Raw genomic sequence first — 144,179 nt, 5'->3', positions numbered from 1 at the left:
GTTAAGTAAACTACGGTGTGACCATTTGTTGGAATACTGACCAGTCATTACAAATTCTGTTTGTGAGGCCTGTGTAGTAACAGAAACTGTTTATGTTACGATGTTAAGTTACAAGCTTAAGAGCCGGATAGACCACTGAAACTACAGGGTAATTTGACTCTGTTTTACAAAGCACCTCTATGGAGCAGAGGAAGATGAATACAATACAGAAAAAATGTCAATAGTGTTTGTATCTGAGATATAGGACTAAAGGAGGCACTTGTTTTTAATTCTTTCAGTTTCTCAGTATTTTCCAAATTTTCTTTAGTGAGAAAGTTAACATTTAAAAAAAAATTAAGTAAACATTTTTAAAAAGGAGGTTTGATGGGAAGGGGAAGGGGAGGGATAGAAAGTGGCTTGAGAGGGATGCAGGATCAAGGGAAGAGTGAATTTTTAGGATGGGGATTAGTGTTTACAGTCAGTGGAGAGAGTGAGGCTGATTTAGGGTAGAACGGCTACTGGGGGAGGGCAATGTAATTAGGGAAAGTGAGGGAGTGAGATGAGGTGGGAGGATAGTTGAGAGAAGAGAAGGACACCTACTCTGAGCAAGAGAGAAGGAGGTAAGAATGGGTGACTTTGGAAATGAACTGGAGGGAAGTGGAGGGAATATTGACCTGGGATCATTTCTTTTATTTGGAAACTGGGAGTTTCAATCTGTTGAGGGTTGAGATATGGGAGTGTGATCAGGGACTTGAGGAGGCAGATATGTGGAGTCACCATTGGGCGGAGTGGGAAATAAAGGAAAAATGAGGAGTGTGAGCCTGGGGAGCCTTGTGGTCCCACCCGGGGATGGAGAGGAACACTTGTCAGGGCACCAAGGGCCAAGCGATGGGAGGCCCTTCAGCTGGACTCAGCAAGCTGTGAACAGGAACGGGCAAGTCCAGCTGGAGTTGGGTCCTGGTAAGACATGTGGTCCAGAGGAAGAAGGTCAAGACTTGCAGAGGGTGCTGTGTGGGTATCACTGAAATGACTGACTGCGGGATTGGGGCTCACAGACAAGGAAGTGAAACCAGGAGGAGTCCGGTAGATTGGACTCATAGAGACAGAGGGACTGAAGCTCTCAGTGAAGCTGAAAAGCCAGTTCAGCCTAACCAAGGGTGTGTGAGAGGTGGAAGAAACGGCAGCTAAGGGCAGAGCAAGGGCAGAGCAAGGTTTGCTGGGTGGCATGAAGACAACTGCTCCACGAGGGTGTGACTGTAGGAACAAGAGGGTGGCAGAAACAGAGGAGCGCTAGAGGAGGCAAGATGGGGAGAGATTCGGATGTCGGGTGGGTGGCCCTTCAGCAGGGGTGTTGAAGTCAGATAGGGCAGGAAAGGAGAGACACTAAAGCCACTCGTGAATGTGGGGGAGTCCCGGAGGGTGGCAGAGTCATAGTGACAAGGATGGGAACGGGCAGCCCAATGGTAGAGGAGAATGAACGTTTCAGGGAGAGTGGTAAAATACCCTACAAGCCAACGCAGAGACAGGAATATGTCAACACCGACTGCTGGCCCTTAGAGACAGGGAGCCCTCGACTGCATTCCACACTTCCACTGGAGAGGGCACAGAAGGACGTAGTGTCATTGTACCATGTCTCATCTCAACAGAGACTTTATCTGAGGCTTTCTAAGCACAAGGCGATGTCCTGCGTAGGCTGAAAACCAAAGGGATAGATTAAAATGGATCAGACAATCTGACGTATAGATAGAGAAGGGGTGTAGCAGGTTTTGTAAGGACTTAAAGGCCGAGATGAGGAATATAGGCTTTATTCCCTGCATTAGGGGTTTCTAAATTTTTTGATCATGTACCCTACTAGTAACAAAATATTTGAATATGCAGCCCCAATATATGTATGACTAGTTATTATATACGTTTATATCAATAATTGATAGGCTAAATATTAGCAAAGCTTAACTTCTTTCTTTGCAGGTAAAAATAAAGATAGAGCCCTTTCAGAGAATGAGGAGGCAAGTCACAGACTGGGAAAAATTATTTGCAAAAGACATATCTGATGAAGGACTTTAATCCAAAATAGTTAATGAACTCTTAAAACTCAACAAGAAGGAAATGAACAACCCAATTAAAAAATGGGCAAAAGACCTGAATCTCACCAAAGAAGATATACAGATAGCAAATAAGCATATAAAAAGATGTTTCACATAATATGTCATTAGGGAAATGCAAATTAAAACAACAGTGGGATACCACTACACGCCTTTTGGAATGGCCAAAATCCAAAATACTGATGCATTTCTTACAAAACTAAACAAAGTCTTACCACATGATCCAGCAGTCATGTTCCTTGGTATTTACCCAAATGAACTGAAAATTTATGTCCACACAAAAACCTGCACATGAAAAATTCCTGCACTTGGATGTTTATAGCAGCTTTATTCACAACTGTCCAAACTTGGAAGCAACCAAGATGTCCTTTGGTAAGTAAATGGATAAATAAACCATGGTACATCCAGGCTATGCAATGTTATGCAGCTCTAAAAACAAATGAGCCATCAAGCCATAAAAAGACATGGAGTAAACTTAAATACACATTACTAAGTGAAAGAAGTCAATCTGAAAATGCAGGACATTGTATGATTCCAACTATATGACATTCCGGAAAAAGCAAAACTGTGGAGACAGTAAAAAGATTAATGGTTGCCAAGGAATGGGGTGGGGAGAAAGGGATGAATAGATGGAGAACAGAGGATTTTTAAGGCCGTGAAACTATTCGGTATGATACTATAATGGTAGATACATGTTATTATACATCGGTCCAAGCCCTAGAATGTAAAACATCACGAATGAACTCTAATATGAACTATGGACTTTGGGTGATAATAGTGCGTCAATGTAGGTTCACCGATAAACGTACCGCTCTGGTGGGGATGCTGATAATGGGGGAGGCTGTGCGTGTGTGGGCACAGGGGTATATGAGAAATCTCTGTCTTTTCTGTTTAATTTTGTTGCAACTTCAAGAAATAGTCGTTTAAAAGGAAAAATCATTATCATGCGATCAAAATGTATGCAGCTAATAAGTTTAGTAAAATATTAAAAACTAGAAAAATAGATTTCCAATACTTTTCCCCCATAAGCCAGTGATTTATCTTGTGCATTTCCTGGGGTTTGCACCCCCTACTTTGGAGATCTGTGATCATATGAATCCTTCTTGATTAGGAGAATGCCACAATCTGGACTTTGTGTACGTACATCTGGCAGCCCAGTATGGGACAGTTGGAAGAAGGAAGGGCTGGAGCTGGCAAGATTTAGTTAGGAGGTCATTCTTTCCTTCCTTCCTTGTTGAGTTTTTCCTTCAGGCAATGCACCAAGAGGTGCAGTGAATAAAAAGGAATGCGGTGGAGAATGCAATAAAGATGATAAAAATATTATTGCCCAATCAAGTCATATCCATGGCTTGTCTCAATGGGGACCTAAGGAAACTTAGCCAAGTATGGGCCTTGGGTGAGATGGGATGGGGGAAAGAGGGGGTAGCAGCTACCTGGTTAGGAAAAGACGTCCCATCCTCCAGAGATTGCTATTTTTTACCGTACTGAGGGCCTGGGAATTAAGTAATCCCATTACCTACTCTTGACTCACCAAACTATAATTAACGTAAGTTACTGCCTGCTCATTCCGGACACTGATCCCTGTAAACCCAACAGGCCCCAAACATGTCTGTCCTCTCCTGGCAGTATCGTCCTCTTCGCACTCTCTGCCTCTTCTCCCTCAAACCATCGAGGATCCCTCCTGTGTCCAAATCTTTCTTTCCATTGTGTCTTCTGAAATTCCCATTCCTTAGTAAATAAGCTTACCCACTTATCTTATTTAACTAGGCATTTCCTTGACTCAACTCAAGCCTGGCTTTTCTCCAAGACACAACTTCTCCATAAGAACTTTGAAGTGGATACTTAACGTTTAGTAACATTGGCATCCTCCCCATTTCCCAGTGCTATTTCCAGAACCTTAGTCCTCTGTGCTTGCATTAAAAACTTGCTTCTTTGAGGGTCATGTCACATAGGTGCATCAGCCTCCCTCTCCTGTCCCTGCCATCTTCTGACCTGTCACTCCCTCTGAGCTGGAAAGTCTTAGCTCCTGGTTTACATTCCTGCCCTCCACCCTCACCCTGCGATTATCCAGACAAATTCATCATCCCCAGGGACAACACTCTAGCTTCCTTCTTGTTTGACCACTCTGACTCCAGAGACCAGCACCTAGCTCCATGCAGAACTGCCCCACTCTTTGACCACCATGTTTTCTCCCAATTCTATTTCTCCTTACTTCTACTGTTCTAGGATACTTTGGCAAACTACATCCTGAGGACCAGATGCAGCTCACTGTTAATTCTGTAAATAAAATTTAATTGGGACGCAGCCATGCCCATGCATTTATGTATTGTCTATGGCTGATTCTTGTTACAACAGCAGAGTTGAGTAGTTGAGACAGAGACCATAAGGTTCACAAAGCCAAAAGTATTTGTTCTCTGGCTCTTTATAGAAGTTTGCTGACGTCTGTTCTAAGGAAACAAAATAAAATAAAAAGTCTTTTCCTACAAAAGTAATACACGAGCATTATAAGAACATGCAGGAAATATAGAAAAGTACTGATACAATAAAGAAAAACAACTCCCAGGGACTTCCCTGGCAGTCCAGTGGTTAAGACTCTGCACTCCCAATGCAGGGGACACAGGCTCGATCGCTGGTCAAAAAAAGAAAGAAAAAGAGAAACAGTTCCCAATATTCTGTAACTCAGATAAAACCACTATTATCAATAATCTTTTGGTGTTTTCCTTCCTATTATTTTGCAGCTTTCATGTCTGTGTGAATGTACATATGAATGAATATACCTATATATATAAATTATTTATACAAAATTAGGACCATATCATTTTAAAATCTGCCTTTTGATTTCAAAATATATTTTAAATATTTTCCTATATGAATTGCTACTTTCTTGTAATATTTTATTTTATTCTTCACAAATAAACCAACTTTAATAGATATTATTTTGTATTTATATAGCACCTTCTTCAAGAACCTTAGATGCTTTACAGACATTATATCTAATTAATCCCCACAACAACCCTGTGAGGTAGGAATTACTCCCATTTTACAAGATAGGGAGACTGAAGCACAGAGAAGTTAAGTGACTTGCCCAAGGTCACACAGTTAAATTCACTGAAGAGTCAGGACCTGAGCGCCTTAGCCTCCCGACTCCCAGATAAATACCTCATGAGAGAATCTTTAATGAAAAGTAGCTTTAAAGAAAGTATCAAGAGTAGTATGTTATGGAAGTGAGGTCTTTCTACTGCCATCAAGGAAAGAAAAAACCCTACATGGATGGTTAGAGGTGACGAGACCCATATATTACATTCCCCCCATCTTCCTTTTGCCTAAAGTCTCAGGGCTCCTGTCTCGAGCCAGCTTCTAAAGGTAAAGCCGCCAAGACAGAAGCCATGTGACTTAGAAGTGAGACTTAATTTAGAATATTTACTTTCTGTATAGTAGCCCATGGAATGAATATAACATAATTTAGTTAGCCAGGCATCATTATAGAAAATTTACATTGTTTATAACTTTTGCTCTTTCAAATAATGAATTATGAACATTTTTAACTCTTTACTGGCTATAATGAGAAGAGGGTTGGAGTCACCACCTACTGAATGGATAGTACATATACGTATATTGTTATATACATCTGTATATATACACACACATATATAAATGCTAGTAAGTCAGCATTGTACTTCATATATTCCTAATGGTCCTTGGTTGTTTTGGGGTTTGGGTGGAGAGGTGGGGAAGGGCTAGAGGTGGAATGAGTAATATATGGGAGCACCAGTAATATTTTATGAAAATGATTGTTTGGGAAACTAATGTTAAGAGTACTTATCGTGTAGGTTACATATTCTTGCTTTAAATCTTAAAGACTTGAAAAAATAGGATTTACCTCGTGATGAATGAAATTCTAATTGCTGGGTGACTGGCTGGGTGTTATGAACCAAAATTGGAAAGATGCAGGGATGAGAGTCAATTTGGAAGAGAAATGCACCAGTTGAACATACAAGATAGTTACATTTTATTTATTTATTTTTTGACATTTATTTATTTATTTGGCTGTGCCAGGTCTTAGTTGTGCCCCACAGGATCTTTGTTGCAGCATGTGGGATCTAGTTCCCCAACCAGGGATCGAACCTGGGCGCCCTGCATTGGGAGTGCAGAGTCTTAACCATTGGACCACCGGGGAAGTCCCAAGATAGTTATATTTTATGATAGTTACATTGCATGATTGTAAGCAGCTCTTTGCAGGAAACCGTCCTATAGTTTATGACAGTTACATCGCATGATTGTAAGCAGCTCTTTGCAGGAAACCGCCCTCAGCAGGAAGCCCCTTTCCTTGTCACTTTAGCAAAGCTATACTGTAACTAACTTTTAAACCAGGCACCCCCATGCTATACTCATGTCCAGCCCAAGCACACCTTTCAAGTCTTTTAATCAGGCAATACCTTGCCTAACTTGCCGGTTCCTTCCGTAGATGAAATAAACACAAATGAAGAATAAGTAATTAACAGATGACCAGATCTCTTCCCTAGCTTCCCCTTCAGTAATCTCTCAAACTGTGTGACCAAACTGTGTGAACAAGATAACGTTTAGAGGAAGATCACAAGAAGTCAACAAGTCTGCATGCACTGGGGTGATGGCGATGACTCCGACCCCCTATCTCAATGATTAACTGAGATTACTTCCCTCCTTACCTTTAAAGCTTTCATGGCCAAGCAGAATCTTTGGAGGTAGTTCTTTTGGGGGACACTGAGTCTATCATCTCCCCAGATTGCTGGCACTGTGATTAAAGACAATTTTCCTTTCTATCAACATTTGTGAATTTGATTTTGTAAGCGGCAAGCAGCGGGGCCCAATTCAACAATATGATTTTGAATCATGCAAATGTTAAATAGTGAGATATTAAAATTGCAATAAAGTCTCACTTTATACACAAAATTTGAAACAATTTATAAAAATTTTTGAAAACAAAATTTGAAACAATTTCCCAAACTTTTAAAAATTAGCCAAAGACCGAGTATTTTTTAAGCAAGTACATTTTTAAAAATTCAGGTGTTAAATATTTATTGAACAACTATTATATATCGTGAACGTATAAGAAGTGCTGGGGATACATGAACTGATAAATTAGACATGACTGACTACTTATTTTTAAAATGTTACATCCCGAATTGACCAAATGCATCAGATGATTTCACACCAGTGCCAAGTTCAATGGGACATTGATCTGACTGTACACTTTGAGATAAAGGAAGCAATAGATTTTGGGGGGCTATTTATTCCATTCCTTTATTTCCATTGAGAAAATTCTTTTTGCAATGACATTTTTAGAGAGGAGATCTGTTGCAGTTTTCACAGTTACTGTGAATCAGTACAAAGATATTAAAAAAGCACTTCAAGCCTCTTGAAGGAAGCATATTTTCCAAATGCTAAAGAAGATTACTATTAACAAAAGGTACTTTAATGATCTTATTTATAGAATCACCCTTATCCAAATATATTGCCATGGTGTCTTATTTAAGAAAAGACTTAATTTTTAGTTACTTCATGAGATCAAATACCTTCCTCCATCTTTAAAAATACGTTAGGCAATGATTGGTGAGAGAAATGAATATTAAATGACATTTTTATAAGCATCTTTTTAATCTTAATTTCAATAGGCATCAGACTCATAGTTGATTATGGTTTCATGATTTCAAGTAGTATAGTAAATTAAAATACAGTCTTATATCACTTATAAGTGGAATCTAATATATGACACAAATGAACTTATCTACGAAACAGAAGCAGACTCACAAACATAGAAAACAGACTTGTGGTGGCCAAGGGGGAGTGGATTGGGAGTTTGGGATTAGAAGATGCAAACTATTATATATAGAATTGATAAACAATGAGGTCCTACTGTATAGCACAGGGAACTCTATTCAATATCCTGTCACAAACCATAATGGAAAAGAATACGAAAAATAATATATATATATATATATATATATATATATATATATATAACTGAATCACTTTGCTGTACAGCAGAAATTAACACAACATTGTAAATCAACTATACTTCAGTAAAATGCATTTTAAAAATAAAATACAAACTTATATTTGACCCTAGCTTTTTTTTTTTAACATACAAGCTCCATCCTTTTAAAAATTTAATTTAATTTAATTTTGGCTGCATTGGGTCTTCGTTGCTGCACGTGGGCTTTCTCTAGCTGCGGTGAGCGGAGGCTACTCTTCTTTATAGTGCACAGGCTCTAGGCGCGCGGGCTTCAGTAGTTGTGGCACTTGGGCTCAGTTGCTCCGCGGCATGTGGGATCTTCCCAGACCAGGGCTCAAACTGGCGTCTCCTGCATTGGCAGGCAGATTCTTAACTACTGCGCCACCAGGGAAGCCCACCCTAGCTTTAATATTCACATTTAGAATTCCCAAGACAGATGTCAGTTTGCAGTGTTGTCTAATCTAGTCACTTTATTATTGTTTATACAACCAATCCCAATAGGCCTCCAAAAGAGACAACTGTTATACTGAAATTCTAATTTCCAGTTGCCTGCTGCCATAACTAGTGACTCTAGGATTCAAAACCCTTGAGTCAGGTTGCAATCAGAGACAGAAAAAACTCACTACAAATAAAGAATAGATACACACCTTTTCAAAAAGTCCAGTGAAATCTGACAATGATTTGATTTAAAAAAGAACACTGGCAAATGCTTGCTTTTCATATCACACATACACACACCCATCTGTCTTTAGCTTGAAGCAGAAAAGTAAAATGTCAATTAGAAGCTACTATTGGTACTATAGTGGATCCATTGGAGTGGATCTAAACCAGAAAGCAGTTGACCTTTATAGAAACATCTACTGTAATTGTCATTTGGAGATTAACGCACAGTAAAAACTGTCTTATAAGCAGCTTTCATAACACCGAGTACTTGAACTTCTGAACAACTCAATGTACACTAAAATTATTAACCTTTAAAATAATTCTATGATCTCTGAAGACAAATATAAAAAAACATCCAAACAAACATGAACTTAGGACGTAAATATCATTCATGTAAAGGCCTATGTTTTTTCTGGCCTTTTTATACATTTATCCTGTGACCAAAATTTTGTCTCATCCACTCTGAAATACATATTATAGGAGGATGAATAGGCAGTTAAAAAGTACCAGAAGAGCAAAGGACTTCTTCTAAGGTTAGTTCTTCAAAATCTAGGAGCCTTAAGAAAAACACGATGCTGCTGGGGAAATGGCGCTGATTGACTTGCTCTAGGCAGGGTTTCCACAAACCTTCAACTTGTAAAAGACACAATTATCTGTGAAGAGCAATAAAGCAAACCACAACAAAACAAGGTATGCCTGTACGCCTGGACACTTCTGCCACATCAGTTCCTCAGGGACAAGCCAGAGAGCTTCTTCCATCAACTGTCTCAAAACTGGGGTAGGAATGGGCTGTGCAAGGCTCTGGGTTCAGCTTGGCTACTCTATCCCAAAAGGAACAGTCCCTGTTTTTAGGAACACTAAGGGACTCTCTTCTCTTTCATAGTTATGCCACTGGCACCTCTGCAAGGGACTTCATTTGTCTCTCAAAGGTATCTGCATGCCACATTTAGAAATCCTATTTGCATACTGCAGTGAAGATTAACTAGCCTGTCACAGATCTTTTATTTCTTAGATGGTTGTCGGGCTGCACCCCAGAGGCCTGCAAGCCCTGTGCTTGCCCAGCTTCAAGACTGAAGAAAGAGCCCAGAGTCAGCAACAGAGACATCAATGGTCTGATGGATGGGGGAGCTTACACGCGGGAAGCAAGGTCCTGGAGCGACACCCTACTGTATGGGGTGGATGAACAGCAGGGCAGGAAGTAGCTGCAGGCTTCACTCTGGGGAGGACTAGGAGGCTCTCAGTTACGGGGAAATTGATGTCAGCTTGGCTCAGGGAAAGCAGCAGAGGAGCTGGCTCTCTAAACTCCTGTTAGGCCCCCGGGCTAAGTACTTTCCTGGGGCAGAGGTTTTCCCTTTGCTAAACTATCAAGGGGTAGCCATTCCGAGCTAAATATTAGAATAATCACTGTCTCTGGTGGGGGAGGGTGGGAAGTATGTGGGTATTTTCTGATTAGGGTCTACAGTTATGGGGGAAGATTTAGGGGGAAGGTCAGTCGAGTGAGTAGGGTGTAGGTGAAGTGGGGACTGGTCAAGCAGGGGATGTACAGAGAAGATTTAAGCAAGTACATTGTAAACCTTGTTTACAACATTGCCGTATGACTGTCCCACGTAAGAGAAATACCCATCACCCTTTATCAATATCGTTGGAACCACTTTTTTTTCATGTGCACCAAATTTTCATGAGTGGTTTTGACGACCACTATTCTATTACTCTAATGTGCACTGTTATTTTAGTTGTAAATATTTCTATTATCTTAACACCCACCAAATGTTATTAATTGGTGGTGGTGGTACAGTACTGAAAACTACACCTGAAATTCAGTAACTTTGGAAGATGAGGCAGATGTAATTAAAAAGCCCCTAAGAAGGCAAGTAAATGAGACACATGCAATGCTATTAATTTAGGAGCAAGCATTCTGCCAAATATTAAAGATGATGCTGAGAAAAATATAGGGCAGCATTAATGCAAAAATGAGCATAAGCGCTGTAGATTTAACAGCTCCATAACTCATCCTTTCTAATTTATGTTTACTCTTAGGAAGAAATGTTTCTAGAATATGCACATTTTGAAGACTGCTAAGTCTTCAGGTATGCATCTCTTAGATCAAATAAATCATGTAGGAAACTGTTCTAGGTAAATTCAAGTGAGGAAATCCTGGAGACCTTTGGAAATGCAATGTTGAAATACGAAAAAGGCCCAAGCTGGAGCTGTAAAGTTGGAAGTTATCCGTGTAAGATCAAGAGTTTCAATCATGAGAAAGGATGGACTTGCCAAGCAGAGAGTACACATTTAAGAGAAGGTCAAGGACATAATCTTCTGAAGCCACCAAATTCAGAGGACAGAAAGAGGAAGCAGATAGGGAGGACCCTTACCGAGAGCCTAGAACGTGTCAAGAAGGTTCCAAGCATATGCTTCTAGCATCACATTTAATCCTCCCTACACCCCTGCCAGACTGTTGTATACACCTGGTTGTATAATGAGGGCCATAAGAAATGAAAGGTGAATCAGCTTAGCCCAGACAGTACAGGTCTGTCAGATTAAGGCATGGGTTAGCCTGACATAGAAAAATCAACTGCACGATTTCAAAACAGAGAGGAGAGAAACTGAGGTAACTCAGATGAAATGAACCGGTGCCCTCTGTCTCAGTAAATGACACCAGCATCTCCCCGGTTTGCAAAGCCACAAATCCAGGAGTTACCTTTCACCTGTCCTGTCCTTTTCTTACCCCCTCATCAAATCCATCAGCAGGTCCTAGGACTTCTACCTGAAGTTATATCCTTATCTTTAAACCGCATCTGCTGTCGACAACCTTAGACTAAGGTACACTTATCTCTCCCCTAGAAAGCTCCAGTCACTTCCTAACCTGTGGCTACTCTTTCCGAGATGCAACCCATTTTCCCTACAGCAACTAACAACGTAACATGAATGCTATCGGCATTTGGGGTATTAATTAATCATTGTTCATTGTTGGGACTTCATTGTTGGGGATGTCCTGTCCATTTCAGAATATTTAGCATCCCTGGCCTCTGTCCAGTAGCATCCCAAGTAAATGCCTCCCCTTACTTCCAAATGTCCCTGGGTGCGGGGTCGGGAAGGGGATAATACTGTTCCACCCCACCTCCCGCCATCCCCAGGTCGAGAACCACTGAGCCTGAGTGATTTCTTAAGGTAAATCGGATTATGCCACTGCTCTGCTTAAACCTTTAGTGGCTTCCCACTGCATTGAGAAAAACGCCCTAACCCCTGCGGATCCCAAGGCTGTTCATGACCTGCCCCCATTTGCTTCTTCAACCTCATTTTCTATAGCCATCCTCTTTCTCCTCTTAGCTGCTTCAATCCAGCTTCCTTTCTCATCCTTAGCCACATCAACCTGTTTCCTGCCTCTAGGCCTTCGTGCCTGCTATTCCCCTGGAATAGCTTCTCCCTTGGCTCTTCTTGACTAGCCCTTCTCTTTTTCTTCAGGACTAGGCACCAATGATAATGTAGGTGTGAGGCTGCCAGTGGCCATCCTGGCTAAGACTGAAGGCAAGCACTGATGACAGACAGAAAAAGGGAAGGAAGGAAGAAGGGAGGGAGGGAGAGAGAGAGGGAGACAGAGACACACAGAGAGAGAGAATGGAAATGATATCTTTTGACCCCCTGGATTCCCCTGTGCCCTAGGTAAGACTCATCCATTTGAATTCCCAGTACACAAGCAGTGACATTGCCCTTTCTACTTAAGCTGCTTTGGGTTGGGTATGTACCACCTGCCATGGAAAACACTGACTACACCTGTGTGTAGCAAGGGTGGAAAGCGGACGAGTCTCTTCTAGTACTGGGTGAAAGGTGTGTTTTCAGGATTGCGTTGCAAGCTCCCTTAAAGAAGGTCTAGACTCTGGCAGAGTTGCCCAAACCATTTCCAGCTCTCCACTAAATATCTCCCATGCCCCCCACCCCATCGTATCCTTTTTCTCTTTCTTCTTCTTCCATCTCTTCCCATCTTTTGCCCTAAGGACGCTCAAAACTCCTTTCCTGGAAAAGAAATCTTCCCTCTACCCAGTTATCCTGAGGCAGGAGAATAGATGGGCTCCAGGATAGACATTTACAGCTACCCTCCTGTTCATATTTATTGAGGTAGGAGATAGATGGGCTACAGGCTAGATATTTTTGCAACCGGCCTGTTTATACCACAAGATAGAAATGACAAGAGGAACTGGGTAAACAGCTGGACTTTGTCTCCTGTGGACACTTTAAGATAACAGTAATGGCAGGGGCAGAGAGGGGCTAAGCCCTGCTCAGGTGAAAAATCAAGAGATCACATATTTCTCATCCTTGGAGTCAGGGAGACCTCTACTGCACATGCACAGAAAGGCTCCTCAAGGGTCAAAAAGAGTGGCGGGGGACGCCAGACTATAAGTTTTGCTAACTTCCCAGGGACCCTCGCACTGAAATCCACCTTGGCTAAAGGATGCACACGCACATAGGGAAGGACCCTGAGACTAATCAGCTATGGGGGCAAAACAAGATGACTGGCCAGAGGGAAACAAAGCCCAGGAAGGCTGCCCCTCACAAATGCTTTAAACTTCCCGAAGGCGTCACTCTCTCTGAGCTTGCCTGTGAGTCTCTCTGCATGTATTCTGCTTTTCTAATAAACGCCTTACTCTCCTTTCTACCTTCTGTCTCCTTGTCAAATTTTTTTTTTCAAGGCAGACAAGAACTGGGGCCCAGACTATAGCCACAGCTTCTCGCGGTCTAGTGGTTAGGACTCGATGCTCTCGCCGCCGCAACCAGGTTTCCATCCCTGGTCAGGGAACGAAAGCCTCACTGCAAGCTGCCCCTCTCTGCTGTGTCTGTCCAAAATCAAGCCTTTTAGATTACATCCTCTCTCTCCCACCCTTCACCATCAAACTGCTTAAAAGAGATTACACACTCCCCTCCATTTTCTCATCATCTCCACCAGTTAACTCTGCCACCAGGCTTTTATACTCACCCTTCTAGTGAAACTGCATCTGCCAATGGTCACCATCACCTCCTAGTTGGTCAACTAACCCATGGCCTTTTCTTGGTCCTCACTCTTATTGCTCTTTCTGCAGCATTTAGTCTAGCTGACCACGCCTTCCTCATGTCCCCTGGCTTCTGAGATACCTAAAAGTTTTCCTAACTTCCTGGCCATTCTTTCTGGTTACTGGGGCAAAACCTCTAGGCAAGAGTGATAAGGTGAGTGCCAATGCTTGATTCAATCTCCTTGGTTCAAGTGAAGCCACTCAACTGGTTATGAGTCCTACTCCTTTAAAATTTCACCCGAAAGGGCCCATCACTTAGGCTGCTCAGAACAACCTAATGCTAGTAGATAAAAATTGAAATGGTCTAGGCACCATTCTATAATGGGAACTGTTTATTTCTTTATGCTCTCTGAACACTTGGATAGTATCTACAAATGTCCACTGGATTGACCTGTCCAGGTATCCCTCCTCTATTCATACTATACACCAGAACTTTAACTTGAGGTCTTAAAATGGATTGGGTAGAAAGACCAATCCTGCATCATAAAATGAAGTATATATAGTACAACTAACAGTTATTTTAAGCATAAATAATGAACAGATATAATTAAAGTGAGGCTCCTGTGTTAACTGCTGATCTTCCTTACCTGGGTATTGGGGGAAACCAATGGTTGGTCTGTCTGTACAAAGTTCAGGCACTTGACCCCAATTTAGCAATATTTTCTGACCGTTATGAAATGAAAAGAATTATGTTCTTATAAGGAAATGATCAGATCTTATGAGTTATGAGCAGATCCTAGTCTCACTTTTTCCTGTGTGTAGTAATATAGCAGATTTTTGTTCTATTTTGTTCCTATTTTCACTTTGATTTTGATTAGGAACACTTGTGGTGTGGTTGCTGGAAAGACAGACCACACACACGTGAGCTTGGATGAAGCTGGAAATAATCATGACCACATTTCAGCTTAGAACCTTCTTTTTTAAGGAAGGTCCTTCAGGCATTTTTATTAACAAGCAGATATAAACTTGGTAAGAGCACCTTTCAAAAATCACAGTTCCAATTATTTTTGTGAGGTCAAGAGAAAGTAGAGAAAACAATGGTGGTGGCTTAGCATCAAAACAATAACAATCAAGTTGCTGACCTTATTCCTTCCATCAAACATAACTATCACCCGCTCTGTTCCCCGACCTCCAAAGGATGACGAGAAGCTGGCATTCAAGACTTGACATTAATCTAGACCACATGTAGCACTTGCTTTGATAGCAGACACAGCTCCCACCCAAACCCATACTTGGACAAAATGGTGGCCACGTTCTCTGTGCCAAACCTTCTCATCTCTGACCGTCTTCTAGATCTTGAAGTGTCTGATTCTCCCCGGGCAAGGGCGGACCACTGGAACTGGACCTTCAGGAGCAGGAATGCTAGGCTGCGCCACCTTGGGTGTCTTCCCCACGTGAAACGCTTCTCCTGAGGCTGACTCCACTGAGGCCACACCCGAGAAGGCGTGGCGCAGGTCGTAGTGCGCCGGGTACACCGGTGGGGGCATCGGGGGAGCTGCCACGGCCCTGGGTCCCACCACCAGGGAGGCCGCGGGCTGGCCAGCTGGAGAAAGTGCTAGCCCAGCCGAGCCCGGTGCAGTGATGAGGGGCCCTGCTTCGGCGCCGTCTGGTTGGGGCTGTGGGAGCACAGGCTGGAGAGAGGATTGTTTCCTTAGGTTAGCTGCCTTTCTCTTCCTTCCAGGTGGAACCCCACCCAATTCTCTCACAGTACTAATTTTTATTTGCAAGGAATCTGGCAAAAAAGAACTACCTAGGTACAAGGGATGGCCATCAGGGCTCCAGGGGAGGGGTAACTGGCCTGCGGTAGCCCCTTTCTCACCAGTTGTGTTGGCGATGGTAGACTTACACTGTTCCACGAGCAAAAGAACCCCACCTTATGGCTAACCTTCACCAGTAGCGTCACCCTCTTTTTCATCTACACCAGCAGCCACAGGGAGCTGTGAGACAGATCTGGCCACCTGGACTCTGCAACTCAAGAAACCACGCCCACTCCACCCCCCACCCCGCCTCTCCCCGCCCCCGCTCCCAAGCTAGCAAATAAAACACGTGGCCTCGCCAATTGCACACTAGGGAGGTTCTGCCCTGTAACCACCAGTTCGTGGGAGGGGAGGGCATGGCTGAAACAACCTTTTGTTTTTTGATGATTTCACATTCCCTGGCGCTATCTATATGGCGGGGCTCAAAAGGACAGGCATTACTGAAATTACTAATGCACCGCAGAAAGGTGAAGGGGTCATTGTATTCTGAAGATAAGGGCAAGTGCATCCATGACGCCCTTACCTGTGTTTGGAACACCGTGCAGGTCACTGCAACATCTTCCCCACCAGCAACCTTCTCAGTGACTGTCCCCTTACAGAAGCCATATTGCTGCCCACAGAAAGAGAGGAGTTATTTGAACCAGTTCAGAAAGTGGACTTCTCTCCCAGTTTCACTTATACTCCAACACATCAAGCGAAAAACCCTTAAATTCCTAATTCCTTTTTTTAAAAAAATCTTTTTCCTAAAGTGTATGATTTCTGCTTATATTTTATATAGAATGTAGAAAATACAGAAAAGCTTTGGGAATGAGAGAGATCACCCATAATCTCAGAAATGGTGGTGACCCAGGAGAACTTCTGTTCACATCTATGTATTTCTTTATTATTTTTAACTACTATTAAATATCATTTAAAAATTGGCATCACTAACTACACCATTTTGTATACTGTGTTTTTCACGTGCTATAATGATAGCATTCTCTTATATCATTCCTTATTCTTTGAAAGTGTTAATTTTCGTGTCTGTATAATTTTCTATTTACTAATGTGCCATATTTTATTCAATGATTCCCTCCTTTAGGACATTCAGATCTTCTGGGGTCATTTTGTACCTGTCATAAATCATCTTTATAGATATATTCTGTCAAACACGATGATCTCTTTAGGCTAAATTCCTAGAAGTGGACATTACTGGCTTAAGGACTTGAAAGATTTCATATCAGAGGTCTATCTAGAAAATCTACACTTTATACTCTCAATGGCCTGACATGACTCATCTTAGTTAGGAAACAGCCTCTCTAACTCCAGGGGCCTCCATTGGGTGAGAAGATCTGGTGATAGCTCTTAAGCAGGGGAGATGACACCCCAGAGGATGACCTGGCACGACCCAGCCTCACAGGCAGTGGGTATTTTGCATTTCTCCTTTCTGCAGCCACAAGATACGAATTTGCTCTAAGGATGCTCTGTTCCATGACTTGGCTTTACCAACCCAATGCCTAGCCCGCTCACCTTTTCTGCCAGCAGGTTGCACTTGGCTGGGTCTACGACCTCTTTAGCAACACAGTCAGTGGCAGCCACTGCAAACTCCACAGAGGCAGAAGCTGAAAGAGGCTGATGAGGATAAAAGGAAAATTTTCATGAAGCAACATGACTTAGCATGAAAAAGACTGGTAAGGAGAGGCCAGAGGGAAGTAGCGAGGGCCATGGAATTGCACAGTCCAGGGAGCACGTTTCACGGAGACCACACTGTGTGGCCAGGAAACATGCCCCCGGTGGCTTACATACGGCATACAGTGAGACACTGGGTTTTTGAAGGGTTTGCATACAGAAGCTGGGGTTGGGTCTTCCCTGAAGGAGGTGCAGGTATCCACTGCCCATCATTCAGAGCAGAGGTGAGTTTTCAGGTAGAAAGCAGGAACCCAGAGGGCTGAGCTTACACTGACCTGAGTGGGAACCCTGCCTCCTGCCAACTTCCCTATTGGGGTTGCACTTTGAGACCCAAGGCTCAGGTTACTCCAAGATGGGGTGGGAAAGTAAAGAAATTAATTCCTCTCCCACGTATTTTAGACAGCAGGATCAAATGAAAAATATAAATGAAAGTACAGAAGATACTTATGCTTTTCTATCTTATAGTCCTTGGAGAAAATGGACACTTACAATAATAAAATATCTGTTATTTGTTATAGTCTGGGGCGGGGGTGTTCTGTGAATCGCATATTCTGGTTAATAGAATTACTATCTATAGTGTATTTCCAAGTATGCCATGGCTGGTATCCAGAATACTAGTTTTTAAAAATATTAGAATTCCACTGCATTCACATGTGCTAACCCAACCACGGTACAATTAGTTTTTTTTTTTCTCAGTGATTCAGAGGCATTTTAGGATCCTTGCCCTTATATGTAAGTATGCCCATGCCTTTGTAAGTATCAATTACAAGAGTGCTGTAGATGTTCCGTGGTGATTGGTGATGGGTGATGGCGATGTGGAGACCCATGAATTTACAGTGGGTGCTTCTGGATAAAGTGGGAACTTCCACCCTGGTGTTAACTGGAACCGAGGAACTGGGGACACACAGCATCTGGCTGTTTTGTGTTGAAGTGGCTTAGGTGGGGGATGCGCTGAGGGTCCTCGGGGTCCTTAGGACACTCAGGACCCTTTCTTTCCCTCTTCTCCCACCACCCTCGTTGACTTCCCGTGGCTGCCCCTGCACCTGCTCCGTCCCTCACCCCTGCTTCACCACGTCCACTCCCAAAGTGCCACCAAACTGCCCAAACCGTCATCAGGGTCTCAGTCTTACCACCAATTGAGCCCGAGAAATTTCCACAAGCTGAAAGTAGGAGCCGTTTTTCTGGGCGTTGAAGGCAGCCAGCGCGGCCTCTACTGCGTGCACCACCCGGCTGTCGTTGAGAGGGGCCAGCAGGGGGCAGTCTGGACACACCTTGCGCACGTCCTCGGCCGAGTCTGCGCACAGAGCGAAGAAATCAACTTGGCTCGGGGCTGTAATTCTCTGCGGCATTTGCCCCCGCTCTGCTTATTTGAAAGGGCTAAAACATGCTCCAAATGGCTGCAGGAGGATCATCTGCTTCTTACTAAACCTTCGGGTGGCTCCTGCCATGCTGGCATTGTTGCAGAAGCCCCTCTGACCAAGGGGCGATTTTCACCTCCAATGAGAACAGCTCCTTAAAACACAGTTTTAAAGTCCCCAAACCCCGGAAACTTGGCTTCTTTTCATCACCAACAAAGTGGCTAGAACTACTTCTGTTGAAAACAATTCAGGTTCCCTCCTCACTCTCTCTACCAGGTAACTATAATAAGAATAATAATCATCTCTACCTGGACTGGAATCACATTTTGCAGACAACACGGAAAACTCTCCGTCTTGTTTCAGCACATGGAAATCGCAGTCTCCTTCCACCGCCTGGAGAAATAAACCCACAGTGAGGGCCCAGGAGGAGGGCTGACCTCTCACTTCTCACGGTGGGGGGATGGTGGCAGGGGAGACGTGGATGTCAAAGGTGAGCCTCACAAAATCTCCTTCACTGGGTGATGTTGAAACATGACACTGGTTTCGCAGGGGGTGGGAGTACGATAAAAAGGTGAATTGTAAAAATCAGCCCCAGGGAAGGCGCCATCAATTGGCAATTTTAGCTGCCCCCGCAGCAGTCGCCCTAAGAGGGGCACTCACGTGCTCTTTCAGCTGCCTCACGCTGCAGTTTGCCAGGGGGGTGGGGTCCAGTACATGGCAGGTGGTTTCCAGTGTGTCTATTTCAAGGTCAAACACCTCTCCCGTGGGCCGCTGTGGAGACAGAGAATGAAGAGGTGAGCAGCCTAATTCTGCTGAGCGGGTCCAAGGGTGAGCTCCTACTGGGTTTGAACCCACTCCCTGTTGGAGAGGTAAGAAAGAAGGGGGCGTGGCCTTGGACTGGTTGATGGAAGCACAGCCATCACGCTGAGCTGTATCTGGAAGCTAAAATGAATGTTGATACTTATTTAATTTAAAAATTTTCACCCTTCAAGCAGTACTTTTAAAAAAGTCAGCTTTGGATTTTTCTCAGTCAAGCAGCGAAGTAAGTTGGTATAGGATAATAACTTACTATCTCCCTTTTATCTTCTTCATCCCTCCCTCTACTTCTTCCTTCCTTCCTTCTCAACATCTACTTTCCTTCCTTCCCCATTTTCTTTTCCTTCCTAAAGGAAAAGTTATTGTCTGTGGCTTTTTATCTTTTGGCTTGTAGATGCCTGGATGAAAAGTTGCTATTCCCTACTGCCCCCTGCTGGTAATGAGAGGGAAGCGTGAGCCTCCCTCTGATGGAGGAAGCAGTGCGTCAGTCAGTCACTAGCACAGAGGGAAGGAGCAGCGGGTAAGGAGGTGATAGGGGAGCTTGTATGACTCCTTGGAGTTGTTCCTGCCAGTTCACCTGTTTCTGTATCCTTTCTTCAAAGCCCAGAAAAATCCAGAAGGTACGAGTATGGCTATTTTTTCTTTCAGCCCAGCTCTGCTTGTCTCTCATGTCTGTTCTGCGTGATTCACTAGTACCTGAAGCCTCAAAATCTCCTTTCCTGGAGGAAGCTGTGTTTTATGATGTGCAGATATGCCCAGATTAACTTCCTGAAAACACTCAGAGCTAGCGAATAGGAACCTGGGGCTCCTGGGTTTCTACAACCCTGCTGTTAGTGAAAACTGCAGTGTTGTTCCTTCTTTCCCTCAAATATGCACATTGTGTGTCATTTCCCCTGAATTGATCAGTGCTTCCTCTGAATCACCACTGTACTTCACTATGGTTGCAGAACTCCTAAAATCCATCTGGGACAATCCCGATTTCAAATATTTTGTCCCATTGTGAGATCAGATGTCCATGAGTCAGTCCAGACATCCTGAGGTTTGCCTTATTTTCCTTCCTAGACTGTGAATCTCTTGTGGACACTATGTCTTTCTCACCTTTGTATTAGGTTGTATCATTAAAATGCCAATATTTGACCGCTTTTATTATACAAAACTGGTTATTTCATATGAGTCAACTTAGTATCTCCCATAGCGCCTGACACTGGTTCTTGCCCATGGAAGGCTTGTAATCAGTGTTGACTGAAAGAATTATCCTTCATCAGCTATAAAATCTAATTTCAAAATAGGCAATAGATGGATGTCTTTTCCCCACCTCTCCAGATCACTCGGCTGACCCCCAAGGCACACGTTTCCCAGCTTGATCATCATTGTCACCAGCTTCAGGCTGCATTGGTTTCTTGTCTAGCATGTGAGCGGGTGAATCCTTTCATGCCAAGATTTCTCATTGGGATGTGGGTACCTTTCTTGGGGAGGCAGCTTGTGTAGAGGAAGGAACACAGTTCTGGAATTGAATCCTAGCCTGTTGCTTACTATTTTATGACCTTGGGTAAAAAAATGCCCTAATATGTCAGAGCCTTGGTTTCCTCATGTAAGACAAGGACAATACCCCACAGGACTGGGGGTGGGGTGAGAGAGGGGTTAAGGAGATGATATATGTGAAAGGGCCTGGCACACAGTAGGCACTTATCAAATGCACATTTCATTCACTCTCAGTCTTTACCTAGAGAAACAGAACCAAAGGAAAAGAAGTGATTTCCAGTCAGTGGTAGTTGGGAAACTAGAATCCAGTCTCTGGTCCTAGTTTTTCTAGAAAACCACACTTTCTACCTGTGATCCTCAAAATATCATTCAAAGCCTTTCCCTCTCCTCCTGCCCCCAACCAGCACCCTCCTGGAGACCACTGACCACAGTACAGAATGTCTCCTCTCTTCCCTCCGTCTCTCCCTCCCTCCTGGGAGGAATCAGGGTGTTTCCATTCTGCGATTTCATTTGTGCTGGGAGGGTGGGCTCTTAGAGACACCCAGCTGAGCCCCACCCCCTCCTACACAGCAGGTTCACTTACCCGCGGCCACACCTTCACACTGTCAATCTGGTTTAAGATGTGCTTGAAGCCATGAGGAAGGTGCTTATTGATGTAGTCCACGGCTGCCAGGGCTGCTTGCTCTGTTTCTGGGTCATCACAGGCTGGTTCCCTATTACCCGGAATCGGGCCAGAATACGGGACAGAGCGGCAGCCACAGAGCTGAGCAAGGCAAAGGAGCAGGATGAGGCACTTCATGGTTGCTCCGGAGAGGTCCTGGCAGGTCGGCAGGCAGGTAGCTGGAGGCTTCAGGCCCAACCCAGGTGCTCTGCTGGAAAAGGCAGACTGGTGGAGGGTCCAAAGGCCCTTTATTTGCTGGAGCCTGTGGAAGAATTGCGTAAGGATGTGGGATGATTTCTGTTCTGGTTCCAAAAAAAATCCCCCTGCAAACAACAGTCCTGGAAAAGCAAACAGGTTAGGACATCACTGGTCCCCCTTTAGCAGAAATCTGCCAGAGTCGATGCTTGCTTGGGGGTGGGTGGGGGCAGATTGGGGGGTGGGCTGGGGAGATGCTCCAGAGTCAGCTTGGAACATGGCAACAGCAGCAAAGAAAGGAGGCAGCTGAGAGGATGAGGTGAGCACCAAGGAGAGGAGGGGCTGGCACAGCTGGCCCTGGAGTGCTGTGGATTTGGCAGCAGAGGGAGTGCCCTCTATTGTAAGCTGAGCAGGCCGTGGGGTCCACGTGGGGAGAAGTAAGGATGTTCAGCAATTATTATTTTTTTAATTGGAGCATAGTTGCTTTACAATATTGTGTCAGTTTCTACTGTACAGCAAAGTGAATCAGCTATACATATACATATACCTCCTCTTTTTAGGATTTCCTTCCCATTTAGGTCACCACAGAGCACTGAGTAGAGTTCCCTATGCTATACAGTAGGTTCTCATTAGTTATCTATTTTATACATAGTCTCAATAGTGTATATATGTCAATCCCAATCTCCCAATTCATCCCACCACCACCCCCTTTCCCCCTTGGTATCCATATGTTTGTTCTCTACGTCTGTGTCTCTATTTCTGCTTTGTAAATAAAATCATCTATACCAATTTTTTCAGATTCCACATATATGCGTTAATATATGATATTTGTTTTTCTCTTCCTGACTTACTTCACTCTGTATGACAGTCTCTAGGTCCATCCACATCTCTACAAAGGACCCAATTTTGTTCCTTTTTATGGCTGAGTAATATTCCATTGTATATGTGTGCCACATCTTCTTTATCCATTCATCTGTTGATGGGCATTTAGGTTGCTTCCATGTCCTGGCTACTGTAAATAGAGCTGCAATGAACATTGGGGTGCATGTGTCTTTTTGAATTATGGTTTTCTCAGGGTATATGCCCAGTAGTGGGATCGCTGGGTCATATGGTAGTTCTATTTTTAGTTTTTTAAGGAATCTCCATACTGTTCTCCATAGTGGCTGTATCAACTTACATTCCCACCAACAGTGCAGAGGGTTCCCTTTTCTCCACACCCTCTCCAACATTTGTTGTTTGTAGATTTTTTTTAATTTTTGAATTTTATTTTATATATTTTTTATACAACAGGTTCTTATTAGTCATCAATTTTATACACATCAGTGTATACATGTCGATCCCAATAGCCCAATTCGTCACACCACCACCACCACCCCTGCCGCTTTCCCACCGTGGTGTCCATACGTTTGTTCTCTACATCTGTGTCTCAAATTCTGCCCTGCAAACCGTTTCATCTGTACCATTTTTCTAGGTTCCACATATATGTGTTAATATATGATATTTGTTTTTCTCTTTCTGACTTACTTCACTCTGTATGACAGTCTCTAGATCCATCCATGTCTCAACAAATGACCCAATTTCGTTCCTTTTTATGGCTGAGTAATATTCCACTGTGTATATGTACCATGTCTTCTTTATCCATTCGTCTGTCGATGGGCATTTAGGTTGCTTCCATGACCTGGGTATTGTAAATGGTGCTGCAATGAACATTGGGGTGCATGTGTCTTTTTGAATTATGGTTTTCTCTGGGTATATGCCCAGTAGTGGGATTGCTGGGTCATATGGTAATTCTATTTTTAGTTTTTTAAGGAACCTTCATAGTGTTCTCCATAGTGGCTGTATCAGTTTACATTCCCACCAACAGTGCAAGAGGGTTCCCTTTTCTCCACACCCTCTCCAGCATTTGTTGTTTGTAGATTTTTTGATGATGGCCATTCTGACCCATGTGAGGTGATACCTCATTGTAGTTTTGATTTGTATTTTTCTAATAATTAGTGATGTGGAGCATCCTTTCATGTGTTTGTTGGCCATCTGTATGTCTTCTTTGAGAAATGTCTGTTTAGGTCTTCTGCCCATTTTTGGATTGGGTTGTTTGTTTTTTTGATATTGACCTCCATGAGCTGTTTGTATATTTTGGAGATTAATCCTTTGTCAGTTGCTGCATTTGCAAATATTTTCTCCCATTCTGAAGGTTGTCTTTTCTTCTTGTTTATGGTTTCCTTTGCTGTGCAAAAGCTTTTACGTTTAATAAAATCTTTGAATGCCAGGGACAATTATCTCCTCCTGGAGGGAGAACAAGGCCCACAGACGTAGCAAAGGTACCAATGATTTGCCAGTGAGGAGGGAGAGCTACGGGAGATGCCAAGTCTTGGGTAAGGTCCTTGGAGAAAAGAAGAAAGGAAGGGAGAGACTTTTGCCTGGAGTGGGTAATGGGGAGAGAGACCTTCCTGCCTTCATGTGGCAGGGCCGGGAGAGCTATATGGCTAGCAGAGCTTCTCTCCTCCCTGTCCCCTTCTCTCCAGACCTCACTGCCAACACCTTGCACAGATGCACCCTGACCTGGGTCTCCTGGGTGGCTGAGTGTGGCTGGCACCAGTGGCCGTGTGTCCCCAGTGACCCCGTGTGCCTGTGGCCTGTGCCCCCAGCCAGTAGACGGGTACAGCAGAGGAGAGCCCGGGTCTGACAGACAGTCACCTGCAAAGCTCTGGGTCTGAGTCCTGCGCTGCAGGCTGAGACTCTGGCGGGGGACTCTCAGAACATAAATGCCTCCTTAAGGCCCTTCAGAGCCTTAGCAGAATCAGAGTGAGTCTTGGTAGCCAGAACACAAGGTCACAGTATTGGCTCAGGCACTGCCTTTCAGTTGTGGCCTTGACAATCCCAGGTGTGACCTCCAAGGAGGGGTGGCCAGGATGGCAAGAGGCTTGGAATATATCATCCGAGGACCTAGCTTGGTTCAGCCTGGAGCAGAGAAGCCCTTAACATGGAGACCAACATGCTCTCCAAATATTTAGAGGTCATCATTGTGCGGGGGTGGATTTGTTCTGTAGTTTGCTATTGCTTCAGAGAACAAAACTTGGTTTAAAAGTGGCAGGGGGGAGATTTCTACAGGGGAGCTTAATAATATTGACTTCCTGTGGGGAGGGAGGTAAGCGCGGGGGCCTGTGTTGGGCAGAGGAGATAGTATAAGCACTGTTTTCCCGTTTGCTCCCAGCTGCTCACACACAGACCCTTAATGCCAGAGGCTCAGAAGGTGTGATCAGGACTCCCAGCTCTCTGGTTATCCAGCAGGACGAGCCTCAGAACTGGGGGCCTTTCCATCAGCCTTGTGCCCCAGTTCCTTCAGGACCTTGACTTATGAGCTCATGAGCAAATTTTTGTGGATGCTCTGCTTTTCTTTTAAATAATCTTTTAAAATACAAAATATGGTCATTACCGAAAATTTGAAAATCACAAGAAATATATGCAGTGAGTACATATTTCATATGGCATAAGCTCAGGTGTCTACACTATAACTTTATTTTCCATAACACAACTGGATTTCTGACTCTGAGCTCTCTTTCGTGAAAATGTAATCTAGTCACTTCCCGGTAACCTGACTTCCCCCACGTGCTTGGGTTGAAACCAGGTCCAATTTAGGTTTGCCCTTGCGCTTCTTCTCCCCGCTGGGGTTAGGAGAAAGTGTGGAGCGGGAGACTTCTGCAAGTACTGCTTTGGTCAAGGTCAGAGAGGGGTGTCCACCTTTGCCTTGGCATCTTCTGCCAGGTAACCTGTCTCATATGGTCCTCAGGCAAATCTACTCTCTAGCTAATGTCCTGCTTTTCTCCATCTGATCCATAGCAAGACAGTCCCCCTGCATCCTGTGATCAGGGGTCACCTTATCAAAGCTGTGGGACACTTTCTAGACCACAGGCCCTTTCTCAGCTAAGAGCTACCCCCATCTTTTTTTTTTTTTTTTTTTTGCGGTACACGGGCCTCTCACTGTTGTGGCCTCTCCCGTTGCGGAGCACAGGCTCCAGGCATGCAGGCTCAGCGGCCATGGCCCACGGGCCCAGCCGCTCCGCGGCACGTGGGATCTTCCCGGACCGGGGCACGAACCCGCGTCCCCTGCATCGGCAGGCAGACTCTCAACCACTGTGCCACCAGGGAAGCCCCTACCCCCATCTTTAAGCTTGGGAAAATTTGGCTGCTGTGCCCTCCCAGGCTGTGGAGGCTTTCTGAGGCTGCCTTCAAGCTCATCTGTTTAGATACTGCTCTCATAGCCCCTCCACTGCTCTAGGGCCACCCTGCTACTCAGGGGGCTTCTCCCTGCCACGTGACCTCTCCCTGTGCTACCCATGTACCCCCTCCTCTCCTTCTACCCTTGCAGTGAGGTTCCGGTCTCCTCTGCTGTAGGAGTCCCACATGTTATGGGGCTGGTTGTATTGCCATCCCAACATGAGGGTGGGGGGAGGATAAAAAAGTTCTGTCTGATCATCCTTTCTGATCATTTCTGTCTTATACTCAGAGCATTTCTTTTGGTATCATTGTTCTTGGATCTTTCGTGGTCCACAATTTTTAAAGCACTAGGTATTGTCCTGTTTTGCTGATGCTAGAAAAACAAAGCATGTAGTAAAGAGCAATTAAGATCTCACCTGTCATCCTACCACGTATAAACAGGGAAACAAAACTCATCCACAATCTCATCACCCAGAGTTAAACAGTGTTCATGTTTTGGTGCAGTTCCATCATTTCTTCTACACAAAGACTTACTTTAATATAATTCAGTATAATATAATCATACTCATGTACAACTTTGTATTCTTTTTTCACTTAACATTATAACTTGAACATTTTCCCATGTTATTAAATAGACTTAAAACAAGCTTATAATGACTACCTAGGATTCCGTTGTGCATATTACCATTTATTTTACTATTCTCTTATTGTTGGGCATTTAGTTTGTTCTCAGTTGAGCACTCTCATATACAAAGTTGTAATAAACTTTTAAATTCAGGAATCTTTGGCTTTCTCGTTATTTTTTTTCAGGATAGAGTCTCAGTGAAATCATTGATTCATATGATGTGGACACTTTAAAAACTCTTAATTTCTCTGGCCAAGTTGCCTTTCAGAAAGGCCATGCCAATTTCTACCCCTACCATTTAACTGGTGTGTCATGCCAGGTCAATTGTTTTTTCCTCTGCCACTGCTTCCATGTTGACTTTTGTGGGAACTTAGATACGGAAAAATTATCAGAACTCTTTTTTAATGTATTTTATGAATATCTTTGGTTTTAGCTCAACTATTCCACGTGTCTAATTCTTATAAACTAAAATAGCTTTGGTGTCAAGCTGAATAAAATGGTCTCTTATTTAAAGTTTTTTCAGTTGGAAAAAGAAAGGTTGCCATTTACTTACTGACAATGAAGAAGAAACTAGGTGATCTTTCGGTATGTTTTCCAAGAAAACTGTGGCAAAGGATGCCCAGGGGAGGTAACAGGTATTTCATCGTGCCTGACGACACCACTTTCAAACTTTGAAAGATTTTCATACACCGCATGTATATTCCCATGAGTGATCTTGGGTCACTTTCATCCACCTGGCTCCAGCATACCAATAGGAGATAAGCATTTACTCCGTTTTCTGGTCATTTGTCTCATTACTTTAATGACTTATCTGTGTGTTTTTCTTTGAGGCCCAGGTCACTGCATTAAAACAATGTCTGAGAGCGTATTGAGGATATCAGGGGTTTGTTAGAGCTGTTGGGAAGAGCAGTCCCAAAGATCTAAGGAGCAGAAGAGGACCAACAACCTCCAGAAGATGGCAGCAGGGCGCTGGGCAGTGCTTGCTGTGTGGAGCCCCAAGCGGCTGATGGCGGAGTTCCAAGATGGCACCCGAGGATGGCACCAGCTCCCCTGCAGTTGTGAGTAGGACTCTCCACTAGGACGGTGATGCATTCAAATTACTCGAAAGCAGAACTCGGCATTGAGAGCTGCCAGTCAGGAGCCAGGACAAGAAGGATCGTGGCAAGTGCAGGGTCAGAGTTGCTGGGGGTTGGTTCTGTCGGGGCCCTGTCAGCGGACAGGAGGGGAGGATAGAGCTAGAAGAGGGAGAAATAACAAGTCGGGCAGCGAGAGCTCAGGTGGGAGCTAGAAACCCAGCCTCTCAAAAAACAGTACACGAACCAGTGCACATCAGCAAAAGCCAGAGGAACCATTGGTTTTTACAGGGAGGAAGTGGCAGTGGTTGGTGTTTAAATCGTTGCGCCAGACTCCTGGCTCTGCCCTTTCTGGTACTTAAAGGGCTTAGACCCTAAGAAGCTGAGTAATGACTTCTGATAAGCCTGGTGTTTCTTCATTCCTATGGGTATTTATTGAACACCTACCATCTGTGATGTTAGGTGCCTGGATGCAGAGTGATGAGAAAACACAATCTGTACTAATGGAGTAACTTGACGCACCTGGTCCAGCGACATCTGATCAGCCAAGAGCTATATGTTATATGAGATGATCATGGCGTGTGTCCTGTGGGGACAGGCTGGGATTTGTACCTCCAATGTGAGAACCTCGGTCAATGGAATGCAAATTACCCTTCTCAGGTGAAGGACCCATCAGGTGAAGGTTACGGAGCCCCAGTTGCGTGAAGGTCATTTGGAAGAGCCTGTTTTAATCAGTGCAGAGGCACCAAAGTTGGGAGACATTAGCCTGAGCGTAGCATGGCAAAAATTATTAAACCACAGTGAGCACAAGGGATTACTTCCTTCTTTGGGTGGAGAAAGGGCTCGGCAAGCTTTCCCCCAATCCTGCCCTAATAACCACGACCTGGCTCGGAAGATCCAAACCCTGAAAAGAAATGCTTGTTTTCAGGGTCGCACCTCATTAAATTATGTGCCTAGTCCCATCCCTTGCTGGATCCTAGTCCTGGCCCTGGAAAGAGGCATAATCGAAACCCAGAATAGAAAAAAAAGTTTGTATTTCATCAAATCTTTCCAGTCTTCAAAGGAGAAAATAATTTTTTTTTATCATTTGGCTGTTGATCCTCTGTGTCAAATCAGCCTCAAGAACACAGTGACACTTGCTCTAGGCTTTCATTATCATGTAAGAAACTATGGGGAACCTTCCATTTTCTTGTTTGGAAGAAGACTTCCTATTATATACTGCTTAGTGTGGCCTTGACACCCACTCAAACATTCTGTCTCACAAAAGAGAGAATCTTAGGGTTAAAGAAAAGATGGGGAAATTTGGACTCTCTGAAAAACATCATCATCAGAGCAAATGATATTGATTCCTTGTTCTGTAGAAGGCATTGTGCGTAGAAGGCATCTCATAACTCTGTGAGAGCTGTACTATTCCCATCTTCCCTCCTTTATAGAGGAACAGAGGCTCAGAGAGGTTCTGGAACTTGCCCTTATCACACAGCAGTGGAGCCTGGCTTTAGCCCCATCACTTTATCTCTATTAACCTCAAACCAAAAGAATATAGGGCCCTCGATAAAGCTGAGGAGTTTGGCTCCCAGGCACTGCCTAAAAGTGAGCAAATCATATTCTTAACAGTAGGAAACATGGCTGTATGCTGTATTTGAAGAAAAGCAAAAGAAATAGAAAAATGTATTGTTTGGTTACCAATTAAAAGAATCAAAAAATTCATTTACCCACCTAATTTCAGTCAGTGGAAAATACCTAAAAATCAATTCTGCAGAAGAGACTTTCACCTGTTGACTTCAGTTGGTGTTGAAACTATCTCTACCTCAGGTTTTGGAGGTAAATAAAAGGTAAATGATTACGTTATTTCTGGTTAAATATTTTCCAGGGGAATGCTAGTCAATGCAGAGAATCAGATTCGTCTCTCCTGCTGGTTTGTCATCAACTTTTTTTTTTAATTAATTAATTTATTTTTGGCTGAGTTGGGTCTTTGTTGCTGTGTGCGGGCTTTCTCTAGTTGCTGCGAGCAGGCTTCTCATTGCAGTGGCTTCTCTTGTGGAGCACAGGCTCTAGGCGAGCGGGCTTCAGTAGTTGTGGCACGTGGGCTCAGTAGCTGTGGCTCGAGGGCTCTAGAGTTCAGGCTCAGTAGTTGTGGCGCACAGGCTTAGTTGCTCTGCAGCATGTGGGATCTTCCCGGGCCAGGGCTGGAACTCATGTCCCCTGCATTGGCAGGCGGATTCTTAATCACTGCGCCACCAGGGAATCCCTGTCATCAACTTTTGCTATCTTCAAAATGAGTGAACGGCTCTCTTCAGACCAGAAGGAAGATGAGAGGTGAAACCATCATCTTCTAATGAGCCCCTTGGTGTGCCATCTGAGGCCCTTGGACATGGAGATGTTCAGAAGAGCCGTGACCTTGCATCCACGGGTCATATGGTTATACTGAGGCCACTGGAATCAAGCAATTCATTGCACCTTAATAAATTTGGGCACTTCTTTATCCATTATGTAAATTACTGGGGTTGGAACGGGTCCTTTTGACAGTGAGTCAATATTGGAGGTTCAGGAGGGAAGACACATGGGAGCACGTGTATGTGTGTAGCTGATTCACTTTGTTATAGATCAGAAACTAACACACCATTGTAAAGCAATTATACCCCAATAAAGATGTTAAAAAAAAATATTGGAGGTTCTATGGATCTATTTATTGACTTGTGTTCAGTATTCTCTGGACACACATTCATTAACTCAAAACTGTTTCTTGGACACTTACACTGTGCTAGGCGCTAACGATGTACAGATTGAAGGTGGCATTCCTGTCTGCAGATGCTCACTGTTGAGTCTGGCTCCACAGCACGCTACTAGCTATCGTGGACCTACTAGAGAAGTGTAGGCTGTGGTTCCTGCCCTCAGCCTGCATCAAGTCCAGGGAAACACAGTCCTGAGTTGGGAGGGTTCTTGAAGGATAGAAGTATCTATGTCATTTCCAATCTTATATGCCCAGCACCTGCCTCCCGCCCAGCTCAGAGTAAGCCCTGTACATGATTGCTGAGGGGCTCTTGGCCAGCCTCCTACTCAACTCAGAGCCTCCTTCCGGTGTCTAGAGTCTGCCTGAGGACATTCAGATACAGGCATCTCTCCACCACTACGGCACTCCATTTATTATTGAATCATTCTAGTAACTAGGAAGTTACTAGTTTCCTTCCTATTGAGTCAACACCTGCCTACCTTGTAACCTCACCAATGGATGCAGATTTCTCCCTTCAGGAACTACATAGACTAAATCAATTCCTTGATCTATATGTTGGGCTTTAGGCATTTAGAGACATCCATGTTCTATCCTGCTACCCTTCTCTGGCCTCCATCATTTCTTCTCAGGTGACTTAGTTTTGAGGTCACGTCATCATTAACAGACTAGACAAAACTGGCACCAATGGTTAAAAAATAAGATGAATCATCTTGTGATTGGGAGTCAAACAGTATAGCCGAGGGGTGAGGACTTGTGCCTGCACACGTGGGCATGAGTGAAGGACGGGTCAGCAATTACTAGGAGAGGAGGCAGCAGACCGCTTGCCACTTGCCAGACAGGAGAGTTTCTCCTAGTTTCCAGAGACTTACCTGGATTCTCAGAAGGATTAGCAATAAAGCTAACAAACAGGGAGGCCATTCTTCTCCATGCATTGCCTTGATTAGACTTCTTGACTGTTGAGAGGGAAAATGCATGAGGCTAGTGGAAGACCTGTACGACAGGACCAAGCCTCCAGTTGTCTTGAATCCGGCAAGGTTCTCAGTTGGTAGCGTCTCTTCTACTGCTTGTTGTCTGGTCTCTAGAAAACACTCAGCAATGTGAAAAGTCTTTGCTTATGGAGTTCTTTTTTTTTTTTTTTAATAAATTTATTTATTTTTGGCTGTGTTGGGTCTTCGTTGCTGTGTGTGGGCTTTCTCTAGTTGCAGCGAGCGGGGACTACTCTTCGTTGCAGTGCGTGGGCTTCTCACTGTGGTGGCTTCTCTTGCTGCGGAGCATGGGCTCTAGGCGCTCGGGCTTCAGTAGTTGTGGTTCGCGGACCCTAGAGCGCAGGCTCAGTAGTTGTGACAGGCGGGCTTAGTTGCTCCGTAGCATGTGGGATCTTCCCAGACCAGGGCTCGAACCCGTGTCCCCTGCATTGGCAGGAGAATTCTTTTTTTTTTTTTTTTTTTTTTGCGGTATGCGGGCCTCTAACTGTTGTGGCCTCTCCTGATGCGGAGCACAGGCTCCGGACGCGCAGGCTCAGCCGTCATGGCTCACGGGCCCAACCGCTCCGCGGCACGTGGGATCCTCCCGGACCGGGGCACGAACCCGTGTCCCCTGCATTGGCAGGCGGACTCTCAACCACTGCGCCACCAGGGAAGCCCGGCAGGAGGATTCTTAACCACTGCGCCACCAGGGAAGTCCTCTGGAGTTCTTGTTAGAACTTTAGAAGGTGACAACTTGAAATTGAAGGAGCTGATTACCGCCCAGGGCAGGGAACGTGGCCAATTTTCCCTTTCTGTGATGGGATTGTGCAATAGGCGGCCAAATCATTCGGTGGGTTAAATAACAGTTGAGCCTCCGGGACTCAGATTCTAATGGAGACTGAGTCAGTGGGAGGATGAATACTAGCAGGAAGGCAGGGTGAGTAAGATGGAGAGGGACAAGATGTCCCAAGAGGGACAGGGGGGTGGGGCAAGGGCGTGGGAGTAGATTAGCTTGATTAGGAGCCCTGCATTTAGAGTCAGGACAGACCCTGGTGCCGCTCTTTTGCTAGCTGTGTGACCTAACTAGAGATTTAATCATGCTAAGCCTTAGTTTCGTCGTCTGTTAAATAGGGCAATAAACTTTACTAGCCTTTACCTGGCTAGTAAAGAGGCGCCAAGGATTTAATGAGATAACATTTGCAAATGCTCAGCGTAGCACATGGTGAGCTATCGATAGATGGACCCTCTTAATAACCCCAATAGCACACAAGTATCGAAAGCAAAAATAAGGTATCATGGGGAATACAATGTGACTAAGATATGGTCTTTGCCTTCAGTTAGCCTACACAGACGCAATATAGTCCAGTGGCTAAGAGTAAGGGATCCTTAAAGTTTTTTTTTTTTTTTTTAAGTGTTTTCAGCCATTCTCTAATGTGGTTTAATTAATTAATTAATTTTTGCTGTGTTGGGTCTTCGTTTCTGTACGAGGGCTTTCTCCAGCTGTGGCAAGCGGGGGCCACTCTTCATCGCGGTGCACGGGCCTCTCACTATCCTGGCCTCTCTTGTCGCGGAGCACAGGCTCCAGACGCGCAGGCTCAGCAGTTGTGGCACACGGGCCCAGCCGCTCCACGGCACGTGGGATCCTCCCAGACCAGGGCTCGAACCCGTGTCCCCTGCATTAGCAGGCAGATTCTCAACCACTGCGCCACCAGGGAAGCCCCAGGGATCCTTAGCTTTATCACCTTTGGCAAGTTCCCTAGCCCCTCGGAGCTGGTTTACTCATCTGTGAAAGGCCTAACAATAGCAGTGCATACATCAAAGGATTGTGGAGAGCATTACATGAGATAGTACACGTAATATTCCGAGCATCAAGTAAGTATCTCTCTTACCACTTAGAGAGAAGAACGTGTGCAAGAGTGTGACTGCATTTTTTGCACCAACATGCTGGCAAAGAGAGGGTCATGTGTTGGCAACTTCTAGCAACCGGAAGGAACAGAAGGAGAAAGGGAGATAGTGATATTGTGGAAGAACACCTACAGATTCTTCCCAGATCCTTGTGCTAGGGGCCAACCTGAGGAAATCAACAAGGCAGGACTCAGGGTTAAGGGGCAGTAGGCATAGGTCAGAGTGGCTGGCAGGGCTGGGGGAAGAGCCCTCAGCTAAGTGCTGGCGAGGTGGGGAGTCAGGCAGGGAATTGCTGGAGTGCTAAAATGGCTCAGGAAGGTGGGCAACTCAGAAGTTTCCCTGGGAGGGGATTTGAATGGGCATTTAAACAATTGTGTCTGCCCAGTGGGCCTCTCAGTGTCCCCTGGAGTGTCCCAGTGTAATCACCTGGCTGCTGACTGGGCGTGTGTTCAGGGCAGTGGTACAGGCCCTGCACTTAGAAGTGCCCTGCACTTGGTGTAACACTCTGCTGTTGCCATCTTGAAATTTTAATTTTGAACAAGGGGCCCTGTGTTTTCATTTTGTCTTGAGCCACGAAATCATGTAGCTGGTCTTGTTAATCGAGAGGAACCAAGCCTACGGGCATTCATGGGAGAATCATTCCCCGCTGAGGGTGGGCAGGAGAGAGGAAAGAAGGTGTCATGGATGAGGATGCTTTTTTTTTTTTTTTTTTTTTTTTTTTTGCGGTACACTGGCCTCTCCCTGTTGTGGCCTCTCCCGTCGCGGAGCACAGGCTCCGGACACGCAGACCCAGCGGCCATGGCTCACGGGCCCAGCCGCTCCGCGGCATGTGGGATCTTCCCGGACCGGGGCACAAACCCGTGTCCCTGGCATCGGCAGGCGGACTCTCAACCACTGCGCCACCAGGGAAGCCCGAGGATGCATTTTGAATTTGACCCTGAAGGATGGGCAGGATTTGGACAGGTAGAAATCAGAGTATGGCTGTCTGGTTGGAAGAAATATGTTTGAGAAGTCAAGAGGTGGAGAAGGGTGGGCTGTGTTTAGGGAATGGTAGAAACCCTTGTGAATGTGGAGTCCCTGCTCCTGAGCTGCTCACACAGGCTCTCTCAGGACAGCGCTGTGCTCAGCTGGCTTTTGGGGCAGCCTTTTTCCCAAGGCCTTTCTTAGACCTTTCCTCCAGGTACCATTCTGCTAGATGCCTGTTCAACTAATACATTAGATTTAGCCATGTTATTCATAGAAAACACAAAGCAAGGCAGGGGGCAGGAGAGGCAGATGTAACAAAGAATCAAATAGGAAGTTTTCATTAAGTATGGTTATTGAAATAAAAATGAAAAATACTTCAATAGGTCAAATAATAGATCAAATGCAGACCAAGAAAAGGTTCAATCCGGAATCCCCATCGTCTAATTCGCTCTCTCTCGGTCTTTAGAACACAAGTTCTGTGTGGGGATTTGCACAGCACGCACATGGTAAAGGTGGAATTCTGACCAGGGCCCACATCCTGTCCTCTGCCCACTACCCCACACTGCAATGGCCCTCATTTCACCCCATCATGGTGGGTTTCCCCAAACAGAAGCCTGGAGTGGTCCAGAAAACAGTGCCAGTGTTGGCACTTATAAAAGTGCCAACCTTCAGCTATAGTCATACCCTGGCCATACAGAGGAGAGACAACATAAAAGGAAAAAGGCGTTTTTCTTTTAAACATCTCACAATCTCTGTCCCCAACCTCACTGCCTTAAAATTTGCAGTTAAAGTTTTATTTCTGTGAACAGCATGCATCATGAATGGCACGCCAATACACATTTTGTGGTCTTTCCATTTGATTTGCATAAATGTTAAACTTTGCCACTCAATCAACATGGCTTGAGTTTTCTTTTCCAAGGTAAATGTGCCATGGCTCCTAAAAGTTGGAGCTCCCATTCCTAAAGTAAGTGAGACAGAGTTACGTAGATAGCTAGTAGGTTTTATGTAGTCCCAGAGCCTCAGCCTCCTCCTAGGCTGTGTTGCTGTGTGTCTGGGGACTGATAGGACACATCACCAGGACACCATTTGCAGGAGGGCTGGGGAACCTTCTGGGGCAGGGCCCACCTCCATGGAACAGAGCCAGCACTGACAGGCCTGCCTGGTACTGAGGCCTCCTCCATGGTCAAAGCAAATAACAAAATAGTGTCTGTCACTCAGATTTGTCTCCTGGCCTGGCCCTGCTTTGAACTCATTATCTGAATTCTATTATGAGAAAGAACTGGAGAGGGGCTGTCCCCAGAGGACCTCAGGAAGTTCCAGCATTTATGTTCTGATGCCTGTTGACAGCCTATAACACAGAAGAACAAAGGGACCTTCTCCCACAGTCTGCACAGACATTAGCATGGCCCTGGGCGCTCCATAGCCTCAGCTGGGGCAGGAGAGGGCAGTGTCTAGCACTTGGAGTGGTGCCGGGGGCAGGCAGTGTGCCCTGCAACAGAGAATGGTGCTCTCACAGCATTTGATTGCTGTTAGAAAACAGTGTCCACTCACTGTACGTAGCTAATATACAGTATATCTTGAGAAGTGAACATTTAAATTAAATTCTTCCAAAAGAAACTTGGGAGCATTGTGTTTAAGAAGGAATAGGAAATGGTTACCCAGGAAAGTTTAAACCAACAGAGACCATATTATAGAGGGAGAGGGGGTGGCAGCATTATCTCTGTGAAAAATCCAAAACTAACAGTTCAAGGCTGATTTACTTTCTGATGTAATATAAGTCCAAATTCAGTTTGTTATTCATATGTCCTCTGTCCATGAACGCAAAGATAAGTCCAAGGAAAAGCTATTGACCAGAGAACCTGAGGCAGGGGGACAGGAGGGCATACAGTGGAGTGGATGGAGGTGGGGCTTATGCCCTAATTTCCATCAACACTGCCTTTCCTTTTTTATGAATGATTGATGTTTCCTCAGGTTAACATAAGATGCTATGGGAGTGCCAATTTATGACATGTCAGCTGCTCTGACCCAACCCCAGACAGGATACCCTGAGCCCCGCCGCTGAGTAGAAATCTAACCCACCAATGCCTACAAGCCTCAGTTCTGCCTCCGCTCTGCCACTCTGATGGTGTCACGAACACGCTGAGCCCAGTTTTCCCACCACGGTCGGGAGAACAACCATAACCCTCAGGGAGATCATTGTGCTCTCTCTCTCTCTCTCTCTCTCTCTCTCTCACCTTCTCGTACAACCTTGATTTTTTGCAGCTATCTCAATTGCTTAATGGTTTCCTCAGTAAAGGAATTTAGAAATTTGATACCTATTTAAATAAGTCTGATTTAAATTTCAAACTGTTCTAACACTTTCCATTGAGATAAATTTGCACACCAGGGAAAAGTCATCTTTTTAGAGCACGTGTGGCGACTTTGCAGCAGCTGCAACTTCACCTGGTGTCCGTGACAACACGGGGGCTGCTTTGCTGCAGCTCTTCTGCTCCCCCTGCTTTTTGTGCACGAAAGGCAGTGGCAGGGTCTAGCGCTGTTGTTCTGTGGCGTACACAGGAGAGGCACGTGATAAGATTTTCAAAGAGGAAGGTGTGTGAACGAGGAGGGAGAAGATGATGGGGGCCATGCTCCACGAGGGGAGGAGAGGACTCAACAACTGGACCCAGCATGTCATTAGGAATGGTCTTTCCATGAACCAGAACCATCTTCAGCAAACGCTGGACCAGGGATGGCCCAAGCTGTCTCCTGGTGTGCACCTCCCTGCCCATCCCAGTAGATCAGAAAGCACCCCCAGAGTTCTGCGCTGATAAGGAGTCTGAGCGCAGGGCCAGTTGCGGGGGTGGGGGTAGGGTGGGGAGGAACAAGCCTGCACCCCGACCTGCGCTGGCTGGCTCCCCCGTGCAGGAGCTGGCCTCTGGGCATCATTGGTTCCCCAGGGCCTCCAAAGTTCACGTACATTGAGGCTGCTTAATAAATGTGTAATAAGTCAATAGGGTGTATTGTTTTCCTCTTACATTTCCCTTTGAAAAAGTTTGCAATTATTCCTAATTGTTTTTATACCAGATTAAGCCTGTAAAGTCTTCCACAGTTGAGCTCTCTCTCGCTGCTTGATGTAACTCTGCCCACTCCCTCTCTGCACCAGAGACCCTGGGTTTTTCCCTGGCTTAAGAGAGGACACGGAGTCCCCGCCTGAGTTAGAGGGGAAGGGGCCGGCATTCATGGCCAATCAGTAGGGGGAACTAAAATGACTCTAGAACAAACTGGAAACCTGGCAACTGTCAGTTAAAGTTTCCACACCTGACTCCTTAGTCTGCAGGATGTACATCAGCCCATCCCCTCCACGGTAGACAGCGCCCTCTCGTGGAAATAAAGAAACTTTCTAAAAATGTTCCTTGTGGGTCTCGGCTTTCCTCTCGGCTTTCCCTCCGGAGAGTTTTTGCCGTCGATCCGTGCCTACAAGCTCAGGCTGTGACAGCGACTCTGAGATGAGCCAGCTGGCCATCGCCTGCTATCAGTAGCCAGGGCAGGCTGGAATTCTGAAATGGAATAATACCACCAGTCACAGAAACAACTAATGCATTTTATTGTATAAAATGAAAACCCTTAATATGTGTCTTACGAAAATGCTTGGCTCAAGACTCACAAAACAAATAACCACACAAAACACAAAAAAAGGCAAACGGAAATAAAAAGACAATAAAACAAACAAAGTGAAAGAATTTTGCCAATATACAGTCAGAAAAATAATTTAAAAGATATTTTTAGGGGACTTTAAGCCCAGAACAATATAAGTAGAATATACTCTTAGGAAGCATGAGTGGATAAAGTTATTCATTAAAATAAATGGAAAACTGTGAAAGGAAAGACACTTTTAATTGTTTACATTTTAACCATATTGTCAGTACATGTAATAATTTCTACAGCTTCAATATACAGGACGAGGTGCATATACAACTTTCACCAAAGAAAATCATTTCCTCCCTGTCCCCCTATATAAATGTCCAAAGTGGAACGCTGTTTTCAATGTATGCCAATCCGTGAACCAGTCCAGGAAGGACCCACCAGGATCTGGTCTGTCACTGTACACACTTGGCCAATAACTTGGCCCTGCTCCTCTAGGTTTCCGTGCACATTTCTCATAGATTCCTCCTTCATGGAACATTTCAGGACTCAGCCTGGCTCTGCCCCTCCAGTCCCTTCAACCATAGCTCTGCATTTGCCCCTGGCAGTTACGAACGACATCTAACTTCCATGCAAACTGCCCCTTCAATGCTGGACCTTAGGGTGACCAATCATCCTGGCCTGACTGAGACTAAGTGGTTTCTGGAATATGAAACTTCCAGTGCTAAAACCAGAAACTAACAGGGATGAGTTGGTCACCCTAGTGCTGGTGCGGGTCACACCAAGTACCATGAGTCTTGACTTTCAGAGCTCCAGCGGCACAGGCCCAAGAAATCTGAGGCTTTCTGCTGTATTTACACCCTGCCAGATGGCACATCACAGGCCAGCTCTGGAGACACCTGTGTTTATTTCATAGAAGGCTCTGAGTTTGGTTTGCCTTTCCCCCTTTTAATGTTTAGTACTGTTCACCTGAAACAAATGACTGCCAGATATTTCTCCAGCAAAGAGGGGTTTATTGGGGGTCAGCAGAGAATTGCAATTTGAAGTCTGCAATTAAGGTGAGCCACATACAAGTCCCCGCCTAGCAAGGGAAGGAGGATACTTTTATAGAGAGTAAAAGGAAGCTGAGAGGGCTGGAGTAAACAAACAGTCCATGGCTTTTCATTGGCTGAGTCCTTGCCAGGAAAGAAGAGGAGTCTTTCCTCTTTCTGTTGGGCTCTGCTATCATCTCAGGATGTGCGAGCTCCCCATTCTCATCTCCCAACTCTATTTAATTGAGGTTTCTGTTTATTATTTTTTTACATTTTCCCCTTTTGATCAAGATCTTTCTCTGAAAGCATTGCTGAGCAAGAATCAGATTTTCTAGTTTCAATGGCTTTTTTATCCCTCAATGTCAGGAAGAACATTTCCTGGGTGTAGTGCCTTGTGGAAGGAAAGTGCACAGACTAGAAACCTATTAAGGTCACATCTGAGTAACAAGGAGAGGGAGGAGGGAGGCTCTCAGGCCCTTTTTATCTAAAGTCCATATTTTATCAAGATCCTAGACATTGGAGATCATCTGAAGTGTTATGTTATCATCAAAGATTTGGTGACAAACTTCCAGCAGGCCTTGTCTGGATATCTTGGAAGAGCTGTCTCATCCGCTGTCATCTGCTTCAGTTCTGGGAAATATTTACTTTCAGGTCACCAGATGATGGGCAGGTTCAGTCAGGGTTTGGCACTTTCTTTAGTTGTGTCACATGAATCCAAGAGTTTATTCCTTGGAGATGGTGGCACAAGAGCTGGTTAGCAGTACTTGATAGGGGCCTTTCCATGAGATTGAAGAGAGTTCTCCTGGAGACGTCTTTTCCAATAGACAAAATCTCCATGTTGCAAGGTGTGATGCTTAAGGTCTTTGCCCCCTAGGGGCACACTGCGAAAAGATTGCTTTACCAACACATGGTTATTTTTAATAGAAGCAATTAGGCTTTTGCAATATTGGAATATCTCTTCTTTTCTTTCATTTTGGTTTTTTTTTTTGCGGTACATGGGCCTCTCACTGTTGTGGCCTCTCCCGTTGCGGAGCACAGGCTCCGGACGCGCAGGCTCAGCAGCCATGGCTCACGGGCCCAGCCGCTCCGCGGCACGTGGGATCTTCCCGGACCGGGGCACGAACCCACGTCCCCTGCATCGGCAGGCGGACTCTCAACCACTGCGCCACCAGGGAAGCCCTGGAATATCTCTTCTTTATCAGTTATGGGTCAAAAGGAGCAGGAGCCAAGGGCACTGGGTGTCCTGTGACCATCCCAAAGGGCACAAGTTTATGAGTTCCCAAAGGGGTGGACTGAGATTTAGGAGGACCAACGGCAATGCTTTTGGCCAAGGTATTTGGAGAGCCTCTACAGATTTTACCAACTGAGTCATAATGATGTCATCAGTCAAACCAGAGGATTGAGGGTGGTAAGTGCAGTGACAGTATTGTAAAAGCAGCCAAATAGCACTGACTTAGCGAAACACCTGGTCAGTAAAATGGATTCCTCAATCACTATGAAATTTAAGAGGAGTTCCCCAGGTAGGGAGAATCTTTTCCAAAAGGACTTTAGCCATAGAAGAGGCAGTAACCTGTCTGCAAGGAAAGGCTTCAATGCAGCATAAAAACATGTAGACCATGACTAAAACATAGTTATATCGAGTAGATCCATACAGTAGATGAAGGAAGTTGCCAGGCCTTGAATGGTCCATTTGGCAGTTTAAATTGTCTGGGAACGATACACACAGGCTTCCCTAGGTTGCACTTTGGACAAGTGGGACAAGTGAGGCAGGCAGTTTTGTGGACTTGTTAATGTTTTCCCACCAATATTGGCTCACAAAGGCTCTCATTTTGTCAGCAGAACAGTGGTTTAATGCCCGTAAAGTGGTGAAGAGAGGGAATTTTATTTTATTTTATTTTATTTTTGTGGTACGCGGGCCTCTCACTGTTGTGGCCTCTCCCGTTGCGGAGCACAGGCTCCAGACGCGCAGGCTCAGCGGCCATGGCTCACGGGCCCAGCCGCTCCGCGGCATGTGGGATCTTCCCGGACCAGGGCACGAACCCGTGTCCCCTGCATCGGCAGGCGGACTCTCAACCACTGCGCCACCAGGGAAGCCCAGGAGAGGGAATTTTAGAATCTCTGGTAGGACTGGGTAATGATTTGGTCCAAACCAGAGCCTTCTCTTTTTATCAAACCAACACTTATTGAATTGCCAACCTGGTTTCCTTTTCTGAGACCAATTTTTGGGCCTCTCTAGCCAGTTTTTCTAAACTATCATTTGGGGAAATATCCCTTTGGACCACGTCAGAGGTTTGGCTGCTGTTGGTCCCTTTAAGGACAGAAATCTCAGCAAAGTGATTTCCCTTAGCTTCCAGAAAGTCAAGTTTAGAATGACCTGGAATCTTAATTATAGCTAAAGTGTAGATAAAATTATTGTACTTGATAATTCCTAAACATAGGGGTCATTTTAAATTTTATTTCCCCTGGAAGTAAGGAAACCATGTTGCTTCTACAACATTCCAAAATCATGAGCTAATCCAAAAGCATACATATCTACTTATCAGTATAAATACTGGCAGTTTTGCCCTTGGCTAAAAGTACAAGCCTGTGTAAGAGCGTATAATTCAGCCTATCGGGTTGAAATAGCTGTAGTAAAGATTCTACCTCAGCATTATCCAAAGGACCTGTAATAGCATACCCAGCACACTATTTGCCATTCTCACCTTTTAAATAAGAACCATCAGTGAACCATGAGAAATCAATGTTACCCAGTGGAATTTCCTATAGATCATCAGGGGGAGTCAGGATGTGGTTCAACAGCATTAAGCAGTTGTGAGGAACTTTCTCAGTGATGGAGGGGGGAAGAGTAGCCAGGTTAAGCATATTATAATGTAAACTAGAGGTTGTCTTTTAACTAAAGACAAAACTGCTAATATATATATATATATACTGATGGTAGATACGCTTTGGGCGTTGCCCATGATTTTGGCATGCTTTAGAAATAGGATTATCTTCCTCAAGGCAAAAGGTTAACAAGAGCTCCTATGTTCTAGGACTTTGGGATGCTATGCAGCTGCCCAAATCCTTGGTGGTAATCAAGATGCCTGGCCATTCAACTACAGACACAGGGGAAAGCAAGGGACACAGCTGATACCACTGCAAAACTGGCTGCCCTCAAAAGACACAAATTGGTGTTAGCAGAACCTTGCCTGACTGCAGAATCAGAGTATGAATGGATTACTAAAATATTAGAAGCCCAACAACTCTCCATCCAGAAGAACTGAGAGAATTGGATTAGGCAAAGCTGTACACATAATTCAAAAATAAACCTCTGGGTAGAGCAAATGACAGCACTGTCCTCCCCGACCATCTACAGAAATTTATCCTGGTATATATACATAACCTGACACAGTGAAACATGGACAAAACTATTCAGTGGGGAAAACAATACTACTGGAAACCATCTCCTAAGGTGGCTCACCAAGTGTATTGAAGCTGTCAGGACTGCCCTAAACATAACCCAGGGAAGCCTGCTCACAATTCCATGGGCCATTTTCCTTTACCCTCAGGACATTTTGAGGTATAGCAAATGGACTTTATACAGCTGCCACGACCTTAAGCCTATACATATATGTTAGTAATGATTTGTATATTCTCTCATTGGGTGGAAACCTTCCCTTGTCTCAGAGCCACAGCCATGGCAGAAAGTAAAGTTTTATTGGAAAAAAATTATTCCTACTTGGGGCATACCCTTTGAGCTTCATAGCAACAGAGGTTCCCATTTTACTGGTTAAATAATCCAATCTGTAAAATTTGGCCCATTTTATAATACTTCGATTGCACTTATCACCCCCAATCATCACGGCTGGTGGAACACATTGATGGGATAAAAATATCCAACTAGCCAGATTTGTTGAGTTGCTCCAGCTGCCCTGGCCCAAGGCATTGCCTATAGTCTTACTCAACCTAACGTCCACTCATGGAAAGAGCAGGTTATCTCCCTTCAGTATCATCACTGGTAGACCCATGAGGCTTGATGAAAGCATGTGCGATGCTGCCCTTATTAAAGGAGACCTCTTGACTCACTGTAAACAACTCACCAAGGCCTTAAAAGCTAACTTGTGGAACAATCTTTTCACAGTACATTCTCAGGAGACGAAGATCTACATCAACATAACCTTCAGCCTAATGACTGTGTATGCTCCTTAAGGATGCCCTTTGACCTCATTGGAAGGGACACTATCAGGTATTGTTAACTAATCCTTATGCAGCTAAACTCAAAGGCATTGATCCATGGATTCATGTTTCTCCTTTAAAGAAGACCCCTGCACTTGTCTGGACCTCCCAGCCTACCAGAGTCCTCAAATTGAAGTTATCCAAAAAAAACCTCATGACTGATGGCCAACATGGATGACGAGCAGACAGCATATGTAGTGGATGGCTATCCCAAGATCTGGGACCAGGCTAGTTTTTATTAGACAATGGGCTTTCTTGGTAAAGTTGAAATTCTAGGCATTGCTTTCTTGCTTATAGGTATTTGCGTAATAATAGCTCTTCTGTATACTGTTGGAATGATAACACTTTAAGAAGACCATACCCTTGATGGTTCCCACCTCGCTATGCTCCTCCTTGTCTGGGTTGTTTCTGAGATGCTTTTATGCCATCCTCATGTTTCTGAATGGATCTATCAAAACAAAGTCTGGATGGAAGACTGAACTGAAATCATCTGGGCATGGCCTTGGGATCTTGCCCTGATTTTCACTCTCCCTAGCTATGTTCTCTCTATAACCAGTCCACCTCCCTGGCAGAATAATGCTATCGTAAGACTCTCTTGGTCCCTTGCATCCACAGGAAATTTAACCAATTGCTGGATATGCCATTCCCCTCCTGGGGTGGTCTTTTCCAGGAATATTGCTCCAATCATCATCCCTATGACTAATTTTTTCAACGCACCAAATTATACCATATACTGTGATAGACATGCTTTTGGAATAGCTTACTGAGTCCAAATCTTCTCCCATGCGGGTATCACCCCATCCCTTGCTTTTTCTTGACTCCTTCTATAATGGTCCATATTTGTAACTATTGACCGACTAATTCTACAGACAATGCCACAACTGTATTCACCTTCCCAGCCCCCACTACTTACTTAGATGTTGTCTGTAAAAATGTTACTTTCAAATCAACCCCTTTATGTCAAAAGAGAGGCACTACATGAAATATGTATAAACAAGGCAAGCCAACAGCCCTGCCAATTTGCCAAATAAACTCTACTGCTGATCCATAGACCCTTCCTAACACCAACCCTTGGTTCTCATCTATTCTTGCTTTCTTACCTATTAACCACTCTTTGAACCTTTGTAACCTGTCTGGGATTCTATGTGCCCCGAATGGATATACCCTTACATGTGGGAAGATTAAGATTCTGGCTGTCTTCCTTAGAGGTGACTCATCTAGAGTATGAGAGAGCTGATTTGCAACATTCACTACATCTGGAGTGGACATAGTTTCCCTTCTATCCTGGTCCTTTTTACTAGAAGGGAAAGGTCCTTGTTCAGCCCATTAATAAACATAGAGTTAAAGCCTACCCGGGTAGAATCTACATCTGAAGGAAGACCAGAATCTGAAGCCTACTGTAATATTCATGAACAGGTTCGTCAGAGTTTTGTGTGCAAGCCTGAATTTTGTTCCCATCAACAGGCTTTGGAAAAGCCATAGCATGCTTGATGAAATTGGTTAGCAATTGCCTGAGTCTGATCATATAAGTTAATGAGCTGATCTCCCAGCTGTAATTCTAGAGACCTTTCAGGACTTTCCCAATTAGTAGTTTTCATCCAGTGCTGGGCCTGGCCTTCACCACCAAGCATATGAACTAGCTGATACAGTCAGAGAAACTAGTTTCATAAGTTTGAATTAAATCCCTCAGCAAATCTGTGAGGATCCTCAGTTATTTGGGGAAAATCTTTGACTATGGCTCACAGTTCAACTTTAGCCCAGGGAGTATAAGAAATTAAGAGTTTAGCCACTAGATCCTCAGAAGGCTTAACTTTAAAGAGACAGGTTCTGATAAGTGCAGAGGAAAAGGGAGCGGGGAGAGTTTCAGAGAAAAGGGAAAGTTTGGTGGGAGAATTAGTGTGAGTGAGTTGAGGGTATAGGCATAGGCATTGTAGAAGTGAAGGAAGAAGACAGTGCCAGAGGCAGAGCCTGAGACAAAGAAGCCAAAGAAGAGTCTGAGGATTTGTGAGCCATTTGCTTTCTTTAATTGTTTGCTTGCCTCAGTTAATCTTAAAATCTTATTTTGCAGAGAGGCAATTTGAGAGGCCTAATAATGTTGGGAAGCCTCCAAACGCCAATTGAAATAAGCATTCCGCTCAGTTCTGGAAAGTGAGCTATTGCAGTCCAATTTGGTTGCAAGGAAATTAAGTTTGTAGATTTCAAAATTTGCCCATAATGACCACTGATATTCTAAATTGCCTTTGGTCAGGTGGGTCCATTTAGTTAGAAATGCACTTGAGGAAGAACCTTGGTTTTCGAACATAAAACTGACCAGAGTTCCTATAGGGGGCACCCTCAAAATACTTAGATAACTGGGGTCTCATTTCTCAGAGGCTTTTCCCTCTACAGTAAGGAACAATTTTCAAACACCCTACAGCACTAACGGCACAATTTAAACAGCTTGCAAGACAATCCCAGCCAGTCTTAAGGAGACAGCTTGGTCTTGGAGGAAACAGACCAAAGGCAGCCCCTTCGCAAAGGAAATAGGCCGAAGGCATTTTCAGCCAGCTTCAGTTGAAACAGTCTGATTTTAAGATCAGACCAAAGTGCCAAACAAGTACTCACATAGAGAATAAGACTTTAACCAGAAAGGTGAAACCTTTAAACAGATCCTGAATAAAGGGGAGTTTCAAACACAAGTGGGTGTGAGCTTGGATCCAGGAGAAATATGTACCTTCAAACTCTAGGGTCCATGAGAAAAGCAGTAAGCCACTCTGGGCTCAATCGTGGACACCACACCTATTTGCTCAGCAGTCCCGGAACCATCGGGAGTCTTCTCTGGTCCCTGTTCGGGCCACCAAAATGTTGACATGAAACAAATAGACTGCTAAATATTTCTCCAGCAAAGATGGGTTTATTCGCGACCAACAAAGAATTGCATTTCAGTGTCCGCAACCACGGTGAGCTACAGGCTAGTCCCCAAACAGCAAGGGAAGGAGAACTCTTTTATAGAGAGGAAAAAGAAGTTGGGAGGGGTGTAGTAAACAAAAAGCCCGTGGTTTTCCATTGGCTGAGTCCTTGCTAGGAAAGAGGAATCTTTTTTCTGTTGTGCTCTGTTATCCTCCCAAAGCCTGAGAGCTCCCCCCTTCTGGCCTCCCAACTCTATTTGAGGTTTCTTTTGTTAATTTTTTATAGTACGCATCCCTCCTCCTAGCAGTTCCTGTATTTCTGGACCTGGAGCCGACTGAGAATGTAGCGTCATTTTCCATCAGCTCTCTGCAGAAATTCTTCAGCAGGAACATTTCTGGTTTTTTTCAGAGTGGGAAGTACCACAGGGTCAGAAATCCACACATGAGCAGGTCAATGAATGTTCTACGCTGTTTGACACTGGGGAAAGATAACCTAAGATTTCAAAAATGTGATGTTTTACCAGAAATGCAAATTTCTTCAAAAACAGTTTAATCACATTTATTGCATAGTAGTAATAATAACTGTCTTAGTTCAGACTGCTATAACAAATTACTATAAATTGTCTGTCTTAAACAACAGACATTTATTTTCACAGTTCTAGAGGTTGAGAAGTCCACAATTAAGCTGCTGGCAGATTCAGTGCCTGGTGAGGGCAAGCTTCCTGGTGTGCAGGTGGCTGTCTTCTTGTTGTATCTTCACGTGGTGGAGAGATCATCTCTCTCACATCTATCTTTATAAGGCACTAATCCCATTTATAAGGGTTCCACCCTCGTTACCTCCTAAAGACTCTACTTCTGAATACCATCACACTAGGGCTTCAACCTATGAATTTGGTGGGAGGTAGGTGGGTGGGGAATTAAGGGCCGCAAACCTTCAGTCCATAGCAATAACTAATATTTAAAGAGTGTTTGCTACACACCAGTACTTTGCTAAGTACTTTTAAATACATCATGTTGTATAATCTTCAGAATATGAGGTAGATAAGGGGACTGAGGCTCAGCGAGGTTAAGATATTTCTCCGAGGTCACATTGCTGATAATCAGCAGATCTGCACTTGGATTCAGAACTGTAGACCTGGGGCTAATCATGATCACAGTTGAGCAAACTCATAACACTGCAGTTTCACAGACTGCTTTCTGTGAAATTGTGGAGGATATCAGTCAGGATATCCTTCTTTAACCTACATCTATATCACTGATGGGGCTCTCAGTTTCTACAGCAAGAGTTAAGTAAAAGATAAAATATCTGTGCACTAAGTGGACCCAAGAATTGCCCAGAGTTTGACCAGATAATCTGAAATGCCAGGTTCATTCTGGGATTCATACACTATCACCAAAATTCCAGGGGCAACATGCCCATAGCTAGTAGCCATGGATACTTCTCAGCTCAACCAGTTCCCCTTGAAAGTGAGCCACACTGATAAAGTCTGGGCCAGAAACTTCAGATACACCCTAAGGTTTGTGCTTCAAAGTCCATCAAAGAAATTAAAAAACAAAACAAAACAACTAATCGTGTGGTATTTTGTGACAGTTTTTAGTTTGCATCTCCTTCCTTGTTCAAATTCTCTTCATGCACATACATTCTTGGATGAGCTGTGTTTTGAGTTCTTCCCTAGATTTTCAGGTTCAGTATATTCGAATGTCACATCTTTGTGTGTGTGGTTTCCCAAGTTTTCTGCATTGAGCATGAATTATTTGGAGAGGGGTAAGTGCTGGAGCCCCCTGCACTAGAATGTGAGGCCCCCAATGCTAAGAATCATAACTGAGCACCTTACATATCCTCAGCACCTTGCACAGTGCCTGGCAGCTGGTGGAAATGAATTCAGTGATCATATTATGTCGAGTCCTGAGGAATGCTAGAAGATGCAACTGACTTTAAGAGACTTTTCTTGTGCTATCTGGTTTAAAAAACAATTAGTAGTCCTCTTTTCCCAGAACTGGGTTCTGAGAGGTTTCGGCAACTGTAGTCAGGAACCAGATCTTGACAACCCTCTCGGTTTTGAGTGTCCATGGCTTTGATCGGCATCCCTCATGTTCTCATGGAAGGTCACTGATGTGTAATCCACATTTTTCAGGCTCCCCCAGCAGGGAGGAGAATAAACCCCTTGACCAGAATGGTGTGACCTTTGGCCCAGGTCCCATCTCCAAAACTTCTGCTCCCAGAATCCTTCCCTTCCTGGATGGCAGGGGGACAGGGTGGTGCTCACGGATTTGCAGATAGTCCCTTCATTCTTCTTGAGTTTCCCTGACCTCTTTCATGCTGTCCTGACATTGTCTCTTGGTCACGGCTGCTGCTCTTATGTTCACCTCATGTGATCACCTGGGGCAAATTGTATTTTCCAAAAAGGGCCACAGCAATATTTGCAGGTCTGCATACTCTTTCAAAACCTTGAAGATTCTTTCAGCAAAAGGTTGAGTCTACTTCTTCTCCCCTGGAATATGGGTGAGTGTTTATGGCTGCCTCCATGAATAGAATGTGATGGAAAGGATGCTGCACGACTTATGAGGCTAGGTCATAAAAAGAAATGAAGCTTTTCCTTTCTTCCGTCTTTTGGAACACATATTTTGGGAGCCCTGAGCCAACATGTAGGGAGTCCAGCTATGCTAAAGCTGCCATGCTACAGTGACCACATGGGGATAGAGATTCTCAAGGAGCCTCATGGTTCCAGTCTCCAGCTGCTTGAGTCCTCCCAGGATCAACTGCCAGACATGAAGTAGAAAGCCTTCAAAAGATTCCAGTCCCGGGCTTCCCTGGTGGCGCAGTTGAGAGTCCGCCTGACGATGCAGTGGACGCAGGTTCGTGCCCCAGTCTGGGAAGATCCCACATGCCGCGGAGCGGCTGGGCCCATGAGCCATGGCCACTGAGCTTGCGCGTCCGGAACCTGTGCTCCGCAACAGGAGAGGCCACAACAGTGAGAGGCCCGCGTACCACAAAAAAAAAAAAAAAGATTCCAGTCCCCAGGTTTTGAGCTGTCCCGGTGGACACCACATGGCACAAAGGAGCTGTCTTCATCAAGCCCAGACCATACTGCAGATTTGCAAAATAAATAAATGTTGCTGTTTTAAGCCACTAAGTTTTGGGATAATTTGATACATGGCAGTAGTAACTGGGACATCACTCTTAGGGCATCATAAGGCTGCTCACATGGTTTCCCTTTTGTAGCAGTTGTAGCAGTTGCTGAGCAGAATTAGGGGAAGTTCCCTGCTCCCACCAGTGTCAAAATTCCTTTACCAAACCTCAAAACACAAAAAACTCTTACAATTTATAAGAAGCTAAAGACTTATAGCTTCGTATAACAGCCCTGATAGTATAAAACTTTTATTCAACTGACTCTTTAGTTTGTTACGGTTACTTCCCCTCAAAATTCAGTGCAAGTCCTCTTGTAATTGTGTTGGGAGACATCAATTCAAGTGACACCTTGACAGTGTTGCTGCCAAGTCATGCTTTGCCATCAGCGCTGTGGATGAAGCTGGTACATCCAACCCTCTCCTTCCAGGTTAATTTGCTTCCCCCACCATAAGCATTGTGCAGGAGTCAAAGCTTGTCTGGTCAGCTTTAAGGTGTCCTGCTTCTCTCCTTGGACTTTTTGGACCCACAAGCATATAATAGCTGTGAAAACTGTTACTTACACATACAGTAGGTGCTTGGCATTTTAAACTCTCTTCCTGAATGCTCACCACTAATAAAAGTATTGAATAGATCAGGACTGAGAACATATCTCTGTTTTGTGCCAGCAGAGACCACCTCCCTTCCAGGTTGACATTGATTCATTAATCAACAGCATGTTCAAACATAATTATTGAGTTATGAATCCAACTATATGCCTCTATTTTGCCCCCAAAGATCTGAATCATCAAATGCCTTGCTGAAAACCTTGTCTATCAATTTTCTGCTGTCCTAGGTTAGTGACCTGTTAGAAGAGGCAGAGGACTTAATCACCTGACTTGTTCTTAATCATCTAGTCTGGCTCCTCACAATGGTTTCCACAACTGATATTAGATCTCAGGAGCCATCTTTATTTTTATTTTTTGGAAGAATTATCTCTAAATCAAAATCCAGCCCATGTGGAAGCTACCTTCTCTACATTAGGATTAAGTGAGGCTAAGTGAAGAGGGCAGACACAGTCGAGGTGCATTACTTATTTGAGTTTGCATTGAAAATTATCATTCTTGTTGTTTTAATGAATAACTTGAGTTTTAGTGGTAATAACCAGAAAGTGACTTAAAAAAAAACAGGGCTTCCCTGGTGGTGCAGTGGTTGAGAGTCCGCCTGCCAATGCAGGGGACACGGGTTCGTGCCCTGGTCCGGGAAGATCCCGCATGCCGCGGAGTGGCTGGGCCCGTGAGCCATGGCCACTGAGCCTGCGTGTCCGGAGCCTGTGCTCCACAACGGAAGAGGCCACAGCAGTGAGAGGTCCGTGTACCGAAAAAAAAAAAACCTTAGTTAAGCAAAGTAGAGATACTAACTTGCTCCTTTTTGCCTATATGTCCCCAAGCCAGCAATTCCAGTTGTGACTGTCCAATTATTCAATGACCCTGTGAAAGGGGTACTATTATTATTACCATTTTGCAGATGGAGAAATTGAGGCACAACTTGTAAGTGGTAGAACTGGAATTTGATTCTAAGGGGTTTGATTCTAGAGTATATACATTTAAATAACTATGGTATACAGAGTGAAGTAAGTCAGAAAGAAAAAAACAAATACCATATGCTAACACATATATATGGAATCTAAAAAAAAAAATTGTTCTGAAGAACCTAGGGGCAGGACAGGAATAAAGACGCAGACATAGAGAATGGACTTGAGGACATGGGGAGGGGGAAGGGTAAGCTGGGACGAAGTGAAAGAGTAGCATTGACATATATACACTACCAAATGTAAAATAGCTAGTGGGAAGTAGCCGCATAGCACAGGGAGATCAGCTCCGTGCTTTGTGACCACCTAGAAGGGTGGGATAGGGAGGGTGGGAGGGAGACGCAAGAGGGAGGGGATATGGGGATATATGTATACGTATAGTTGATTCACTTTGTTATAGAGCAGAAACTAACACAACATTGTAAAGCAATTATACTCCAATAAAGACGTTAAAAAAAAGAGAATTATCTGTTACAAAAGCTAAGTTTAATACATTGGAAAGACTCAATAAATACTAAAGCCTTTAAAAAAATAATTATGGTATATAAAACCTCCAATTTTGCATCTATATTCTGTCAGAAAGAATGACGTTTGAAACATAAAGGGTAGAATGAACATCAGTAAGAGCAAATGGAAGACCAAGAGGGAAGAGCTGATTACAAAAAACACTTATTAACACCTCAAAGGAAATTATGTCTTCTGGACTAGACAGAATCCCAGAGTACTGAGAGGAATATAGAGGAGGTTGTTAAACACGGCTGTGACTTTGAGACACTGTGGAGGGGTAAGAGGCTGAAAGACTGGAGATGGGTGATTCTTCCAAAAGCTAAGAAGGTGACAGTCAACTTAGGCATCATTTGTAAGCACGTAGATGAGAACGTGCTGATCTCTAGGACCCAATATGGGCTTGCTAAGAAGAAGTCATGTCAGATATACCTCATTTCCTAATAGGTTGTTGTATAAATGCATTTCAACAAGGCCTCTCAGCATATCCTTGTGGACATGATAAGAAATATGGCTACATGCAAAATTAGTTATTTTCATGGAGGTTGATATGACTATATGCCAATGTTTTGATGAATGGCAACCTGGAGAGAGGCTTTCAGTGGCAAAACCCAAGAGTTGTCCTTCAGTTCTTTGGTCAGCACTTTTCTTCACTGTTTGGATAAAAATCTTGATGTCTCAGCCAATACGGCGGACAGATAACATCAAGCAGAGAGGCACAGACAGAATATTGGATGATTGAGTGGGGATCCCAAAACACCTTGACAGTCTGGACCACTGGACTGAATTGAATGAGAGGTAATTGAATAGGGAGGAAAAGGAGGTCCTTCATCCCAAAGTGCTAGTCAACTTCTCTCGTGTTGAGAAGTAACCTGGCAGCAGCGCTATCAATAAAATGATAATATGAGCTACACATGTGATTTAAAATTTTCTAGTATCCACATTTGAAAAAGTAAAAAACCAAAACCACCTCAGGTGAATTTTATAATGTATTTTATTTATCATTCTAATAATATATTTCACTAAATATACCCAGAATACTATCATTTCAACATGTAATCAATATATAAAATTGAGTTACTTTACATTCTTTATTTTGTACTGTATTCAAAATCTAGTGTGTACTTTATACTTATAGCACCTCTCAATTTGTACCAGCCGCATTTCAAGTGCTAGCTAAGCCACATATGGCTCCCGTATTGGTCAGAGCAGCTTTAGAGGGTTCTCATTGACACTCAGCTCTGTGACTGCACTGCCCTCTACTCATGTCATTCTCAGGCTCGCTGCATCAATAGAGGTACCATACCTAAAGTTGTACCACTCATAAGTACTGGTTTCATTTAGTGGAAAGAGAAAGGGTCTGGGCTCTTTGACATATAAATCACTGTGGAAGCTGTACCGGTACCCACTGCCTGTGACCTGTAGTCAACCCTTGATCATGAGTACTGGTACCATGTCAGTGACTAAAAATCTAGAATTTTAAAAAAGTGAATACTCATCAAACCATTTTTTCCTCTCTGCTTATCTCCTGGAGTCCTTGGATATGTATCTTTGTTCAAGGTAGACGTTTTTACTGGAGCTAATTGCAGCTTATCTTTTGTCAAGGAATAGAGTAAAATCTTCCTTCCATTTCTAAGAACAACCAATGCAACTTTTCCAGTGGTTTTGTTTCCATATCCTGTTCCCTTTTCCAAAAACAGTGATTTCTGAGCACTAACACCCATCTAGGATTCAGGAATCTGGCAACATAAGCAATAGTGAATGCAGCTGAGGACCAGGAATTAAACATAAATAAATGTGTAGCTAAAATATGTTAGAAATCACAAAAGCTCAAATTAAAATATATCACCCTTCATTATTCCCATTTTGCAGGTGAGAAAACTGAGGTTCAGGGAGGTTAACTGGCTTGCCCAGTATCACAGAATTGAATCCCATCCCAGGCCAACCACCCTTTCTGCTTCATTACATATCTCATTGGAGTGACATTTTTCCTTGCAGGGGTGAAGACATTATTATTTGTTCTCTCACCATAACTACCTAGAATACTTCTTCCACACCATTTATTTTCTCTAAGTAGAAATCATGAATTCATGGTAGTTAAGAGCACATTCTCTGAAGCAGACTGCTTGGCTTCAAATGCCAGACCCACACTAGTAAGCTGTGAGATGTAACTCATTTCCTCATCTGCAGATTGAGGATAATACTCCCTCTTCCATACAAACAACCTCATCTATATAAGGCACTTGAACAGAAACTGGCACATAGTAAGGACTCAATAAATACTTGTTACTAAATGAGTAAGAGAGCAAGTTTTCAGTTCTTCACTTGAAAACTCTGTAACACATAGAAAACTTCGGCTTGAAGGGAACATATACTGACCGTTACAACCTCCCAAGCCCATTTCTGGTAGGGAGCTTGCTGCCTCAGGGACCACCGCTCCATTTTTGGGCAGCATTAACTTCTGGGAAGGCAGTTGTACCTTAGTGCAAAAAGCTTGGGCTTTAAAGCCTGGTTTTACGATCTTCCTGTCATCTCCACCACACCACCCTGTTACTATGCTTTATTACAAGAAAATCTTTGATACAAGTCTTTCCACATTATAATGTGCTTCAGAGAAAGCACTTACAAGTAAACTGAAGCTCACAAAGAGTCAATGGTAAAAGAATATTCTTTTTTAACTCATTCATTCATGGCCATCTGGACCATGGATAAACAGTAGTGACAAAGCCCCGTGAACATTCTTATTTACAGAAAAGCGTTATATCTGGGGTCTTTCTAGCTAAGAAAAATAACTCTAGTTTGGTACGTGACCGACTCTTGCAAAAATCTTGGAAAAAATCAGCAAGTGCAAAAAATGATCAAGAGCTCTCCTGGGCTAAGATATAGAAGAGAAATGTTGATAATTATTCCTAAGAAATTTTTAACTACAGCAACTCAGTACATAATGAATATTAAATATACAAAAGTTCATGAAACACACATATGTATTAATATGGTGCACTTGATTTCTAAGATAGATTTTCAGCATTTCAAATAAGCCTCTGAATTTTGTTCTTTTTCTTCACAAGTGAACACACAGTTGGATCACTCAAGTCCATATAGTGTCTGGGAGCTTCCCTGGTGGTGCAGTGGTTAAGAATCCGCCTGCCAATGCAGGGGACACGGGTTCAGGCCCTGGTCCAGGAAGATCCCACATGCCGCAGAGCAACTAAGCCCATGTGCCACAACTACTGAGGCTGCTCTCTAGAGCCCACGAGCCACAACTACTGAGCTACGTGCCACAACTACTGAAGCCCGCGTGCCTAGAGCCCGCGCTCCACAAGAGAAGCCACCACAATGAGAAGCCCGCACACCGCAGCAAAGAGTAGCCCCCGCTCGCCACAACTAGAGAAAGAGCCCGCGCACAGCAACGAAGACCCAACACAGCCAAAAATAAAAACAAATAAATTAAAAAAAAATAGTGTCTGATTGAGGTTAAAAGGTGTGCTTGTTCTTTTTTTTTTTTAATTTATTTTTGGCTGCATTGGGTCTTCATTGCTGTGCACGGGCTTTTCTCTAGTTGCGGCGAGCGGGGGCTACTCTTCGTTGCGATGTGCGGGCTTCTCGTTGCGGTGGCTTCTCTTGCTGCAAAGCGTGGGCTCTAGGCGCGTGGGCTTCAGTAGTTGTGGCTCGCGGGCTCAACAGTTGTGGCTCGTGTGCTCTAGAGCACAGGCTCAGTAGTTGTGGCCCAAGGGCTTAGTTGCTCCATGGCATTTGGGATCTTCCCAGACCAGGGCTCGAACCCATGTACTCTGCATTGGCAGAAGGATTCTTAACCACTGTGTCACCAGGAAAGTCCCGGTGTGCTTGTTCTTAACTGTTCTAAATGGATGAAATTTCCTCCCCACCGCCTTTCTCATAATTTTTATAAAACAGGGCAAAATAAATGAAAAGGCAATAGCAGCATTGGCTGCTGTACAGCCAAAGGTGGGAATGTTGCTGGAACCAAACTGATGGCTAGAAGGCAGCTCCACACACACTCTGCAACAGCAGTTGTTCAACAACATTGAAACATTCACTAGCTAAAGTAACATAAAGAGTGTAATTTGACTGTATAATGTAGAAAAGGGAAGGAGGTTACAAAGTCAAATATATTGACGTCACATACCACCTGAATTAGGTTCCACTGGGAGAAGCAAATACAACATGCAACTCTACTGCTTCAAATTCATTTTCTAGGGCCGACAATAATCCTAGTTCCTAACACAAGCCGAACACTTTTCAAACATGAGGTCAACTGAGATTGGATACATGAAAAGCGCTTTCTAAACAGTAGAGTTTCCGTGTCAGATTTGATTATTCCCAAATTAAATGAGAGGGAATATACTTTCTCAAGGACGATTAGGTGGTTGTGTGACCTTGTTTCACCTACTCCAATCTCTAATTTTCTTCAGGCTCCTTTCTAGAAAGTGCCATGTGTGTTTAATTGGGTACAGCGACTGGATCTTCATCACTCTTCCACAGGTTTGTGCATTCATCTTGCTTGATGGGAGGAAAACCCAACTAGCTCACAGGCCCCAAGGAGGGAAATGAGGCTGATCAAGGAAAAATGACCAAAATGGAGGTGGAAGAGACAACAGGGTAACTACACCAACAAGAAAACAGGAGTCAAGAAAAAATTAACAACAAAATTGTATTTAAAAACAGACTTCTCCAGCTGGCATTTCGAATGAAATAGCTAACAATTAACTCCAACCCTTTATACTGTGTCTTTTGCTCCTGGAGTCCTCTTGCAGCTTTAATTCTTGAAACTCAGGCGGCAGCACCAGACATAAATCCCCAAAGGGAGAGGTATTATTAAACCTTTTGCTGGTCATTCTTTTCTCAACACGAATGGACAAATTCTTAAGCCCTCTTATTCATTTCATGACGATCATTAGAAGAAAAAAAAATTAAACCAAACTTGCATATTGAAAATGAAAACAAAAACAAAAAACCCTGCAGATAATAAATATCGCTGATTCACTTATTTTAAAACAAAGTCCAATTTTATTCACTCTTAATATCCTTGCAGTCCATTGTATACCTTCTGCACTGATCCTTGATTCAGCAGCTGTTTGATACCTGAGGGAAGAATGAACAAATGACTCCGTTAACAAAAAAATGACTTCCCCAGAGTTTGAAGAGCATGTTTCATGGGGAGGCTCACAAAAGGCCTTATGACAACCAGGGATCTGAATTAAACAAGTAACTACCAATGTCTAACTTTATCGCATGTGGATACCCATACATGCACGTCCAAGGTGACCCCCTGTCTTTGTGTCTCAGGCACACATACCACACATACCTCCCACAAAATCCGATAAGAGGCAACTGAAATGGACAGAAAGCTCTTTAGCTGTCTTCCATTCCTTCTTCTTTGTCCTCTTTTCCAGTTTTGACCTCTCTCACCTTTTCCTTTTTACTTAGGACCCACTGACTGGGCCCTCTTCTCAATCAGTCATTACAGACTTCACCCCTAAGCCTCTAATCCTTCTAATGTAGACCTCATCTTTCCTTGAACAGTAAATATTATACCCTCACCTTCTCTTGCTTCCTCTGATAACTGTTCTTTTGGAAAATCCACATCGAAAGTGATTATCAAAGAGCCCTTGATGTTGTTGTTGTCAAAGTTGGGGAGCCCTTCCCCTTTCTTCCATAGCTTGGCTCCTGGTCTGGTGATCTTATCCCGGGAAATATGTACCTGGAAAGCAAAGGGGATGGACTGGAGCAGGACTGGTACTCTCGAAGCACAACACACAGCTTCCAGTGGGTACTGGCGCCCAGAGCCCATGTCATGGCTCAGAGCAGCAGGATGAAGGGGCAGGGGAAACATCATTAGGACAGTGCGAGCCAAAGAAAGAGAAGGTTTTCAAAAAGAGAAAGAAAAACGAAACACGTAAAAAAGTAAGGCTTTTACCAACGGAGACTGTAAAGATGAGACTGCCAAAGGCTGTGCAATCACCTCTGAGTAGCTGAGGGGTCTGCGGCGTTGTTACTGCTACATGTTCAGAAGCAGAGTGAGGAGAGGTGACAGGACAAAGCCTGAGCACTTAGTCCCCGTGCCTCCAAATGACCGGAGTGGCTGAAGTAACCTCAACAGCAGCCATGTGACGGCTTGAAAAGGACCGCAAGCGGGAGAACGGGTTTGCTTACCTTGTGCCCATCCAAGTGAGCAATATCCATATCGAAGCCCACCAGAGATTCCACGAGGGAGATTGTCACGTTTGTGTATAAGTCATCTCCTCGCCTTTCAAATATTGGGTGCCTAGAACAGAACAAGGTAAAGATCATTAACTTCCAAAGTCTTTCTTTGGGAAGAGTTCAAAAAGTTTTTAGAAAGATCATGGAAAAGGATGAATGCCACTCTTTCAAGAAATAGGCATTTATTAGACACTCCTTCGTGTATAGTATTCATCAAGACTGTAAAGTAGCCTAAGATTTATTAAACCCTAATCTTAAGGAGCTTATAATCAGCAGAAGTCAAAGCACGTAATTAAAATACAAGTAACTAGATTATGGAAAAGAGAGAAGGACAACTTCTGGCTGTGGGACTGGGGGAGAAGGGCATCAGGGACGGGTCCTGGGGGGCTTCTAGAGCTGGGCTTGTAAGGCCTGATCAGCTCTGAAGCTGCAAATAAGGTGGGCGCAGGGGAGGGTGGGGATAGGGCAAGAGGGAATTCTGGCAAAGATAAGGACTTGAGAAGGTACCAGGTTTATTCAGGGAACAGTACATGTGCCAGTTTCTCTGGGAAGTGATGGGAAAGACAAGGTAGGTGAGGAAGGTTGGGGAAAGATCACCGAGATTAAAGAGTGCTATGAGGGAAAAAAGTCCTTGGCACTGGGGGCCCATTTCTCCATATTTGGGTGGGAACCTTGTTTCAGTGAATCCTTAGAAACAGAGGTATCACTGGTTTCCAAAGTGGTAACAAGAGACAAGTGATAAACAAGAAAGCCTGAGTCCCAGGTAAAATTCTTATGTAAGGAGAACTGCACGTTGAAGAGAAGCCAACCAGAGAAGCTGCCCAGCAGCTGCAGGTGATGTCACAGAAGCTCCTTTCTATGGAAAAGTCTCCCATTCTTGTATGGGGCCGTATTTCCTCAGTTAAAATCTCTGGTCTCCTTGTCTGCCTCTCTTTCACAGCTCCTTACTCATAATACCGATGCTTTCCTCCCAACATCTTTTGGACTTGGACTTGGAAGTAAATAAATAAATGGACTCAATCCTAGGCTCCAACCCCAAATTTTCAGTATGGCTATAGAGTTACATATTTAGGGTATTAAGGGCATGAAACAGAGGAAAAAGTCTGGAAGTGCCCTGGTGGCTACCCATATTTCTTTAACCTGACTCCTCTGAAAAGCAAGGGCTAAAGAGAAGGCCTCTAAACTGAGATTACTTACTTGACAACTTTGATTCGGAACCGTAAGTCTCCTGGCTCTCCATCCACATGAGGCTCACCTTGTCAGAAGAGAAGAGATTACAGCACACTGTAAGCCACGCAAGTTGAACGCTGCAAATCTATTTAGCAGTTGAGAGAATTTTCTAAAGCCACTACCTTAGGCTTTGACTGTCAAGCCTATCTGTGAGAGCAGCGTGTCTACCTGGTTATGTCAAGTCTCAGATTATTAGCGAGGATCACCTGGGACTCAGACACAGCAATAAACAACTTGACCTACTTCCTAAACAAGGAATGATTCACTGGTCACCTGAATCTGATGTTTTAAAGCTATTTTTCTTCTAGAGATTTAAATTTAACCCCTAAGTGAGGTCTGAGAGCATCTTATTAATGCCAACTAGAGTTACATAACTTCTTTCATTGCTGAGTTAAAATTAATCCAGTAAGTTCTGAACATTTAAACTTTGACCTAACTTAGGCTACGTGGCAGTAACTTTTGGCCATGATAGTCAAAGGATAAACAGTAATGCTACTGCTTAAGTGGACCAGCCAGGATGCTTAAGGATGGTCATAAAAAGGCTTTCTGTGTCCTAAAACTGACTGAAGTGTGTTGGAAATGATATATGCATTTACTAGGTGGCCATGAGGTATGGGGTGAGGTGGGGGTGGGAGGTGTACATAAGCAGGCGAGAGCATAAAGTTACAATAATAAAACGTTAATATCAATATTTCACCTTCTCCAATAAAGGGGTACTCCATGCCATCTCTCACCCCAGGTTCAATTTCCACCTCCAGTGTTCTTTCTTCATTCACTAGTCTGAGACAAAGAGCATTTAAAAGAAAAAAAAAAAAAAGAAAATATAAACCAAACCCCAGATACAGATAATAAAGTTTTATCTACTCAATCAGACCTTTTCTCTTGGAAGACTATCCTGTATCCCTAAATGACAAAACCACCTGATATCCATTTACACCTTCCTCCTGCCAAAAGCCAGGGCAAAGCTACTATATATCACATAACCATGCGACTGCTGACTCCAAAAAAGCCTGCAGTAGATTGATTGCCTTGAAGTGAGTGATCAGTAACAGAGAAAACTACCCGCATTTACATAAATGTGCACCCGAAAGGACAGCATCACGTTTATCAGAAAATCTAACAGAAGAGTTTATCCTATTTGATTTTTTTCACTGATCCCACAAATAACTGAGCTAGTTTTAATATATACAATTGAAGGTTCAATTAAACAGTTGTATTTATAACATAAATCAGCAAATACTACTTCTCTAATCTGAAATGTTAGCTGTACACATAAGATTGCTCTAAATATTCCAAGTAGGAAAAAGGAAACATTCCAAGTAGGAAAACGGAAAAATATCAACATTTTTGTTAAGTATATTCAGAAATAAAGGGCACTGCTTATTAGTTCATAAACATAAAAGGAGATATTCTTAATAGATACTTTCGGAAAAAATTAAACTGTACATTTCTTTGCTCTATCCTCTGGCAGAACATGAGGGAGAGAGAGAAGGATGGGGGAGAGGGAGGGAAAAAAAATCTAGGTATGGACCATTGGCATTTTATTAGACAAATGAGATGATTAAAGTGTCCCTTGGCAGAGCAAAGAAGGTGCTTGCACTCACTTGACATTCGGGCACTCGTCGCAGACCACCTCCTGGGTCATCTGGAAGCGGCCGGGGCCCAGCTGGGTGGTCCGCATCTCCTGCCTGCAGTTGCACTTCCGTTTGCCAGGGGCCTGCCTTGCCACGGGTTTGTTTCTAACCACCTAGCAAGTACACACACAGGATCAGCTTCTCTCTTGTGTCCCACAGCCTTTGGTTTCCTCACCAGATCGGGACTCTGTGCACCTGCTGGGGTTCGCACTTCCCCTTCTCTCCCAAGCCATCCCTCAGGGAGACCCACAGCTGAGAGAAGTCTTGGAGGAGTTACAAGTCAGCTCCCACATAGGAGTTGAGCAAATGGATCTTTCACTGACTCAAATTCTAAAGTTGGAGAAGAGAGAGGAGGGTAAGAAAGAAGAGAACTGAAAGATAGTATGTATGGAATCACCTTTTCTAAGCCATGACAAAATACTACTGAGTTAAAGTAGTGCACAGAATTACTATCTCTTGAGAAATCTGAGCTGTGTAAAGCATAAGCCCTGAAGAACAACCACAGCCTTCAAAAGCTGGTTTGTGGCTTCCACCCCAGGATTAGTCATGATTAACCTCATGAAAACACTTCCTTGTTTCAGGCAACTCAATCTGGCAGTGTTTTCCAGTGCTGTCTCGATTCAGATACTCTAACCCATAAGAAAAGACACAACGATCATCTCCTTGTAGCTGATTGCAATTAAACATTCTGATCCCTCTAAATCACTAGAAACTAAAATATATGAAGAAATGTACTCTTGATTTTGCCTGTTCAGTCAAACACCTAATCACAGGGCACATGCTCAGGCAGTAAGATGACATGAATGCTTGGAGAAAAATCCCTCAAAGCCTACGAACATATGAAAGCCCAGGTCAACGGAGTAAATAACAATAACAATAATTACAGCCAACACTTTATAGCACTTAGTATGTGCCAAGCAAGGCCCTAATCACATATATTTATGAACTCATTTAATCCTCATAGCAGCTTTATGAGGTAGATGCTATTATCTCCATTTTACAGAGGAAAGAATGAAAGCACAGAAAGGCTCAGTAATACGACCAAGGTCACATAACCAATGTATGGTAGAGCCAGGATTCTAAACCAGGCAGTCTAGCTCCAAACTCTGTGCTTTTAATCACTATGCTCTCTCAAGGTAATTTTTTCTTAAAAAGAACCTACCATGGAGGCATTTAAATAGCAAGGTCATATACATCCTTTACAATAATTAGATTGAAAAGGAATTTGTTTAGGAGCATGCTAACTGCAAAGAGTGATGCACATTATGTATTAGCAATGATGACAGACAACAGGTCTGCAAGGGAACATGGGAAATTAATCTTTTTACCTGGATATATGTACAAGACTTCCTAAAAGCACAGCTTGGAACTGAAAAAAACTGGAGGTAACCTACATGCCTATTGTTGCAACGTGGTCACAATGAAATTCTATTCAGCAGAATTATAGCTATAAGCAAGAACATGGATGAATTCTGACAATATTAAGAGTAAAAAAGGCCAGTCTCAGAAGCTAATGTATAGTATGGTATCATTTTTACAAAGTCAAAAACAGTGAAAGTAAATATATTATTCAGGTATTCCTATATATGTAATAAAACAAACAAACACGAGTGGCAAGGGAACAATAAAGACAAAACTCAGGATATTAGACAGTTACCTGGGAAAGGAGGCAAGTGAATGGAACAGGGAAGTAGCATGTAGGTAGATATAACTCCTGGTATTGTTTTATTTAGTTCTTGGGCTGAGTGATGAGTTCATGAAATAATAACAGCATATCATGAACCAAGAATTATGATTAATTCAATTCTATACACCTCCCCACCCCCTAAAAGACAGAGAAGGTACGTAGAAACCTCTTGTTTTTAGTCATAAGAACACATTCTGGGAGTCAATAGGAATAGCTGTATAGTCTGGACTTACTTCTACAAAATTTCCTGCATATACTTCTTCCAAAGTGACTTCTAGATCTACAATAATATCACTTCCTCTTGGAATATTTCTGTCTTGCTGACGAGGGGTTCCTCCAAACATGAAACCAAAATCTCCAAAGAAGCTGTTGGTAAGTGTAAAATTATCACGAAAAGAAATCAGAGTTCACCTCTTACAATTTTAGTTTTCTTCACATTGATAAAATATTGTGTCCCACCAGTGAGCAAAACTGAAAGACATTTTAATACATTGGAGTCATACATCATACACAATCTTTAATTTATATAATGTCAACTATATTGGCCCTACTACAAAAAAATTTACTTTTTAATATTGTCCAGACATACAGTACAGTGTATACAGTATGCCAATGAATTCTTAATCAATGAAAAAATAATCTCTCTCAATACTGACAAATATCAGGATATAATGGAGACATTGAGAAAGGGTATAGTCTATATACATTCACGTATTGCCAAACCTAATGGTAATTTTGGACATTTGTAGTGTTCACCTTTACATGCTTTTTTAGAAACTAACTTTGCTGAAACAAGCTACTGCTTTGTACAAAAATCTTGGATACATAATTAAACTAAAAAAGCATCAGCCTTAGTAAAACTCTGGATCTTACAGAAAAGGAAGTTCTGGTCTCATAAGACCCAAATTAATTTGTGTTAAGTAACAGAAGCGTCACTTTGAGATTACTATAAACAGTGACCTTCAATTGTATAGGAGTTCTAATCTTGACGTTAAGTTTTGGTTATTAAGAGCCTCAGATGTTAGCATAGTGATGACAAATATACAACAACCCCAACCCCTTCAAAAAATAAAAACAGAACCCATCTTGGTGCATGGATTCCCTGAATCTTAAATAAAAGCAGAGAGGGAGGATTTTGGTGGGGAAGGAGCAAGGGCAGAGCCTTTTTTCTTTCTGGCATCCTTGGGTATCACTTCTAACTGCTAAGGGGTTCAAACAGGACACTTCCCTGGTAGGCTACAGCAGCCAAATCAATCCTGGGGAAGAGAAAGATTTCCTAATAATATTACTCACACATCGTCCTAAGTCCTGAAAATCTACTGTCACCCCCAAACACTAAATGAGGGAAGCTGTTGTAGCAACAGTGATTCTTACTTCTTTTGGTGAAGCGTTCACAAATCTGAAGAAATCTGAGAATCTAAAGAAAATTCTCTTTGAGAATCTGAAGAATCTGAAGAGAATCTGAAGAAAGCAATGCATCCTCTCCCCATAGAAATGCATATTCAAACATCTTTTTATTTATAACTTGACTTGAAACCCTAGATCAAGATCTCCTATTTATGCATCATCAGGACATATGAAAATTCAAATGCTCAACAAAGAGGGGCTCAAAGAGCGGGAAGGAAAGATGTTTATTATTCCAGCCTCTCAGCACTCCCAGAAAGCTGGGTCCAGCAAGGGATGAAGAGCCTCTAACCCAACTCCTTCCAACAATGCTGATTATCATAATCATCCCTCTCTTGTGGATAGGATGAAGAGTCAGCTTTGGGTATGTGAGTAGGAATTTCTCTCTCCGCTTATAAGAATCTCCTTTGCTCATTAAGTGGTTTGCAGATTCTAAGACAGCAAGGAGATAAAATGAACTGGTTTCCAACATATATCCCCCCCAACACAGTCAGGGTTGATTTAATTGATATGGTTGGCTAGATGGACATCCCTTTTAGTGCCACCTGTCTTTTCTGGAGCTTTGTGAAAATAGAGGAGTATATTCCCACAGAAAGGATGATGAATGACCTCTTGGTCAAGGATCAGTTGAGCTGTACTCTTCATCGAAAGCTTCTGAACAAGGGAGCAAGGATAATTCTTTAATAATCACTAAGTGATCCATTCTCAGACACTTAATACCCTGCAGATAGATAAATTACTTACTGTGAAAAAATGTCTCCATGGGAGCTCTGATGCCCATCTTTTAATCCTTCTTCACCATAAGTATCATATTGTTTCCGTTTCTCACTATCTGACAGAACCTGGGGGTAAAAGCCAGTGGAAGAAAAGATTATGAGTTGGTAATATTCAGGTAAGGTGAATTCACATTTATGTTTTTGTTTTTTTAAACTCTGATACTGTATGTAAAATTTTAGTGGAATTCAGTTTTCATTATGTATGGTATTAAGGCATGTTTATAAAGTTATTTTCTTTATCAGACTAAATTCTCTGATCAGTGCCCATTTTGTAACTTTCCACAATGCTCCATTCATGTTTTTAATTTAAATTTATCAAAACTCACCTAACCCCATAAATATCATGCTGGAGATTAGCGACATGGCTATGAATGTGAGGGCAGTAACAGGAAGAGGTGAGATGAATTCCTCAGGTTTAATTCCCATGTAGTTTGACTCCAGTGTTTAGGCTGTTAACCACTATGTTATATTCTCTCTCTAAACTATAAACTAGGACATGACTATGACAGACTGTCATTAGTCACAGAAGCAGTAAATTAGGACAGCCGTCAAGTATGCTCAGCCCTACACATCTATACCATAACCCCTGCACCCCACTACCACACACACATTAAGAGACTGGTAAGTCAAGGGACTCCAATGACAGGTCTCCAGAAAGCTCTACACTGCAATATTTTCATATTCCCTTTTCATTCTTTTGATTCATGTAGAAATCCATTTGTGGAAGAATGCTGTCTGCCACACACAGACAGCATTTGAGATTGAACTGCAAAGAGTGAAAAGGGACACTGCTCTATGAAGGACGCTCAAGCTCAATTTCACAACTTGAAAAGACTTTCTGAAGTTTTAATGGTTTTAGAAAACTACATACTCAGTCACAGGTATATGCTTTCTCATTGGGACCATTCCATATATAGAACTAAAGAATGTAAAACAAAATAAGCTTCAATGTTCTTCAAAATCTGCCCTCCCAAAAAAAAGCTTCCCATTTACTTAGAGCATTCTGAAATATATGCACATATATAACTTTGAAAATTGAATAACTTTATGTTATTTGATATTCTTAAATGTCTATTTAGATAGCAGACTGAAGGAGAAAGTTATTTCAAACCCATACTTGTGTTGGCTCAGGAAACGTGAGGTTGGAAGTAGATGGGGCTTGTTGACTCAGCAAAAGAAAGGGAAGATCTAACTGGCGTATGTAAATAGGACACACTTTTGGCTCAGGGCCTGAATGATGTGTAGGGTGCCACAGCAAAAATCTACTAACATTTAAGATACATTTAGAAGGATAAAAAGAAATTCAGTGTACAAGAGAGTGAGCATTCTTAAAAGCAAAGACAAATGGGTTAGTCTAGAAGTGACCAGAGTACTCAACTAAAGCCACTGTGATAGACCAGGTGAGAAAAAAAATAGTTTGGTAAATATCCTAAAAAATAGCCACTTTGGGGAAGTAGAAATGGGCAGAGTTAACTTTAAAAACAAAACAAAACAAAACTCATTATTACGTGATCTGGATTTCCAATATTTTCACTTTCAAGTCTACTTCTCTGTTCCTGTCTTGGCAAAGAAATGAACCCCACATTTGGGTCCATAAGAAACACCATTTCAAAACCCCAAAACAAAGACTATTTTTTTAAGTCAGCTTCTTTTTGGACATAGGAGGCTTCTGTAATAACTACCCCCAAATTACTCTTAAAGTTATCTATTACCATTCACTTACTCCTCACTTTTCTTCTGTCTAAGGAATGCAACTTTATTCCATAGTCTTGGAAACTTTTATTATTAAAAGAAAAAAAGGAGTTTCTTAGTTGATTGGCCAACCAACCAGAGTCTCAACTAATTAAAATGCCAGTAGTAATCCCAGCTCAGTAGAAAAGACAGATTTGTATTCACAAAAGACTCTTCAACTTTACTGGGATTCTGATTTGTGAACACTAATTTATCTAAGGACCAAAGGCAGGCAATCAAGTGAATGATACAAAGCAAAAAGAAAATTTGAACTAGTGACCAGAAAGGTTCTTAAGAGTTAAACTGCAATGTCATGAATGATCTATGTATAGCCTTGCCTAGGTCATGGCTAAAGAACATGGTAGAGTCTTTAAAGAGCATGGTAAATTCTTAGCAACAGCTTCCCCAGAAAATATTTTTGATTATTGGGTTCCTAGCAAGCAATGGGAATACTCATGGGAAACACAGTGCGAAATATGGAATCCATATTATCAATGAGAAAGAAAATATTACATACAGTAATTTAGGAGGGTCCACCAACCCTCTCAAGTTTATTTGTGGGCCCGAGGTTAGGAACTTTGGTCCTACAGGTGTTGAGAGAAGAAAGGGAAACCCCATTAGTTCTAGGTTTCATCTGGGTATATAAGTCACTGTTTTGGTTCATTCACTTCTTTAACCTAGGAGGCCTTGGGATCCCTTCCTTCTGGGTTTTTTCCACTAAAATATTTTTCAGATTTGTTTTCAGTCTTCTCACTATACAGGGATTTAATTTGAATTCAGAAGTTGTAGCTCTCTGACTTTTGGAGTCAAATTATTTTTTTCTGTGCCCTTTTAGAAAATGTGAATAAATGGTGACTAGAATTGATAACACTGTATTGTATAACCGAAATTTGCTAAGAAAGCAGAGCTTAAATGTTCTCACCAAAACAATAAATATATGAGGTGATGGATTAACTAGATGGGTGAAATCCTTTCACAATGTATATGTGTACCAAGTAATCACAATATATACTTTAAATATCTTACAATTTTATTTGTCAATTATATCTCAATAAAGCTGAAAAGAAAAAGTATAACCACAGAATAATAGTATTCTATTTCTAGGGGAAAGGTGAATTGCAACACACACAAAACAGCTAACTCCTAAATTAATACATATGAAAGATTATCAGTGACTTATTTGTAAAATTTTTTCACCACAGTGTTGAAAGGTTCTGTGTATAATGGTTTTTCAAATAGTAAAAAGATTATTAAGCATTCAGTAAATATTCCTGTGTTGTTAAAAAAAATTTTTTAAATGGTAAGAAGTATGCCCAGCTCTACTATATCTCAAGGTGTCCTAATGAAGATTAAATGAGATGATACACATGAAAGTATTTTGACCTCTAGATTACAAGTTGCAAATTCAAACTACAGCTGTGTTTTCTTTGATTTGCACGAAAAAGAAAATTTTTAATTGAATTAGTTACCAACATTTTACAACCAGGAGAATTTACCAAAAAAAATCAGGATTTCCACTCCTCTTGAAAAATTAAATGATCTGGCCACGGTGTGCAAACACAGTGTTTGCATCTGTATATGGCAAAAACTGGCTGGTGTTGAATAACAGCTGTTCCCTTGAAATGCGGCAAGAAGTCTTCAGCTTGTCACAGTCCTCTTCAATCGCTACTGATTCCTAACATGGAGGTAGAATATCCACTCTCCTGTTTTATCTTATACCTGCCCTGAATGTTATCTGCCTGATCCACATGGGCACATGTGGATTTGCAATCCTCATTTAGATTTTATTTCTGTTTCTGGCTCCAACTCTCAAACGGATTGATTGATCATCAATCTACGTATTAACCTACCGATCCTATTTTCTTTCATTCGTCTTTTTCAATATTACTCTCCTTAATAAGACAAATACTGAAATGAAAAGGGCAGGAAGTAGCACCTACTAACATTAATGTACAATATAGCATCAACTGCTACTTTTATCTACTGTCAAGTTTTTTTTTTTAAAGTGACCTGAAAAATGGGAGTGTTACTCAGCGTTACATGGTTTTTTCTGTATCTGTAGGTTTTATTCACACTTTATCCTTTTCCTGACTCACCTCATAAGCAGCACCCAGATCCTGGAATTTCTCCTGCGCTCGAGGATCATCAGGATTCCGGTCAGGATGAAGCTGCAGGGCTAGTTTCCTGTAGGCCTTTTTAATATCCTTTATAGAGGCACTGCGAGGCACCCCTAAGATCTTATAGAAATCTCGCCTGAGGGTGGGGGAGAGGGAGAAGATACTTCATTGAAGAGTTAATACATTACATTTTTAAAAGTGAAATTTTTTCCTTTACATTTAGGTTTGTGTCTGAGCAAAGAGGTAGGAAAATGAAGGTACCCACGTGACACATGAAAAAGAATGACGAAAAAGAGAACACACCAGAATTTGTAATGAGTTTCATATTGAAGTAATCACAATGAGAGGCTATGTACTTTTTGAACAATACTAGAATTATTCAAAATATCTCTGGCATTCTTCTCTTAGAACTACCTTTAGTCAAGAAAGTCATTTTCTTATTTTATGGTCACACATCATTTTCAACCAAGAACTGTATACTCAAATTGACTCTTTTTTCTCCCCTATTATTGACTTCAAATGACTTTTGACTGCTTCCAAAGGTCAATCTCAAAGGATGAATTTCTTTGTTCAAAAAGATTATGTCACAGAAATGTTCTAACAGTAGCACTCTTGGAATGTTAAAGATGAAGTGACTGAAGTTAACTTCAGAGGTTAACACAGAGGTTAAGTCAAAGCCCAAATAAAAAGCTTGAAGAGAGAACAACACCCATTTGAATGGATGAGTTGTGGAGTTTTTTGCTGAGAGAGAAAATTTCAATTTTGCAGTCATTACTAGTGGTTATACTAGTTTGTCTAGGTCAAATCTTAATTAGAGACAGCTGCTGGAACCCATATGCAGGCGCCTATAAGTCCCAGCAGCTGCAAATATGTACATGGCATGAGCTAGAAGATAAAGTGGAGATCCACTGACCTCCTTGCCAGGAACTATGTTGGAACCAAATTAATTGTAAAGGGAATCTTTGCAGGAAGGGCCAATGGGAAGACAGAATAAGACTAACAAACTTTTAGGGCAGGGACCATAGCCAGCCCACAGAAGACACCAATAAATATTCGTTGAATGAAATGAATAAATAAGCATGCTCACAAAAGTCTATTCATTTTGCCAGAGTCACTTCAGCCAGCAGAAATTACTCTGAAAATGCATTCTCTCAACCAAAGGGATGGGAAAGTTGTTCACAGGGAGATGATGTAGTAATGATGGTAATTTTAAAATGCAGTGGGGAAAAATGCATTGGGGTATCAAGATCCACATAATATATGACAGAACTTTTTAAAAAAATGTATTTCATAAGCTCTTAGTCACACTTCAGGAAAATCATTTAATCATTTTATGTATAAATTTTAAAAACTATCACTGACAAGGGGTTCCATGAGGATTATTTAGGTGCTTTATCGCCACACCCCAAAAATCTGCAAAAACTTGACATCTCTTGAGACAAGAACTAAATAAATCAAAAGTTTCACTAATGTTAATGACAAAAGAGCTAGCTATATAAAAAATGAGGCTTAGGATATACTTAATATAAAAATGGTTAAGTAACAGCTGAGAAAAATACAGGGAAAAGATGGCTGGCATAACTCAGCATCAACATGACGGTTCCCAAGAGAATCCTTTAGGAAAAACTGAAGTTTATAGCTACAGTACTAACAGTATTTATCCTGACATCTTGTTTAAACAACTTAAGGTACCCATTGCTTTACGTGCAAAAAGTACTAACAAAAAACATGTTAAAAAACCCAGTAAAGCATTACCTAGGAGAAGTTAATTTTTTTAGAAATTTAATGTTTCACAAGAAAAAAAACTCAACAAAGTTGAAGCATATATGCACAGGGAAAAAACTTTTAAGAGAATAACAAGTACTTAAAGTTTAAAGCTCTGCTAGGTAGTGCTTTCTACATTCAGAGCAACCTATAAATTTGTCAAAAGCTAAGACTTTACTATTCCCCGCATTCTAAAATATGAGCCTGGCATATCATACCCTGTGGTCAGCAGGCCTACACGATAGTGGATCTTATTAAAGGCCGGAGAATCTCAAAAGTTCAGGTGGTCCTACTTCCTTCAGACAGGTGGCACATTATCATCCTCATGTCACAGATGAGAATTGAAATGTTCCTTCAAGGTCACATAATTCGTAAGTGGGGTGGGGGTGGGGGTGGGGTGGGCTAGAATCCCAGTCTACTACCTATGGGTGTAGTAGTGGAAATGTTTTTTCCCCGCTCGTAATACCATTCAGCTTCCTAAGAATGCTCCATGGAGAGACAGTGAGGCATGATGACAACTCAGGCTCAGCATGTCAAGAAGCTGAGAAGTACAAGGGCTCTCCCAAGGGTCTGCCTTGCTCCCTCAATCCAACTTCCTTCAATCCCAGCATGGCCTCCCTAACCTGTCCTCCCCACTTCCTCACTTGGCCTGGCATATAACCCACCCACTTAATGTCCGCCCAATGGCTTGTTGCAGGGTCAACACTGCATCGTCCTCTTCTCCAGCTCAGCAGCCCCCTCACACCACGTTGCTTTTGGCACTGCATCCAACCCTCACTTCTCTAGGCAAATCTAGCTCTAGGTCTTCTGGGTCTAAGCCCCTCTCACCCGTATCACCCTCTGCTCTCCTCTCCACCCCACAAGCCTGGCCCACGCTACCCATTCCTCCGCTCCACCGCCTCACCATAGCAACGCCGCTCTCCACTCCCCCAGTCTAACAATGCCCCCTCCTCCCTCAAGCCCCCTCCCCAGCCAAGACTGACTTAAGGGCCCCGTGCCCGCGGATGCCAGTTCCTCACCCGGCGATCACGGCCCCGATGAGGTACAGCAGCAACAGGCAGAAGGTGCCCAGGTTCTGCGGGGCCATGGTCTCTCTGTGCGGGCCCCTGACCCCCGCACCCTTCACAGCCTCCGCCGCCGCCGCCGCGTCGGCTCGCCAGCCCACCCGGCCCTGAGAGGCCGCCTCACGCCGGAGTCTCCGACTTAGTCGGGAGCGACACCTAGCTTGCCCCCCTCCTCTACCAGTCCACTTCCCGGGAGTCCCGAGTCCCGGCGAGAGAAGCACCCAGCGGGCCAGAGCCAATCGCTGCTCGGGACATCACACGCGGCCGGCGCCTCACAGCCAATCAGCGCAGTACACTTCACCTCCGAGGCGGCGAGGCCGGCCAGTTAGGCTTCGGAACTACAGCCGCAGCTCCCGGCCAATTAGAAGGGGAAACGTCAGAGAATCGTGCCGCTGCAGGAATCCGCTCAGCCCGGGCACCTGCGAGTCGCAGAAAATTACGTAAAGATTGGCGGTGGGGAAAGGGTTCCAAAAGCCGGCATCGCGGTACACAAAGTTTCCCTCCGCCCGCCTCCTTGGACTCTCCACCAATCACGGGGCTCCTCCTCCAGCACTGACCAATTGCGGGAGGGAGGTTTTATCTTGGTTACGAGTCTCGGAATTTCATTCACCTAGAGCTAGGCGCTGTACGCCGGAGAGGAAGGACGCGGGCGAAATGGGCGGGGACAATGACTCCACGCCAACAGTACGGCTGATGCACAGCTTAGATCATATTTTATCTTCTAACAAACCTAGGAGAAAATTGTCTCGGTTTCGCAAAGAAGAGGCCTGATGAGGAGTGGCCCTGGAAGCAGACTTAGGTTCGGATTCAGCCTCCACCACTTCCTAGCGGTGAGAACATGCTCCCTCCCCGCTCCCAGCCTGACACTAAGCTGCTTTATCTACAAACCTGAGGCAAAGCATTTACTGGTAGTGTTGTGAAATTTTAGTAGGAGAAAATCTGTAAACCGTCTAGTACAGCGTCTGGCACATAGTAAGCACGCAAAGAACAATAAATATTACAGTTAAGAAGAAAACGGATTCCCCCCCCCCCCATTTTTGCTCATTTCAGTAATTGCACCACCTAGTTGTTCACTACAAAACTTTAGGTGTCTTCCTTGATTCTCTCCTGTATCCCCTATCCAAATCTTTACCTTTAAACCATATATTGAATCTGTCCACTATTCTACATCTCCACTACCTCTCTGGGCTAAGTCACAACATCTCCTACCTGGCAAGGGCTTCCTAACTGGTCTCCCTGACTCCACTCGTAATATCTTAGTATCTTTTTTTCACCCCGTCCCTTCCCCCTGCCATGATTTTTTACAAACATGTCAGATCATATAATTTGTCTGCTTAAAAGCCTCGAATGGCTTTTCATTGCACTTGCAATAAGATCCCAAGTCTTTATATTTATACTAGCTTATAGAAACATTATTTCTCAATAAAGCTGGGGGAAAAGAACAAAAATCTTATATGATCTGTACCCTCACCTAGTATACTCCTTACTACGTTCCAATAAAAGTGGTTTCTTTTCTCTTTTCTGAATACGCCAAGCTCATTCCTGCCTAGGGCATTTGTTCTAGCTGTTCTCTGCCTGAAACGCTCTTTCCTCAGATCCTAACATGGGTGACTCCTTTTTAAAGTCAGATAACAGCTTAAATTCACCACCTCATAGCAGACTTCCCTGACCAACCAATCAAAATTAGCCCCTACTGAGTCTCTATTCTTACAGTGTGCTATTTTATTATTTCCATCCCTGCCCCCCACACTCACACACATTGGAATGCCACTTTCATGAAAGCATGAATCTGTACTGTTTTGTTCACATCTGTCTAGAACAGCAACCTAGAACAGAGCTTGTGACAGAGACAAAGTCGCTTTGACTGTGATCTTCGTGTGCTGGCTTCTTATTCTTCAGGCCTCAGCTCAGATTCGGCACTCACCCCTTTCCCCAAATTTCGTAACACTTACTAACAACTGAAATTATTCTATTTTATTTTCCTAATGTATTATCTATTCTCCCTATTAAAATATACACTCCAAGAAAGCAAGAACCTTATCTGTTTTGTTCACTGCTGTAAGCCTAGTGCTTAGCACTGTGCCAGACACAGTGCAGAGTTAAGAGGTAGACCAGGTTACTGCTTTCAGGAAGATGCCTACTAGGGGAGAGAGGCCACATAAAAGAGGAACTAAATTGCATTTTATGGTCTTATTTACCTTTGTATCTCCCACACCTAGAGAGGCCATAAACAAACTAAGAAAGCAGGAAATGACCTTTCCTTTAACATCAGGAACAAGACAAGGATGTCCACTCTCACCACTATTATTCAACATTGTTTTGGAAGTCCTAGCCACGGCAATCAGAGAAAAAAAAGAAATAAAAGGAATACAAATTGGAAAAGAAGAAGTAAAATTGTCACTGTTTGCAGATGACATGATACTATACATACAGAATCCTAAAGATGCCACCAGAAAACTACTAGAGCTAATCAATGAATTTGGAAAAGTTGCAGGATACAACATTAATGCACAGAAATCTCTTGCATTCCTATACACTAATGAAGAAAAATCTGAAAGAGAAATTAAGGAAACACTCCCATTTACCATTGCAACAAAAAGAATAAAATACCTAGGAATAAACCTACCTAGGGAGACAAAAGACCTGTATGCAGAAAACTATAAGACACTGATGAAAGAAATTAAAGATGATACCAACAGATGGAGAGATATACCATGTTCTTGGATTGGAAGAATCAATATTGTGAAAATGACTATACTACCTAAAGCAATCTATAGATTCAATGCAATCCCTATCAAACTACCAATGGCATTTTTATGTAACTAGAACAAAAAATCTTAAAATTTGTATGGAGACACAAAAGACCCCTAATAGCCAAAGCAGTCTTGAGGGAAAAAAATGGAGCTGGAGGAATCAGACTCCCTGACTTCAGACTATACTACAAAGCTAAAGTAATCAATATGGTACTGGCACAAAAACAGAAACATAGATCAATGGAACAAGATAGAAAGCCCAGAGATAAACCCACACACCTATGGTCAACTAATCTATGACAAAGGAGGCAAGGATATACAATGGAGAAAACAGTCTCTTCAATAAGTGGGGATGGAAAAACTGGACAGCTACATGTAAAAGAATGAAATTAGAACACTCCCTAACACCATACACAAAAATAAACTCAAAATGGTTTAGAGACCTAAATGTAAGACCAGACACTATAAAACTCTTAGAGGAAAACATAGGAAGAACACTCTTTGACATAAATCACAGCAAGATCTTTTTTGATCCACCTCCTAGAGTAATGGAAATGAAAACAAACAAATGGAACCTAATGAAACTTAAAAGCTTTTGCACAGCAAAGGAAACCATAAACAAGAAGAAAAGACAACCCTCAGAATGGGAGAAAATATTTTCAAATGAATCAACGGACAAAGGATTAATCTCCAAAATATATAAACAGCTCATGCAGCTCAATATTAAAAAAACAAACAACCCAATCCAAAAATAGGCAGAAGACCTAAATAGACATCTCTCCAGAGAAGACATACAGATGGCTAAGAAGCACATGAAAAGCTGCTCAACATCACTAATTATTAGAGAAATGCAACTCAGAACTACAATGAAGTATCACCTCACACCAGTTAGAATGGGCATCATCAGAAAATGTAAAAACAACAAATGCTGGAGAGGGTGTGGAGAAAAGGGAACCCTCTTGCCCTGTTGGTGGGAATGTAAATTGATACAGCCACTATGGAGACCAGTATGGAGGTTCCTTAAAAAACTAAAAATAGAACTACCATACGATCCAGCAATCCCATTACTGGGCATATACCCAGAGAAAACCGTAATTCAAAAAGACACATGCACCCCAATGTTCATTGCAGCACTATTTACAATAGCCAGGTCATGGAAATAACCTAAATGCCCATCAACAGACAAATGGATAAAGAAGATGATATATATATATAAAATGGAATATTACTCAGCCATAAAAAGGAACGAAATTGGGTCATTTGTTGAGACGTGGATGGATCTAGAGACTGTCACACAGAGTGAAGTCAGAAAGAGAAAAACAAATATCGTATATTAACGCATATACGTAGAATCTAGAAAAATGGTGCAGGTGAACCAGTTAGCAGGGCAGAAATTGAGACACAGATGTAGAGAACAAACGTATGGACATCAAGGGGGTAAAGCCGCGGGGTGGTGGTGGTGGTGGTGTGATGAATTGGAAGATTGGGATTGACATGTATACACTGATGTGTATAAAACTGATGACTAATAAGAACCTGCTGTATAAAAAATAAATTAAATTTTTAAAAAAGCAGGAAATGACCAAAAATCATAATATGGAGTTTTAGAGGAAGGAGTTATGTTCCTATGATGGGTGAAATCCAAAAAAGCTTCCTGAAGGCGGTAACATGTAGGAAAAGCTAAGGGTTAAGGAGCTAACCCTGGTGGCTCTCGCTTCAGACATCCTGGGGTTTGTGTCTTAGCTCGGTCTCTGTGTTACTTTCACCTCTCTAAGCCCTCATCAGTAAAACAAACGTACTTAACTTAGAGGGCTCTTAGGAAGACTGAGATAAGATACGTAAAGGTGCTTTAATCGGTGCCCAGCCCACAGTAAGCATTCTATAAATGTAAACTGTCATTATCATTATTGTTACTGATCAAAGCGTGCTGACCTTACCAGCAGCTAGTGGCTGACCACAGCTCTGTGGAGCAATGGAAAACTTCCTAATACCCTGAGTAGAAAGGCACGACACCACAAAGCGGCCGGATCTGGCTCCACGTTCCAGCATCAAGGACTCTCAGCCTCAGCCAACTGTTTCCCAAATCGCGGAAGAAGTACCGGGCCGCTCTAGCAACGTAGTCGTCCAGCTCTCGGTGGTGCGAGGCCTTGCGCTTGCGCAGTGGGTGGGCGGCGGGGCGGGCCGGTCTGGCGGGCGAGGCGCGGCTGCGCGCTGGGAGATGCGGCCGGTTGGCCCCTATCTTCGCAGGTAACCGTGCGCGGGCCGGTGCCAGGGAAGGAGGGAGGAGCCCATCACGCCTCGGGCTCGGGCTGGGGAGGCCGCCTTCGCTCTCGCCAGGTCTTGGGTCCTCTACGGACCCTGTAAGCTGGGGCTTCTCGGTTTCTGAAGTGAGATCGGGGCGCGCTCGGGCGGCCCACTCAGAGTCCCATCCTGGACCGCGTCCTACCCCAGAGAGCGGACGAGGTGGCGGCGAAGCCTCGGTAGGACCGCCTTGGGCCTCACGCCGATTTCCCTGCCTGAATAAGCCGGATCCCAGCGCATCCCAGGGGAGCTCTTGAAGAGGGAAGGAGCCCCAGTTTATGTTTACGAATTTAGCCCTCTCTAGTTTCGAGGTTAGAATAGAGGGTTCATCCCCAGGTTCTGGCTTTTGATTGCTAACTTCAGGGACAGGAGTCAGTACCTCACAGAGCAGCCTATTTTCATTTTGGAGCGGACTAAGATCTTCCTCACAGAACTTTCATCGTCTGGTGTTACTCAGAGGGACGTTAAACCATTCCCAATTTGGAAGACAGCTGCCATCTACTCTCTCACACCCTTCTTTTGGGTTTATGCTTCCGTGATCTTACACCTGGTCCTTAGGTGACCTTCCATTTAAGGCCATTCTGGTCATTCCCTTCTGGATTCACTCCTATTTTCCAGAGTCTCCCAAAACTGGGTTCCTAAAATACATTTGTAAGTAACACAGTTCTCAAGTCAGACAGACTTGAATTCTAATCCAGGGCTCTGCCAACTCAAGTATGTGACTTTGGGTAAGTCCCTTAACTTTTCTAAGCCTCCGTTTTCTCATCTGAAAATGGGGATAATCATATGTATCTCCAGGTGGTTGTGCGGATGAAAGGCGAAGAACATGAAATACTTAGAATGCTACCTGGCACATAGTAAGCACTCAATTGATGTCAATTACTTTTTGAACAGAGAATTCCCAAAAGAAGCAGAATTTTCTTAAAGTCAAATGCAAAACATAATAATAGCAATAAAACATTTTGATATAATCAAATTGATGGAACAATTTGATATAATCATTTTGGAAAGCAATGGTAATATATGTCAGGAGCTTCAGAAATCTCAGTTACTTCATTTCACAAATGCACATCTGAAAATTTTCTCTGGGAATTAATGATCATGCAGAAAATATGCAGAAAGATGGTGATTATAGCATTATTTATAAAAGTGAAAACATTTAAACATTTTTTAGTGGAAAATTTTAACATACACAAAAGTAGAATAGGTAAGTGAACCCCCATGTATTCATCATCCAGCTTCAACAATGATCAATAGTTTGCCTATCTTGTTTTTGTGAAAAATTTTAAACCTCTGAAATGTCTGAAAATAGAACAGTTGAATAAACTGGGGTACATTTATTTAGAGTGCTATTAAGCTTTTAAAATAAGACAGAATTGTATTATAAAATAATACAGAATATATAGTATTATCACAACTATGACAATTCAAAAACTAATATCTAACCTGTGTAGAAAAAAAAGCAAGGAAGTACAGTAAAATATTAACTAGTTTCCCTTTGGTGGTGGGACTGTGGATGATTTCCTCCCCTTCTATTTTTACATATTTAACAAATATTTCCTAAAAATCATGTATTGTTATAACAAACAATGAACAAACAAAATCTAAAAATATTGCATCTGAACTAAGGACAGTAGAATATGCCAGAGCAGGTTCGCTGTTATAGAGACTAAAGATGCTTTGACTTTCCTTGATCTATTTTTGCAGCCTACGTTTACCTGAGCATTCTTTTTCTTTTTTTTTTTTTTTGCGGTACGCGGGCCTCTCACTGCTGTGGTCTCTCCCATTGCGGAGCACAGGCTCCGGACGCGCAGGCTCAGCGGCCATGGCTCACGGGCCCAGCTGCTCCGCGGCATGTGGGATCTTCCCGGACCAGGGCACGAACCCGTGTCCCCTGAATCGGCAGGCGGACTCTCAACCACTGCGCCACCAGGGAAGCCCTACCTGAGCATTTTTGTCTGCCACCCTGTGCTAGTGCTTCATATTGAGCTCATATGGTCAGCTAACACGTCCAGATCTTTAATCAGGCATCCTCTATGTGTAAGTGATTGGACTTGGAAATTTTATTCCCCTTATTTTGACTAGTGTTTCCCCTCAGGACAGAGCAAGATTTCTGGTGATAGGATGGCTCTTTCCCATTTCTTCTTTTCTTCGTCCTGAGCAGGCATCTATCTCATACCTCATGCATTTACACACTTCCTTGAACAACCACTTTGAACAACTCAAGTGAGATAATTTTATTACAATATTTTTCTTGCTCAAATAGATTATAATGAGATCTGACCAAAAATCTTTTCTGCTTTTGTTTGATGAACTAGATCCACTTTTTAAATTGACATAGTACATTTAAAAACAGTTAAGGGAGGGGTCACCTTACAAGAAGCTGTGTAAATGCATTTTATTTCAAATTAGCTTGTGAAGAAACTTTGTTTCCTAGGTATGCAAAGAAGCCTTTTCACACAGATGTCCTTAGAGATAATATGGATGAGTCCGGAGTTCTCCTCTGGGTGAAAGCAGAACCCTTTATAGTGGGCGCCTTGCAGGTCCCCCCTCCATCCAAGTTCAGTCTTCACTATCTCAGGAAGATATCCACCTATGTGCGAACCCGGGCCACAGAGGGAGGTTACCCACGCCTGTCCTGGTCTACATGGAGGCACATTGCGTGTGGAAAGCTGCAGTTGGCTAAGGATCTGGCATGGCTTTACTTTGAAATATTTGATAGTCTTGCAGTGAAGACACCGAAGGAGCGCCTGGAATGGTCTGAAATTCTGTCCAACTGCATGTCTGAGGATGAAGTCGAAAAGCAAAGAAATCAGGTATGGATTTATGTGTACATGTATGTGTGTTTAATTACTTTGGGAAATAAACAATTAAAAATTTTTGTACTAGCTGTACAGTGTGCAGTTTAAGGTTTTAATGACCATGTGATGCCAAAGCACCATTTAAGTTTTAGCAGTTCCAGTTTGGAAATATTTAGTGAGTTAGTCCTTACTTAGCAATCCTTATTCACTTATTTTTAAAGCAGTAATGTTATAGAGACCCTGTAATTGGAAGAGAAATATTTTCATTGACATTAAAACTATTGAGTTACATGAGTGCTTATGAACTGCTGACATGTTATGGTCCGAGCACCTGACTCCTTTTAAGTGAGCGTCTGCTATATGCTGAGATTCAAAGCTGATTAGAATAGCAGCTCTGACCTCATGGAGCTCATAGACTATTAGGTGAAGCTGGTGTGTAAAAAAGTGCTATTTAATAGACATTTCTCCAAAGGAGACATACAGATGACTAACAGGCACATGAAAAGATGCTCAACATCACTAATTATTAGAGAAGTGCAAATCAAAACCACACTGAACTCTACTCAGTACTCTGTAATGACCTATATGGGAAAAGAATCTAAAAAAGAGTGGATATATGTATATGTATAACTGATTCACTCTGTTGTACAGCAGAAACTAACACAACAGTGTAAATCAACTATGCTCCAATAAAAAAGAAACCCACATTGAGGTATTACCTCACACTGTTCAGAATGGCTATCATCAAAAAGTCTACAAATAATAAATGCTGGAGAGGGTGTAGAGAAGAGGTCACCCTCCTACACTGCTGGTGGGAATGTAAATTGGTGCAGCCACTGTGGAAAAAAGTATGGAGGTTCCTTAAAAAACTAAAAATAAAGCTACCATATGATCCTGCAATCCTACTCCTGGGCATATATCCAAAGAAAATTCTAATTTGAAAAGATGCATGCACCCCAATGTTCACAGCAGCATGTTTACAATAGCCAAGGCATGGAAGCAACCTGAGTGTCCATTAATAGATGAATGGATAAAGAAGATGTGATATATTTTGACATATATATATATATGTGTGTGTGTGTGTGTGTGTGTGTGTGTGTATGTATATATACAATGGAATATTACTTAGCCATAAAAAAGAATGAAATAATGCCATTTGCAGCAACATGGATGGACCTAGAGATTATCATACTAAGTGAAGTAAGACAGGGAAAGACAAATATTATATGATATCACTTATATGTGGATCTAAAAATTAGTACAAATGAACTTATTTACAAAACCGAAACAGAATCGCAGACATAGAAAACAAACTTGTGGTTACCAAAGGGGAAGAGGGGGAGTGATAATTTAGGAGTATGGGGTTAACAGATGCAAACTACCATATATAAAATAGATAAGCAACAAGGATCTGCTGTGTAGCACAGGGAACTATATTCAATATCTTGTAATACACTATAATGGAAAAGAATCAAAAAAGAATATAAATATATAACATATGTATATATGTATAACCAAATCACTTTGCTGTACACCTGAAGCTAACACAATATTGTAAATCGACTATAGTTTAAAAAGTGCTATTTAATAGTATGGAATGTGCAATAAAAGTATGCATAAAGTACAGAAATAGAATAGAGAAGAGAATGATCAATTCTGGTGATAAGGAAAGACTTCACAGAGAAAGTATATTAATCAGGGTAGACTATTACAGTAACAGGTGATCCCAGCATTTTAGTGGCTTGGTGCAATAACAGTTTATTTCTTATTCATGTGGCAGTCCAACATAGGGCATCTGGTTGGATGAGTCTCTAGGCTGCTGTCATCTAAGCAATGACTGAGGGATCTAGGCATCTTCTGTCTTTTGGAGCCACTATTATACTAGGTGAAAAACAAACAAAAATGAAATTTCAGTGGCTTACAGTAACTAAGGTTTATTTCTTGCTTATTTTACATTTCGGCTGCACCTTAGCTATGGCTCTTTTCCAGGCTGTGGCTCTATGTGTCTGCCCATTTGGAGACTCAGGCTGAAGAAACAGCTTCTATGTAGGTCATGTCTATTCTTGGGATAGAAGGGAAGAGCAACAGAGCAGGAGAAAAGTCTTGATGCCTCTTAAAACTTTTGCTCAGATGTGACATAAACTACCACCACTTTTGTTCCATTGGCCAAAAGCTTTGTCACATGTCCATGCCTGAAATTAATAAGATGGGAGGTAAACTACCTCACAGGAGGCAGGGAAATCCCATGGCCATGGGAAGGGCCGTGTAAGCCTCTTGGAGGATGAGGAAATGAACAATTGCAAATAAAATACAGTTTGCCACAGCCATTCCCACTAGGGCCTGAGTCCTTCACTTCCATTTCTTTGGGAAAGTTTTTGGGAGGCTTAAAAGCAGTATATGTAAACCCACCCACCCACATTCCATTGACTAACCCAGTTATACCATATGCAACTTCAAAGGAGGCTGGGAAATGCCATCTAATTGTGTGATCAGGAAGGAAAGGCATTTAGTTAGCATCTAGCCAGTCTCTACCACACGGTATAATATCTAAACAAGGGTTTGGAGATTGAAAAAAAAGTTTGGCAAGCAACCAGGAGGAGAAGGGCATTATAGTTTTCATTAATTAAACATTTATTGAGTACCTACTATGTGCTAGGTACAGTAGTGGGTGCTGTGGATACAGAGATGAATAAAACCTTCAAGAAGCTCCACTTTTTTTGAGTGCTTACTATGTACTAGTTTCTATGCTAGTTACTAGGAATATAAAAGCAAAAGAGAGAAAGATCTTACAGTCTCATGGAGAGGCAGGTATATGAAGGAATAACGCTAATATAACAAATAATTGTTAAATGGAAGTATGTATAAAATCAGAGAATTACGTTGAGTGAAAAAAGTCAATCCCAAGAGGTGACATACTATATGATTCCATTTACGTAACATTCTTGAAATGACAAAATTATGTAGATAGAGAACAGATAAGTGGTTAGGGGCTAAAGAAGGGGTGAGGTAGGGTAGGAAGTGGAGCCACTAGTATAATAGTGGCTTCAAAAGACAGAAGATGCCTAGATCCCTGAGTCATTGCTTAGATGACAGCAGCCTAGAGACTCATCCAACCAGATGCCCTGTGTTGGATTGCCACGTGAATAAAAGGCTATACATAAAAGGGCAACATGAAGGAACCTTGCGTGGATGGAAGTGTTCTGTACCCTGACTGCATCCGTGTCAATACCCTGGCTGTGCTGTTGTATGATAGTTTTGCAAGATGGGAAACTGGATAAAAAGTACATGGGATCTCTCTGTTCTTGCATGTGAAACTGCAGTTACCTCAAAAAGTTTAATTAAGCAAGTAAAAATTTTTTTAAATATATAGATTCATGAGGTTCCACATTGACAGCTGATTGAATTGGTAGGTTTAGGTGATCCTGAGAATCCATATTTTTAAGTTCTCTAGGCATACTGATTTTTAGCCATGTTGGGAATCAGGGTGAATATAGCTGTAGACCCAGATGTATTACTTCACTTTTTTGCCTCTCTTGTATGTGTATGGGAATGGGTATATGAGGATAACCATGAGCTTCAAATCCTGAGCTTCAAACCACACCCTTCTTCAAATAAGAAATGACTTAACATCTGTCAGACCAGTAGTATTTTTTTTTAAGTCAAACACCCTTTTTAAGAATTTGATGAGAACCTGAGGCCTACTCCCCACAAAATGCATATACACCAAAAAATTGCGTACAATTTCAGGTGTTGCACTGATATCCTGAACTTTCTTGGTAAGTCTGTGATCAGGTTAAACTAACCTCTGTGTCTTGATTAAATTTCCTTCTTCCTTTCTTTCATCTATTTGTTTTTTCAGATTACTGGTTTTTTTTAATTGTAATTGTAAACTTCTGAAATAATATACTTTAAAAAAGTATGTACTTCATCCTTTCCACTTCATCAGTTTTGGGAGAGAATGACTATGGCCATAGATGCTACATAGCTTTCTGAGAAAGTAAGGGACTCCAGTTTAATTAGTTTTAGAAACTCCTGCATCTGGGTATCAGAGACATACATATCCAATGCTAGCAATGTTTCCACATTTGTTTTCTTAGGATCAGCACACTGTTGTGAATTTCTTTTACTATATCTACTTAGTTACTGTATCTAATAGTGGTTGATGTTGTTTTAAGACATGTGTTCATCATTTATTTTCTTCTTGGACAGCTTTCAGTGGACACCCTACAGTTTCTGCTCTTCTTATATATACAACAGTTAAACAAGGTCTCCCTGAGGACATCTTTGATTGGAGAAGAGTGGCCTAGTCCCAGACACAGATCTCAGTCTCCTGACCTGACTGAAAAATCCAGTTGTCATAATAAGGTACTATTTAAATGATGATCTCTTTCTCTGAAAGGGACAATTTGTGAGGGAGACAGTTTGCCTTCATTAAAAATTACTTTGAATTGCTTATATAAGCCAGAGATTTGTTGGCTTGATTTGTTTTGTTTTTTCTTTCTTTTCCTAATTATAAAACGAAATCAATATGTGCAATCTTAATCAAGATAGAGAAGTGATTTCAGTTCCTGCAACGACACAAAAATCACTTAGATAATTTTCAGGCAAATCGTTCACTCTACTCTTACTAGCATTCCCATTTTTGCAAATGTTAATGAATTTGATTTCACATGATTGTAGGCAACTCAGTTAACTTCTCTAGCTTGGCTTCTTTTCGCTAAATGGAGATGATAATGCCTGTTTCTGAATGGCTGTGAGAATTCAGTAATACATAGCATGAGACTTGTTGCATCGTAAGCAGCAGTATATGGTGACTTTAGTTTGTGCTATAGCATGACCTCTCCCAGCAACTGATTGGACGAGGGATGGACAGTTGACTAGAATAACCCATTCCTAGGTATGTATTTGAAATTGGTCTGATTTGAAATGATGATCTGGTCCAATCAGTACCCCAGGATTGAAGAAATTACCCAGTTGGTGATAGGTATTTGCTGGTAGCTCATGTGGCATTGGGACCAGAATAGCTACCACATCCGTGAGTGACCTGGAGTTATGAGGGATTAACAACTCTGAGATAAAGAAGAGAATGGAACAGACATGCAGAGAGACCTGAGAGAGAACCAGGTTCAAGATGGCTTTCCAGTTCCAGTTCTGATGAGGTTTCCCTGTACTTCAGTTTGGGAGATGATTGTATGTCCCTACAGTAGAATCTCCCTTCACTTGAATTATCTTGTATTCCCCATTCCAGTGAAAGTTACCACCAGCCACCCATGCTTTCTCTATCACCACCCATACCTAGTTAGTTGTCAAGTCTTACTGATTCTGCCTTCAAAATAACTCTTTAAAATTTTGTCCTTTTTTTGGGAATTCCCTGGCAGTCCAGTGGTTAGAACTCGGTGCTCTCACTGCCGGGGGCCTGGGTTCGATCCCTGGTCAGGGAACTAAGATCCTGCAAGCCTCGAGGTGCAGCCAAAATAAAATTTATCCTTTTTCTTCCTCTGTATAGGCCCTAATGTCATTTTTCTTTTTTGCTTTGATTTCTATAATTAGATCCTACTTGGTCACCCTGCTTTCAATCTATAGCCCACCTACTACACTGGACTTTCTAAAATACAGATCCTTTGTATCCATCTCCTGTCAGAACTCCATCAGTGAATTCTCAGTGTCATTGTTGTTTTCATCTTGTACTGTTTGGAGCCTTCTTAGGCCTACTTACCGTGGGGGAGGGAGATGCAGCAAGAGGGAGGAAGAGCAGGTGAGGCTGTGGACAGCTCTGCTTTGAAATGTTCTTTGGCATCCAAATGAGAGTTTATTAAAAAGAAAAATGGTATAGCTATTTACAAAATAGTTTATTTTGTCTCTGGCACACAAAATAAAGTCCAGATATCTTAGTATTTCATACAGAGCCTTTTGTGACTGGTCCCTGCCTACCATTTTACCTTTACCTACCACTTCCCAGCATGCGCCCTACACCCCACCCAGAACTTCCGTTTCTCTGAACACAGCAGGTGATTTTACTCCTATGGGCCTTTGGTTGCTGTTCCCTAGGCCTAGAATGCTTTTTTCCCTGCTCTGTTTGCATAACTACCAGCGTCAATCAAGAATCTATTCAAACAGCGCTCCACTAAGATTTGTTTTCCCCAAATGGAGTTCTTTGTTCTTCTCATGCTCATAGAACATCTTACAGATCTCTGCTATAGGTCTCATCCCACTGTGTTATAGTTATTTGTTTATATTGTCATTTCACTACATAGTTGTTGAATTCCTTGAGGACAGGAACTATGTCTTATTTAGTTTGCATAATTCATCACTTAACACTGCTCATATCACATATCTGTCAAATGAATAAGCCAAGTTATTGGTACGTCTGCCAACTCAAAGCTTATTCCCAAGGTTATAACTTCTCTTTTCTTTTTAAAATTTATTTATTTTATTTATATTTATTTTTGGCTGCTTTGGGTCTCATCGCTGCACGTGGGCTTTCTCTAGTTGCAGCGAGCGGGGCTACTTTTCATTGCTGTGCGCAGGCTTCTCATTGTGGTGGCTTCTCTTGTTGCAGAGCACAGGCTCTAGGCACACGGGCTTCAGTAGTTGCAGCACGCAGGCTCAGTAATTGTGGCTCACGGGCTATAGAGTGCAGGCTCAGTAGTTGTGGTGCACGGGCTTAGTTGCTCCGCGGCATGTGGGATCTTCCTGGACCAGGGCTCAAACCCGTGTCCCCTGCATTGGCAGGCGGATTCTTAACCACTGCGCCACCAGAGAAGCCCCCAAGGTTATAACTTCTCTTAAATCTGGTTACGGTAAGATCAGTTGCCTTGTTTCATTAGATTTTGAAATTCCTTCTGTAATTTGAGAAGGTAAATTTTATTTTTTTTTGATTTTATTTATTTATTTTTTTTGAGAAGGTAAATTTTTTTAAAAACCTAGTGCTTCATGAAATGAATGTCCGAGGCGGTTATTTTTATGTTTGATCTGAAACTTTTAGAATATTTAATACTAGCTGTGTGACCTTGGGCAAGTTTCTGAACCTTTTTGTATCTCCATTTCTTCATCTGTAGAATGGGCACGGTAATAGCATCTATCCTAAGACTGTTGCTAGTTATAAATATGTTAAAGTTTGTATAACAGTGCTTGGCACACACTGAGGGTTAGCTACTAGTATTACTTTTGAATTATCTAAGGTAGAGAGAGAATCTGTTTATACCTATTACGTGCACAGAAAATCTTTATAAGGTTTATATAGCCACTTTAAATGCTTTTGGGAGGATGAGGCAAAGTATAAATACAAAATAATTAAAATATAAAAGTCTCAGGTCTTACTGTTCTGTTGAAACAATGAGTTTCAATCTCATTGATCTGTTAAAAGTGCTTTCTTTTGGTATTTTTTAGAACTGGAATGATTACAGTCACCAAGCTTTTGTCTGTGATCATCTGTCAGATCTCCTTGAACTGCTTGTAGATCCAGAACAACTCACTGCATCATTTCATTCGACCCACAGTAGTCTAGTCTCTCGAGAAGCTGTTGTAGCACTCAGCTTTCTTATTGAAGGTACAGTGAGTGGAGCCAGGAAGATATATCCACTTTATGAACTTGCACTGTGGCAACCACTACATGCAGAAAGTGGCTTCTCAAAGACCTCTAAGGCCTTTTCTTTCTACAAGCTGGAAGCCTGGTTGAGAGCCTCTTTAACTGGGAATCCATTTGGTATATCTGCTTGCCTCAAGTCTGGGAAGAAATTGGCTTGGGCTCACCAAGGTATTTATTAATATTTTAATCTATATTAAATTGAATTGACAGGTTAAGGAACCTAGTGTTTTCTGGTATATTAATGATCACATGTCTTTTGTGGAGGACCTAAAAAATATTGCTACTATGAAACAGAAAAAGGGAACGTCTCTTTTGTATATGACTTTTTCTCAAGGCTGCAACAGTTTGAGAGAGTTGATTCATTAGTCCAGGTTGTTTTGGTTGCAGTTAGTAGAAACTCCAACTTCGGTTGGTCCTTTTTCTTTGCTCTGCTCTTCTCTTTTCGGACTCTTTTCCCCCTCTCACTCTCATATGCTCATTTACTTGAAGCTTTCCTATTTTCTAGGCACCCTACCAGAAATTGGCCATTCCATAGTTACAACTTCATAGAATTGGTGTAAAGATGAGGTTCTTTTTTAGCTACACAGACACAAGCAGACTAGCTATTTCTAAATTGGAAATTTAAATTCATAGTAGAGAGAATTACGCTGTGGTTGCAAATGTATCTATTCCTGATAGTCCAGGGATGGCTAGAGGGATAGGTTCAGGTACTGTATGACTTCTTCGGGCCCAGATATAAGTTTTAAGAGAAGAGGGGCCCAGATAGAAGTTTAAAGAGAAGTATCTGTACTAAGGCCAAGCAAAATTAATGGGAAAAAACTAGAATATACTTCCACAATCTCTGAGTTTCAAAGGCCAAGAAAAAATAGTTTCCGTGCAAATGTAAAAAAAAAAAATCAGTTTCATATCAAATGTTTATAATTCTGAAAACCAGAAAATGGTTGAGCAACATCTACAGTGACCCAAGTATTATATATGCAACCAAGCTATTGCTCTAGCATGAGCTCAGATTCTCAGATATGTAAGGCTCCTACAAATATACAGGAGATACTACATAATTCTTGATGTTGGTAAAAGAATATAAGTAAGTTTTTAAATGTTGTTAAGGTAGGCACTGGAGGAAAAAGGACATCTGACCTTTTAGGATTATACCAAAACATATTAGATAGTAGGATTACAAATAATTTTTATCTTGTTTTACTACTAGTATTTAAAATTTTCTACAGGAGCCATATATTACTTTTCTAATAAAAGGAAACAATAAGAATTGTTTTAAAAGAAGAACAGTGTACTATGTGACCTCTCCACATTTGGCCAATTTTCTTTACAAGGGTATCCTGATGGTTTTCTGGGAAGTACAGTCTGAGAAGGCAATGATGTAATGGTGGGACTGTGTTAGGAGGGCAGCCTGCACAGATTTCTTGAGGGGTGAGTTTGTGTTTAAGGCACCACGTTCGATAGGAAGATGTGCTGTCAGTAATGATCCTGGGAGTAAAGACGTGAACCCAAATACAATTCATGGAATGATGTGGTGAGTAACTTAGGAGGGGTTCAGAATTAGTATTATGGCAATTTAAAGAGATTATTTAAGAGTTGGGATGATAAATTAAGGCTGGTTGGAGAAGATACTATTTGAGTTGGGCCAGCTCTGCCACTTACTAGCCATATGGCCTTAGGCACATTACTTACGTTAAAGGGTAGGCATGAAAAAAAATCTTAGATCTATAGGCAATGTTGAATGAATTATAGGTTTAACCTTTTTTTAAAAAACAAAAAAATTTGAAATATTGCAAATATACAGAAAAGCACAGAGAATAATATAGCATACCCAACACCCAAATCTAACATTTTTTTAAACCTCACACAGGTCTAATTTTAGACATGTATACATGTAGACATGTGTAACCTCGTATGGTTGATTGTTTTTCTTTGAAGCAATCTCATTTATTTATATTTTTCTTAAATAGTTGAAGGGACGACCAAAAGAGCTAAGATTGCTTGTAATACTCATGTGGCCCCTAGGATGCACCGCCTGGTGGTGATGAGCCAGGTTTACAAGCAGACATTGGCCAAGAGCTCAGATACTCTGGTGGGGGCACATGTAAAGATTCATCGTTGCAACGAGACTTTTGTATATCTGCTGTCTCCCTTACGGTAAGCAAGGGTGTTTTGATGTTGTGACGTTTTCTTTGGACCAGGATTTGTCCTTTTATTTGCCATCAGAATAATATTGTAGTCAGATATTTTTCATCGTATTCTTATTCAGAGAAATTTACCTCATTTTCCAGATCTGTGACAATTGAGAAGTGCAGGAATAGCACCTTCATCCTGGGCCCTGTACAGACTGCTCTTCATCTCCACAGCTGTGACAATGTTAAAGTCATTGCTGTTTGCCATCGTCTGTCCATCTCTTCTACAACAGGTTGCATCTTTCACATTCTGACGCCTACACGCCCACTTATTCTCTCTGGGAACCAGAGAGTAACTTTTGCCCCCTTTCATACCCATTACCCAATGCTGGAGGACCACATGGCCAGGACTGGCCTTGCTACAGTGCCTAACTATTGGGATAATCCCATGATTGTGTGCAGAGAGAACAGCAGCACTAGTGTCTTCCGACTCTTAGCACCTTGTGAATTCTATGTGTTTATTATTCCCTTTGAAATGGAAGGGGACACAACAGAGATACCTGGGGGTCTTCCATCTGCATATCAGAAAGCACTGGGCCAAAGAGAAAAAAAGATACAGACCTGGCAGAAAACTGTGAAGGAGGCTCGTTTGACAAAGTGAGTATTTTCTAAAAGTAGTAATTTGTCTTATGTAAAACTCCATGGGAAAGCAAGTGAACCTGCACATGTTTATAATTGTGCTAAAGAAATCAAAAAGACGTAGTGTGTCTTTCACTAAGGTCGGTATCCCAGGCACAGTTTGGTTGGGGGATGGGAGCAAGTGGATACTCAAGTATTAGATTCCTTTCTTTTAAGTAGCTTAAGTTTAACTGGAAGATATAAGACTTAAATGAATGAAAGATCATATATAAGGTCAATCATACATGGATTGGTTTTAGTTTTTAATTTACTTCTCTGCACTATACTAGTGGTTCTTAAACTGCATTGTGCATCAGGATCATCCAAAGAGCTCGTTGAAAATACAGGTTTCCTGGCTCCACCACTCCACAGGCAGACGTGCAAGGGTGGACTCCTAATGCTGGTCCATGGACTAACGCCAGTTTTTGTCAGAATTTTCCTAATCCATGGTAAAATGTGAAAAATAAGTACAGTGTTTTAAAATAATGCTAAATTTAGTCAGTTTAGAATACTGTCTTTTATTCTGAAATTACTTTTTACTTTGGGGGTACTAAAATATTTTATTTTTAATAACATGCTTGTGATAGTAGATGGTTATAGTTTATTATGTCCACCACAAAATTTTATTTCAAGCGTTTTGATCTTTGAACTCTAGAAGCCAGGGACACGCTATATATAAACCATATATAAAGATTCAGAAAACATCAGTGTGGGTGGTCAGAGATTTATGGAGAAAATAGAATTTGTGTTGGACCTTGAAAAATGAGCAGAGTTTGGAGAAGAAGTGAGGGTTGGGCAGCATACTTTTAACAGCACTAGAGGAGCAGATGTGGAAGCAGAAGCAGACTTCAGGTATCCTGGAAATCAGTTGCTGAAACAAGATTCTGGTTATGGATAATGATATTTAAACTTGGATGGGTAGATTGAGCCAGATTATGTAGAATCTTGAATATCAGGCAATAAAGGTTAGATTTAAGTGGAATTAACTAATAGGAGCCTAAAAGGGTTTTGAACAATGGAATGAAAGCCATTTCATTTATTCAGGAACATTTATAGAATGCCTACAATATGCAAACCACTTTATTAGATGCTATGGCAGATTTAAAAATGTGATTGGCACATATGGAAATCCTCTACTTAGATCTGAAAGAGGGAAGTCAGGGTGATATTACAATATTCTAGACTAAGAAACTGGACTAGAGTGGAGATGAAGGGGGTGGAGACCAGAAATACTTTGACAGGAGGCTAGACTTGGTGCAAGATTTTGTAAAAAAGACAAGAAAATTAACGATGACTCCAAAAATTGGAGCCCAGTTTAGAAACATTTGATCAGTTTTCTTCTGGACAGAATAGCATGTACAGCTTAAAAGTAGTGGATGTTCAGAATAAGTAATTATTGTCTATACAAGTATTTTGGGATTTAATTAAATTTTATTTGTTAGAGATATTAGGAGAGGAAACATAGTACTGAAAGATGGAGGGGTGCTTCTTCTACAGCATTGTCCATTTGGGAGCTGGAGCTAGTTTGAGAAAAGGGTATCAAGTTCTTTTGGAGGATGTTTACATGAAATGTCCTATATTCTGATAATGTCTTGGTCCTTGAGACTTAGAAAAACTATTACTTTAATAATTGGATTCCATTTGCTTGGTATCAGTCTTTTTGTTTGTTGTTGTTTCTTCTGGTTGTCATTATCTTGGAAAATTAGCCATTCTAAAAATATTTCTATTTCTGATGATCCAGAACTGTGATTTGATGTGTAAGTAAAAATGCTTATTTTAATTAGATCTCTTGGTTTTATTAGATGTTAAAATTAGTGTTCTTTGGATAGCTGTGTCTATATTGTAGTGGAAAGTACTCTGACTCAGGAATTAGTACAGATCATGCCACTTATTGTGTGACATTGAATGCGTCATCTGACCTGTCTAGCTCTTAGCTATATCATATATAAAGTATATTTTCTACCTGATGAGATTGATATAAAAGTTTAATAAGATAACTTATAGTAACGATGTGTGTGTAAGACACTGTAGTGGTGTGTGCTGTACTGTGTGTAGTAATGTGAGTGTAAGGCACCCTGCTTAGTGATGAGTTTGTGAGACACATTTTCTGGGTGAGATTGTTTACCCACAATATCTGAGACCTGCCCTGTTAGAATTAGCTTCATTCTAAGAGAAATTGTTGAAAAAAGACTTGATCCAGCCATGGTATTTTCTGGATGCATTCTTGTGGCATATGGATTAAGGAAGGAAGTATATAATATATAATTACATAGTTGCATTTAGATTCTTTAAAACAGTTGCTACCTGCCAAAAATATAAACATCAATAACAGTCACAACTCATGCTTTACCTGGGAATCCACTGTAGTAATACTGCTGTTATCTGTTACAAACATTCCACCTGGTTTGTATCTCATGGATTGAGCCACCAGGATACTAATACTACAGCTCAGTCATTCTCAATTTAGCAGAATAGTGCTGATGACCATAATAATAGGTAATATGTATTGAGCACTTACTATGTGCCAAGTACTGTTCTAAGCACCTTCTATGTATTAATTCATTTATTCTTCCTAATAGTTCCCTATCACAGATGAGGAAACTGAGGAACCGAGAGATTTAAGTAATTTATCCAAAGTCACACAGGAGCCAGGATTCACACCTAGTCAGCCTGGTTCCAGAACTTGGGTTCTTAGTGTCTTTACTGTTTTCTGTGAACTACTGTCATTTATAATATAATCATTATACTGATGTGATATCAAAATGGATCATTGGAAGAACGTTCTTTTAAAGCAATTCTGTTGTTTGGATGCTGGTAGTATTTAGATGGCTAGATTTTCTTACACATATGAAAAGCTTATACACATGTGTGGAGTCTGGAATGTGGTAAGCATTTAATAAATATTGACTCTGAATCATAGCATGTGCAAGTGATGAGATCCATGATAACACTAGAAACCAGCAAGAGCATGCAATTTAACTTTGGGAACATGGGAAGACAGAAGAACTATTGAATAATTTGAAAAGAAACTGCAACATGATCCTTTTAAAGTGATAAGATGATGTCATTTCCTTGCTCTGTCCCCTCTAATGGGTCCCCATCATACTTGGAATAAAATATAAAACCTTCACAGTACCTACCAGGCCCTCTCTGCCTCATTTTCTGCCATTCTTTTCCTCATTCACTTCCCTCCCACCATACTATAGTGTTAGTCATTGCTGTCCAGCCAAACACCACCAGGAACGTATCTGTAGAATAAAGTTGGATTTTATTACTCATTACAAGGAGGGAGAGAACTAGTTTCATCTCTATAAAAGCGTGTTTAAAAGAACTGATAATTGGATTTTGGCTGTTAGGTGATTTGGGGGAGGAGTGTAGGAAGCAAGGTTTTGTTGTGGGCTGGATGCAATCTGGAAGTAAGGGTAATTCTATGATTTGGTATTGTAATAATTTTTATATTAAAGAGGAGGGAATAAAGGGGCTAAAACTATAATTGTAAAGAAACAGCAGTCACTCATTAGCCAGGAAAGGGTGATGCTCGGTCATTTTTGTGGTTTGGACCACAAAATAGTTTTGTTTTTTGTCTGGACCTGAGATATGATTATGGAATGAGCTTTTTTTTTTTTGCCTTGATCTAGCATTGTCCCATAGTGGCCTTGTCCCCTGTTGGTGTGCTATGGGATTATTTCTGTTCAACAGAAAAGCAGCAGGCCAGATCCCAGCTACACCTAGGCCTAGCTGATGGTGCTAAGCTAGCTCCTGGCTGTCAGGAGCTTCTCTTCTCTTGCTTATCCTGAATATGTTAAATATTCTCTCACTTTAGAGCCTTTGCACTTTTTGTTTCCTCTGCCTGGAATGTTCTCCAGATATTTATTTTGCTTAATCCATCACTTCATTCAGATCTCTGCTTACGTGTCATCTTAGGCTTCTGTCCATCCTTTTTCTAAATCAGCATTCCAAATACTCTTGTTTTCCCTACTCTGCTCTATTTTTCTCCAAGGCACTTACAACTACTTAAGTTCATATACATGTTTATTTTATTACCTATCTCCCCTACTAGAATATTCGGTCCACAAGAAGCACAGACTACATAGGTCACAATATGAATGGCACCCTCTAGAATCATGCAGTGCAAACCTGCCCGGACAGAGACCATTTCTCTTCTCTTTACACATTTATCCTCATCAGTCAGAACACTACCCAGCATCACTTGGTCCTCAGTAAATATCTGTTGAGCGAATAACCACAGTAGAACAAAATATATAATTACTGATAAGTTTTTACAAAGAGGGAATTGTATCTGACCAATCTTTTTTTTGGTGGTGGTGGTGGTGGTGATTCAGTGTATAGAACTGAACAGAGCAGTTATTCGGAGAGAACGAATGGATAACTAGAAATAATTTAACATTTATCCCATTAAAGTATTTTATAATCACTTGGAGTAAAATTAATATGAATTAGTATTGCTACATTCTTTTTGCAATTTTAGGGATCAAAGGAAGCAGTTCCAGGTACTTGTGGAAAACAAGTTTTATGAGTGGTTGATTAATACAGGACATCGTCAGCAGCTGGACAGTCTTGTGCCCCCTGCAGCAGGCTCCAAACAAGCAGCAGGATAAGACTTCCTCATCAAAACACTGGTAGGCATTTATAGTGGAGAGCACTTAAAACAAGTTCTTTGGGGGACATCTTACAAGCATACCAAAAAACCACACAGAATATTATGTTACCAACTACTGCTGATTTTTTCCACCGCTCCCACCAGCATATACAGATTTTTACATACCCATATATACTACATTTTATAGTGAGAAGGTCAAGCAAAATCTTCAGGTGGAGCCTATAGAGTTAGGGGCAAATATAATAGCCAAATTTGTCTTTTTTGTCTCTTGCCTGGCACGAGTTAGACCGTCCAAAGCTGTTCTGTACTTCCCCATATATGGTTTTAAGTTTTACCCTTTCTGACACATTTTTCCTCTTTCCCATAATCCCACACATAAATCAATTAATAAATTAGCTAATCTTTGTTAATTGTACATATGGGCATTAATAAATTACCAGAATTAGTCCAAATGAAGATTTGAATACTAAACTCTAGGAGACCTACAGATTCAGTAGAAGAGAACATGGATACAGGCAAATTTATTGGAAGTTATTTAATCCAAACACATAGTATTCTTTTTTTTAATAGAAATTAGCTTATTTTGCTATTTTAAAGTATCTTTAGAGACTAACAATAGAAAAACACAAAGGACATAAATAGGTAGTTCACAGAAAGATACTTACAAACACAAAGATGCTCACTTTCACTTAAAATTAAAGAAATGTAAGATACTATTTTTCATGTATCACACTGGCAAGGTTCAAAAACATAGTATACAACACTGATAAGACATTTCAGTTACCTCTGGGGAAAGTGTAAATTTGTGCAACCTTTTTGGAGGATAGTTTGACAAAATCAGAATTAAAAATGCACACATTCTTTGACTTTGCAATTTCACTTCTTCGATTTATCTTACAGGTACATTCATGTATGTAAAGATCTGTTTAAAAGAGATGTTCAGAAACTAACACAACATTGTAAAACAACTATACTCCAATAAAAAATAAGTACATACATACATACATATACAAGAGATGTTCATTGCAGCATTGTTTGAAATAGCTGTAGGCTGGAAACCAGCCAAATGCTCCCCATTAGAGGGCAGGTGCCTAATGAACTGATTCATCCATGCCACGGAATGCGTCTTTGAAAGGAATGAAGCACACCCACATGTGCTGATCCTGAATGACCTCTAGGGGGTGATGGTGAAAGCTGGCAGGGGGCATAAAATGTTGCCTCGTGTGTTTGAAAAAAGGAAAGGGATAATCACATATTTTTATGCTAGTTATATGCCTTAAAAATTTCTGAAAGGATATAAAGAAATTGTTAGCAGTGTTCGTCTTTGAGGAATGAGACTGGGTGTCTAGGGTAGGAGAAAACTTACTCTTAATTTTTATTGAGATATTCACATACCATAAACTTCACTTTTTTTTTTTTTTTTTTTTTTTTTTTTGGTGGTACGCGGACCTCTCACTGTTGTGGCCTCTCCCGTTGCAGAGCACAGGCTCCGGACATGCAGGCTTAGCGGCCATGGCTCACGGGCCCAGCCGCTCTGCGGCAGGTGGGATCTTCCCGGATCGGGGCACGAACCCGTGTCCCCTGCATCGGCAGGCGGACTCTCAACCACTGCGCCACCAGGGAAGCCTAAAACTTCACTTTTTTAAAGTGAAGAATTCAGCAGCTTTGATTATATTCACAAGTTTGTACAATCATCACCATTTAACAAATCGAGAACATTTTCATCACCCTAAAAATAAAGCCCGTATACATTGACAGTCACTCCCAATTCCTCCAACTCCCCATATCTCCTCTGCTACCTGGTCCCTGGCAACTTCTAACTTCTACTGTTTGTCGCTTGAGTTGTCAGTTCTGGACATCTCATATAAATGGAATCATACAATATGTGGCCTTTGTGTCTGCCTTCTTTCACTTAGCATAATGTTTTCAAGGTTCATCTATGTTCTAGCATGTGTCAGTACATCATTCCTTTCCATGGTTGGATACTATTCCATTGTACGGATATACTGCACTTTATTTGTTCATCAGTTGATGGACATTTGAGTTGCTTCCACTTGTTAGCTATTGTGAATAATGCTGCTATATGTACTTTCGTGTACAAATTTTTGTGTAGAGATGTTTTTATTTCTCTTCAGTATACTATGCAGAGGAGTAGAATTGCAAGATAATATGTTTAACTTTTTGAGGAACCGCTGAACTGTTTTCCAAAGCTGCGTAAACTTATTCTTTATTTTTCATATATTGTTTACATTTTCAAAGTGTGTATTACTTTTTATAAAAAAAAGAATTTTATAATATTTAGTTAATAAATACTGAGATTAAGAATTGGAAATCTGATGAAGATTATACAAAGGAAATGGGAAATATAAGAGGATAAAATCTTACTTTAGACTAACCCCACAGCCTGCTACTTTATGTCTATGTATGAACTTCTTTTCTTCTATTATGAACTAATGTGACCCTCAGAGAAAAGGAATGTAATTAACTTTTAACTTCACATATTTTATCACTCTAAATTATCATCTGACCGATTTATGTGATTTTACGAAAAGGATTTTTTCCTATTTTTACACGGTGATAGAAAGTTAGTTTTTTTGTTTTGTTTTGTTTTTTTCATATTCAGGGCCCTGGAAACAGGAGGATGAATGCAAGATGGTGCACGTGTTGAAACTAAACTGGGAAGGTGCTGTTGCTGCTTAAGAGACTTTGGGGATTTTTCTTCCTATTTAAGACCTTTCCTTAAGTTTCCTTCCAATGTCATTTGCTACTGTTTACATTGAATTTTAGATAAACTTCTATTATATAAACATATAGTTTATAGAATATCAGAAGGCTCATTTTGTGATGCTAAAATGAAAAAGTTGATGAAGGCATTGTATATATGTTAATATTAAAGTGATTGAGAATAGGTTTTATAGTTCTTTGTAACTATTTAAAAGGAAATTACTACTCCTTTTAGAAAAGAATTGGAATGAAAGTATGATTTTTGGAGTATAAATACAGCAGGAAAGATTTTATATAAAGATATTTTAGTTCTTAAAGTATGCAACAATTAAACTGTATAAAATCTTTATTTTTCATTTCACTTTCTGCTTCAGATTTTCAATAAACAAACTCTAAAAAGTAATCTTCTCCTTTCAGTAAAAAGATAAAGCTTTACTTTTAATTTTAGAAAAGATTTCCAATGTCATTCTGTGATGTTATATCAAAATAAAGTTTACATTTGATGGGAAAGCTATGTTCTTTAAGATAAAACAGTTACCAGTTTAATGAATCTGATTGCTGATAAACATTGTTTCATATGCTTTTTGGCCATTTAATTAGTAATTATATCTAAAAGCGCTTGACCTCTTATTTCTAAAATGAAAATTAACCCTCAGAATGTGTTTTAATTATAATTGGAGTTTTTATTTTAAACTTGCTTGATGAAATTCAAGCAAGGAGAGCATTACCAAATAAAGAAACACTGGAATAATAGAAGTGTCTTTTTGGAAACTGCTATTGTTTAATGAAATTAATGGTATTAATTAGATACTTTCTTTAAAGTTTATAAAGTTCAGAAAACTAAGCATATAACTTAATACTTTGTAATTCAACAGTCTTCATATCAAGGCACATTTGTCATTTTCTGGCTGACCAAAATATACTTTAGGGGCATCCCATTTATAAAAATATTTGCTGGAGGCTTTGTTAAGGGGAAAGATGAGGAAGTTGGGCTTTTGAGAAGAATATATTTGACCAGGAAAATTAAAATGGAGAACAGTTGATTTGTTGTTTCTTTGAGTTTCAGTAAGATGTAATCTCGTTCCTAAAATCAGAGGTATATGAAGCACCAAAAACTGTTCCCTACACAGGTTCCAATATGATATCATGGCAGAGAAATGCCACCTAGCAGGTGGCAAGTTGGGCTTAGCTAAACCTTTGCAAATTCAGGATTTGCACAGTAACTTTCTGTCTCTCGGGCTACACATTGTACCACCCTTTCTTGTGGACTGGATCTTTTGGGTGTATGTGTGTGTTTTGAAAAAATTTCACACTTAAAGAACAGTGGCAGGAATGTAAATTCCCACATGCCTTTTGTCTAGATTCACCAACTGTTAACATCTTGCCACTTTCACTTTACCAACCCTCTGTATAGTGTTACTATTTTATTTTTGCTCAACAATTTAAGGGTAGGTTGAAGACATCTGGGACCTTAACTCCTAAATATATTAGCATGTATTTCCTAAAACCAGACATTCTCTTACATAGTCGTAGTACATATGATTAAATTCAGGAAGTTTAACAATGGCTCAATAGTAGTACCTAATATATAGACTGTATTAAAATTTTCTAATTATCCCCAAAATATCACTTGTGTTGACTTTTTTCCCAAACACAAGATCATGCATTGCCTTTAGTTGTCATGTCAGTTTTATTGCTTTGGAACATGTTTCACTTCTGTTCAGAATTAGAGGGTGGTTTTTTGACTCATCTCCTGCAAGTTCTTTTGAAGAAAAAAAGACATGGGGGATTTCAAGGTGGCTACTTGCTAGAAAACCAAATTGCCCAAGTAAGAGGAACTTTTCTGTTTTCAATTTTGAAAAATTTGGCTGGGTTTTGGTGTCTTGAGTCAGCAAAGTCTATAATGCAGCAAGGCTTGGTAAGCATTAAAGAGGGTACTGAAGCTTTCCTTTATTTCATAATCCTGATTGTTTTTCTAGAAACCATCAATAGCCTCTAAATGACTGACTCAATTTTTGGATCCTATTCTCTTGACTAAGCAAATGTTTGATTTGAAACCAACCCAGTATAAATGTCTCTGTGCCTCTAACTCTCTGTAGCTATTCCTGGATTTCAGCACTGGGGAAACCAATCTATGCACCAAAAATGTCTAAAGCTGGAACCAAGGTAAGTAAATGGTCATGCTGATTTCTAGCCTACCCACTTTTTCACCTAATGATACATTGAAAGAAACATGGAGAAAAGCTTTTGCTTCTTCACCTGGAGGTGAGTATGATAGTGGATAGAAGGCTGGGATTGATTGAAGAAAAGATTAAGGAATGCTTATTTTATTCTCTATTCTAACAGAATTACCAAATAATTTATTAAGGGTTTATCTTCATGTGTGGTACTTGCTATGTTGAATACTGTACAGGTATGTAATGTGTAAATATCGTCATGATTTCTGCCTTCCAGCAACTAATCTCTGTATTTCCACAGGCATAAGACATGCAGATAAGAGGATTATATGGAGTAGAAAACTTTCAGTGTTCAATTAAAAATCTGTCTTTTGAAATTTAGCATCAACCGTTAATATTCTAAATGGCCAAAACGGATGGACCAATCAAGTGAATTAAATCCTACATATCCCCTTCATTCAGCAGCTACTCTTATCCCTTTTCCCCAAAAAATTGTTTTCTTACTTTAGGAAAATTGCCTCTAAAATATGTGATTCACGATTGTTGGACTGGAAATTGATTCTCTTTGGGAATGAGGGAATATACCTTCATTCTCTTTCTAGTTCTTCACTGACTGTAGGTCTAAAGCAAAGCCTCTGGTGCTTGATTTTTCCACCTAATGTTTTACTGTGTAAATGTTCAAGCCCATTGAATCTTAAAAGAATAAGTAAGAGATGGTAAATGAATACTTGTATGTCCCTTACTTATATTCTCCAATTGTTTACATTTTGCCATATCTGGTTTCTCTCTGTGTCTCTCTTTCTCTTTTTACTAAACCATTTGGAAATAAATAGCAGACTTCATTATACTTTTGCCTTAAGTTTTTAGGCATGTATATCCTAAAATCAAGGGCATTCCCTTATAAACATCATATCATTATCAGGTCCTCCAAATTTATCAGAATATAATACCTAATATTTAGACTATATTCACATTTCCTCCAGTTGCTCCCAAAAATGTGCTTCATGGCTGGCTTTTCCTCTGATGTGGGATCCAGTCAAGGGTCATGAATTTCATTTGGTTGTCAAGTTTCATTAGCCTCTTTTTTTTAGCCCCTTTAATATAGAGCAATCCCCCTAGTTTTTGTTGCTGTGAGACATTGGCATTTTTCAAAGTCCAAACCCAGGTGTCTTATAAAAAGTCCTGACATCTGGACTTGTCTAATTGTTTTCTCATGTTTAGATTCATACTAACCACCTTGGCACAAAAACTACATAGGCAATGTCAGGCACTTTGCATTGCATTTTTTCAGGAGGCACCTGTTAACTTGTTGCGTAACTGGTGAGTGCCTGTTTTTTTTTCCCGTTTGGAAAATAGAACTAATAGTCGTATTTGCATCCAGAAGGTTTGGGGAGAAAAATGAGACAGGGTCTTTAGTGCTCTGAGGTTTTTGAAAAATATGCCATGAAAATCCCACTAAAAAGCATCTGAAGTCCTTAGAGGGCTATCCACGTGCCTGGAGGGAAGGTGGTTACAGAACAGCCCCACTTTCAATGGTTTCCAGTGTAGGGATAATGTACTCTTTTATTTCTTGTAGCTGGTCTGTTCACTTAGTAAAAACTTTTGCTTGCTAAGCCAAAGGAGATAGTAATAGCAATTTATCTTTTACTTTTTTATTTCTTCTCCCTTTCTCATTGTCTTGCTAGCAGTTTAATCAGAGGAGTTATGGGCTGGGCAAAAGCAATGCATTTTAATAAGTTTGTTCTTGTTACCTGTGGAATAGTCAAGACATTTTCCCCTCTGCTATATTGGATTGGTAGGCTATTTTTCAAAAAATTAACTTGACAATTAGAGTAATTTTGTAATAACTTCTAGGAAAATCTCCTGCACATTTCTTAGCCTTCTCTACAAAACTTTTTGTCCAAGAGTCCCAACTTCTCAGCTGACCGTAAAGTGGATTTCATGGTCTTCTACAAATGGAAATTGAGTAAAGGTGCAACATTCTCTGGGCCCTGAAACTTGGAAGGTCTGCTACTGAAAGAAGAGCTTGGCCCTGGAGCTCAGTAATGGTTCTGTGGCAATGCTAGTGCTTTGTTTCAGCCTTGGGATGGTTGGCTGGTCTGCTGGAAAGGTGGACAGCAAGGAAAAACTCATATATATTTCCACTTTTCATATACTGAAATCAGTCAGGTAAGTGTGCAGAGGGTAGTAAGTGTGAGAAACAATGAAGGAAGAAAGATAATATTAATTTCCCATGGCATATCCCTTGCAGAGCCTCTTCTTTGGTGAATAGTTGGCCAAAAACCAAAGGTAAATTTAATTAAGTTTAGAATCTATCAATTCTTAGAGAGTTTACCTTGATTTTCTTAAAGATCTTCCCACAGGTTTTGGGAAAAGCCTCTGAGATTCAGGATTGGTCTTGTTCCATTGCTAAGAGTAAATGGTATATTTTGAACAGAGTTAGCTGTGCAGGTAGGAAGACAACAGAGGGAGATGAAGTAAAGTAAAGTGAACAACAGATTACTAACCAGGAGTCTGCACTGTTGTCCACTGGTTTGCCTGCAACCAACTTGTAACTAGCTAATGACCTTAGGCAAGTCATTTAACTTCTTTATCTGTAACAGTTGTAGCGAAAGCTTATTGGAAATCATGAGGCAGCTATTAAAATTGCTCTATTGGCACTGTGCCATCGGACCCTCAGAACAACCCTCTACAGTGCATAATGTTACCCAGATTTAACTAGTGGTGCTGCGATTTTGTTTTCTCACCTGTACCACGTATCTAAATCTGTGCTGTGCTAAAATGGGAAAGGGAGCGGGAAGAGATCAAGATGACTGTGGGAAGGGAAGAAAGGAGGTGAAGTAGGTGATTTAGGGGCAGGAAGGGTAAGGAGCCTTTTAGGGAACAGGAAAGGGAAGAGTTGAGTAATGGGAAGGGCAGGAAGGAGAAAGTTTACAGTGGAAAGAAAAGGTTGCTATGTAGAAAGGCTCACCTGCCTAAAAAAGAATGAGGCCCAGCTGCGAACTATTTTTAGTGTCTTCCTTCATTCCCTGCATCTAATTAGTCACCAAATCCTCATTTCTTGTGACTGTCCTCATGGTCATTCACATTGCAGTTGCCTTTGGTTGGTCCTCAGCATCTCTCACCTCCGCCCATAGCAACCAGCTATTTCTAGGTACAAACCATTACATTACATTTCCCACATCATCACCAGAGGGATTCTAGCATGGCTCTTGTGTCACTTCTGGCTTTATTTCCTAACACTTCACCTCATGCTCAGTCTGCACCAGGCTTAATGAACTAACTACTTGTCCCTATAGTGGGCCATGTCCTTCCACTCCTTTATTCCATTAAACGAGCTGTTCTTTTTGCTCTGCCTCTGGAAAACTCCCTACTTATCCTTCAATCCTTGCCTCAAAGATCCTCTCCTCAAAAATCTTCTCCAGACTCTAACTGGCTCTGTCTGCTTCTTTCATCTGAAATGGCTGACATGGTTTTTCGCCTTCTAAACGTGTAAAGCAAATTAGCCACAAGGTGGCGGCACAACACCAGGGAATTAACTGCTCAAATCAATGACCCCTGTGATTTCAGTTTAAATTATAACCTGGCATTGATCTTGGATGTGGAATTACAGAACAAGAAGGGACAGACTCTGTGGTCCATTTGGTCTAGTGGTTTTCAGAAACTGCATCATGAATCCCTGGGACTTCCCGGGAACTCTGTTGCCTGTTTCAAACAGAAAAGTTTTGTTTTATAGCCAGGGCTTCAAATCTAGTCCAGTCCTTTCATTTGACAGATGGGAAGCTGGAGCCCTGAGAGGTGGCTTGACTAAAATAGTAGGGCTGATTGTAGAGATGCAGCTCTAGAGCCCAGGCGTAGTATTTCCCGTTTCTCAGGGCTGCATATTTCCCAGTGCCATCACAGGCTTCAGAAGTTTACCCCAAAGATTGTGATGCAACTTGGTAAGAGTTTGAAGCAAAGGACATTCTTGCCTTATCATTTTGTTACTTTGCAACTACTTTGTTGGCAACGAAATAATAATACAGAACATATGATATATTTTCATGTCTGTATGTTCTATATCCATCTAAAATAAGCTCTAATGCTAAGGTCTGTGTTTTCTTTTTCTCTGTATATCTCTTCCATATCACCTAGAATGGATTTCTGTATTTGGAACTCACTCATCTTCATCTAGCATTTGTTGAGGGTTTGTCAAGTGCAGGGTATAGAGGTCCATAGCTGAAATAAGGCTTGGTCCTTGCCCTTGGAAGAAGTCTAGTAGGTGTCGGTGGGAGAGACAGATAGAAAAGTGGAAAATTTATTACGTAAGTACAGTGAGAAAGAAGCCATGAGCCTGAGTCTGAAAATGCTGGCTTACAGCAGAGCATTCTTTTGTTTTGCTTCATTTTAAGGCCTCAGAAAGTGCTCATTCCTGTTGTTAACAACTAAAGTTGTCTGCCAGAAGGCAAATGTTGTGAGGTATGGTAGAACTAGATATTTCCTCCTCAAAATGGAGGAGAAAGGAATTCTAAAGTGGGGAAAGTGTTCTTAACTTTCATTTTTCTGTGAACACAGCCACTTAACCCCTCAGTTTTTCCACTTTGTTTGCCCTGTGCTCTAGATTACTTTCTTTGAAGACAAAAACTTTCAAGGCCGCCACTATGACAGCGATTGCGACTGTGCAGATTTCCACATGTACTTGAGTCGCTGCAACTCCATTAGAGTGGAAGGAGGCACCTGGGCTGTGTATGAAAGGCCCAACTTTGCTGGGTACATGTACATCCTACCCCGGGGTGACTACTCTGAGTACCAGCACTGGATGGGCCTCAATGACCGCCTCAGCTCCTGCAGGGCTGTTCACCTGGTGAGTCTGCAGAGGATGGGCGTGCTCCCTCTCTTTCCGTCTCTTACCCCCTACCCTGCCATTTTGCTTTTACGTGAAAGAGTTTTCTTAAGATTTTCCCACCTCTTAATGGGTGGTTGTCTCTTGTTGGCTGCTGAGGCTTCAATAAAATCTTAGGTCAGTTCATCACAAGACTATGTGACTTATTTCCATAGTACTTTCTCTACCTCTTGTATACTTTAAGGAATTGTTTTTCTTATTGAACGTCAGCTGTTTCAGTCAGTGCACAGTGGGGATGGGCGTTCAGATCATCTCACTTTCAAGATGGTGGGTCCCAAACCTCACTGTTCTCTGAGTTCCTGGCCTGCTGTTGATTTTGCTAATGTTTGCTGTTCATTTCCCCCTTTGTTTCTTTAGTCTAGTGGAGGCCAGTATAAGATTCAGATCTTTGAGAAAGGGGATTTTAATGGTCAGATGTATGAAACCACCGAAGATTGCCCTTCCATCATGGAGCAGTTTCACATGCGAGAGGTCCACTCCTGTAAGGTGCTGGAGGGTGCGTGGATCTTCTACGAGCTGCCCAACTACCGTGGCAGGCAGTACCTCCTGGACAAGAAGGAGTACCGGAAGCCCGTCGACTGGGGCGCAGCTTCCCCAGCTGTCCAGTCTTTCCGCCGCATTGTGGAGTGATGATAGGGATGCAGCTGTAAGCGTCTTCCTGGGGCCAAATGCTGGCTGGCCTTGTCGTCCAAATAAGCATCATAAATAAAAACAATTGGCATGCATTCCACTGTTTACTATAATGCCTCTCCTTAAACACTTGTAGGCACCAGTAAAGTAGTGCCCACCACAGCAGGCAGTTACACAAAGCAACTCATCCTTCAGGTTATATCTTTGTGCCAGACGAAATGGGACTGGATTAAAAGGTTAGAAAATCGTACTGCCATGTGGTGGTTCTTGTTGCTTAAGGTCTGTATTAATGGTGCACTAGGAGGATGCGGAGTTCGCATCTCCTCACAACTAGGGCACCTATCAGGCACCGGTTGGGGGCCACGGACACCGAAGGGGATGGGAGGAACCCCCAGCAACCGGGTAGGATGTGGGGCAGAGTGAGGGGGGAGGAGTAGTGGAGGCAGGACGGGACTGGCGCCGCTGAGGGGCAGCTGGGGGAGAGAAAAGGATCCCACGCCCAATGGGGGAAATTGCGGGACCACTGGGAGGGCAGAGTATCAAAAGGGAGCGTGGCCAGGTTTCCCCTGTCCACTTGGGCCCCCAGGAACCTGTTGAGATCCCAGGCCTGATCCTCTGCCCACCTAGGCCCCCTCCAGCCGTGCGGGTCCTGAGGGAGTGGGAGGGAGGGAAAGGGGAGCAAAGGTAAGGCCGTACCTCCAGGACCGGCACCCCTGAGGGGCGGCTGGGGTAGGGGAGGAGTTCCTACACCCAGCAGGACCCACCCACGGTTAGGGGGCCAGCGGGACGGGGGAGACCCTGGGGGAGACGGTGGGGGAGGGGCACGGAGGAACGTAAGGGAACGGGGCCAGCGCTTTCCCTGTCCACTTAGGCACCGGGAAGCCTGTTGGGCTCCTGGGCCTAATCCTCTGTCCTCAGAGCCTCCCTCCTGCTGTGCAGAACCCAAGCCCCGCCCCCTCACCCCCACCCAGGGCCCCACCTCTACACTCGGTCCCCCTCCAACGCACGGGGCCTAAACCCCACCCCCACACCCTCACTCAGCGCCCTACCTCCAAACTCTGTAACTCCTCATTCCAGAGGCCCTTCTTTCCACGTGCGGCCTCTCCCTTTCTGCGCAGGTCCTGAGCAGAGGCCCCGCCCCACCTTGGCTGTGCCCCGAAGGCCTTTTCCAGCTGAGTCTAGGGTCCTGAGCCTAGACCCCGCCCACGCTCAAACGTCACCGCCCCACCTGCCTAGGTCCTACCCCACCCTAAACCCCACCCCTGCCTAAGTTCCACCCCCCCCCCCCCCCCCCGTCTAAACTCCACCCCCATAGCCAAGGGTTGGTTTTTTTTCTTTTTTTCTCTTTTAGATTGGGGTTCTGTTTTGCCTTGTTGATTCATTGCTGTTGATTCACTTATATTTTGATTTTTTCTAATCTTTTATTTTTCTAATTTTATTTTATGCTTTATACTTTGTTACTGTTCTGCTCCTTCTGGCTTGTTCCCCCCCCCCCCTTTTTTTTTCTTTTTTCTGTTGTGGTTTTATTCTACCTTGTTGCAGTTGTTTCAATTATAGTTTTATTTTTCCTAATATATTTTTTATCTTTCTAATTTTATATTGTTTTTTATTCTTTGTTATTGTACTGCTCCTTTTTTTCTTTTTCTTTCTTTTTTTATTTTGCCATGCCATGCGGCTTGTAGGGTCGGGCCTGAGCTCCTGTGGTGGGAGCTCCAAGTCCAAACCACTGGACTAACAGAGAACCTCAGACTCCAGGGAATATTAATCGGAGTGAGGTCTCCCAGAGGTCCTCGCCTCGGCACCAAGACCTGGCTCTATCCAACTGCCTGCAAACTCCAGTGCTGGACGCCTCAGACCAAACAACTAGTAATACAGGAATACAGTCCCACTCACACATACACACACAAAAAAAATGAAATGACAAAAAATTATGTTACAGATGAAGGAGCAAGGTAAAAATCTACAAGACCAAATAAATGAAGATGAAATAGGCAAACTACCTGAATAGGAATTCAGAGTAATGATAGTAAAGATGATCCAAAATCTCAGAAACAGAATGGAGAAAATACAGGAAACATTTAACAAGGATCTAGAAGAACTAAAGAGCAAACAAACAGTGATGAACAACACAGTAACCGAAATTAAATACTCTAGAAGGAATCAGTGGCAGAATAACTGAGGCAGAAGAACGGATAAGTGAGCTGGAAGACAATGGTGGAATTCACTGCTGCAGAACAGAATGAAGAAAAAAGAATGAAAAGAAATGAAGACAGCATAAGAGACCTCTGGGACAACATGAAACACAACAACATTTGAATTAAGGGGTCCCAGAAGAAGAGAAAAAGAAAGGCTTTGAGAAATTATTTGAAGAGATTATAGTCGAAAACTTCCCTAACATGGAAAAGGAAATAGTCAATCAAGTCCAGGAAGCGCAGAGAGTCCCATACAGGATAAACCCAAAGAGAAACACGCCGAGACACATATTATTCAAACTATCAAAACTTAAATACAAAGAAAAAATATTAAAAGCAGCAAGGGAAAAGCAACAAATAACATACAAGGGAATCCCCATAAGATTAACAGCTGCTCTTTCAGAAGAAACTCTGCAAGCCAGAAGGGTGTAGCAGGATATATTTAAAGTGATGAAAGGGAAAAACCTACAACCAAGATTACTCTACCCAGCAAGGATCTCATTGAGATTCGATGGAGAAATCAAAAGCCTTACAGACAAGCAAAAGCTACGAGAATTCAGCACCACCAAACCAGCTTTACAACAAATGCTAAAGGAACTTCTCTAAGCAGGAAACACAGGAGAAGAAAAAGACCCACAAAAACAAACCCAAATCAATTAAGGAAATGGTACTAGGAACATACATATCGATAAGCATCTTGAATGTAAATGGATTTAATGCTCCAACCAAAAGACACAGACTGGCTGAATGGATACAAAAACAAGAGCCTTATATATGTTATCTACAAGAAACCCACTTCAGACTGAAGGACACATACAGAATGAAACTGAGGGGATGGAATAAAATATTCCATGCAAATGGAAAGCAAAAGAAAGCTGGAGTAGCAATTCTCATATCAGACAAAATAGACTTTAAAATAAAGGCTGTTACAAGAGATGAGGAAGGACACTACATAATGATCAAGGGATCAATCCAAGAAGAAAACATAACAATTATAAATATTTATGCACCCAACATAGGAGCACCTCAATACATAAGGCAAATGCTAACAGCTATAATAGGAGAAATTGACAGTAACACAATAATAGTGGGGGACATTAACACCCCACTTACACCAATAGACAGATCATTCAGACAGAAAATAAATAAGGAAACACAAGCTTTAAAAGACACAATAGGCCAGATAGACCTAATTGATATATTTAGGACATTCCACCCAAAAGTGGAAGAATACACTTTCTTCTCAAGTGCATACAGAATGTTCTCCAGAATAGATCACATCTTGGGTCACAAATCAAACCTTGGAAAATTTAACAAAATTGAAATCTTATCAAGCATCTTTTCCAACCACAAAGCTATGAGATTAGAAATCAATTACAGGAAAGAAAAACAGTAAAAAACACAAATACACAGAGGCTAAACAGTGTACTGCTAAATAACCAAGAGGTCACTGAAGAAGTCAAAGAGGAAATCAAAAATACCTAGAAACAAATGACAACGAAAACATGGCGATCTAAAACCTATGTGACGCAGCAAAAGCAGTTCTAAGAGGGAAGTTCATAGCAATTCAAGCTCATCTCAAGAAACAAGAAAAATCTCAAGTAAACAATCTAACCTTATACCTAAAGAAACTAGAAAAAGAAGAACAAAGAAAACCCAAAATTAGTAGAAGGAAAGAAATCATAAAGATCAGAGCAGAAACAAATGAAATAGAAACAAAGAAAACAATAGCAAAGATCAATAAAACTAAAACCTGGTTCTTCGAGAAGATAAACAAAATTGATAAACCTTTAGCCAGACTCATCAAGAAAAAAAGGGAGAGGACTCAAATCAATATAATTAGAACTGAAAAAGGAGAGGTTACAAGTGACACCACAGAAATACAAAATATCCTAAGAGACTACTACAAGCAACTCTATGCCAATAAAATGGACAACCTGGAAGAAATGGACAAATTCTTGGAAAAGTACAACCTTCCCAGATTGAACCAGGAAGAATTAGAAAATATAAACAGACCAATCACAAGCACTGAAATTGAGACTGTGATTAAAAATCTTCCAACAAACAAAAACCCAGGACCAGATGGCTTCACAGGCAAATTCTATCAAACATTTAGAGAAGAGCTAACACCTATCCTTCTCAAACTCTTCCAAAATATAGCAGAGGGAGGAACACTCCCAAACTCATTCTACAAGACCACCATCACCCTGATACCAGAACCAGACAAAGATGTCACAAGGAAAGAAAACTACAGGCTAATATCACTGATGAGCATAGATGCAAAAATCCCCAACAAACTACTAGCAACCAGAATCCAACAGCACATTAAAAGGATCATACACCATGATCAAGTGGGGTATATACCAGGAATGCAAGGATTCTTTAATATATGCAAATCAATCAATGTGATACACCATATTAACAAATGGAAGGAGAAAAAACATATGATCGTCTCAATCGATGCAGAGAAAGCTTTTGACAAAATTCAACACCCATTTATGATAAAAACCCTGCAGAAAGTAGGCATAGAGGAAACTTACCTCAACATAATAAAGGTCATATATGACAAACCCATAGCCAACATTGTTCTCAATGTTGAAAAACTGAAACCATTTCCTCTAAGATCAGGAACAAGGCAAGGTTGTCCACGCTCACCACTTTTATTCAAATAGTTTTGGAAGTTTTAGCCACAGAAATCAGAGAAGAAAAAGAAATAAAAGGAATCCAAATCAGAAAAGAAGTAAAACTATCACTGTTTGCAGATGACATGATACTATACATAGAGACTCCTAAAGATGCTACCAGAAAACTACTAGAGCTAATCAATGAATTTGGTAAAGTAGCAGACTACAAAATTAATGCACAGAAATCTCTTGCATTCCTATACACTAATAATGAAAAATCTGAAAGAGAAATTAAGGAAACACTCCCATTTACCATTGCAACAAAAAGAATAAAATACCTAGGAATAAACCTACCTAAGGAGACAAAAGACCTGTATGCAGAAAACTATAAGACACTGATGAAAGAAATTAAATATGATACAAACAGATGGAGAGATATAATATGTTCTTGGATTGGAAGAATCAACCTTGATGAAAATGAGTATACTACCCAAAGCAATCTACAGATTCAATGCAATCCCTATCAAACTACCAATGGCATTTTTCACAGAACTAGAAAAAAAAAAATGTCACAATGTGTATGGAAACACAAAAGACCCCGAATAGCCAAAGCAATCTTGAGAAAGAAAAACGGAGCTGGAGGAGTCAGGCTCCCTGACTTCAGACTATACTACAAAGCTACAGTAATCAAGACACTATGGTACTGGCACAAAAACAGAAATATAGATCAATGGAACAGGATAGAAAGCCCAGAGATAAACCCATGCACATATGGTCACCTTATTTTTGATAATGGAGGCAAGAATATACAATGGAGAAAAGACAGCCTCTTCAATAAGTGGTGATGGGAAAACTGGACAACTACATGTAAAAGAATGAAATTAGAACACTCCCTAACACCACACACAAAAATAAACTCAAAATTGATAAAAGACCTAAATGTAAGGCCAGACATTATAAAACTGTTAGAGGAAAACATAGGCAGAACACTCTATGACATATATCACAGCAATATCCTTTTTGACCCACCTCCTAGAGTAAGGGAAATAAAAACAAAAATAAACAAATGGGACCTAATGAAACTTCAAAGCTTTTGCACAGCAAAGGAAACCATAAACAAAACCAAAAGGCAACCCTTAGAATGGGAGAAAATATTTGCAAATGAAGCAACTGACAAAGGATTAATCTCCAAAATTTACAAGCAGCTCATGCAATTCAATATAAAAAAACAAATAACCCAATAAAAAATGGGCAGAAGACCTAAATAGGCATTTCTCCAAAGAAGACATACAGATGGCCAACAAATGCATGAAAAGATGCTCAACATCACTAATCATTAGAGAAATGCACATCAAAACCACAATGAAGTATCACCTCACACTGGTCAGAATGGCCATCATCAAAAAATATAGAAACAATAAATGCTGGAGAGGGTGTGGAGAAAAGGGGACCCTCCTGTAATGTTGGTGGGAATGTAAATTGATACAGCCACTATGGAGAACAGTATGGAGATTCCTTAAAAAACTAAAAATAGAACTACCACATGGCCCAGCAATCCCACTTCTGGGCATATACCCTGAGAAAACAATAATTCATAAAGATACATGTACCACAATGTTCATTGCAGCACTATTTACAATAGCCAGGACATGGAAGCAACCTAAGTGTCCATCAAAAGATGATTGGATAAAGAGGATGTAGCGCATATACACAATGGAATATTACTCAGCCATGAAAAGGAATGAAACTGAGTTATTTGTAGTGAGGTGGATGGACCTAGAGTCTGTCATACAGAGTGAAGTAAGTCATAAAGAGAAAAACAAATACCATATGCTAATGCATGTATATGGAATTTTAAAAAGTGGTACTGATGAACCCAGTGGCTGGGCAGGAATAAAGATGCAGACGTAGAGAATGGACTTGAGGGCACGGGGGGATGGGGAAGCTGGGATGAAGTGAGAGAGTAGCATTGACTTATATACACTACCAAATGTAAAATGGATGGCTAGTGGGAAGCAGCATCATAGCACAGGGAGATCAGCTTGGTGTTTTGTGACGACCTAGAGGGATGGGTTAGGGAGGGTGGGAGGGAGGCTTAAGAGGGTGGGGATATGGGGATATATGTATACATATAGCTGATTCACTTTGTTGTACAGCAGAAACTAACACAACAGTATAAAGCATTTATACTCCAATAAAGATGTGAAAAAAAAAGATTCACAAATTACAGATTCTGTAAGAGCCACACAGTTTATCTAAACCAGTGCATGTAAATCTATTTTTAAAGCAGCAGAACCTTTCATCAAACAAAATTTTATGCTCTAATAAGCATAACAAAGAACTTAGGGTTAGGAAAATGTAAATTAAACCACCTTGACATACCACTACACACTCACCAACAGCTTAACCTGACTGACTACCAAATGTTGGCAAGAATGTGAAGCAACTGGAACTCTCGTGCACTCCTGAAGGGAAGGAAAAATGGTGCAGCCACTTTGGAAAACAGTCTGATGGTTTCTTATAAAGTTAAACATACACTTACCGTATGTAGTAGGCAGAATTTTAAGATGGTCCCATGACCTTTGCTCCCAGATGTTACTCCTGTGATTAGGTTACATTACATGGCAAAAGGGAGATTGTTTGGGTGGGTCCAATCTAATTACACCAGTCCTTTAAAAGCAGAGTTTTCTCTGGCTGGTAGAAGAAGAAGAACCAGAGAGACTGGAAGTGTGAAAAGGACTCATCATGCATTGCTGGTTTGAAGATGCAATGGGTGTGTGAGAAAGAATGTGGGCAACCTTAAAGATCTGAAAGAGCCCCACCCCGCCCCCCTGCAACGGGAGGAAGAAGTGGATCTTTCCCAGCTCTCCCAAATAAGCACCCAGCCTGACCAATACCTTGACTTCAGCCTTGTGAAACCCTAAGCAAAGAATCTGGTCAAGCCCACCCAGACTTCTGACAGAGAATTATCAGGTAATAAATGGGTGTTGTGTTAAGGCATTACATTTGTGATATGTAGTTACACAGCAGTAGAAAATTAATATGTCATTTGACCCAGAAATCCCACTCCTATGTATTTGCCCAAGAGAAATAAAAATGGATATTCACACAAAGACTTGTACTTCAGTCTTTATTCATGATAGCCAAAAATCTGGAAGTCCCAAATATCCATCAGTAGGTGAATGGATCAACAAATTGTGGTATAGCTGCATAATGGGCTACTACTCACCAGTAAAAAGAAATGAAGTACTGATAACACACAGCAATATAAATGAATCTCAAAAGCATTAAGCTAAGTGAAAGAAGATAGACACATGAGACCACATACTGTATGATTTCATTTATATGGAATTCTAGAAATGGTAAAACTATAGTGCCAGAAAGTAGATCAGTGTTTGCCAAGGGTCAGGGATGGAGAGAGGGGACTGACAACACAAGGGCACAAGGGAACTCTTTGTGGTGATGGAAATCTATACCGTGATTGTTGGTGGTATTTACAAAACTGTATATGTTTGTCAAAACTCATCTAGTTGTAAAGTTAAAATCAGTGAATTTTATTGCATGTAAGTTATATCTCAATAAAACTGATTTTTAAAATGTAAAAAAAAAAAGGTCTGTATTAATTCAACAGGTACAATAATCACAGCTGCCATTTATCGTGTGCCTTCATTATCCCATGTTCTCTTCACAACAGCCCTATAAGAGAGGGGGTCCATCTGCTTTTTACAGATGAGGGAACTGAGGTCTAGAGAAGTTCAAAATTTGCCCAAGTTTACCAGCTGGTAAATGGAGAAACCTGGATTTGGTCCAGGATATGAATGTTTCCAAAGTCCTTGTCCTTTTTAGTTCCAACTCGTTCATTCAACACATATTGGCTGGGGATCTGTGTGCATAATGTAAGAATAAGACCCTGAGAAATTTAAAAGGTAGGAAGGACAGGTCCCCTTGAAGTTCTGCTTGAGGAGACAGAACACCTATCAAGAATAGCCAGTAAGAACAGGACTACTACTGGAAAATAACAGAGCCACAAGTCACTGGAATTCCCTTGTTTAAGATCCAGAGACTCCTAGGTCTCTTACTTCTCAACCTAAGTTCAGTTCCTCTAAAACAAAAGGACATATTAAACAATTTATCCCTACTCTACAATAGTTGACATGGAGTTTTATTTACTTTGAGTGACCCCTGGGATCTTACCTATTGAATCTTAATGAAGAATGATGAAGGAAACAGTATCGTTAGGAATATTCTGTGAGCATACAAGTGAACCTGGGGATATGCTGAATTCATCTGTCTTTAAAAGAGACAGCAAAGCCCGTCTCCTAGGAGCTGTCCCCAGAAGGACAAGTTAGGATGGCTGGGGACACGGCCTCTGTGTGTACTCTAGTCTACACTCTAATGTGTGGTAGATACTTTCCCTCAAGTATTTTTATGCATTTTGTTAACTTCCCCTGCCTTTTGCCATTTTGTCTGTTTTGAGTGAGGGAGGGGCTTTGAGAAAACTGAGTGAAAATAAGGGAGGGATCCGCGATGAACTGGGGCGGAGGAATGGGAGGCCGTTCGCTGAGCATCAGAGGGCTCTGGGCGCTGTCACCCTACCTGAAGCTAACTTTTCTGATCTCCAAAACAGCGAGTTGAACCAAATGCTTACTCAAATTCCGTCAAACATCAACATTTGGATTCTCTGGAGGCTGAAGGACTAGCTGATGACCAAGGACTACTGACACTCATTTTTAGAGGCACAATTTCTGGAAGTGGCTCAGAGATACCGCTCCTCCTTTTCTGCCCAGGAAACTGAGGCAGTGAGTTAGGGCCAGTCTCTCCTCCCGTATCAACTGCTACCACGTTCCAATCCATGGTAAGTCAGCCACCGTCTGTTCAAAACAACCAGAAAAGCAGTTCTGGCAGCAGGGCAGGAAAACAAGTGTCAGTATGACTAACCACAGCCTCAGAGAATCAGAAGATGGCTTTTGACAGGTGTTACACCCAGTCAAAATCTGCTCGCTGTAACTAACTGTCAGCCCTCAATCCTAGTTCTGCCTTCCATCTAGTTCTGCCTTCCCAAGATAATCCTTTAGATATTTGAAGATCCCTCCCTGTTTGCCTCCATGCTCTCATTTCTAGGCTGAACAATTCCTAGTCCTTCCATTGTTTCTCTCTGGACATGGTTGGCTCCCAGTCTCCTCCCCTCACTGGTGTCTCTCTTCTGTGCTGATCGCAGATTGGCTTTTCCCCGCTGTCCTGGCTACAGTCTGATCAGTGCAGACTACAACTGGAGGGTCGTGTTAGTTCTTTCACCCTCCTTTCTCAGATCTATACTGTTCTTGACCAAGCTCAGCTCTCCTTGTGCCCTCCTACAAGCCCTGATATGAGCCTGATCACACTTCCCTAAGAACTGGCATTTCAGCTCAAGGGCTAGAGAGTTCCTTTCCTCACTGGAGAGTTAGAAATGGGTTCAAATCCTGCCACTTTCACATGTTAGAGAAGTCACATAATCTAATATATATAATGTCAATTTCCTTATTTGTAAAATATAACACTTTGTGGGCATTAAAATGAGATAATATATGAAAAATACAGAGCATATATTATTTGTAGTAGTTATATTCTATGACTATAGAATCCTATGTGAACCCTGAACAGCAGATACAGTACTGAAGTACTTTTTCCTAAAGGAAATATAGGGCTGGGTTCCTGTGAGCCTCTGGTCACAACATTCTTGTCAACTAATCAATACATAACCTTTTGTTGACGTGTATTTCTGTTTAGAGGCACCTTATTTAATATACATTGTTGATTCATTAACCTTGAACTCATAGCTAACTCATACCTGAAGGAAGACTATATAACACACGTTTTCTCTGTAAGGCACATCGCAGCCTTCTTGTGCTTGGGAACACTGGACAGCACTTTAGCACTGCCTTTGTGGGTTGTTTTATACAGTGAAATCATGAACCAAAGGAAAATAATGCAGAAAACATAGCACTAAACACTGCAAAAAGGACTCTTGTTTACAGTATGAGAGCTGAAACAAGAAGGCAGAGCGTTTATTCTACCTCAACTGGGAACGTGCACACTGGGCGACAAATTTTTTGCTGCTGTGCTCATGTCCAGGAATGACCTCAAAAGCGCCATGAGCAGTGATGTGGGAATTACAAATAAATTTTAGTGAGTGGGTGAATTCACAAATACAGAATCTGTGAATGACGAAGATCGACTGCACTTCCCACCGTGGCCAACATGCTGGTACCACCTCCTAGACCTTAAGTACCTCTGTTACCAAGTGACTCTGTTTTCTGGGTTTTGTTATTTTACTTGTTTAGCTTTTTCGTACCTCTTTCTAATGCCCCAGTTGTTTTCAGAAAAACATCGCGGCATTTTTGGCAGATGCTTCATAGTCGGGCAGAAATACATCAGGATCACCCAACCCATCCTGCTGCCTTGAAAAAGAGCCGCTTTCCATGGGAGGCTGGTTTCCTTTAGTTCTCCCATCTGCCTCCCTCCTGGTTCTGGCTCCCACCAGTCCCAGGGCCAGCAGGGTCGCCCAGAGACCTCACACACACACCCACCCTGTTTTCTCACTTCCTCTCAGCCTCTCTTATTTGGGGTCGCTTAGGCAACAGAGGGCAGTGAATCACCAAGCTTTCTTTTCAGCCCTTTGCCTGATTAGCCTTTGGTACATCTGGAGAGAAGGATCCCTTCTATGCAGGGGAAACCACTCTGCCCGCAGGCACCTCCCACCTCTGCCTCTTCACTCAAGCCTCAAACTTCAAAATCAGGGAACTGTATACCTGGAGGGGCTGGGGGCCTTCCCTTACACTGTAACAATGGGGTGAGATGGGCTTACTAACCCCAGTTTACAGACAAGGAACTCGGGCTCAGAGTGGCTGAACAACTTGTCCAAGGTCGCTGGTTCCAAAGTTCTGGTTCTTTCCACTGTACCATGCAGCTTCTGCTTCTCAACCTTCACGACACAGAGCCAGGATACCTTGTCAGTCATAACATGAGCTATTTCTTTTTAAATAGCTTTATTGAGATATAATCCACATACCATACAATTCACCAGTTTAAAATGTACAGCTCAATGGTTTTTAGTATATTCACAGATATGTGCAACCATCTCCACAGTCAGTTTTAGAGCATTTTTGTCACCTCAGAAGGAAACCCTGCATCCTTTAGGGATCACTGCTATTGTCCCTCAGCCGAGTGATCTCCAGTCTACTTTCTGTATCTATGTATTTACCTATTCTGGACATTTTACGTAAAAGATATCATATAATATGGGGTCTTTTGTGACTGGCTTCTTTCACTTAACCAAATGTTTTCAAGATTCAGCCATGTTGTAGTGTGTACCCATGCTTCATTCCTTTTTATGGCCAAATAATATTCCATCGTGTGAATATTCCACATTTTGTTTATCCATTCACCAGTTGATGAACATTTGAACAGTATTGCTATAAGTTATTATGTGGACACATAGTTTCATTTCTCTTGAGTACATACCTAGCAGTGCAATTGCTGGGAGCATGAGCTATCTCTTCTCAAATGCTGGAAGCCTGTGGGGACTTGAAGCCACACAGACCTTGGTTCAATTCTAACTCTGCTACTTTCTAGCTGTAGGATTTCAGGCAAACACACCTCTCTCTTAGTCTTAGCCTCCTCATATGTAAGATAGAGATAATTACACCCACTTCCCAGTAGTTTTGCTGGCACTAGATGAGATAGTAAGGGGGAAATTCTTTGTCCAGGGAACGACCCAAAGGAGCAGGTACTCAATAAAGGCAGCTATTCTAAAATCTCTCCAAATATGGAATCCCTGCAGGAGGAGGCTTAAGAGGAGCCACTGATGCTGAAAAGGTTGGGAACAGTGGGCTGGTGGTCTCTTCAGCCCCTCCCCACTTTAATGACCAGTGACTTACGAGTCTGTGAATGGCTATGAGATGGTGTCTGGGGAGCAGGTGGAGGGGAGGAGGGCGCGGTGGAGCGAGGTGGGGTCGGGGCCGCAGGAGAGCAGAGAGCTCCGTGCCTCGGAGGGGGAGAGGAGCAGCTACTTGCACAGAAAGGGGAACGTGATCTCTCTCACTTCATTTCTGCCAGGCCTTATGCCCTCGGTCTTCTCTTATCTCCGCTAAAGGATCGCATTTCCTTTCACTTGCGCGAAATGGGTTCCTGTTTCCCCGGCGTCCACGTGGCCCTTTGTGAGTCAGCAGCCGCCGGGGCTCAGCACCCTGGTTGAGTGGTTCCGGAATTGATGAGCTCCGAGGGAAAGGCTGCCAGCACTTTGTCCCCTGGGAGCGCTGTGGGCACAGATTTGTTCCCATTGTTCCCGCCCCGCCTCCCTGAATAGGCCGCATTAGCCGGCGCGCTGACTGGGGCCGGACAAGGGGGTCCCGGCTGGGGTGCTGACCTCGGCGCTTCTCAGCACACCCGCACGCTATGCCGAGCTCACGGGGAAGCCGATGACCCTGGCTTGGCGGGTCCTGCAGGATCCAGCACTCAGGACAGCGAGAGAAATCTTTAGATTGTGTTCCGGTGAGCGGGGGAGGCGAAGGGGGCTTCCCGCAGGTCGGTTATAAACTAGAAACGAAAGTATCTCGACCACTAACAAGCTCCGGGGGCCTCCTCTAAAGGCCGGGGGTCCTTGCAGTGGGGAGGGAGTCGCTTTTCACACCACGCTGGCTGTGTCACACCGCCGTTCAGCAGCAGCTGCTATAGGCGCTATGTAGGCAGGTGCTAGTCCAGAGTTTACAGGGCTCTTTCACGTGCAATTCCACACGTGCCCCTAACCACGGGTTATGTGAGAAAAAGAAGGCAGTTATTGTTATTCCCATTTTACATGTGAATAAACTGAGTCCCTGAAGGGCTGTGTGACTGTGGGGGTCATTTACAGACTTCTTGGGCTCCCAGAGTCAACAGCAGCCCTTTGGTATGACAGGTTCATGCCAAAAGTCTCTCCCATGATATGACAATTTTGAAAAAGTCCTTTCTCTCATTTTTATCACACGTAGAACGCATACTTTCAGAGTAGGTGGCTCCTGTGATTTCATGTAATGTTAGTGAAATCCAAGTGAGCATGGGAGCGCTGGGCTGGGGAGGAATGTGCGAGTGTCTGTGAGTGTGCATCAGAAAGACAAATAGAAGCGCTTTCTGTTTGTCCTTTGCTTTGCGTTATCTTCTTCCTTTCTGCCCTCCATTCTTCTGGTTTCTAGCTGGGCCCTGCCTCAAAAGAACGACACATCTGGCAGGTCTGTCAAGCAAAACGGAGGTTTGATGGCTTATCCTTCAGGTATACTCCCTTTTAAGCAAATCCAATTCACGAAAAGTTTAAAATGTGCAAAACAAATAATCAGGAAGAATATAAACTTTAAAGTGACTACCTATGGGAGTCTTTAAAGAATTCATATTTAAAATTTCAGCAAAAATTCAATGCTCACAGAACGCTTACTATCAAAGAATTTGTGAAAGTGAGAATCTATTGGGTGGTAGAAGTTGAGGTACCCTGACTTATCGAAGGAGATGCTCTCAGCCATGACAGTCTCGTGCTATTCTTGCACCCTGGAAAGAGGACCCTTTCCCTGCCTCGGGGCCCGTGCTTAGGAGGATTCTACATATCACAGACTCCAAAATATACAATGTTTTCTGTCTAAATCTGTCTCCCGCTGTCTCTGTCTCTGTCCATCTGTCTTCCTCTGGTTTGATAACCAATTGAATGAAGAGGAATTACAGGAGAGGGTCATGGGCTGAAATGGACCCCCTAGACCAAGGAAGAGGAAGAAAACCACAGCCTCTGTCCTGGGAAACCAGAGAAAGTGGGTCGGATTAATTTACTTATTTGGGGGCTTAGCTTCATTAAATTCACCCTTTTTAAAAGTATTTGGTTTGATGAGTTTTGACAAATGTATGCAGCTGTGAAACCACCATCACAATCAAGACATAGAATACTTTCATCACCCAGTCAAATCCCCTTAGGTCCCATTGCAGCTAATCCCCTCTGCCCTTCCTGCTCTGGCAACCCCTGATCTGTCTTCTCTCCCCATAGCTCCTCTTTTCTAGAATGTCATAAAGGTGGAACCGTGCAGTATGCAGCCTTCTGTGCCTGGCTTATTTTACTTAACATAAAATGCTTTTGAGATACATCTAAGTTGTTGCATATAGTAGTTTTCTTCTTTTAATTACTGAGCGGTGTTCTGTTGTATGGATGTACCACATTTTGTTTTACCGTTTACCAGTTGAAGGAAATTGGGTTGCTTCCAGAAGCCCTGCTTTGTTGACAGTCACTTCAAATCACCCAGCGTAGGTATATAGCCAGAGACGTTTCCACAAGATAACTAAGCGCTTTCCCTTCTCTCTACGCGGGTGATGTAGTTTGGGAGGTGCTTAGAATTGCCTGGAAATCCTGAGTCGGCAAAATGACACGCAGGGAGGGGAATCTGCTTGCCTCAGCTTCCTGGGAGACCTTGATTGTGTCCATCCGTTTCAGTCCCGAGGGTCTAGTCACCAGTTGGGAGTCCTGGGCCCAGGTCCAGCTTCTACCCCATCCTGGCTCACAGGCTCACAGGTGGTCGGGCTGACCCAGGGAAGAGCTCACCTCCTTTAGCCTCTGGGATGCAAGGGTGGTGCTTGGGAATAGGTTGCGAGGCCCAGCTAGGAAAGCAGGCCCGTTGGGGGAGCAGCTTCGCTGAGTTTCTACATGTTTAGCCAGCTGGTGTATGGGGTGTATGGGCCTCCGTTTGCACTCTCACTCCAGGCCTGCTCCTGCTGGTAGCTGGGGAGGCCAGCTGGGAGCCTCTTCCCACACTCCCGCAAGCAAATGGCACCGGTGGCCCTCTAGCGGTTCAGACGAATAAATTCTGTGTCTAAAAGCACCTGCTCTGCCCCCAGAGTGTAGCTTGTGTGCTGGGAGGATCTTACCTCATTGTTCCATCTGGTCCCCTGACTGATGGCAGCTGTCGGGCCAGGAGAAAACAACCCGTGCTTGGCAGTCCTCCCCGGCGTCCCCAATCCGCTGCCTCTCCAACCCCCTCACAGTAGCTGTTTCCTCCTTGCCATCCTGAGCCCTACCACACGCCCCAGCCTCTGCAGATACCTCCACCTCCTACTCAGTGGGGAAAAGAAACACCACAGGTCCAGGTTTGCTCAGCCTCCTCCCTGCTCCCTGCACGTTTCTTCCTGTCTCTACCTCAGGGGCCCCTGACATTTTGTTCTGGATCCTCTTCCCTCTTGACTCTCCGACGGATTCACCTTCCCCTCTCTCTCCACATAAATGACTCCCACATCTACGTCTGCAGATCCACAGGCCCCAGCCACCGTCGTGTCCTCACCTCCTCCCATCTCCACGGGGTCACAAAATCCTGTCCAGTTTACCTTCTGTGGATTCCTTGAAGCCTCCCTTTCTGCCAGCCCGCCCCCCCCCCCGCCCCCCCGTGCCTCTGCTCGTGTCCTCAGGGTATCCTCCCCCAGGCCTCCAGCCTTCTCTCAGTCCTCAGCAATCCAGAAGCCTTCCTGTGTTCAGAGTGTTCTTTCTAACCCACAGCTGTGATTGTGTCACTTCCTTGATTTAAACCCTTCTTGTTCATTTCTCAGGTTCGGAGTGTTCTGAACAAAATCCAGATTTCCCAGACCATGACACACGTCCCTGCTGAGGTAGCGCGCTGTGCCTCGGGCCTCGGGGTGCAGTTGTGCAGCGTGTGCATGGAGCCATGCAGCCAAGGGGGGTGCCCACACGCAGGTGGAGAAGGGGGCATGGGGAGGCCCCAGGCTCACAGAGGGGCTCACAGGCCTCAGCTCCTTCTGCTTCCCCAACTCCCTCACCCTCAACTCTAGTCCCCTGCAAATCGCTGATAATTCTTCAAAGGCAGCAGGCTGTTTCCTGCCAGGAGTAATCCTCCTACCTCCCCACCCCCCACCCCCCTGAGTCTCCTCCTCATCTTTGCTATCAGCTCAGATGTCTCCTGGGGGGAAGTTGGGGGGAGGAGAGGGTCTCCTCTGACCACATCACCTCTTCCCATAAGGCTAGACACTCTCTGCCGAGCTCCTGCAACTCTCCATCCTTGCCACTACCCCAGTCCTCGGTATCCTCAGTCGTCATTGCCTCTCCACGTTTCTCTTCCTCTTTAGACCGTGAACTCCTTGAGGTCAAAGGCTGTGTCTTGTCCAGTGCAGATGTTTGTGGTTACATGGACGTTTATTGTGCACCTACTAAGCCCGTTCCATCACTGCAGCAGTCCTCAGCCAGAAATGTTAAATGAGAAGTTATAGGTCAGGAAGCTAAAGTTCAGAGGGATGAAGTAACTGGCCCATTATCACAGAGACACTAGCGACAGAGCACAGGTTCAAACCCGGGCTGCCCACTCTCTTTCTGCTCCACCCACTTCCTTACCAGGCAAGATACCATAGCTTCCAGTTTTGAGCCACAGACAGGGGTCATGAGCCTCCACCTGTGCTGATCCCAGCTGCTACTTTAACTCAGCACTAACCTGTCACTGCTGCTGGCAATGCCCTCTCGCAAAGGGAAGCCCCAGTCAGGCAGGGCTGGGTTCTTCAAATGTTTTCATCAGCTCTGTGGAGTTGTGGGCTGGCTTGTTTCTGGTGGACAGAGTTTTTTTTTTTCCTGCCGTTGTATAAACACTGGCGTAGACTTTCCTGTTTCTAAACGAAAAATGGTTGATATTTTAATAAACTTAAATATGATTTTAAATATCATATAAAGCGATGATAGTATGAGATGCAAAGCCCCCGGGGTGCGATTAGCAATTTGGCATTTCCATTTCTGGTGGGAATATTAATGGCATTCTAGAAACGGTGTCATTATGCTTAAGACATTGCAACTGTAGAAACTTAGAAGTGTGAACTGCAGCATAGGAATAAATGCCAATGTCCCACCAGGGCCAGTTGTGTATGTCAGTTTCATTGGCTCCCCCTTCACAACTGAAGTTCTAACCTCATTGCAAGGAGCACCAAGAGGTTTCCTGAGATCAAAGACTATCTGAGCTGCTGGGGATGCTAGAGCATCTAGTCCAATACACTGCCTTGCAGAAGAGGAAACTGTGGTCCGGAGAGCATGCATGCCTTGCCCAAGGTCACCAAGTTCATCAGGGGCACAGCCAGGAGTAGGATCCAGGTCTTTCTCCCCAGACCAGCACTCTCTGTCTTATACCATGCTGCCCCTATGTGCCTGTCTCTGAGCTGCAGTTTTCCCCTCTGTAAAATGATGCCTTAGTCAGTTTGGGCTGCTGTAACAAATTACCTTAGACTGGGTAGCCTAAACAGCAAACATTTATTTCTCACAGTTCTGGAGGCTGGGAAGTCCAAGGTCAAGGCATGGGCAGATTTGGTTTCTGGTGAGAGCCCGCTTCCTGGGATGCAGACGGCCATCTTTTTGTGTCCTCACAGGCAGAGAGCAGAAAGGAAGTCTCTGTTCCTGTTCCTGAGGGCTCTGCCCTCACAACCTAATTTTTTGTTTTATAGTTTATCCTGACAGATAATTTTATTTTATATTTATTTATTTATGTATGTATTTATTTATATTTATTTTGGCTGCACTGGGTCTTAGTTGCGGCACACGGGATCTTCATTGCGGCATGCGGGCTTCTTAGTTGCCGCATGCAAACTCTTAGTTGCGGCATGCGGGATCTAGTTCCCCGACCAGGGATTGAACCTGGGCCCTCTGCATTGGGAGCACAGAGTCTTACCCACTGGACCACTAGGGAAGTCCCCTGACAGATAATTTTAATAATATCTTAAGCCTTGACCCAATTGAAATCTGAGTAATTTGTATATGCCATAGGTAATTAAACGTTTCTAGGTTTTAACAAGACTTTGTATAACTCTTGGAAAAAGAGCCTGGTGTCTTTGGAGACACACTGATGTGAAACTTTTTCTTTTTTTCAGTTATATATATTTTTTCAGATTATTTTCCATTATAGGTTATTACAAGATATTGAATATAGTTCCCAGTGCTATACAGTAAATCCTTATTGCTTCTCTACATTATGGATAGTAGTTTGTATCTGTTAATCCCACACTCCTAAGTTCTCTCTCCCCCCTTTCTTTTCCCTTTGGTAACCATAAGTTTGTTTTCTATGTCTGTCAGTCTCTTCCTGTTTTGTGTATAGATTCATTTGTATTACTTTTTAGACTCAACATATAAGTGATATCATATAATATATCAACTTACTTCACTAAGTATAGTATTCTCTAGGTTCATCCATGTTGCTGCAAATGGCAATATTTCATTCCTTTTTATGCCAGAGTAATATTCCATTCTATATATGTACCACATCTTCTTTATCCATTCTGTTGATGGACATCTAAGTTGCTTCTGTGTCTTCGCTATTGTAAATAGTACTACTATGAACATTGGGGTGCATGTATCTTTTCAAATTAGAGTTTCTGTCTTTTCCAGATATAAACCCAAGAGTGGGATTGCTGGATCATATGGTAGTTCTATTTGTAGTTTTTTAAGGAGCCTCCATATTATTTTCCATAGTGGCTGCACCAGTTTACATTCCCACCAACAGTGTAAGAGGGTTCCCTTTTCTCCTCACCCTCTCCAGCATCTGTTATTTGTAGGCTTTTTGATGATGGCCATTCTGACCGGTGTGAGGTGATACCTCATTGTCATTTTGATTTGCATTTCTCTAATAATTAGTGATGTTGAGTATCTTTTCATGTTGGCCATCTATATGCCTTCTTTGGAGAAATGTCTATTTAGGTCTTCTGCCCATTTTTTGATTGGGTTGTTTGTTTTTTTGATATTGAATCTTCATAACCTAATTATGTCCTAAAGGCCCCACCTCTGAATGCTACTACACTGGGGATTAAGCGTCAATATATGAATTTGCAGGGGGCACACAAATGTTCAGTCCATAGCAAATGGAAATTTAAAATAATTCTTAGATTTCAGGGTTGTGAGGATTAAATGGGATAGTGTATGTGAGTTGCTTTGTAAATTGCAGGTATAACACAAATGCTGGGAGGCAGTGGAGAGGAAAAGCATGCGTTTTAGAGACCAGCCTGGTTGGAATCCTTGCTTCCCACCTGCTTCTTTAAGCCCTAATTCCTATAAAATAGGATGAGCCCATCTCCTACTGTTATGAGATTTAAATGAGCCCATCTCCTACTGTTATGAGATTTAAATGAGATATTTCATGTAAATTTATACTTCTCTGTCAAAATATTAACTAGTAAATTCTCTGTCAAAGATAAAGAATAGAGGGGGCTTCCCTGGTGGCGCAGTGGTTGAGAGTCCGCCTGCCAATGCAGGGGACACGGGTTCGTGCCCCGGTCCGGGAAGATCCCACATGCTGCGGAGCGGCTGGGCCCGTGAGCCATGGCCGCTGAGCCTGCGCGTCCGGAGCCTGTGCTCCGCAACGGGAGAGGCCACAACAGTGAGAGGCCCGCGTAACGCCAAAAAAAAAAAAAAAAAAGATAAAGAATATTAATTCTCTGTGTTTCATATGCTGCCCACCTTTTGAAGGGAGCACTGAAATCAGGCATTTGGGAATATTGCTAGAAATAGAAGAATGTTGTTTTTAACAGGAATTGGCCCAAATTAAACACATAGAGACTTTCCTTATCCAAGAGTGCCTACCATTTCCAAGGTGTCAGTGAAGCTTAGTGGAGAATAGGCAGAAATGACTTCTCATGAGGTTGACAAGATGTCAAGGGCTGGCTGTCAGAACGAAGGCCTGTTGCTTCAGTGTTCAAAGGACTAGGTTGTGCTATTTATGGGAGCCTTATTTGCTTATGTAAGGAAACCCTCAAGGCTGCCATATTTACAGCCACAGCAGATTAGCCCCTCAGGGCTGCCGTGTGAAGGGGAGGGGACTGCTAACTCTCTAGTTAGCTTTTCTCCTCTGCTATAATGGAGGATGGTATCAGTAAGAGATGCTCGACCAGATTTCACATTTTTTCCAACTTGTTTTTAGGCCCTCGGTGTCCTGCTTTCCTGTTCTTACCCTCCCCCCTTTTTTTTTAACTTTTTAAGGTGGTGCATGTGTGCAAAAGCTGCACACAGTACAGAATGGGGTTCCGTCTCCTCTCAGCCCTCCTCTACCCTGACACCCCACCCTCCCTACCAGCGGGCAGCCTCCAATGCCGTATTTTCATCTCTCTCTTCAGGGATATGCTTTTCATTCTGTTCTATTTATTCAATTAAGAAATACCCATTGAGGCCTTTTCTCCGGGAGCGTGGCCCACGGCGGCCGTGGGGCGCCACCTTCGGCTGGGCGGCTTCCGGTGGGAACAGCGCTCCGCAGGGTCTGCCTGGCCCCCGACCGACAGCGCGGCCTGCGGCCCGGAGGGGCGAACAGAGGGTACTGCCGGTGAGGGGCGCCCGAGTCAGGCACCGGAGATCATACTGGTCCCAAGTTTGACATCAATATGCTGGTTTCACTTCTGAGGCAAGAGACATTTGTGTCATTGAGGTTCCTCCAGAAATGAAATATACAGATAACTTTGTAATTGGTAGTGGAACTTCCACTCGACACATACATGCCATGGCCTACTACATTGTGAAAATGTACAAACACCTGAAATGTAAAAGTGAGCCTCATGTTAACATCGAAGGGAAGGACACTGCTGGCTGGCTCTGTGTGGACTTTGGCATCATGGTGATTCATTCAATGCTTCCGGAAACCAGAGAAACCTATGAATTAGAGAAATTATGGACCCTACATTCTTATGATGACCAGTTAGCTCAGATAGCATCTGAGACCTTACCTGAAGACTTCATCCTTGGAATAGAAGATGACACTTCACCTCTGGCTCTTGGGGAGTTTAAATGGGAATAAAAGGACATGAACTGCTTTAGTCAAAAAAAAAGAAAAAGGAAAGAAATCCTCATTGAGTGCCTGTTCTAGGTATTGCGGATAGAGCAGTGACTAAAAACAGAAGTCGAAAATTCTGTCCTTAAAGAGCTTACATTCAGGTGGTACTTCCATTTACCTTTGTGCCTGCACTCTATGCTTTTTTTTTTTTTTTTTTTTTTTTTTTTTTTTTGCGTTACGCGGGCCTCTCACTGTTGTGGCCTCTCCCGTTGCGGAGCACAGGCTCCGGACATGCAGGCCCAGCGGCCATGGCTCACGGGCCTAGCAACTCCGCAGCATGTGGGATCTTCCCGGACCAGGACACGAACCCGTGTCCCCTGCATCGGCAGGCGGACTCTCAAACACTGCGCCACCAGGGAAGCCCCGACTCTATGCTTTTATACCATGTCCACCCCTGCTTCAGTACATCAATCATTGTCTGTTTTACACACTTTTCTATACCTTGCTTTTTTCACTTAATCCTGCTTCTAGGAGGTTAATGATAAAGGCCACGTTTAAATCTAGCCCAGAGGCCTTTTTGCTTGGATCAGCCTTGGCCAGAAGAAAGGTAAAGCCCGCAGATGACTCCTGGCCAGACAGGTAGGAAGGAAGGGCTGGCATTTCAGTCTTTTGGGGGACAGCCTTGGTAACCAGGTCCAGATTCCCACAGGAGAGTTAATGTTGGATTAATCAGGGCTTTTTATGTTCTCAGTGTCAAAAATCCAACTCAAACTGGCTTAAACAAAAAAGGGGATCTATTGGCTCTCAAAGGTGGTAAGGCCTCAGGGGCAGCTCCCAGAGCAGGAAGAGGACAAAAGAACCAGCTCAAGAGTCCAAGGTTATGTCCAACTTTCCATCTGTCCCCCTTTGCTGCCTGTCTGGTTCAATGCTCATTTTGGTCTCCATCTGTCCTCAGGAAGCAGCCACTTTGCATCTTGGGGGGGAACAAAAGTGCTACAGGTCAGGCAAGGACACCCATTGGCCAGGACAGGGTCACATGCTTACCTTTTTGTCCGGGGGGATGGTGTCTGTTACCAGGGGGCATGGGAACATTCTCAAAACAGATAGCAACAGTTCCTAAGCCCTGTTTGATGGGCTTTTGCAGTCACTCTTCCGGGCAGCATCCTTGCCAGTCTAATGTTTCTTGGGCCAAATGGCATGCCTAAAACTTAAGTTAGAATGGAAATTTCCAGAGCTATTTTAGAGGGCTTTATACAACTTTTGTTTTGCTGCATTGACAAATCATTCTTTCACGGATTCATTCATTCATCCAACATTAATAAGCACTTAACCATATACCAGGTGCTGTTCTGGGCTTCTGAAAATACCTTGACACATGAAAGATACCTGGTCCCTGGTTTGGAAAAAGACTCAGTCCCTGCCCTGAAAGTGTGAGGAAAGGAAGTGGGCAAAGGGCTTCTGAGACGGTTACCCGACACAGGCTGTGTACAGCAGGCTGTGTACAGATGCTGCGGGAAGGGGGGCACAGCTTACTCTACCCGTGGGGAGACTTCAGAGAAGAGGGGCACACACAAGCAGAGCCTTTGCGGGGTGAGGGGGTGGCTTAAGATATTTATTAGGATGCTTTGGGAGACAATAAATAGAAAGCAAATTTAGCTAACTCCAGTTTTTAAAAAAATAAGCATTATACGATTATAGCGGCATTCTGGAAGTCCCGGAATCAAGACCTGGAGAACCAAAGGCAACCCAGGCAGCAGCACTCTCTCTGCGTCTCTTGTCTTTACTTCTCTCTGTCTTTATTTGTCTGTCTGTCTGTCTGTCTGTCTGTCTCCCAACCACCCCTCCCCACAGGTCTGCTTTCCCTCCTCTCAGTCCACATGTGGGAGTGTGGCAGGTGGAAGGAAAGGGTGAAGGCTGTCTGAGTGGGAGAATAGAATGGGGAGGTAGACGAAGGCTAATGGAAAAGCCTAGAGTTCCACGTCAGGACCGGAACCTCATGGAGGCCAGGCACGTGAGCCTTCCCAGGAAGCAGAGGGAGGTCAGCCATGGCAAAGGGAGGGCCAGTTATCCCAAAGGAGCAAGAAGGGAAAATGCCTGACTTCCAAGAGGGAGGATTCCTGCCAGAGGGGCCACCTGGCAGAAGAAATGTCCCAGAGAGCTAAGGGAGGAGGACGACCTTACACCAGAAGGATAAAAAAGAGCAGAAGGCCTACATCCCTCTCCAGAGCATGTACTAGTCACAAGCCAGTGAGTCTTGCCCAGAATGAAGTGCAACAGAAAAGAAGAAGAAAGTCCTTTCAATGTGAGTTTTACACCCACACAGCCATGTTCTCACAGAAGCCCCAGGCCCCGTGGACACTGGAGTCAAATGTTAATGGGAAGAGTTTCTTCAGTGGTCCCTCAGCGCTGCCATGTGGGAGTGAGCTCACCATCATCACAGTCCCAGCTCCCAGGTGGCTGCAAACCGTGTGCACAGCAATGTTTAGTGATGAAGAAAGAAACTTGCCTCTTCACTGGATGCAATAAGCCAGTGGCCTGCAGAAGGACACGATGGGAGGGTACACCTCTGAGGCCCCTTCCACAGGGATGTCACCAATCTCTCAATTTGTTTACTTGTGGCCTGGACTCTGAAATCACTAACATCACACACACACTTCAGCCCTTACTAGATGATTTTCTGTATGGGCAGAGCAAACCCACAAGTTCACGAAGTCCAGAATACTCCCAGCAGCCACTGCTGCTATCCATTCCTACTTGAATGTTGTGGCAGGAAAAATGCTTCTCCACCCTCCAGATTATTCCAATCTTAAAGGTCAACTGGGTGTTCATACTATATTTTATTTATATATTAAGTGGTTTTGTTTTTGCTTTGCAAGTGTTCTTCCCATCTCTATTTGACTGGAGCATGGATTGGGTAGCATGGGGCAGAGGGGGTGGGATGTAAGACCGCCCATTTCAACAGGCTCTGAAACTATCCCATTCTCCCTTGCGGTGTGTCTCCGGATGGGTGGTCTCATTTTATTTCTTCTAAATGTTCCACTCATTTCCCCCCATCCTACCTCAACCCTTTGGCCCAGGGCAACCAAGTTTCTGACAATATAAGAAAGATGGTGCATCTAGAAATAGAAGGCTGTGGGATTGGGGGCCTTTAAAATAAGATGCGTTCAGTACACATGTTCAGTTATTCCTTCCTTCAAGGTTGGGCTTTGAAGGGCAACGCTGACACCTGGAGTCCAGCTCTCCAGACTCTGTGTGCAGGGGCAAATCGGACAAATCAGACAAACTCAACACTCACGGAAGGTCATTTCTGAGCACCTGGAAGAGGGATCTGGGTTCAGATCCAGCTAAAAATGATAGTTTGTATTTCCTGAGCCCAGACTATGAGCTAAGCACTTTTCATTGATCATGTCAGCTAATCTTTGCACATTGAACCTGATAAATGGGGGTTATTACCCCATGTAATAGAAGAGCAAGCTGATGTTCAGAGCGATTTACAATTCACCCAAAGGGACACACTTTGTAAGTGACAAAGCCAGAATTCAAATCCAAGCAGTTTGAACTCAGAACCAATACTTCACATGGTCTTACCACTTAGCTGTGTGTTTGGGGAAAATAACTTGACCAAGCTTCAATTTCCTTATCTAAAACTATAATAACAGTACCTACATTCAGTGTTATTGAGAACATTCCATGGGATAAGGAGTGTAGAGCAGCCAGCACACAGGAACCAATGAGTGGCAGTAGTTATTATGTGATGATTTGTAAGGGACAAGCCTCCCAGATCCACACTGGATAGTTTCCTCGAACACTGTGCTGGCATCCAGGGCTGTGTTGTCCTCAGCCCTCAGATCTCTCCAGGGGAGGGTGGCTCGGGATGGACCTTGACTCACGAAGCCTCCAGCAGTGAGAAGGAGGTCCTCATTGGGTGCAGCATAAAGCCCCTAGTTCAGCCGGGTGACGGGCTCAGAGGGGAACCCCTTCCCAGCACTCAAAAGGACCCTCTTGGGCTGGCCTGTGAGTTGCTGGCAGTGGGTGGTGGGTGGTCTCTCTAGCTAGAATGCTCCTGAGAACAGATGGGGCTCTCCGAGCTGTTTGAAGGTGGCAGCTTGATGTACATTAACTGGCAAACTGCTCATCGTGTAGAGGCAGCCCGGAAGGAGGCCTGCAGTTGTGAGTGGGCGAAGGGGACCACAGAGGGAAGTTGGCAAGCGCAAGGCACCGTGTAGGCGGAGGCAAGGGCAGAACCGTGGGCGTGCGTGCTCAGAAGGTGAGGAGGTGAAACAGCTCGGCTCAGAGCCCACTTGGCCCTGACTCCTCACCACGAGAAGCATATTGGTTAACATTTGCTTAACTGGTCTCATAGAAACAGCATTGTGGGAGCCTGGAACCAGAGTGTGGTGCTGCAAGAGGCCTTGCAGCTCTCCTGGTGCCATTTGCAGATGGGAGAACGAGGTGGGGGAGATTTGTCTGACTTGCATGCACAGTAACCTGTCTTCACCCTGGTCGTTGGCTAAAGGCAGTCTCTTCATAAATAAATCCAAGTATTTAGACTTTATTTTGCTTCTTTTTTTAAATTTTAACAGTGTGATGATCAATGCAAAAGAAGTTTTGAGAGAAAAAAAATCATCCAATACCCTAATTATGATCATTTTGTGCATTCATTTTCAGGCCTTTAAAACATATTTTTATGCAATTGCAATCATAGAGGAGAGAAAATTCCATCTTCTCATTCAATAGCATAATATTTTCTCATGCTACAGTCTTCAGAATTGTCACCCCAAAAAATACCCCATAGTTGAACAGTAAATTAATGTTCAACGACAGAGTTGAACCCATGAAACGTGATTGGTCCGAATTTAGTTATGACTTCTCGATAACAGCTTCATGTCTGTCTGGTATCCCTTCTGTTCTATCAGGACAGATCAGATTTTACAAAAAGATCGTTTGTACGAAAAAAGTACTTCTGCCTGGGTTCCATCCCAGGACAACGAAATCAGAATCTCTGGGCACAGGGTCTAGGCATTAATGTTTTTAAAAATTTCCCCAAGTGATTCTAATGGGTCTCAACCTTGGCTACTCATTACAATGTGTTGGAGCACTTATGTAAAAAGCTCTCTTCCTAGGTTGCACCCCAGACCTTTTAAATCATGAGTGGTGGGGATCCCGGGCATCAGTACTTGTTAAAGCTCCCCAGGTGATTCCAATGTGCGCCATCTGCTACTGTTTCATCTCATCAGGAGGCCCATTTGTTGGTTTTCACATCCTTAGTGGTCTCACTAAGACCAAACAGTGGGCTCAGGTGGTGATATCCATACTGCTCCGGGGCAGTTCCCGTTAACATACCAATCTGATTGGTTCATCCACTGATGAAAAGATGCTTTTTCTAATTCTGCATTCTGGTCACATTTTCAAGTGCGAATTCTTCTATAAAAAAGAACTTTCTTGGGCTTCCCTGGTGGCGCAGTGGTTGAGAGTCCGCCTGCCGATGCAGGGGACACGGGTTCATGCCCCGATCCGGGAAGATCCCACATGCCGCGGAGCGGTTGGGCCCGTGAGCCATGGCCGCTGAGCCTGCGCGTCCGGAGCCTGTGCTCCGCAACAGGAGAGGCCACAAAAAAAAAAGAACTTTCTCTTATTCACCTGGGCTATTTGGTTAACTCCGAAATACAGTCTACCCAGGCAAGGCAAGATAAATGGTTCATCTTAACCAGGAAAAATCAGCACATCTTTTTCTGAGACCACTTGAGGGAGATGAGGGTTGAAAATGCAAACATTCTGGGAGGTGAAGATCAGAAGAGAGGAAGGGGAGTTCACATTATAACCTGAGGTCAGATCAGCCTCGGCAGGTGAGGGAAGCAGAAGAAGAATGTCTGGTGTCCGTGCAGTTGGGAGTGTGACAGCAGTTAATTATCGAGGAAAGAAGTGCTGAGAGGCCGAGGGTCCAGCTGGGATTAGAGTGTGAATTGGTGTTGGAACCCGGTGCTGGCGAATTTCTCCAGCAACATTCAGCAGCAGACGAGCCCTGACCCGGTCTGGCCGGGTCTGGTATTGGGCGGGCAGGGTAGGAACTAAAGGAGAAGCAGGTGAGGGAATCGGGGTGCCGGCAAGCCCATCGCTACAGGAGCCTCTCTGCTCATATGTGTGGTTCCCCTGCCTGCACCCCTCATTTCCTGGCCACTTCCTGCTTATCCCTCGGGCCTCATGTATACGCCGCCCCCTCCGGAAGCCATGTGACCTTCCAGCTGAGAAAGCCGGGTCTGACTGAGTTGACCCTTTTCTGGGCCCCCAGAGACCCCGACCACAGCCCTTATCAGCAGCACTGCCATCGTTTGTTTAGTTGTGGCCCTCGATAGACTGTATATTCTGGCTGTGGCCCGTGGAGACACACGGGGGCTGTGTAGGGAGGAAGCTGTGGAGAGAAGGCGGTGGTAACAGAAAGGACTACGTGTAAACACCCAAACGTCATTACTGATCCCGGTAACTGAGGGGACATCACACACAGAAACCCAGGCTCCCACATTGTAAAACATGGGTCGGATTGTGCCAGCCACTGCAGAACTTTCCAATGCGCTTGGAACGAAACCCGCCTATGGTCTGAGTGTTTGTGTCCCCGCTCCAGAATTCGTAGGTTGAAATCCGAACGCCCAATGGGAGGGATTAGGAGGCGGGGTCTTTGAGAGGTGCTTAGGTGGAGCCCTCATGGTGGGATTACGCTTCTTATAAAAGAGACCCCACAGAGCTCCCTGGCCCCTTCCACCACATGAGGAGACATGAGGAGTCTGCGACCCCGGAGAGGGCTCTCACCCGACCACGCTGGCACCCTGATCCGGACTTCCAGCCTCCAGAACTGTGAGCAATAGATTTCTGTTGTTTATAAGCCCCGCAGTCCGTGGTGTTTTGTTACAGCAGCCCTAATCGACTGAGACAAAGCCTCAGTCCTCAGCACAGGTCCGCGGGAATCTGTAGGACATGCCGCCGCTCCCACCTCACTGGCTCTGCTCCAGCAGCAGTGGCGCTCGGCTGTGTCTCCATCACTCCACGCACGAGCCCACCGCAGAGCTTGGCACTCGCTCTTCCCTCTGCCTGGAGCCTTCTTCCCGCAGATCTCAGCCTGTCTCCCTCACTCTGTCCATCAGGTCCCTGCTCCGACGTATTCTGAGGGAAACCTGCCTCACCATCCCAGCTCTCCACCCTTCTGCTGCTTCCTTCCTCCTCACAGACTTACTATCACTTGGCACCAATTTACAGGCTCAGTTGCTGTTTGTTTACCGTTTCCCCTGCTAGGAACATAATTGCCATGGTTGTGGGGATTGGTTCTTGTTCGCTGCTATGTTCCCACACCTAGAACTGCCCCTGATTTAAGGTAGATGTCCAAAATGTATCCGTTGGATGTATGTGTATACACCTAGTGCCTTAGTAAGGCAAAGAAAAATTGAACTAGGAATGGAGTGCATGCTTGTCTGTGTCCACTGCACGCCTAGGCCCCCACGGAATGAAGCACTCAGCCCCAGACAGAGAGGCAAGGCCAGGGCTAGAAGCAGCACCGACCATCCTCAGCACAGAGAACAGGGCCAGGGGCACGTCGTAGATGAACTGGAAAAACAAGAGGCGTGAAGCTGAGTGGCAGCCACGTGAAGTGGCTATTGTCCCAGGAACGTCAACTCGATGCACCCCTTCAGCGAGCGTGCGTGGAGCCCTGCTGTGGTCTAGGCACTGAGCGGAACACAGAGACACCCAGAGGTAGAAGAAGAAGAAGCCCTCACCTCAAGTAGCCCGCAGAATACATGCGCCCAGAGAAATCAGCAAGTACAACAAGGTGTGACTTGTGCTGAAGGCCATAGGTGCAGTGGTTAGGATGAGGGATTTCGAGCCTGACGGAAGAGACTCAGGTTCTGGCTCTGCCACTAACTAGCACAGCGATCGCAAGCAATCACTATGTCTTGGTTTCCCTATCTGTACGATGGAGATAATAATAATGCTTATCGTATAGGATTGTGGCGATTAAATGAATGTGCCTATGTGTGTGTATGTGTTTGTACAGGCACACACACACACACACACACACACACATATAAAATGTGTGTGTATATATATATTTTTCCTAGAACTGTGTTTGGTGCATCACAAATACTCTGTAAGTAGTGTCTGGTTATTATTATTATGAGATGTGTACATGGAGTTGGGGGTGGGCAGGGGCAGAGAGGACTTGCAGAGCGGGGCCTGGAGGTGGAACATTAGAGGTGAGTAACCTGCCCACCCAGGGGAGAGGGGCCGTGTGAGGGCAGCGGTCACGGGACCTCCAGAGCACTTGCTCGTATGTAGAACAAGAGTTTGGAGGAGACAGGGCTGTGACAAAGTGTTACTGGCAGGAGCAGAAGGTCTGGCCAGAAACAGAGGGCAGGACTCGGGGACGGCCTCAGGGAGGCCTCCCATTCCTGGGCTCCTGACCACAGCTTCCAGCCTGTCCAGGGAAGTGACCACAGGATGGCTCCATGTCCCCAGAAAAAGCCAGGGCCATTTACAAGCTGATTGTGAGTTGTTTAAAGAAAGCGAAGCAGTTTGCCAGAGCCGGAGGAGACATTAATTTTGTTGTGTGGGCCGCTGCATGAGTCATCCAGGAACAAAGCAAGAGATGTAAATGCACTTCGCACAGCCCTCCATGTGTCATTTTGTGCCTGCCCAGGGCTGGTCATTACTTCAGGCAGATCTGAGGATGTCCATTTGTGGGATGGTCCAGTGCTGGAGAAACTGAAGCTTAGACCTCCTGGATCCCTGCCAAACCTCAGCCTGCTTTGCAAGCCCAAAAGGGGTGGGGAAAAACACCTAGCTCCTCCCACTCTGTGGTGGGATGTTGTAAACAGCCAATGTCCCCACCTTGGCTGTGCTCCTTCTCATATGACATTGCACACATCCCATGGCTCCTCAGCTTATCAGATTTCTCATCAGAAAATGGGGTGCAGGCTCTCTAATCAGGGATGTGGTGAGGATGAAATGCGACATGCCCAGGACAAATATCTACAGAAGACGTGCTCAGTACATCTTTACATCTTCGTTCTGCCCCTCGATGGGTATGGAATGTGGAGAAACAGCGTCTCTTCTGCGGTCCTTTCTTGGAGCCCTTGGGCCAGACACTTCCCCTCTCTGAACCTCAGTATGGGATCTGTAAGAAGAGGCACTTGAACTCAGTCATTATTTTGCAGCTCTGATAGTGTACGATTCCATGACTGAGGCAAGAACAAACTTGCCTTGAGGTAGCGTAAAGGATGTGCTTGCGCTCAGCTAGTTAGAGTTGAATGGCTTATTAATGGTGCATAACTGAGTAATAGCTCCCAGCAGGTGCTAAATCAATCTGGGTTGTTGTTTGTTCCAGCGGGCAGGCAGTACTATTTGGATCGGCAGTGTGGTTTTTTATTTAGGGTTGAGTCACAGGTGGAGGCTGGAGGAGAGCCTTTCCCCGAGCCTGCCATGAAGTTCATCAGCCCCTTATGAGAAGAAGAGGGAAGAACATTAGCTGTGTCTCAGAGCAGGAAGTTTGTACCCATCTAGAAGCAGGGGAGCAGAAGGAATGTCCTACCCCCTACCTCCAGAGCTGCCTAAAATGTCAGCCTGCTTTCAGGCCCAGGTCAAATTCAGCCTTCTCTAGGAGGTAGGCAGCCTGGCCTTCTGGAAAAACACATGCTTTAGACTAGGAACCTTGTCCTGGTTCTACCTTTTACTGGCTACGTAATTTGGGGCATGTTATTTCACCTTTTAGAGCCTCAGTTTCTTCATCCGTAAAATGGCGGTTGTAATAATCCCACGCCTCACCGATTGTGTAGGTTAAATGAGATAAAGGAAGTACCCTCACATAGTAGGTGCTCAACAAATGGCAACTGTAGTAAGCCTTTCTAGGGCCCCTCTGGTTGGAAAGTCTCTTTCTTCTCTATACTTCACAGCAGTTGCTCTGTGCCGTCATAGAGGCTCAGAGCTGTGCATGGATCTGCCTTCGTCTCCTGATGAATTCTAAGTTTCTAGGGAGTGAGGACTGCTTCAAATCCATGTTGGATCTCCAACATGTGCCTGCGCAGAGTAGGTGTTCAATTAAAGCATCCCACATTAAGTGGAAGACAAACTCCAAGAGAAGAAATAGCGGGCTTCCCTGGTGGCACAGTGGTTGAGAGTCCGCCTGCCGATGCAGGGGACACGGGTTCGTGCCCCGGTCCGGGAAGATCCCACATGCGGCGGAGCGGCTGGGCCCGTGAGCCATGGCCGCTGAGCCTGCGCGTCCGGAGCCTGTGCTCCGCAACGGGAGAGGCCACAACAGTGAGAGGCCCGCGTACCGCAAAAAAAAAAAAAAAAAAAAAGAGAAGAAATAGCATTTCTCTCCAGCCAGCTAGCCAGGTGCAGGTGAGCATGCATGAGTGAGTAGGCCTGGTCCTTGGGACTGAATATACTGGGGACACAGGTCAGGGGACAAAGCTGGGCAGGGGGAGAGAGGCAGGCCAGCCATAGCATGCCCAGGGGCCCATCTTCTGTCTTTTTAGCAGTAAACCTCTATGTGAAACAATCCTGCCCATCAAACCCTATTTAGACCAATGTGGTCGTTTTCTTCTCATCTTTTGTAATGGAAGCCTCCAGCAGAACATTCATTGCAAAGAAGAGTGAGTCACACAAAGCAGCCTGAGAGGAGAGAATATCCTTTGTAAAAGGACAAGAAGACCAGCCAGAAGGTGGCTGAAGACCAGCTCTGGTGTCGGGAGCCACCGGGCATTTGTGGGGGAGGGAAGGGACTCATAATCATACCACTCTGCCCCCATTGTTTGTCAGGGACCATCTATAGATGATCATTCTCTAAATACATTTTATTATCACTAATTTTAAAGACACACAAGATGTACACATGATAAGACAGAATCTATACATGGGACTATTTAATCTTTGTGACCATACTGTGGAGTGAGAGATCGTCTCATTGACAGACATGAAAACTGAGACTTGGAGGTTTTGTGGTTTGTCCGAAGTCACAGCATTCGCTGCATGCCATCTGTCACCAAAGCCCATGCTCTGCTCTCAGTACCGTGGTCTAGTCCAGTCTCCCACCCAGGGCAGGGATGGCGTCCAGCATCCCTGACACTCATCTTCCAGCCCAGGTTCCACTGCTTCCAGCAGTGAGGTCTCACAGCCTCGCAATAATACTCCTAGTGAATTTCTAGCATGTTATGTGTCAGACACTGTTCAACATCTATTACAAACTTTGCCTCCTAACCTTCATGATAGCCCCAGGAGGTAGTTACCATGATTTCCTTCACTTTACAGAACAGAGAGGTTAGGGAATTTGCCATGGTCACACAACCGTTCTGTGATAGAGCTGGGACCTGACCAGGTGGCCGCCTCCGCGCACTCTTGTATACTTTCCCGAGAGCCTCCCTCAGGCAGCCCTCTTCGCTGCTGTGCTGTTCTGCTTAAAAGATTTTCCTTATTCTGATCCGAGTCTGCTGCCCTGGAACTTTGACCCACTGGTTTTTAGTTTAGAAAAACTCCAGCCCTTCTTAAAATGACAGTGCTTAGCTAGCCACCCACGTCACTCTCCCATCCACCTTCTGTCGCTCTGGTTCTTACTTCCTTCCGTCTTCTGACGTTGATGGGCCTCAGTGGAGGGCACAGAGCTGCCCCCAACATCCCAGGCATCATTGAATGAATCTCCAGGTTGGATGAGCTCATTGGGGTCCCATGGCTCTGTTGCCTCTTGAGTCACTTAAAGGTGATTTTCTGTTAAACACAGTGAGTCATGTGGTCCCCACCCTGTGCTTGTGCATTCAGCTATGAGTCTGGAGCTCCACATCCCACTGGCCCAGCAACTGCTTCTCCAGAGGGCTCAGTTCAGCTCCTGAGCCTGTGTGCAAGAACTTCTAGACCACCCTTGGAGTCCTTGCCCTTTCTGAGCTTCCAGTTGGGGCTTCCCAACTGGAAGCTTCCATTACAGGGCATCCTTATAAATGAGGCCAAATGAGGGCAGAACAGTGGTCCACAGCAGGGACCAGGTGCCACCCTAAGGTGGTCGTTGGGCAGCACCAAAAGGGGAGCTTCCCCTACCACAAGGCTGCACAGAGACCACCTTGGGCCCCTTGCAGGAGACATGACGGTGCCACTCATAGGAAGGGTGAGGCTGGATGGCAAGCTGTTGATCTAGCCCCTCAGCACTTACTTGACTGTGTCCATCGAAGCCGTTCTTCTCTCAGCCCATTCACTAAGCAACATCTCAGAGGGTGAGGGAAGGGGACAGCAGAAAGTACCTCGACTTCTTAATCTCTTGATGACTTGATTCTTCCATCCTATTGCTTACTATAAAGAAACAAAATCATGCCAGGGAAGGGAGTCATCCTTGGTTTTGGCCAAGTCCTAAAGCATGATCCAAGCCAAAAAGAAAATGTATTGGGAAGTTGTCAGGGAGCTCATGGAAGTGATGGGAATTCTGAAGGCAGCCTGGAAGCAGGATAGGAGCCAGGACAGGATGTACTTGACGGTTGCGGTGTCTCGTCTTTGCGTTACTCTGCTCAATAGCCAAAGCCCCTGGAGAGAGTCTGATTGGTTGGTCTTAGATCACAGACCCACCTCCTTGGCTGTACTGAGGCGACAGAGGAGGAATCTGATGAAGGGAATCTCCTGGAACTCCTTGGCTTCTGTATTTGGAGGCAAAACACACCAATACACCACACACCAATCTGCCCACGATGGGGGAGAGGTGACTCCCCAAAAGGAAACCAGGGCGTTTTCAAGAAAAGAATACTGGATAGCCAAAGTGAACATACAAAAACCCACAAATGTCTACGCCATCCGTAAAACCAAAGCTCAAATCATTAGTAATTCAAAATAAAAGAAGGAAAGACCAGGATCCCCCTTCTTTGAAGGCACAGAGGGTTGGCATAGAGAACACAGCCATCTTGTCTCCCCTCCCTGGAGGGGTTGGAAGATGTCGCGTCCCATCCTGGGGAAATCTAGATGATAACTTCCCGATGCAGCAAAGAAGTCCAACAAATTGAGCTGCCTTATCAAAACAAATTGGAGAACCATTCTCTGCTATAGTTACTTGATCCAAAGGCCCATGGAATGTATCCCATCTGAAGGCATTCTTGTGAGAGGTAAATTAGATAATACACAGCTCTGAATGCAATTAACGTTTGGTTCTCCCTATTAGTTGTGTTTCTAAGGTAGAAACTGCTTTTCTCCCTATGTCTGGTCTGAAACATCATGATACGAGACATCCTTGTTTGGGATTATAGAAAGAGCTGTCTCCAGCCAAGAGACAAGGAAAAGCGATGATACGCAGGGAATGGACAGGAGTAGCCGTTTGGACTGTCCCTTTGTGGGATTCCCTCTGTTTATAGCCGATTAGGCCTCCTAGCTGGGGCACTATAAACAGCAGGTATTCAGACAGGCTGGGGGTTGGGTTGGATGAGCAGCTGGACCCACTGGACTGGGGCCTGATGCAAAGAGGAGGCCCCATCAGGAAAGTTTTCCATGGCAGATGACACACCATCCCTACTTTCTGGCAGAGTCTGCCTGTGCCCCCATCGGCGGGAATGTGGTTACCCTCCTGTGATCCAGTAGCTTGTTCCCCAGGCTCGGGGAAGGCCCAGGCAGAGCATCAGATTACCAGGCATTGGCTGCAAACAGACACCTTCGAGCTGAGAGCTGGACCCATGCAGGAGCAGCCCTGAGAGTCCGGAGTTGGTAATGTTCAAGGGGAGGGGTCTGGACTGTACTCCCAGAGATGCTCGTTTGTATATTCTGATCAGGAAGATCACACGTACATGTTCAGCCATGCTTGTGCACCGCTAGCCTGCTCAAAATATCACAGAGGGCTCTCTCTGGGCCTATTGTTGGCTTCATAACTGGTATAATGCCCATCAACATCTCTCACTTGGGGCATCTCTCTTCGAACTTCAAAACAGACCAGGCCTCTAAAGGCCTCAGTGCTCCATCGTTAACGGCTCATCGTTAACGGCTCTCTCTGCCCCTCCTACCTTTTGGTTCTGCCCTGAGGTGTCACTAATTATGGCAAATTCCTCTTCCACAGGTGGACCCCCACTAATGTAAACCCATGTGCCCCAGGCTTCTTTTCTCCCTGCCAAGCATCCTCAGCTCCCTAAATCTCTCATTGGCCAGTTTTCCAGATCCCCGAGTAGATCCAGGCCATGTTTTCAGGCCTGGGCCCCGGAGGCCTTACTTAACTCTCACTGTGCCAGCAAAGGAAGCCTTTGGGGTGGTGTTACTCCTGCCTCTCTGCCTGGAAGAATTTGGTGGTTGAGGGTCTCCTCCTTCAGTCTTAGTGACCTGGGGGTTTGGTGTCCTCTCCAGTTGTCCCAAGCTCGTCAGGGCCATGGTTCAACCAGCCCTGCCCTTGAGGTGCCTGCTGCCCAGAGCCAGCCCTCTAAGCCCTGCAACCCCGCCAGGCTGAGCTCAGGTGGCAAGCCATGCCTGCCTTCCAGGATTGGGTCCTGGTGCCCTTGTTCTCGGTCCTTCCCTATGCCGGCAGCTGCGCCGCAGGGCCTGGTCCAGATGCAGAAAAAGCAGTGCTGTCAGCCTTCTGCTCCCACTGTTTGTCCTACGCCCACCACTCAGGAGCCGGTCCCCCTGAGCCCAGAGTCGTGACAGGCTTTGTGCAGCTCTGCGCGGGCGGGCTGTAGTCCTCATCCTTTTAGGGGCCACCAGAGGAATGGGGGAGTGGGGATGTGGGAGAGGGTTGTGTGTGTTGGGGCTGGAGCCACAGAGGAGTCAAGTGCATTCTGGGTCCCCAACTCAGGCACCTCCCACCCTTCTGAGCTGAGAAAGCAGCCGGGAGGCAGAGGAGGCCCCATGGGAGGGACAGGGCTTCAATTTTCAGCTGGGGATGGGTTGCAGCTCCAACGGGCTCCATTGTCCCTGGGAACTGTGGCGGGTTTATCAAAGGCTCTTATAGGAGCTGTAATTTGCATTTCATTTTATGGATTTATATTTGCTTTGTTCATTTCCCCTTGTTTCCCCAGAGTTTGCTGCTTTGGTGTAAACGTTTCTTTTGAATATTTTTCAATAACACTAAAGAGAGAAGGCGTCCTCCCCCCACTCCTGTTCTATTCCCGATGACTCCTAAACTGGGGTGGGGGGGGCGATGAGGCAGCAACAGCTTCCCCCAGCAGAGGCTGGGGGCGAGAGAGAGAGAGCTGCAGGCGGAGGGGGGCCAGGATTACTGAGCCCCTTTTAAGTGTCAGGAGCTCCATGTGTGTAATCAGATTTCATTCTCACCACAACCCTGCAGGTAAACTTGATTATTCCCACTTGTTTTTCTCAGATGAGGCTCAGAGAAGTTGAGTCATCTGGGTTACCCTCAGCTGGTAAGTGGCAGAGCCGGGACTGGAACTCGGGTCTGACCCTCTCTCGCCTCCACGGTGCCTCTGGGCTCTCTGGTCCATAGATGACTCCCCCAGGACCCCACTTTCCTTTCCCCTTGGAGGATTGTGTCTATGGGCTCATCCCCTCCTACGTGTGTGAGCATTTCAGGAGTAAAGACACATCAGTGGGAGAAAGAGGAGGAAACAAGATGTCTGAGTCTAGAGGACCCGACCCACTTGGACAGATAGGCCCCCTTGGCCTAGCTCTGTTGTCAGGAAGGACACACACATTGGGAAGTTGTCAGCAGGCCTGGGATCTTTCGACTGGGCCAGGGACTCATCTTCAGGTTCTTCTGCAGGAGTGAGTACTGTCCAAGGAGCCCCGTGCAGGTGAACTTCAGTGTGGCCGATGCCCCCAAGTCACTCTGCATGTGTCTGCCCCGCCAAGCCAAGGGGTCTGAGCATGAGGGACTCAGCACGTGACCCACCTAGGATGTCAGAACTGGAGGGTCTACTGGGGTTATCCCACCCGGCCTCCTCATCTCACAACACTCGGGGGAGTGAAGTCACACAGCTGGTTCACCAGCCAGCTCCAGATCCCCAGCCTCCCCGAGACCCACCCAGTCCACTGTCCCTTCCTCAGTGGCTTTCCCCAGCCGGTGTCACCAACCCAGGTTCGATTTGCCCACACATAGCAAGCCAAATGCTGAGACGATGGGGTCTGCAGCAAAGAAAGGGGTTATTCGCAAGACAGCCAAGCAATGAGACAGGAGAACAAGTCGCAAACCCACCTCCCCAAAGGCAAGGGACGGGGGTATTTATAGGCTTAAATTTATAGGCTTATTTATAGGAATAAAGCATCAGGGTGGACTGAGGCGTGGGGAGCACGGGAAAAGGTGTTTGCAAAAAGATGTGGGAATCAAGGTTCTGCGCAGGCGTAACTAGGCTACAGGCCTCTGCACATCCTGAGGGTGGAGTTTTCAACCCTTTGATGTCAAAAGGTCACCAAGCGGACACTCACGCATGCCCAGTTGGAGGGTCGGTGGTCCTATCCCGCTGGTGGTCTTAACCAGCTCAGCTAGAACTAGACACACATAGCTGACTCTCAGCTCAGCTGAACTAGACATAGCTGACTCCAAGTTCCTGGAAAATAACTCAGGCAAACATCTTATTGTTTAGATTCCATGCCACTTGGAGGACATGCAAGTGTTAAAACGACATTGATTACTGAAAACAGGTGAGATCTGACCAATTATTACCCATGGTTTCTCCCCGGGTATCAGCCACATCAGAGTCATCAGTTCTTGTTCAGCATCACAAGGGAGGGTCCAGGAATCCACATTTTAAAACACCCGGCCAAGGTGATTCTTCTACACATTAAAGTGAGCCCTTTGGCTAGATCACACAAATGAGATTAAAGAAACTTCAATGATTAGGGTTTTAAACCATCAGAGCTAAGGGATGGACCTAGCTTGACTTTATCCACTCTCTTCTGGCCCTACCTGCAGAGGTTGTATCTTGGAGGGAGGCTCCTGTCTGGTGGATAAGCAGGCTGGATGAGGTAGGAAAGGTTGAAAAGAAGAGGTTGCCTTTAGAGGGATCCCCACTCAGCCCACTTCTCTCCTTTATGTCACCTGCCTGGAAACCTCAAGTTTGCCCCTTCGTGCTGGAATGGCAAAGACCTGGCCAAAGAGTTCAAAGAACTGGGCTCTAGGCCCGGCTCTGACAATAACTGTGGAACCCTGGAGAAATAAGACATGTCCTCACACTGGGCCTTATTTTCCTCCCCAGCATAAGGAGTGGTTGCACCCGATGACCTTGGGCCCTTTCTCACTCACATTCTGGAGTCTTGTGACTTATTGATGGTAAACACGTCTTAATCGGCTGGTTTTCACCACACCCATGTAGGACCTGGAACATGGTAGGGGCTTAGTCGAGTTTTATTGCCAGATGCAATTAATTTGGAGGTTTAAGCAGGACTTGTGGGAGTATGTTTTGGTTAGAGATTGACTCAGGGGCTGCTGACATGTAGGAAAGAAAAGATGTTCTCCTGGGAGACCTGTTACATGAGCAACTTATTTAAAGTAGTGTCTCAGAACTTGCTTTATCACGTGTCACAGGGCCCTGTAGGAACATGTGCCGAATTGGCTGACCTAAAACAAGCTGTTGGAGCCGGACCAGGGAGTGTAGGGACACACGCCATGCAGAGGTGTGAGCCGGGAGGGAGGCAACGGCCTTCCCAACACAGACCTGGGTGTAGTGGGCTGGCTTGGAGACACGCACTGGGGCCATTCGGATTTAAAAAGAGCCATTGGCTTTGGGGGTGTATTGTGTGCCACAATATGGAAGGAATTAATTACAGCTGCTTGTGGGTAGGTAGAGGCTGCTTCCTGGAAGGTTATGCTTGACTTAAGGCAATGTTGGAAGGAATTTAGGGATTTATCTGGCTGCTGAGCCAGTTCTGGAGTTTTCTAAGAGAAGGTAATTATTGCCTTCAGGAATGGAGGTTATTGTTGTTCCAGAGCTTAGAGCAGACCCTGGCGCATGACGGATGCTACTGGGTGTTCCCAGGCTAACCTAAGTCCAAGGAGTCTGCAGCTGGCTCCACAGGGGAAAGAACTCACAGTGGGTTTCACCTAAGACTGAAGCACATCCCAGCACTACTTCCCAGCTCTGAGACTGCCCTGAGATGGATCAGTAAACGGCTCACTGCTGCAATATCCTTTACACCATGCAACATTAATATTTACATTCTTCTTTATTCTTTTGTGTCTTCTCCAAATTCTCTACCTTTTTTTTTTTTTTTTTTTTTGCGGTACGCGGGCCTCTCACTGTTGTGGGCTCTCCCATTGAGGAGCACAGGCTCCGGACGCGCAGGCTCAGCAGCCGTGGCTCACGGGCCCAGCCGCTCCGCGGTATGTGGGATCCTCCCATACTGGGGCACGAACCCGCGTCCCCTGCATTGGCAGGCGGACTCTCAACCACTGCGCCACCAGGGAAGCCCCAAATTCTCTACCTTGAAAGTTATTTTAGATTCAGAAAATAATCTGAATTTTAAAAACCTGTTTTCAGATGAGAGAGACCCAACTCAGGTACAGTGGTTTACCACTCATCCGATCATGGACAATGTCAAGAATACTACCCTGTTTTCCTCCTTTCACAGATAACCATGCTCCTTACTCCCGC

The 144,179-nt window shown here is 43.3% G+C and overlaps 4 protein-coding genes across 6 annotated transcripts; 2 read left to right on the top strand and 2 right to left on the bottom strand.

The window, feature by feature from the left end:
- Nucleotides 1-15,067: 15,067 nt before the first annotated feature.
- AHSG (alpha 2-HS glycoprotein) lies at nucleotides 15,068-21,749 on the bottom strand. 2 transcript variants are annotated; one of them, XM_065876632.1, is made up of 7 exons: nucleotides 21,443-21,749; nucleotides 19,222-19,332; nucleotides 18,870-18,954; nucleotides 18,334-18,497; nucleotides 17,045-17,146; nucleotides 16,059-16,145; nucleotides 15,068-15,409 (listed from the first exon to the last, which is right to left on the bottom strand). In XM_065876632.1, exons 1-7 carry the CDS (start codon nucleotides 21,656-21,658, stop codon nucleotides 15,068-15,070), a joined length of 1,107 nt encoding a protein of 368 aa, XP_065732704.1. In that variant the 5' UTR covers nucleotides 21,659-21,749. The 2 variants fall into 2 exon arrangements, with proteins under 2 accessions (XP_065732704.1, XP_065732702.1); XM_065876630.1 differs by lacking the exon at nucleotides 16,059-16,145 and having other exon boundaries at nucleotides 21,443-21,658.
- A 34,055-nt stretch (nucleotides 21,750-55,804) lies between these two features.
- Nucleotides 55,805-70,996, bottom strand: DNAJB11 (DnaJ heat shock protein family (Hsp40) member B11). 2 transcript variants are annotated; one of them, XM_065876192.1, is made up of 10 exons: nucleotides 70,736-70,996; nucleotides 67,932-68,088; nucleotides 64,073-64,170; nucleotides 62,158-62,290; nucleotides 60,208-60,350; nucleotides 59,301-59,383; nucleotides 58,571-58,628; nucleotides 57,326-57,437; nucleotides 56,714-56,873; nucleotides 55,805-56,254 (listed from the first exon to the last, which is right to left on the bottom strand). In XM_065876192.1, the coding sequence occupies exons 1-10, from the start codon at nucleotides 70,801-70,803 to the stop codon at nucleotides 56,190-56,192; spliced, it is 1,077 nt and encodes a 358-aa protein (XP_065732264.1). In that variant the 5' UTR covers nucleotides 70,804-70,996; the 3' UTR covers nucleotides 55,805-56,189. The 2 variants fall into 2 exon arrangements, with proteins under 2 accessions (XP_065732264.1, XP_065732265.1); XM_065876193.1 differs by lacking the exons at nucleotides 60,208-60,350; nucleotides 62,158-62,290 and having other exon boundaries at nucleotides 56,165-56,254; nucleotides 70,736-70,973.
- Nucleotides 70,997-78,277: 7,281 nt separating this feature from the next.
- On the top strand, nucleotides 78,278-94,114 carry TBCCD1 (TBCC domain containing 1). The gene is made up of 6 exons (XM_065876652.1): nucleotides 78,278-78,650; nucleotides 82,845-83,000; nucleotides 86,025-86,391; nucleotides 88,191-88,377; nucleotides 88,512-89,009; nucleotides 93,520-94,114. The coding sequence occupies exons 1-6, from the start codon at nucleotides 78,315-78,317 to the stop codon at nucleotides 93,647-93,649; spliced, it is 1,674 nt and encodes a 557-aa protein (XP_065732724.1). The 5' UTR covers nucleotides 78,278-78,314; the 3' UTR covers nucleotides 93,650-94,114.
- A 4,402-nt stretch (nucleotides 94,115-98,516) lies between these two features.
- Nucleotides 98,517-104,158, top strand: CRYGS (crystallin gamma S). The gene is made up of 3 exons (XM_065876879.1): nucleotides 98,517-98,541; nucleotides 103,153-103,395; nucleotides 103,792-104,158. Exons 1-3 carry the CDS (start codon nucleotides 98,521-98,523, stop codon nucleotides 104,062-104,064), a joined length of 537 nt encoding a protein of 178 aa, XP_065732951.1. The 5' UTR covers nucleotides 98,517-98,520; the 3' UTR covers nucleotides 104,065-104,158.
- Nucleotides 104,159-144,179: the final 40,021 nt, after the last annotated feature.

This window comes from Phocoena phocoena, chromosome 4, assembly GCF_963924675.1.
Source record: "Phocoena phocoena chromosome 4, mPhoPho1.1, whole genome shotgun sequence".
Lineage (NCBI taxonomy): Eukaryota > Metazoa > Chordata > Mammalia > Artiodactyla > Phocoenidae > Phocoena > Phocoena phocoena.
The sequence above is the reverse complement of the archived record's forward strand: the minus strand, read 5'-3'. Positions and strand labels throughout refer to the sequence as shown.

Coding starts and splice junctions, on each gene's coding strand:
- DNAJB11 (XM_065876192.1), bottom strand. CDS start 70,803: ATGGCCCCGCAGAACCTGGGCACCTTCTGCCTGTTGCTGCTGTACCTC. Junction 62,291..64,072: donor CATGGAGACATTTTTTCACA/GTAAGTAATTTA, acceptor ACTTACCAACAG/CTTCTTTGGAGATTTTGGTT. Junction 56,255..56,713: donor ATCAGAGGAAGCAAGAGAAG/GTGAGGGTATAA, acceptor TTCTTCCCTCAG/GTATCAAACAGCTGCTGAAT.
- CRYGS (XM_065876879.1), top strand. CDS start 98,521: ATGTCTAAAGCTGGAACCAAG. Junction 98,542..103,152: donor TGTCTAAAGCTGGAACCAAG/GTAAGTAAATGG, acceptor CCTGTGCTCTAG/ATTACTTTCTTTGAAGACAA. Junction 103,396..103,791: donor CCTGCAGGGCTGTTCACCTG/GTGAGTCTGCAG, acceptor TTGTTTCTTTAG/TCTAGTGGAGGCCAGTATAA.
- TBCCD1 (XM_065876652.1), top strand. CDS start 78,315: ATGGATGAGTCCGGAGTTCTCCTCTGGGTGAAAGCAGAACCCTTTATA. Junction 83,001..86,024: donor AATCCAGTTGTCATAATAAG/GTACTATTTAAA, acceptor GGTATTTTTTAG/AACTGGAATGATTACAGTCA. Junction 89,010..93,519: donor AAGGAGGCTCGTTTGACAAA/GTGAGTATTTTC, acceptor TTGCAATTTTAG/GGATCAAAGGAAGCAGTTCC.
- AHSG (XM_065876632.1), bottom strand. CDS start 21,658: ATGAAGTGCCTCATCCTGCTCCTTTGCCTTGCTCAGCTCTGTGGCTGC. Junction 17,147..18,333: donor TTTCTCGGGCTCAATTGGTG/GTAAGACTGAGA, acceptor TATCCTCATCAG/CCTCTTTCAGCTTCTGCCTC. Junction 16,146..17,044: donor GCAACCTGCTGGCAGAAAAG/GTGAGCGGGCTA, acceptor TTCTGTGGGCAG/CAATATGGCTTCTGTAAGGG.